General features: G+C 32.9%; 12 protein-coding genes and 3 pseudogenes across 13 annotated transcripts in view; 8 read left to right on the top strand and 7 right to left on the bottom strand.

The window, feature by feature from the left end:
* Nucleotides 1–3,789, top strand: part of LOC25493098 (cytochrome P450 CYP82D47) — a 5,538-nt gene extending 1,749 nt beyond the window's left edge. The window contains exon 2 of the mRNA XM_024781687.2: nt 2,829–3,789. Within this exon, the coding sequence (XP_024637455.1) occupies nt 2,829–3,458 (630 nt within the window). The 3' untranslated portion in view covers nt 3,459–3,789. The remainder of the gene's footprint in view (nt 1–2,828) is intronic.
* Nucleotides 3,790–6,433: 2,644 nt separating this feature from the next.
* On the top strand, nt 6,434–11,218 carry LOC25493100 (cytochrome P450 CYP82D47). Its single transcript, XM_013601512.3, has 2 exons — nt 6,434–7,413; nt 10,451–11,218. Exons 1-2 carry the CDS (start codon nt 6,508–6,510, stop codon nt 11,078–11,080), a joined length of 1,536 nt encoding a protein of 511 aa, XP_013456966.2. The 5' UTR covers nt 6,434–6,507; the 3' UTR covers nt 11,081–11,218.
* A 2,953-nt stretch (nt 11,219–14,171) lies between these two features.
* Nucleotides 14,172–17,070, top strand: LOC25493101 (protein DEHYDRATION-INDUCED 19). Its single transcript, XM_024782951.2, has 5 exons — nt 14,172–14,508; nt 14,671–14,810; nt 15,964–16,041; nt 16,145–16,437; nt 16,656–17,070. Exons 1-5 carry the CDS (start codon nt 14,424–14,426, stop codon nt 16,762–16,764), a joined length of 705 nt encoding a protein of 234 aa, XP_024638719.1. The 5' UTR covers nt 14,172–14,423; the 3' UTR covers nt 16,765–17,070.
* A 9,770-nt stretch (nt 17,071–26,840) lies between these two features.
* On the top strand, nt 26,841–33,055 carry LOC25493102 (uncharacterized; annotated as a pseudogene).
* Nucleotides 33,056–33,950: 895 nt separating this feature from the next.
* Nucleotides 33,951–34,856, bottom strand: LOC25493103 (18.5 kDa class I heat shock protein). The gene has a single exon (XM_013601516.3). The coding sequence runs from the start codon at nt 34,768–34,770 to the stop codon at nt 34,348–34,350; it is 423 nt and encodes a 140-aa protein (XP_013456970.1). The 5' UTR covers nt 34,771–34,856; the 3' UTR covers nt 33,951–34,347.
* Nucleotides 34,857–35,007: 151 nt separating this feature from the next.
* On the bottom strand, nt 35,008–35,883 carry LOC25493104 (18.1 kDa class I heat shock protein). Its single transcript, XM_013601517.3, has one exon. It carries the CDS (start codon nt 35,671–35,673, stop codon nt 35,188–35,190), a length of 486 nt encoding a protein of 161 aa, XP_013456971.3. The 5' UTR covers nt 35,674–35,883; the 3' UTR covers nt 35,008–35,187.
* Nucleotides 35,884–44,611: 8,728 nt separating this feature from the next.
* Nucleotides 44,612–46,016, top strand: LOC25493106 (BTB/POZ domain-containing protein POB1-like; annotated as a pseudogene).
* A 13,968-nt stretch (nt 46,017–59,984) lies between these two features.
* LOC25493107 (18.2 kDa class I heat shock protein) lies at nt 59,985–61,091 on the top strand. Its single transcript, XM_039832999.1, has one exon. The coding sequence runs from the start codon at nt 60,131–60,133 to the stop codon at nt 60,605–60,607; it is 477 nt and encodes a 158-aa protein (XP_039688933.1). The 5' UTR covers nt 59,985–60,130; the 3' UTR covers nt 60,608–61,091.
* Nucleotides 61,092–62,581: 1,490 nt separating this feature from the next.
* LOC25493109 (polyubiquitin-A-like) lies at nt 62,582–73,058 on the bottom strand. The gene is given in 3 exon segments (XM_039833000.1): nt 62,582–64,382; nt 71,216–72,017; nt 72,020–73,058. Coding segments are annotated over 3 exon segments (3,435 nt in total). The 5' UTR covers nt 73,050–73,058; the 3' UTR covers nt 62,582–62,779.
* LOC25493110 (18.1 kDa class I heat shock protein) lies at nt 68,793–69,829 on the top strand. The gene has a single exon (XM_013601523.3). It carries the CDS (start codon nt 69,048–69,050, stop codon nt 69,531–69,533), a length of 486 nt encoding a protein of 161 aa, XP_013456977.1. The 5' UTR covers nt 68,793–69,047; the 3' UTR covers nt 69,534–69,829.
* A 3,542-nt stretch (nt 73,059–76,600) lies between the features above and the next one.
* LOC25493112 (MACPF domain-containing protein NSL1) lies at nt 76,601–80,112 on the bottom strand. The gene is made up of 7 exons (XM_013601525.3): nt 79,583–80,112; nt 79,019–79,257; nt 78,476–78,680; nt 78,280–78,369; nt 77,986–78,169; nt 77,694–77,866; nt 76,601–77,485 (listed from the first exon to the last, which is right to left on the bottom strand). Exons 1-7 carry the CDS (start codon nt 79,865–79,867, stop codon nt 76,799–76,801), a joined length of 1,863 nt encoding a protein of 620 aa, XP_013456979.1. The 5' UTR covers nt 79,868–80,112; the 3' UTR covers nt 76,601–76,798.
* Nucleotides 80,113–85,474: 5,362 nt separating this feature from the next.
* Nucleotides 85,475–89,172, top strand: LOC25493113 (protein yippee-like At5g53940). Its single transcript, XM_013601527.2, has 5 exons — nt 85,475–85,702; nt 87,140–87,183; nt 87,547–87,655; nt 88,644–88,699; nt 88,781–89,172. Exons 1-5 carry the CDS (start codon nt 85,607–85,609, stop codon nt 88,857–88,859), a joined length of 384 nt encoding a protein of 127 aa, XP_013456981.1. The 5' UTR covers nt 85,475–85,606; the 3' UTR covers nt 88,860–89,172.
* A 4,448-nt stretch (nt 89,173–93,620) lies between these two features.
* LOC25493115 (heat shock cognate 70 kDa protein-like) lies at nt 93,621–96,279 on the bottom strand (annotated as a pseudogene).
* A 389-nt stretch (nt 96,280–96,668) lies between these two features.
* LOC112421413 (uncharacterized) lies at nt 96,669–98,260 on the bottom strand. Its single transcript, XM_024783114.2, has one exon. The coding sequence runs from the start codon at nt 97,616–97,618 to the stop codon at nt 96,779–96,781; it is 840 nt and encodes a 279-aa protein (XP_024638882.1). The 5' UTR covers nt 97,619–98,260; the 3' UTR covers nt 96,669–96,778.
* Nucleotides 98,261–98,584: 324 nt separating this feature from the next.
* LOC25493116 (putative E3 ubiquitin-protein ligase RING1a) lies at nt 98,585–103,166 on the bottom strand. Of its 2 annotated transcripts, XM_013601530.3 has the most exons (10): nt 102,910–103,166; nt 102,729–102,801; nt 101,637–101,695; nt 101,422–101,503; nt 101,206–101,326; nt 101,084–101,125; nt 99,935–100,432; nt 99,289–99,396; nt 99,026–99,214; nt 98,585–98,905 (listed from the first exon to the last, which is right to left on the bottom strand). In XM_013601530.3, the coding sequence occupies exons 1-10, from the start codon at nt 103,004–103,006 to the stop codon at nt 98,852–98,854; spliced, it is 1,323 nt and encodes a 440-aa protein (XP_013456984.1). In that variant the 5' UTR covers nt 103,007–103,166; the 3' UTR covers nt 98,585–98,851. The 2 variants fall into 2 exon arrangements, with proteins under 2 accessions (XP_013456984.1, XP_013456985.1); XM_013601531.3 differs by lacking the exons at nt 102,729–102,801; nt 102,910–103,166 and adding an exon at nt 102,227–102,414.
* Between the last annotated feature and the right edge of the window lie 12,199 nt (nt 103,167–115,365).

Genomic DNA, 115,365 nt, shown 5'->3' on the forward strand with positions numbered 1-115,365 from the left:
CTAATTTGCATGAAATAACTTAGCAATATTCCAAAATCGAAAGAATGCAGCAAAGCAAATATAAGAGGTGACAAAATTCAATTTAGATGTACAAAATTGCAGCCAGGTGGATGATCAGATCTTAACTTCTACCATTATGATGGAATGTAATTTTCAAGCATATACACATGTTTCCTGTTTTATGACAAATAGGACAAACCCTGTACGATTCTATTAAAGAATGTGTACATGCTTTTACTTGAATGCTCAAACCATTTAAAACAAGAGAAATGATATTTGTACAACCATTTTGATACAACTTTTGTACAATATTCTCTCTCATATTCACATTATGTTTTTATTCTCTCTCTTCCTTTTTCTCTTTCTATTGTTTAGTTGTCTCAAAGGTTGTACTAAAATGATTGTCAAAATATCACTACTCTTAAAACAAATTCACTTTTATTTCTCCTTCCATGAGTTACTTCTCCTACCACTGACAAGTTACTTTTCCTTCTCATACAATGAGTTACTTCTACTAAAATTAAAGGGTTAATATATGTTTATCCTTCTGTAATATAAGCGACTTTTGGTTTAAAATTAAAGGGTTAATATATGAATATCCCTCTGTAATATAAGCGACTTTTGGTTTAACCCCTGTGGAAAAAAAATTGTAGATCCTCCCTTGTACTTTGAAGATTCCTTGATTTTGCCACTGATATCATCTGATTGTGCAAAATTGATAAGGTGGCGTGTTGATTTGTGTCTGACTATGTATAATTGCTTAGGTGGCTCGTTAACTTGACAAATTAATTATTTTTTACATGGTCCAAAATCAAAATATCTTTATATTACATGGTTTGAATCCAAATTTATTTTTTTACAGGAAGTAAACCAAAAGTCGTTCATATTACATAGTGTGAACATGCATTAACCCAAAATTAAATGATTAAGTAGGTGTTAATATAAAATAAAACAATTATATGATAAACAAACTACAAGTTGAACAACAATATTATTTGTCTCTAAATGTCTAAATGAAGCTAAATGGGATAAATTCGGTCACATTGAAACGATACGGTTTCTGGTGAGATGTAAACAATTCCGTTAAGTTATAGCTTTTAAACTTTCTAGAAAATAACTTTCAGGAATAGTTTATGGTACATGGTGCTAGTAGCGAGGTATGAGGTTGAAGGTAGGCGTATGAGGGATGGTCGGAGGTTAGGATTAGTTTGGTGGAATCAAATGGTAGGCTGGTCAGAGTTGCTAAGATGTTTTCTTTAGATTGGCAGTTAGGGGGAGAGATTTGGAAACGGCAGCGGAAAATTTGCAAGGGACAAAGAGATGTTGGGGGAATATTGTGTGCTTTTAACTAACATTTTTCTTTAGGTTGATGAGGAAGACATGTGGAGTTGGCATGCAACTCACACCTGAGAAAGGGTACACTGTTAATGGTGTGAATAAATTTTTGACGGCGGTGTAGCAACGTAATGAGATAAATTATATGAAATAATTGTTTACCTTTAAAAGTGTGTATCTTTGCTTTGAGGCCTTTGCGGAACCGTCCTCCTACAAAAGACAATCTAGTAAAGCGAAGCATTATCCAACCACATTTGAATGTTCGTGTTGGTGGTTGTGGTCTAGAGGATAATATGAATCATGTATTTATGGGTTGTGAGACTTTTTGTAGAGTTTGGGTGTTATTGCGACATTGGTTGGATATACATTCAATTAACCCCTCATATCTCACTCATCATATTGTGCAGTTTAGTATGTTAAGGGACTGTCTAAGAAACTAAAGTCTTCTTTGCATATTGTTTGCCTTGCGTATGTTTGGGTGATTTAGAAGGACATGAATTCCTGTTGTTTTCGACAAAAGGAATGATTGCTCATTTGGTCGACCAAGTTAAAATCTTATCATTTTCGTGGAGGAAAGCTCATAATTCTTTTTTACTTTTGACATACACCATTAGGGAGTTAATCATTTAATGCTTATGGGATTAACTACTTAATGGTGGTCTTTAGTTTGTTTGTTCATTGTGCGTTTTAAGGTAAAAACGTGTTTGTACTTTGTTGTCTTCCTTTGCACTACTTTGCTAGGGAGTCAGTTTGACGTATGTTTGGGTGATTTAGAAGGACATGAATTCCTGTTGTTTTCGACAAAAGGAATGATTGCTCATTTGGTCGACCAAGTTAAAATCTTATCATTTTCGTGGAGGAAAGCTCATAATTCTTTTTTACTTTTGACATACACCATTAGGGAGTTAATCATTTAATGCTTATGGGATTAACTACTTAATGGTGGTCTTTAGTTTGTTTGTTCATTGTGCAATTTGAGGTAAAAACGTGTTTGTACTTTGTTGTCTTCCTTTGCACTACTTTGCTAGGGAGTCAGTTTGACGTTAATTTTGTCTTTGTTGAAAATAATTATTGATTTATTTTTGTCAAAAAAAAAAAAAATCTCTTAACTTTTCTAATAATTATAACGAATGCTCTTTTAAATTTGTGGTAAATATCTTTCTTTTTTTTGTCAAGAGTAAATATCTTATTTAAATGATTTTAAATTAATTACCTGTGTGATTTTTATAATCTATTTTATATTTTAAAATACATTTTTTAAGATTCTTCATGAACCTTTTTTCTGTTCTTGACTTAAAATACAATTTCTACTTGGGTGAATTATACTCTGCTAAGGGGTTACAGCGAAAGATGAAGGTATAAACAACTGAACGTCCTAATAGATTTTTTTAGTTGCGACATTATAAATACTCAACTTTCAGTTATCTAAACTAGTTAATGAAATTGATAAAAGTGTTAAAATAAAAAATAATAATTATTGTAATATTTTGCAGGCACTAATTCTAGCAGGTACAGACACTACCGCAGCGACATTGACCTGGTCTGTTTCTTTACTTCTTAACAATCCTGAAGTTTTAAACAAAGCCATTCAAGAATTAGATACACAAATTGGTATGGAAAATATGGCAATAGAATCAGATTTTGCAAAGTTTGAATATCTCAAAGCCATTATCAAGGAAACATTGCGTCTGTACCCAGCCGCACCACTCGATGTGCCTCATGAGTCCATTGAAGATTGTACCGTTGGTGGATACCACGTGCCAGCCGGTACGCGTCTCATAACTAACCTTTCGAAACTTCAACGAGATCCAATGTTATATTCGGATCCGCATGAGTTTCGACCAGAGAGATTCCTTACAACGAACAAAGATGTCGATGTCAAGGGCCAACATTTTGAGTTGATTCCATTTGGTGCGGGTAGAAGAATATGTCCTGGAATCTCATTTAGTCTTCAGCTGATGCAAATAACACTTGCTACTTTATTGCATGGGTTTGACATTGTGACTAAAGATGGAGGACCAGTTGATATGGTTGAACAAAGCGGACTCACCACAATCAAAGCCTCTCCACTTGAAGTCATTCTTACTCCACGTTTGTCTACCGAAGCTTTTAGTCAAAATTAATGCTCTAGGTTAAGTCACAAAATTAATCTTCAACGTTGTGCCAATTAAATGCAAGTACAAGCATAGTTCTTGTTCTCCAATTTTTGCTATATTGCAGAATTTGATAGTAACTTTGTGGCTTTGGTGTACCGACCTTGGAAAACTTTGGTGCCTACAAAGTTGCATTTGATATGCAAGTGGCTCAATTTGTAGTTTGTAGGTATGGGGTGTGATTCAGTGAACAATTTCCTTTTCTTCATTTACAAGTGTAATTAAAAAGGAAAATAAATGCACGACACATACTGGACAGTTTAAAGGCTTTATGAAAAGTTGACACGTACCTATTCTTGCATTTCGTAGGCAAATTCTATCGTAACATTTAGCATAGCTCATTTTATAATAGACAAGAATGAATATCATCCCATTGATTTGGTTTTATCCTTCTTATTGAGCATTTATGCCCACAAGGTGTTTGTTCTTCTGCATGAACAGGAAAATATTTAATTGTTGTAGAATACAATTTGTTCATTTTAGCTGGCTTAAATAAACATGATGGTACCCGAATGTGTCTTTGGAAATACGAAAATGAATTGGAATTAGAATTAGCAATTAGGGTTGGAATAAGCCAGGCTGGCCTACAGGGGCCTACGGTCTGACCTGTTTTGGTCTGGCTTGTTTAGTAGATAGGCTTAGGTTTATGCTTTTTAAAAAGTCTCTTTAGTTAAATAGACCAGGCTTAGGCTTCCAGAAAAGCCTGTTAAGTCTAATAGGTCGGCCTATTAATACTTATTTATTAAAAAATATTTTTTATATTAAAATAATTGCGTACATTAAAAATATAAATATCTTGTTCTCTATCTATTAGTCCCTAAATAGACTTTGTTGTTATAGGCTTTTAAGTAGGCTTTAATCTAGTTAAAATTTACTTGTAGTTAAATAGGCTTTTAAGTAGGCTTTAGGACATGTTTAGCTTATTTAATAGGCCAAATGAACTATTTGATGACCTTAATATAAAGTAGGCCTATAATAGGCCACAGGCCAAGCTCAGGCTTGTAAATTTTTTTGTAGGCCAGGCTCAGGCCTATCAAAGTCTGGTCTGGCTCAGGCCTATTCCCACTCCTATTAGCAATAACAATTTTTCATATTAAATGGAATTCCCAATGAACTAAAACAAACTCAATATGTATCAAAATCGGCGACTCCAACTTGGCTATGATATATAGATAATTATAAATCATATCCCAAAATTTGAAAAATTAAAATATTCTCAAAAAATACTTCGACGTTTTCCTCTTCTTTAAAATTTGTTAATTAACCGTCTCATTTGGAGTACGAAAAATAATATCCAGCCAACAAGAACAAAAGAGACGTTTCAAGATCAACCCAAGCAAACGATGGAAACAAAATTAATCCAATAGACAATGACAAAAGAGACACTTTGTGATTCGTGTTTTTTGTGTTGCTTCCTTAGAGGAAAAAAAATGTGGGTTGCACTTAGTGCTTGGAGGAAATGGAAAGGCGATGTCAAAATTCAGAATTAGGCAGTGTTATATATGTTTTAGGAAATTGATTTGAAAGAAGTTTAACGATGTCAAAGGGATGGGAGGTTAGTGCTAATTAAGAAAATAGAGGGGTGTTAGGTACATTTACTGTTTTGGACCGGTCAGAAGGTGAATACTACGATGACACGTGGATAGGAAGTCCTCCGGATCATGGCATATCGCCTAAGTGTGCACGTTGTGCACACCACCTTACTTAAGCATGCCTATGTGCATCGTACGTCGTACATGTGGCCTCCAACGGCTCCCTGATGAGCAGGGCCGTCCCTGAGGAGGTGCAAACAGCTCTATATAGCTGGGCCTCTCCAATTTTGGGGCCTAAAATATATTTTTTTATATATATAATGCCCTGAAACTATAATATATAGACATAGCATCGTAGCTATATTAGCATTGTATGCGTGCCCCATTGCTAAATCCTTGTGGTATTATGCAGAGTGGCTTTGGTTCTACACCTAGGAGATGACAGTTTTTTCATTTTTTTTTTCTTTTCTTCCAATGATATGATCTCTTTTGTGCCTAATTTTTTTCTTGTTTATTTAGAGCACTCTTAATTTTTTTGCATATACTTGTTGTATAAAATCACAAAGTTCTAACCAGAAACATTATAATTATTCTCTAATAAAATAAAATAAACATTATAGTTTTTTTTTCTCTTCTAAATAATGGGGCCTAATTTTACTAAGAGAGTCGAGTCTCCGATTTCACAGGAATACCCTGCTGATGAGGCGCCGCATTACACGGAAGTAGTTAGCGCCTCCTTCCTCTATATAATGGTGACTCCGCGTCACCCTCAATGTACGATTCATTTCCGAACATATTTACACATTCAACCTCATTTCACACAAGACTTGAGCGTTGAAGTGCTAACGTGTTTGCAGGGACCCTTCGTTCCACTGCGAAGATTTCGACGCCACCGCACCGTTATGGCTGCCTTCATCCATTTCTACCGGACAGATCATTTACAATAACCTCAGGGGAGATGACGGTAATTTCCCCTAATTAAAATTTTTATATAAAAAAATGACACCTTAAATTAATTTATATATTATTATATGCAGGGTTAAATTACATGATATTTCACTCTTCCTTTTAAATAAGTTTTGGTTCATATCTCCAGTAAAGAAATAGAAAGAAAAAAAAAAAATCTAACATTGTCTTTTAAAGATTCTTTTTTACCTTCGTGCAAAATTGATAACGTGACACTATGTTTTGCTGTTATTAGTTGAAAAGTTTGGAATCTTCAAATGCATAGTGTAATGTTTCATATGAAATTTCTTTCTACTGCTCTAAATATTTTGTATGTCGGTATATAATTCTATCATCTTTTGTGCATGCTTCAATTATTTTTCAAAATTATTGGGCTGGCCCCTGCATATGTGTTTTCTCTGCTGGCAGATAGTGCTCCTCCATCCCTTTTATATACGTTCAAATCTACACCTGCAGAGAAACCAACATCACACATTACACTACACCGCTAGCTATAGTACTCCATTTCTAACACCAAGCAAATGATGAATAATTTGCTTTCACCCTCGACCCTTCAACCATTTACTATTTGCACCACTTTGTTGTTTCTTTTCGTTCTCTTTTGGCTACTGAGAAGCCGCCGCATTAATACTAGTGTAGCTCCAGAAGCCGGTGGAGCTTGGCCTTTGATCGGCCACCTCCACCTCTTAGGTGGATCCCAGCCACCTCATGTCACCTTAGGGAAGCTAGCCGATAAATACGGACCTATCTTCACCTTTCGTTTTGGTGTTCACAAAACACTAGTTATAAGCAGTTGTGAAATGGCGAAACAATGCTTCACTGTAAACGATAGAGCCTTTGCTTCTCGTCCCAAATCTATAGCCTTTGAAATTTTGGGATATAACTTTTCCATGATAGGTTTCAGTCCTTACGGTTCCTATTGGCGCACAGTGCGTAAGATATCCACCATCCACGTCCTCTCCGCCACACGGATAGATATGCTTAAACATGTTATGGAAACTGAGGTTAAGAATGCGATGAAAGATAGTCACTCTTCTGAAAAGGTGGTAACAGAAATGAAGAAATGGTTTGGTGATATAGCGATAAACGTGATGTTTAGAACGGTGGTTGGAGAACGTTTTGACGGGGAAGGAGAAAAGAACAAACAAATACGAAAAGCGTTTAGAGAGCTCTTCCATCTTTGTGGTTCCTTTGTTATATCTGATTCGTTGCCGTTTTTAAGATGGTTGGATTTGGATGGAAAAGAGAAGGAAATGAAGAAAACTGCTAAAGAGTTGGATGAGTTTGTTCAAGGTTGGATTGATCAACACAAACGTAGTAGGGTTCCTGGAAATGAACGTGACTTTATGGATGTTATTATCTCCGCTGTTGATGATCAAGAAATTGATGGTCGTGATGCTGGAACTACTATCAAAACTACGTGTCTGGTATGTCAGTCTTTATATCCTTGAAGTTAAAACACTGAATCTACTCTAGATATGCTCCTCAAAAAAATTAAGGGTAATAGTCGGTTTCATCCGAATGTGAAAGTAGTCGCAATAATCCCTTAATATAGGTGAGGTTTAGGTTACCCTCACTTGTTTAGAGGATAATTATCATTTCAAGATATCAACCAATCAAAATGTAATATACATAGGTAACATTAAATGTCAAATAAATGAGTAGATTTTTTCTAAAAATAAATGAGTTTAATCTTAATTTTTTTTTAAAGGAGAGTTAATCTTAATTATAAGGTAACTTTTAATACTTTTAATTTTAATTTTTTTTTTTTTGAAACAGCAAATGATTTTTACATCAAATTTCTTTCATCTAGATGTCCTTAAATTCATCACTTACATTCATAAAATTTCTTCCATTCCAGAACCCCGAACATGATAACAAAAACATCTCCTTCATTCAAATTTCTTCTTCTTTATTCTTCCCTATTGATCAATTATTGTTTCTTTTTCATTCTTCTTTCAATTTTGTCGTTCCAAACTGCCGCAATTTCCAATTATAGTGAGAATTGTCGTTGTTTCTAGAACTGCGTCAGATATCGTGACTTATTTTTTTTTATTTAAGCAGCCAACTTAATAAATCTGCTAACACGCATAGACCTGCCTCACTATCAGCCAAAACCTTTAAGTCAAAAGAACACCTTCATCACATAACCATTTCAGCAGCATCCAAAAAAATGATATATAGTAGACTCCCACAACATCACAGCAGCAACACCTGCTAACAGCTCTCAAAGTACAAAATATGACTTACTCAATTGTTATAATAAACTACATCACAACCAAGAAAAATCAAGTCACCGTACCTTACGGTACTGGAAATAACGACAATTCTCACGATATTTGGAATCAAACGAACGACGAAGATTCTCATGAAAATTAAAAAATGCGACAGTTGGGAACGACAAAATTGAACAATCAAAATGGAAAGAAGAAATTTTATGAATATAACTGATAAATTTAAGGACATTCAGATGAAATAAATTTGATGTGAAATTTTAATTGTTCTAAGTCAGTCATGTAGTGTAAATTAACTAAGATTGAACACCTAAACATAATTAAGGCAAGATTACATTATGGGTCATTTATCTTATTTATTTGTAACACTTGGGTAATTTATCTTTATTTTTTCCCGTTTAGGTCCTTTATCTCTCTTAGAAGCACATATACATCTTTTTTCTCATTTTTTATTAAGAGATAAAAGACCTAAACGGAAAAAAATAAAGATAAAGGACCAAAGTGTTACAAATAAATAAGAAAAAAGACCTATAATGTAATCATGTCTATAATTAAATAAAAATTAAAAGTATTAAAAGTTACCTTATGATTATAATTGATTTTTTTTTAGAAAAAATTGACTCATTTATGACATTTAATATTGTCAATGTATATTACATTTTGATTGGTTGATATCATGAGGGATAAATACCCTCTAAACAAGAGAGGATGATCTAAAAAAAAAACCTTAATATATTAAAATTTTAAAATTGTCTCTGATTTTGCACTTTATTGTGAAAATAATCTCTAACATTAATGCTGACATTAATTCTATTATATAGGGACTTATATGACTGTAATAATATTTTTAAAGACAAATATCACCTTTGTTATTTAGTTTGACATAATTTTCAATTTAGTCCTTTAAGTTTCGAAAGTTTTAATTAGATCCTTTTAGTTTGACAGAATTCCTAAATTAGTCCTTTAAGTTTCAAAAGTTTCCCCAATTTAAAACTTTTGAAACTTAAAGGACTAACTTGGGAATTATGTCAAACTAAAATGGCCAAATTAAAACTTTCGAAACTTAAAGCACTAACTTCCCATATATAATCTTGTCCTTCCATTGATATATTTATTTATGATATAATATGAAATGTATTTTAATCTTTGCCTATTAATTTGTCATAATATCTTTGTATCTATCTATTCTTGTATAATATACATAATTAATTGAAATCTTATCATCAACTTTTTTACATTCATAAAAAAATATACTGTCATATTCATAGAGTTGTGTTTTTATCATTTTGTTTCATGTGACAAATATAGTATTACTTTGTTTACAAGATATTGTTCCTATTTTCACATTGCAATTTTGTTATTTAATTAGGTGATATCGTTGCCTTTCTTGCTGTGTATTTTTAGTAAAAGAATAGTACAGCTCTATTTTATTTAAATTATTGTTTTTCTTTTATCAAACAATAATATTATTTGTGCACCGTGTACGGACAAGTTGGTGATCCACGATAGATTGAATTAGTTATCTATCCATTCACGTTTAAAAAACATGCGATAAAGTCCAAGGGTATCTTGCCATAATTGGTTCTTCAATCATTTTTTTGTGGGTCCAAAAATATCATGTGAGATTTATCATCTATTTTTACTCTAATAGATCCTTTCAAAAAAAAAAAATTTATTCTAATAGATGATAAATCTGGATTTTCAAAAAACTCAAGCTTTGTCGTTAACGTATTTTCAAATCTGGATTTTCTTTCCCTTTCTTCCTACTTTTTTGGGACGTATAGCTGCTGGAACATGTTTTCCTTGAGGAACAGTTCTCCGACCTGACTTTCACATCATCCAACTTCAATGGACAATGAAACTAGATCATGTTCTTGAACTTGTAGAACATTGTGGAATACAATGGAGATGCCCTAATCATAAATTAAAAAAGTATAAGTATTATTAGCATAGAGTTGATTTTCACAAGGTTGTCTTTGAGAATTTAGATATTTTTGTTGATCGATTTGATTCATTCTTTGCGCCCAAATATTTGAATTGTGATCTTTTATTGGACACAAGAAGACGAAGACTTGAATCATAGTTTGCATCATTTGTCAAAAAAAAAAAAGATGTTTGCATGTTCTCATAGATTTTTTATTTCAATTTTTTTTACTATTTACTATATTTTCTCTCAATTAAACTAACAAGGAAGTCTAAAAATATAAAACATTTTTCACAATATTTGCAGTCATTAATTCTAGCTGGCACAGACACTACAACATCAACATTAACTTGGGCTCTATGTTTACTTCTCAACAACCGTGAAATCCTCAGCAAGGCCGTACAAGAATTAGATACACAAATTGGTAGAGAAAAGATGGTAATGGAATCAGATTTGCACAAGTTAGAGTATCTTCAAGCTATTATCAAGGAAACAATGCGCTTGTGTCCAACCGTGCCACTAAATGTGCCTCATGAGTCCACTGAAGATTGTACCATTGGTGGATATCATGTGCCCGCTGGTACTCGTCTCCTTACAAACATTTCAAAACTTCAGCAAGATCCGTTTATATATTCTAATCCACTAGAGTTTCGACCAGAGAGATTCCTCACAACACACAAGGATATTGATCTCAAAGGCCAACATTTTGAGTTGATTCCATTTGGTGCGGGTAGAAGAATGTGTCCCGGAATATCATTTGGTCTTAAGCTAATTCAAATAACACTTGCAACTTTGTTGCATGGATTTGATATAGTGACTCAAGATGGAGGACCAGTTGGTATGGTTGAACAAAGTGGACTGACCAACGTCAAAGCATCTCCTCTAGAAGTCATTCTTACTCCACGTTTGTCAACAGAACTTTATGGTCAGAATTAATACGTGAGAGTTGAGACTATTTGGCATTAATGCATAAATAGATAAACATGAGAGGTTATGCAATTATTAAATAAAAAATAGGTTTCTTTGAATAAATTCCTTTTGTGCTTGCATTTACAGTTAGTTTCTGACTTTTATATTTGAACATGAAATTGAATTTGGAAGTCTATTATGGCTTAAGAATGTGTGGGTAAAATGCATTTCAATTAAAATAAGCAAATAGTCTTCAGCAGAGAGAGCAAAAGCAAATATTGTTAATTTGTGGACAACAAATTATCACGCAACGGGTTTGAATCCTCTCCCACATGCATCCCCCTCCAACAAAAATATTATGAGTGAAAGGAGTGAGAGGATGAGGGAAAACGAGTGTCAGTTAAGTGTTGTTGCGTTCCGGTGCTTTTTTAAAACACAAATCAACCTCATTCCATTTGCTTAACATGTAATTTGCTTAGATATGCTAGTTTTTGTTTTTTTATAATGAATGTGTTTGTGGCATTTAATTATTCCTTAAGATATGGTGTTTTCCACGATATGACACGACTAAGACATGAGAGTTTAGTCCATGCTACTTGATATATGCATGTTAGAACACCATAGATGATAATTTAAAGTGTTATTTCGGCTTCGTTTAAATCAGACAATTATAGTACATAAACACAATTAAGAAAAGCCTTACATGACATTCTCCTTAAGGATGGTGACAATGTTGGCATTGATGGAAGTTTAATTCATGGAAGCTTACTGACAATGTTGACATTGAAGTGTCTTATATTTGGTGTAATGATTTATCGGTCTCTTCGAAAATTTAAAAGAATGGACATAACATGTTTTGTATTCTACCTAATGAGCCATGTATGTTGTCACATCAAATTCATTCATATAAGATGAGTAATGACAAAATGGTGTGCATTACAGATATTCTTTTGAGCTTCACCCTACTGCTCTGCCAACTGACATGTTTCAATTGACATAGGAGCATGATCAAGCTCAAAACAACATCTTGGAAATATGCTCCAAATCATACGTCACGATATTTTCTTAATGTGATTTGGCATTCTGTTGCTTGAACTATTTGAAAAGTTCGCCAAGTCATACACTTTAAGACAAGTAAGAGAGACAAATAAGAGAGACAACCAAATCATTCACTTTAAGAAAAGTTCACACACATTTTCTTTGCAATAAAAAGAGTTTAATCAATTAGCAAATCAAAAATATAAAACACTCAGTTAATGTGATTTTTTTACGCTTGTTTTGTTTTCTAAAACGCTTTTTAATACTTGTGATTCATATGTTTAATATTACAAATGAACATTGAAAAAGAATTGAGAAAATTCCTACACCTAATTTCAATCAGTAGAAGAAAAAAAAATATACATTGCTATTAGCGACGAAATTCAGTGTGTTGCAACATGAATTTCCAGCAATTCAGCAACGGAATATAATGTGCACATCTTAACATATCCAGAAAATCTATTACTAATATATTCCCTTGGATATTTGTAACGAAATTTTTTCCTTCAAAAATTTGTGACCGATTTTTCATTTGTCACTAATTAGTGGCGGAAATTGTGCTTTCAATTTTGTTATTTTGCAACTGTATAGTGACGTTTTTATATGTTGCAAAGGACCGTATATTGTCGCAAGTTGTGACGGAAATGATCATCCTCTAGATATTCACAGTTTTGTTTTTAGTCCTTACAAAATAAAATCACACTTTTTAGTCTTTGTGACATTTTCCTTAAGCATTTTAGAGAGCAAAAATGTTGATGGAAAATTTTTACAAGGACTAAAATGCTGATGTAAAATTTTTATAGGGACTAAAAATGTTGATGAAAATTTTATTAAGGGCTAAAAAATGCAATTTTATTTTGTAGGGACTAAAAACAAAATTCTAAATATTTATAGAGACCATTTACTTAATTAATCCAAAAACATATAATATAATACAAGGGCCTTAACCTAATATATCAAACTCGAATGAATAATTAGATATAGACAGACAAACCACCCGAGAGTAATCTTGCAATTTGTTTCTTGATACTATTTCAACCGAAATAGCGTTTTGTTTTCATCGATACTTACTTTAATTAGATTTTTCTTTTTTTTTGCAGTGGTCGGGGTTTGAACTTCAAACCTTACATATATTATAAATTGTACATACCAACTGAATTAAGTTCACGATAACATACTTTAATTTTTCTGCAAGTACTCAAAAAGACTTGAAATATCAATTTTAGAACAATTATCTCCCTATACGAAAGAATCTAATAACGAAGTACTACTGTAGTGTATCTTGCGACAAGTGTTTCTTACAAGATTTGGATCCTTGCATTGAAGATAAGTTTGTCCCCTTCGAACAAAGTGGTCCTCATCAATCATTATTGAAATCAAGCACAAGTAAGAAAAACGAAGAAAAATGCAAATGAGGCGGCAAATTTTTGACAAAACAGCATTTGTTTGTTACCACATAACAATGAAATAAGTTTAATACATATATTTTGGTCCCTAAATTTATTTTTGAATTTTAATTTGGTCTATTAACTTTAAACTGTCTCAATTTGATCCCCTAAGTATATTTCTGTTTACCCAAGTGGTCTTTTCTGTTAGTATTTTTCAAAAAACGTTAACTTTGTCCATGTAGTCAACATGAACAAAGTTAACGTTTTTTGACAAAAACTACCAGAAAGGACCAGTTGGATAAACGGATGTATATTTAGGGGACCAAATTAAGACAGTTTAAAGCTAGAGGACCAAATTAAAATTCAAAAATAAGTTAAAGAACCAAAGCATGTATTAAGCCTAATGAAATATGAATAATAATAGTCGATTAAGATCGATTCAGTTGATAAAAAAATCGATTCGTTGTATTGTAAATTTAACTTTTGTTATCGATTGGATCGACATTTTCTGATATGATTTAATTTCCTTTAAATTATTTTGGTAATGTTTGTTAAATCTTAACTTCGTGAATCGTCTCAATTTATCGAAAATGAAAATAATGATAATAATTAAAAAAAATAAAAGGAAAGGGAACATGACCAAACAAACCGTGTGTAGTATATCCTAACATGAGACCGACATTTCCTCACATTTGTTTAAGTTAAACGTTGATGCTAACCACAAAACATAACCCCTTTTCACTCGGCACTTCTGAACCTCTTTGAAAAAGTCAAATCATTTTTCCAAAAAATTATTATCATCCTCTTTCATTTTTCTCCAAACTTGAATCTCAAATTATTTTCATTCGTTACAAAAACAAAAATAAAAACCGTTTACTCAATTTGATTTGATTATTTACATAATAAATAATCCATTTTTGTCTAGCTTTTTCTTTGATCCTTCAATGGATTCTGAGTTCTGGACCTCTCGTCTTGCTGCCGCTAAACGCCACTATGCGCTTCAACATAACCACCCAACTTCTCATTTAGGTTTGTATTCATGGTGATTCTCATGTTTTTTATTTTTTTGTTGAGAAAATTTATCTGGGTCTGATAAAAATTTGAATTTTATTATCTGGGGCTGTTAAAATTTGATTTTTATTATCTGGGTATGATAAAAATATGATTTTTTGTTTTATGGTGTGTTTTTAGATCGGTTGGGAATAGATGATTTTGATGTCGAAGAAGAGGTGAGACCAGATTTCCCTTGTCCATATTGTTATGAAGAGTTTGACATAGGATCTTTGTGTTCTCATCTTGAAGATGAACATTCATGTGAATCAAGAGTCACGGTAGGAACATATTCTTATCCTTAGATCTATATATGTTATGTTCTTATTAATTTTGAATATGTCTGTTTGTTATGGTGTTATTTAGATCCTCTTGAAACATTGATTGCCAAGTTGTTGGAAGATTAATATTAGCTTATTCAGATGATTGAAAACAAGAAGATTTATTACAATTTAGCTAGTTGTAGAGAGGAAACATATGAAAATTTGAAGATTTGAATCTACGCTATATTTCAACCTCAGAAAAATTATAAGACTTCCTGGTGCAAGGAACAAGTGCATTTTAATGGCATATTTATTTTAATTTAGCTCAAGAATGTGTATAACTGATCAATTTAAACTTTGGGGGCATGAAAGTTTTTGTCTCAAAGAGGACTTAGATGGTTTTATTTGTAATCGTAGGTTGGTATTTAATTATAGTGACTAGACAATCAAATTCAATTCATGGTATGGTATATAGATCCAGTGAGAATTGTTTCTCTCTTTACAGTTCCTTTTGAATGTCCTTATGTATTTGTGTATATCTGTGCTTTAAACTTTAAGTCATATTCACTCTAATTTTCCATCATCAACCATTTTTTCCATCCTAGCAACCATTTTTTGAGATGGAAAATTATTGTAAATCATTTCATATGAAAGTAGCATGTTAGCTTTTCCTAAATAATCTTCTGATTTTAGAGAAGAACTTGATGCTTATTGTAGATGTGCATGTGTATCATGTATGTTTGCTGCATTTGAAGAAGAATATGTATGAATAAATTTTATTAAGATAAACTCAGATAAGCTGAAATTTAGTGATTAGCATTCGTCTTTGTTGTGATTATTACTTAACATCCCTACCTCATGGATTTGATTTGACACCTAATAAATCAATACCCCTTGTGCTTTTGTTACATATTTTATTTTATGAGATAAATTAATTCTTGTCAAGATGAATATTACATGATCCAAAATCTTTGATTGATACCTTGTTAGTATTGCTTGTAAGTAGTCTTGCATTTATATAATTCATTGATCCGGTACATAGTACCTTCTTTCTTTTGGGATGATAAATGACCTAATTAACTATGTGGTTAAAATATTCCTTTCATATGCGAGGAATCAATTGTTCAAATACATAGTATATAGTCTCAGACGTTTTTTTTTAATCATGCAGATTTGTCCTGTATGCTCAGTTAAAGTTGCACGCGACATGTTGAGCCACATAACGCTGCAACACGGACACCTGTTTAAGATATCCTTTATATTTCTATTTTAATTAAAAATATTAGCTTTCTTGACTAATGAATTTTTTTTCAAGTGAAAATTTTTAATTGCTTCCCTTAACTGAAGATTACATACAGAGAAGGCGCAGGTTAAGAAGAGTTGCTATTCCGAACAGTCAGACGTTGTCTCTTTTAGGTCGAGATCTCCGTGAAGCTCATTTACAGGTGCTTCTTAATGGTGGTGGTGGATACCGGTCGCACAGTAACACAGTAACCAATGCGTCTGCTGATCCATTCCTATCCTCTTTTATTTTGAATTACCCTGCATGCGAAGCAGAAGAAATCTCTAAATCTGTGGTAACAAGTGCTGAAGATTCTTCTACAAAGAATACAACAACACCTGTACAGCATATTTGGAAATCAAGGTGATTTTCATAAAATTTAACTCCTCAATAACATTACAATTTCCACTCTGCATATTATATATATGAAGAAAAAAACTTCAATCATGTCTTGAATTTTGACCATGCTATGAAAATATTGTTGGATGCTTTCTATCAGAACTCTTGATGTGCATGCATAATTTTAAATAATAATGCCATTGAATCATGGCTTTGATATGTATCTTGTAATCTATTTGCAGTTTTGATCCGTCGTTGAGTATTGAAGAGCGGGAGAAAAGAATGAGACAAGCTGCTGGGAGGTCTAGTTTTGTGCAGGATTTGTTTCTCTCAACCTTGTTAGGCGACTAATAACGGAAGTTGTAAGTTGTTTAGTAAGAATAATCAAACATGAGATCCAACCTTTAAGGATCTTGATGAAGGATGTCTTTGGTGGGATAAGTGGTAATTTGGCAATTGATGTTAGCCTAATTGTGGCAGCCAGCACTTTCAACATATATATAGTGCTGAATCTCATGATAGTTAAACATCTATCCCACACATGCAAGCATCTTTGCTAGATATGTATTTTACTTTCTTTATAAAAATATTGTTATGGAAACGTTTTTCTTGTTATATTGACATGAGAACACAGACCCTTGTACTTTTTTTTTATCACCATCTTGTTCACCAAGTAGCAATTTCTTTGGGAGTTTGAATTACCGGAAATGTCGAATTAGGGCTTGAATAATTAAAATTCGATTTATTTTGAAGCTACTTTTTATGAACTCTGTTGAAAGACTTTGCTAGGGTTATTAATACCATGAATGATCCAAGTCCAAAAAAAAAAAAAAAATTCAAAAACTGAGAAAATTGGCAAGTTTGCGATGTGAGAACATTCCAACCTAGCATAAAAATAAAATAGGTTAAAATATGATTTTAGTCCCTGCAAATATAGCGAATTTGGGTTTTGGTCGGTAAAAAAAAGTTTGAAATCAATTCCTGCAAAAGTTTTTGTTCTTTAAAAAGGTCCTTGGGCTCACTTTCTTTCTTACGTGTCTGATTTTTGCATAGGTATCACTAGTTGATTGTTTAATGTGCATATGTTGTAGCCATGTGTAACTGATTTCATTTTAATTATTTAAGGGTTAATTATGTTTTAGGTCCCTATAAATAGACGCATTTTCAACATTAGTTCCTACTTAAATTTTATTAAATTTTTGGTCCCCAACGTTTTTTTCCATTAGCAAAATAGGTCATCGTTGTTAACTGTTGTTGATTGAGCAAACGGTGAAACACACATGTATGCCACATCTTACTATTTTTTTTTGTTAAATATGTTTTTAGTCCTTACAAAAATACTATGCACTCATTATTAGTCCCTGTTCAATTCAAATTTGTTCAATTTATGCTTAAACTCTTGTATACTACCACTAGTTTTGCACGACATGAGAGCTTATGGGTTGGTTCGAATTAATATGGAATTATTTTCCCACGCTCATTCAATATTTTGCCCCTCGTTGATGATATTAGGTTCTATTCAAATAATCTATGCGGATCAACATCTTTTGGTCAACGTAGTTTAAAAAAAAGAAGGCTTAATTGTTATTTTCGTCCCTTAACTAATTTTTTGGTATCGCTTTGGTCCCATAATTAATAAAAAGTCCATTTGAGTCCTTTAAATATGTCTCTGTTACATAAATTGGTCCCCTCCGTCAATTTTATTAAAAAACTTTTAGGATTTGTACAAGTCATCACCTTCATTCAACTTCTTCATCTTCTTCCTCATCAACCTTCATAAAAAAACTCAGCAAAACAAAAAACTGAAGAAAAAGAAAATCGAACCTTGAAATTGAAATTGGAAGAAAACAAATTGATTCTTAAGCATGGAAACAGAAAATGGAGAAAAAAAACTCATTTTCAAATTCAATTTAAACCCTTCATCATCATCATCATCAATCCTTCATAAAAACCCATTTTCTTATCTAAACCCATCACCATGATAAAGGGTTTAGATTTGGATTTCATATGATAAATGTAAAATTTTATCTGATGAGTTTTGTTGTTCATTCAAATCTGCAGAAAATTTCATTCTTTTTGGTTCAATCTGTAAATAAAAAATCCAGTTGCAACAACAACACAACACAATAAATCGGGTCCAAATTTGCTCCCCAACAACAACACAACAACAACAACAACAAAAAAATGGGTTTAGATTGGGATTTGGAAGAATTTAGATTAGATCCAAAAATAGGTTTAGATTAGAATTTGAAAGGATTGATATTGATGATGAATGATTGACATTCAAAAATGAGTTTTTTATGAAAGATTGGAAGAAGAGAACAGGAACAAAGAGGAATGTTATCATGGTTTTTGGGTGCCGAGCCATTAATTGGACTTGAACCTTTTGACCGTTGATATCTCTCTTTTTTCTTGGGAAGGGTAAAAGGAGAAAAACCCTTAACAAGTTCTAGATTCGGGGGTCGTTTTCACTACGGGAAGGTGTTAAGCACCCGGAGCGATTATGGTATTCCATAAGAACCGTTCTCCTAAGTTTATTTCTACGCTTTATTTTTAGAGACTATTTGTAAAAAAAATGAAGGTGCGATTAGTGAAGAATGGGGGTGAGAAGAAGTAGAATTTGATTTTATTTCGGCTTGGAGGGGTTAAAGTCCCTTGCCTACGTACCGTTTTACGGGATCAAAACCGGCGTAGTTCTTGCTAAAAAGACTTGTTGTTTTTTTGTTTTAATTGTTTGATTTTAAATTTGAAAATGATTTTGAAGAAGGGGATTGAGAGGCTTCATGAGCATTAGAGTATGAAAAAGTGAGGGTTTGTTTAGTGATTTTGCAAAAAAGTCTTAATGATTAGGTTTATTTGAGAATTTGATTAAGAAAATAAAAGGGAAAAATTGTTGGAGTTTTGACTCCATTTTTTTATGAAAAATATTTGAAGTGAATTTGTTTGCATATTTTTTGGAAAAAATTGGATTTTCTCTAAGTGTTTAAACCTAAGCATTCATCTAACCATGCAATCCTAGGCATACATCTAGGGTGAGTGTGTGCGTGCCGGTGCGTCATAGTGTCCATGGTCCATATTACAAAAATTGCCTAAATACATTCTATGGCCCCTTTGCCAAGCTACAAACCAATGATAACAAATTACATCACCAAATGAATTAAAACTTGCAAAAATAAATGCTAAGCTAAAGAAAGTGGAGGAGGTAGTGAAATGCTATGAAATGTATGGCACATGAGGTGAAATGGTTAGTAATCATAAAGCACAAAATAGTAGGAAATAAACAAAAAGAAATTGCATAAGAATGGCAAAAAGAAAGTAATAAAGTGGTAAAAAACCTAAAAAATTTGATATGATACCTAAAGGTGCTTGTGACCCACAATCATCACATCATGGCAATTTTGAAAGAGATTTTGTTTCAAGCCATGACATGAAATTAATAGAGACACATGCAAGCAAAGTATCACACCAAATTCATAGAGAAATTTGACACTTTATTCCTTAAGACAAACACTTGTTGCTTGCAAAACAAGAAATTTACAAAATCATATCTAAAAAACAGCAAAAAGGGCACATGACCAGAGGCATATTCATCACAATATTAGGCATCATTCATCCGTGTCACATATCAAAGTGTCAAGAACAAAAAACATAGCAAAAAGTATACCAAAAGTGTAAAAACACATGGGAATTAGTTCATGCCATTTTAACATTTTTCTTACATGCAAAAAAAAAAACCATAGAAATACCAAAAAAAAAATATCAAGAAACAACTAGGATTTTTTTTTAGGAATTTTTTGTAAAAAAGGTGAGCAAGCAACAGGTTCAGATAGCAAAGAAATATGGTGCAGATAGCAGGAAAATAACAAAAAAACGTAAAAAAACAAATAATAAAGCCCAAGCCCAAAACCACAAGATCCGGATGCACAGGGAGCGTTGGATTGATCCAGGGAGGGAAACCCTAGATCCAACGCTCAGGATTGAAGGGATTGGACCGGTCTTGAACCGGTCCGGTTCAGTTGCCTATATAAAGGAACTAGCACCGGTTTTTTCATTCTTTACTCCCCTTTCTCTCTCTAAACTCTTCTCTCTTCTCTCACCTCTCACCTCTCTCTAAACTCACCGCCGGTGAGGATGAAGCTACGGCGGAGACCTTGAAGGTCCGCCGGAAACTTCATCTTCTCCGGCGAGCCTAAGCACCTCCGGTGACCTAAATTTCCAGAACTTCAAAATTTCTACATCAAACAATTCATCTTCTTATTCTAAGTATGATTTTGGCACTGGTTTTTACAAACGAATCTTGAAACGACGTAGATCGGGAAAAAACTTCGTACGGTTTTGAAACTGATTTTTGATCTTTTTTTTGAAAGAAAACGTTTAGATCGTTACGGATCTACATCGTTTCGTCGCTTATTACTTCTCTGGTGCTTGTTCTTGTTTTCAAAATTTGGATCCTTATGGATCTAGGTTTTGGTGTTTACGGTTATGATTTTGTCTTTGTGATTCTGGAAACTTTTTGGATTCTGTTTGCAGGTTTAACTGTGATTAACACTTTTTGAGAGAGGAAATGAGTTTTACCTGGATATTTATGGAGATTCTGTTGAGTTTCTTCGGAAACACTTGGATTTGGCTTTTGCTTGTTGATTTCTGGCTTTGAAACCGAAAATAAATCGGTGATTCTTCTTTTCTCACTGATTCCGCTTCTTCATCTTCTTCGCCGGTTTAAAACCTTGCTTCTTTCCCTCTTCTTCTTCCTTTTCAACGCCTCTGTGATCGGTGTTGGAGTTCTTCGCCTCTGGAGAAGAATTCTCACCTTGAATTGCAGAGGGATCAACTCAGTGATGAAGATTCGCCATTGAATCTCTGAGAGTTTGATGCAAAAATCAATGAATTTGTGTATGAATTTTGGTTCTGGAAATTTCTAGGGTTCTTGATGAACTTGATGATTTTTCTGTTTCTGATCTAACTGAATGGAGAGAGAAAATCTGATTGTGTTTGTTGAGTTGGCGTGTGTTTATTGCTTCCGATCCTGACTTGTACAGTAAATGCGCCTTTTATAGGCTGCCATGTGTGCTTCTGAACCAATGAGAAAATGACACCTGGACTTGGAAAGAAAATGGCACGGCCTTGGACCTGAAACGAATTTTGGACTTTTCTGCAAAAACAAAAACTTTAAGGACTAAACTGCAATTAACCCAAAAGGATTGAAATGTAAAAAAAATAAAAGGTTCTGGACCGAAAAGCAATTTTGGACCCCTTTGAGGACCAAAATGCAAAAATAAAAATAAAATTGAAATAAAATTGGTAACCTGACAAAACGTAAAGCGAAACAAAAATAAAATTGACAAAACGGACTAAAACGAACCAATGGCTTAAATGAGGTACTTCAAAGTAACCTCTCTATGCCAAAATTTTGTGTGAAATGACCAAAATGCCCCTAGGGCTAAAAATGACCTAAACATATTCAAATTGACTTGACACTGACTCAGATGCAAGTTTGAAATGAATTTAACAAGGTTTACTGATGAAAGGTTAAAAAACAATCTGAAAAAGACTCAGAGACAGTCACAAGGATGAAAATGGGTCCCATTGCAGGAAATGACCAAAATACCCTTCTGTATGACTTTTTGCAAATTTTGAAATAAACTGTAGAAAAAGCAATGCAATGATTCAGAGACACTTTTGAATGACTTACAAGACAAGTAAAGACATTTCGAAAGGTTTTATGCAAGAAAAACATAGGTAAAATTGTGATTGAAAATACTGCGAGGTAGAGACAATTTGAACTGTACAGTTGAAATCTGATAATTGACAAAGTTTGAAATGAAATTGGGCCCAGTATTTTTAGGTCCAAAAACAGGGTATAACAAGGAAGAAAGAAGAGGAACAACAAATAAAGATTGGAAGAAGGTTGAAATTTGAAGAAGAAAAAATGTTAATGAAGATTTGTGTGTAACGTGTGTTGGTTTTGTGATGCATGCTGATGTTGGCTTTGTGTTTGCGCGTTTGTGTTAAAAGTCAACAAATAATGAAAATTGGGGTTCAAGACAAGAACAACAACAAAACATATAATTGGTGTTCATAACCTTGATGATGAGATTGCATGGTTGTGATTGAGAAAGTTTTGCCTATTGTTACTGAATGGTTTGGATAGGCAAATACAATAAAGAGTAAGTATGTTGATGGTGTAGTCATTAAAGAATAAGACTTAATTTTATTTTATTTTGATTTTTTGCGTTTCTTGAAAATTTTACTGATGAAGATGTTTTTGATGATGATGAAAAGATGAAGAAAAAGAGAAAAAAAATAAAGTGTTTAGATTTGGATTTCATATGATAAAGGTAAAGTTTTTTTTTCTTCTGGGGTTGTATGAAGGTTTATGAAGATTTGTTGAAGAAGGTGAAGGTGAGGAGGAAGAAGATGAATATAAATTCCAACCAATGCAAAAATGACACGTGTGCTTGAGTTAATGTTTTTTTAATAAAATTAACGGAAGGGACCAATTTATGTAACAGAGACATATTTAAAGGACTCAAACGGACTTTTTATTAATTATGGGACCAAAGCGATACCAAAAAATTAGTTAAGGGACGAAAATAGCAATTAAGCCAAAAAAGAATAACTTATTCTTCGTTATATCATATGAATTTTATAATTCTAGGAATTGGTTCTATAAGTAATATTGGGCTCAACTGGTCCGTTTTACAAATAATAATCTCATGGATTTATTGACGCTACCCTTTTTTTCTTGGCAGGAACTAGATATGATAAACTACGTCTTCTTTATCTTGACGAAATGGGCGGAATGGATATCCCAATGCCAAAAACATTTACGATTTTCGCTATCTTATCGATGACTTCTCTTGCATTGTCGGGCATGGGTGGTTTTGTTGCCGAACTGATAGTTTTTTTTTTGGAATAATTATTAGTCAAAAATATCTTTTCATGATGAAAATACTATCATAACTAGTTTGAGACAAGTTTAGAGCACTTTGAAATATTCAATTACTAAAATTTAGAATTTTTTAACATGAAACGAATTAAATATGATTTTTTGAAAACGATAAAAGTTAAAAATAAAAGTAATAAAATCTGGATATATAAATCAAATTTTGCGATAATTTTTTGCGGAGGAACTTTTAATAATGTTCTTAACACGTCTACAAAAAATTGTTAAAATCTTAAGAGTTTTAGAATAAATTAAACAAATTTGAATTGAGCAGATACTAATACTGAGTGCATAGTATTTTTGTAAGGACTAAAACAACTATTAAAATTAAGTCACGACCAAACTTAAATGCCTCAATTTTATAGGGGCTAAAAACATATTTAACCCAACAAAAAAAAGTCAGATGTGGCTACACGTGTGCTTCACCGTTTGCTCAATTAGCAGCGAGGACCTATTTTGCTAACGGAAAAAAACGTTTGGGATCAAAAATTTAATAAAATTTAAGTAGGGACTAATGTTGAAAACGCGCCTATTTATAGGGACCTAAAACATAATTAACCCATTATTTAAAATCAACTTTTAAAAAACAAAAATATATTTTCGAAATAAAAATAAAAAATTGAAAAAAAAAACGAAATTAATAAAAAAATCTGGAAATTAATTTTCGATATAAAAAAGTTGAAAAAAAAAACGTAATTAATAAAAAAAATCAGTTTATTTTTTTTAAATAAAAAAATATGGAACTTAATTTTCAAAATTAAAAAGAAAAAAATTAGAAAGGTTTCTTTTCAGTTTTTTTTTTTTTAATTAAAAAGGTTTCTTTATTTTTTCCTAGAAATTAATTTTTGTAAATTAAAAAAATCAAAAAGTTAGATAACATTTTTCTAAAATTTTAAAAAAATTAGGAAATTTATCTTTAGATTTTGCTTTCAAAATTAAAAAGAATTTTTTCATTTTCAAAAAATTGAATAATACATTTTCAATAATCTGAAAATAAATTTTCAGAATTAAAAAAATCGAAAAAAATTTTTCCCAAAAATTAGAAACACAAAAAAGACTTGACCAAAACAAAATTTCATTTTATTTTGAAATAAGAAAAAAAATATGGAAATTAATTTTTGAAAATTACAAAAAAGAAATTCAAATTTTAATTTTCAAAAATCAAAATTAATTTTTTTTTTAAATTTTGGAAAAAATAATTTCCATATTTTTTATTTTTAAATGTTTTATTTTAATTTCAAAAATATATTTTTTCTTTTTAAAAAATGGTTTTTAAATAATTAAATTAAAATAATTACAACTGTGCAAAGTTACACAATCAGCAAATGCCACGTAGGCATAAATGTGCCAAATCATAAGTAAAGTGGGGCCAATGACTATTTTAAAAAACAAAAAATTTTGCAGGATGGATTTCAAAAAAAAAATTTGTCAGGGACCAAAACTCAAACTCGCCATAGTCGGGACTCATAGTATATTGTCATTATTGACCCCAAGTCCCAACATCGCCTAGTTTGCGATGTGAGAACATTCCAACATAGCAGTAACCTAGTGGTCATGTATGGTGGTGTCTATGAAACACAGACACAGATATGTTAACATTGATAAAATTTTGAAAAATAATATAATTCAATGTAATCATAAGTGTTGGTGTCTAACACGACACATGTCGGTGCAATAAAGGTTGGTGTGTACTATGTGCTTGCGTGTTCACTGAGCTGAAAAGGTATAATGCGAACTAGAAATGGATTCGAATCACGTTCACCAAGTCGAGAACGTATGATGCCAACTAAAATGTCCATTACTTAAATAAGCCAATCCACCTGAGAACGATGTTTTCTTTATCACTTTATTACTTGTTTGACAATGTATAGTTGTACTTGTTTTTGCACAATAATAGCCTAGAAGAGTTTCCAAGTACAAGGAGACTGAAATATAAATGCTCAAGCTAAACTATCAACTTGCTTTCGAATAAAAAACTAGTTTATAGCTAGCATTATCAGAGCAAACCTCTACATCAAAAGATGATAGTACTAACTCTTCCCATAAGAAGTTGCATTCATAATTGCATTAACAATCAGCAGGCTAGGCTATCATATAAACACGTTTATATACGGTCTTTTAAATAAACTTATGAGATCATCTACAATGCAGCACCCTATTTGATTGCTTAAATGAATACACGTCATTTATTTTATAATTAATATTTAATAAACACCCAATCATTCCAACCTAACACCTAACAAAAATTATCAATTGGGTCCCAACAATAAGTCTATATCATTAAATTTTAACAATAATTTATACATTCATTCATAATTATTTAATTTTAAATTATTGAAGTAATTTAATTATAAATTATAAAAAAAAGTGAACATTTTTTTATTTTTATTAATAATTCAAGAAAAAGTAAAAACTTGAAAAAAGAATATAAAATCGAATGATGATAAATTACATAATCTAAATAACAACTAGGCTTGTTGACTATCAATTCCAAAGCGTTGTTAAATTCAAGAAATGTCATCCGCTAATTGTGTAAAATTTTCAAAGGCTATATGCTACAATCAAACAAATTCAAATTCAACTATTATATAATTTATTTTTTAATTTTAAAATAATACAATAATTGAATATAGAGAAAAAAATAGAATTAATTGTACATGTGAGATCCATGAGTAATAGAAGAGAGAGGTTATCTATAAAAGCACTCATTTTTATAAGCATCATATTCATTGACGTCACAATAGGGTGCTTATTTAACATGATGCTAAATAGGGGAAGAACCCCTCAATATAGATGATCTAATAGTTGATGTGTATACCAAGGGTTTAAGAACAATTGACTTGACAAATTCAATAGAATCGAATTTGAGAAACAAATTCAAAAGAATCGAACTTGAGGCTTTGAGAAGTAACACATTCTCAAATCTTAAGTTAATGTCATCAGATCAATCTAAGTGAGTTCATTATATTACTATTATTATTTTTTAAAAATATATTTATTTTGACAAAATTTAGAAAATATATGTTGTATGCATATATTTTTTGAAAATTTAATTGTTATGCATTGATAATGTAATTTTTGTTACACATACATTCAATTAAATCACCTTATGATGTCATTTTTTAAGGTTAGTTTCTAAAATATATCTAAAATTAATACTATTACTCGATACATTTGACTCTGACACATATATCAATGCATATTTTTTATCTTTAATTCTCTATTAAATAAAATTATAATATTTTAAAAATATTCATCGAGACGAATCAAACAACATCTTACATGATAATGTTTATATTTGTATATTAGTAAAAAATACAGTCAAAGTATGTTAAGTTAATATTATATATTGTCAAATAGGTCATCTATTATGGGATGGAGGAGTATTATTTTTTAATAGAAGTTATAATTATTTTTTTAATCAAACAAAATCAATTAATTTATCATAAGTTTACTTTGATTTAGGTTGTGTCAAAAAAGATTAGAAAAATCGAATCAAATCATAAAATTTTGTCGGAAAAAAAAAAGTTCTCCAACCAAAAAAAACAACGAAAAATATTAGAGAGGCATTGAACTCAGTTTGCCGAAACACTCAATTGCACTGGCGGAGCTGGTCGTTGATAGTCCAGGTATTCGTTTTTTTGTTCTTCTTTCATATTTTCCATGATTAATATTCATGTGTTGATTATGTCATTAAATTTCAAGTCATGTATTGTTTGATAAGTTAGGGCAATATTAATAACTCTTATTATGTCTAGTGGTTGGTTTTAGTATAGTCTATAGAGAACTAATTTCAAGTTCAATGTGTTTGGAATTGGAAGCAAGTGTAAGTTGATTGTCAAACTAACTAACTAAGCACTTTTTATTGTGAGAGACTTTAGTTCTGTTTGGATAAACAACTTAATTTGCAATTTATAGCAAAAGCGCTTATCATATATAGGCACTTATTACAATTTATTTTCATATCAAAAGATAAAATAAAGATAAACTGTTTTTGTATAGGCTATATGCTGTTTTCATAAGATATCATGGAGAGTTTATGGAAATAAGCTGAAAACAATTTATAAACATGTAGGTTGTTTTCATAAGTTCTCTCAAATGGTGTGTATGTTTTGGTTCCACTTCTCGAGGGGTCAAAATTGATTATGGAGGTGTAGAATTGATTATGACATTTTTGGTTGCTTTCGAGTAGAATTGATTTTGCCTCAATAATTGATTTTACTTGAAGCTAGTATTTGTGACTTTTGATTCTAGAATTGATTTTTACACACAAATTTATATCTCCACTCACTTTTACATGAATGTATCCAAACACAAATCACTTTAACTCACGTTTAGTCAGAATCAATTCTTGTGTAAAACCAAACATACACCACGAGTGGTTATACCAGTAGATAAACTTATATAAGTTGATCCAAAAGGCCCTTTTGTCAGTTTGAAGGGAAAAGTTCTTACTATCATTATTATTACATGTGTGATCTATTAGGCTGTTTGTCAGTTTGTTTTTTCATTTTTATGTTTTTATGCTTTGTCATTTACAATCTTGGAATTTTGGGTTAGCAATATTTCTAATGTTTACAATGCTGAAGTTTAACAAGCTTATTTGATAAAATCATCAGGATGTTTTTGAATGTAACTACTTGTGTGTGGCTGCACTTTAAACTTTCATATTATGGCAGTCGTCGCCTAAATGCACCAACAGTTACGCATGAATCATGTTCATTTTGTTTGTTCTTTGTTTTGTTTCTAGATCATAGTTCTGCCGTTGGATTATATTGCAAGGATTCGATGGGTACTGAATTTAAAACAGTCGAGGGGCGAATAACATCTATGCTTTCGCAGCTCCATTGTGAATGTGGAATACTTGAAAGATTGGTATACAAGAATAAGAATCAGCACCGCCGCTCTTCCTATTTCCAGCATCTTTTGAAGGTATGCAGTGTAGTCTAGTCTCTCTGAAGTCAGTGTTCAATGATGTCAACTTGCTTAGTGTTGCAAAATTTTATGAAATCCTATTCCCTTTTTTTATTCCCTTGGTTAATTTTTTTTAAGAGTAATTGTATTTGCGTGGAGTTTGGTGGTTACAATTGCTTTTACATGCATGTAATGTGTCTTTTTAAGTCATTCTGGGTTTGGTGTGGTTTGTGATTATTAGGTGAGGAGGGATTTAAGGCTTCTGCATTTGCCCAACATAGAGGAGCTTGTGACATCATGTTTCAATGTTATCAAAGGAGATAGACCAAAACAAAAGGTTCATCTTTTAGAGAGGTAGGTTTATGTTATTTCTTTCAGCATTTTTGGAGTTTTCCAAATTTTATGTGCAAAGATTCTATTTAGATATTCAACTAAGAAACTGAGGAGGTGGCATGATTGATGATTATGTGTTGAAAACATGTAGAGTGTTTTTCATGTTGATATTTCATGCATTTCATCTCTTACCACTGTTTCAAATTGACATCAACACACTTTTATGTGGCTAGGACAATGACAAGGATAATATATAAAAATTCTAAATGTTTCAAATTGTGTATGTGTTTTCCTTGCCTGTTTGGCAGAAAGGAAAATTGGAAAAATTTTAAATTCTCACTGTACAAGATCTCATAAAAATTGGATGAGACAATTTAAAACTTTCATGAAAAGAGATGTGATACTGATACCAATACCATAGACCATATTCAAGCTTGCATGTTGTCGTATAAGAACGAGGAATGTGAATATGGATGTCGCAACATTATAGCACAAAATTACAGTCCTCTGTCAAATGACTCGCTGTTTTGCATAATTAAACAGATTGAAGTCTTTGCTTCTTCTTGCCCTCCGTTTTGCTATTTTCCTTCTGAAATGTGTTTCTGTTGAAATTTCTCCATCAAACTATGATATTATTATAGGTCTGGTCTTGCTGGTAATAATATTGTTCTACTTACTGTTTCATGACAGCTTGAAAAGGAGAAAATGCAATGACGTAAAGCGGACTTTTTTGGAGCGTCTTTTAGGATCTGCACGACTACTAGCAGAGGTGAAATTGCAGATGAATATTATTAAGTGATTATGTTGCTGTTTTCAATACTTTTTAGTAATAATAAATTAAGATCAATTTTTTTACTGTGCTGGCTCATTAGCTGCTTCCTTTTCCCATGCCTAGAGTATGACTTTGAGTATTCAACACATTAATTGGTGTTTTTTTTTTAAAAGGACACATGAATTGATGTTGATAGGGACTTGGGTATTATGGAGTATTCAAGTCCCACATTGAGTAGTATGAGGTGCTCAAGTGCCTGGACAACTTTCCCATAAAAGCTAGCTATGAAGGGAAAAAAATCAAACCACTTAAATACTCCACTGGACATCCCTTTCTACTCGATGTGAGAACTTGACAACCCCATAATACCTAGGTCCCTCCTATCACAACATCACCTCTAAGAGCTGACGTCCCGAGTCCCGAAAATTGCACTCTGTGACACTTTACTCAGTCTGTTTGGTCAGCCTCTCCGTAGGTAGCCCTTTTGAAAAGTATCCAAGCGCTCAAAGAACCCTCCCTTAAAAGCCAGCCATGAAGGGGAAAGAATGCACCCACTTAAATACTCCACCAAACATCCTATACTACTCGATGTGAGACTTGAGCACTCCATAATACCCAAATTCCTCACATGGATTGGAGAACACTCCCTTAAAAGCTAGCTATCAAGGGGGAAGAATCAAATCACTTTTAAACTCCACCGAGCATCCTATACTATTTTTTTTTTTTTGAAAAATCCATCCATACTACTTGATGTGGACTTGGGCATAACATAATGCCCAAGTCTCTATCAGATGCTAATTGGGGTTTTTCCCCTATGCATAAGTATAGATTTAACATTGGATTGCTTATTTCGTCCGAAGTCCTTTCTCTTATCTCAATTGATGTTCTGTTTTCCCTTGCAGATGGTTGAACCAATACTGAAGGCTGCGACGTATCCTTCTACTAGTATCATGCAGTTTGTATTGTAACGATCTGTTCATTTATACTATATTCTTTGGGTTTAGTTGATTGGCCATAGCTTGATCATGGTATAAGAAGGAATGTTAAACCTTTCTTTTATGCTTCATAATATAGGTACCAGTTTTTTTTAATAGGTAATAAAGGTACCAGTTGATCTTAAAATGGTACTAAATGCATATTTATACAAGTTTCATATTTGTTTTTAATTTTTTTTCCTTCATATTTTTACAATACCATCTGAACAACGTTCGGAATTTTCATGCTTAATTTTAGGCAGTGTTATACAATTTCTTTATCTGTGCTTAAATTTTTATGTGCTCTGTCATTCTTTTACTCATTTATGTTGATTTTTTTCCCTCTACATGTCTGTTAGTCATTATTGCAAATCTTTGTAGAAATGGGAAGCGGAACTTCTTATTTCATACTTGATAACCTCAGTTTTGAATTTCTGAAGCATTTTTCCATATTTTCCTTGGTTATTGTTATCTTCTGTGATATAGTCTTTTTTTTTTTTGGTTACATATTATTTAATCCTTGAATCATATTTTTTCTGTTTGGAACAACAGATCATACAACCTTAGTAAATGTTATCATGGTTAATTCTCGCATCATTTAGTATGTGCATGCTTCTTGAACATCTTTTGAGTAATCTGTTACGATTTACGTATAAAATTTATTTCCTTGACAATTTAATAGGGAGATATCTATATTGTTTGCTCGATCCTTTTTTATGGGACTTTCTGTGACAATTATGGCTTTGCTAGCGCGTCTACTAGTTTTGGTTCAACAAGTAAGTCTCCCATGTTTAATATATTATAATTTAAGTTAGTCAAGGTTTCATCATAGTCAAATTGGAACTTGTTTAATGTGGAACACTGATGCTGAGGTTATTTGTAAATAAACTATAAAGTACAAGTGATATTATTTACTGTAAATTTAAAGAATTTGTGCTATTTTAAGACTTTATGTTATAACTTACTGTGATTGTGCATTTATCTTGATTGAGCTTTTTTCCCTCCTTGTGCAGATATTACTTGATGTTGTTTATTTGTTCAACACGGTCTCTTCCCTGTCTAAAAATAAACAATCAATTAAAATAACTCATGAGGGAATAGAGGTTAGTTTGTAGCTGTACCACTAAATTCTCTGCTATCTGTACTAATGCAGAGACACGAGTGTATGTTTGAAAATAATAATTTACATTCTAATCTATTTTTTCTTTATCTGTTCTGATGTGTACTACTGAATCAGGTTTTTAGAGAGTTCTACCCTGTTAGTGATGATAATGATTATGTTACGTTAGACTGTGTCTGGAAATCACATAAGTATATATTAGATGAGAGGAAGCATAAAACGGAGAATGAAAGTCAAGGTGAGGATTTTGGTGGAAATCTTTCTGTCCAAGCATCAGATGTCAACTATAACACTATTGAGTCGATTCTTGGGGGTAAGACCCATGAAATGCTCATTTCTGCTATTCCATCATCGCTGTCTTCTTTATTTTTGTATGATTAACATAATAAGTGTCTTGTTCACAAAGCTTGTATTCAATAGGATTAATGAACTGAGTTTGAGAAAAAGAGAGGAAGTGTTTAGAATCTGAAAACTGATTTTTTTTTTTTTTTCTGATTCTAAATGAATCAATGAAGTACTACATGGTAATTATACAATAGCTGATATGTAGAAGATATCACACCTGGAACGGCAGGTTGAAGAGAATGTGCTGATTGAATGTTAATTACAATGCATGGCGAAACTAAGGGTTAGGTGTTGAATAAGTGGTCCAACAAACGACTAAATAATGCTAGTAACCAAATAAGTAGTTAATACCATAATGCTAGTAACTAAATAAGTAGTTAATAACTGCAGCTCACTAGGGTTGGCCCAAAACCTAACAGTAGTTAGTTAGCAAGCAGATAAAAGGAAGCTCTAATAATGCTGAGCATCATTTGGCATTTCTGAGATTAGAAAATTTGAGCATCGGCTTGACTCCCAATTAAAGACATAGTTCAAGTCTCCTAACATTTTTTCTCTTTCATTTGTCACCGTTATATGTAAAAAAGTTAGATAGTAATATTTTGATGTGATTAAACATGGTAAATTGTGTCTTCTGCAGATGATCAACTTGACCCAGAAAGAGGTGAAGCAGATGTTGCAGCTAAAGAGGATCCCCCTCATGCCATGGATAAAATTCTGATATGTTGACAGGCTCATCGCAAATTGATGAACTTAAGGAGACTGTGTTAAATAATAGGAGGGAGGAGAAAACCGTTCTACTACAAAAGTCCCTTTCTGCGAATCTTCACCAGAGAACAACTTGCATGCATTATCACAGTCTTTAACCAATGGCAAACTTCATTCCAGAGAGAGCAACTTCATGTATTATCAGTCTTCAACCCGTGGCAAACTCCATTGTGATTCGAAGAATGTGGCATTTGTGTCGATAAAGAATCCTACATTAATACCACAAAATGGTATTTCTGTGTTAACTAGCAATGCCAAGGCTAAGGCATTCCATTTCAACGGAAATGAAATTGATAAAAACAAAAGATGACAAAGGGGATTTACTTGCTAGTATACTACTTACTACTGTAAATGCAAAGGATAGTCTTTTTTGAGTGCTGATGTTTTGAATGCAAGAACATCAAAAATGTCTTGATTCTTTTGGTAATTACAGTAAGAAAATTTGATTTAATATGAAAAGACATTTACTTGAACTAGTTTTATTTTTTTATAATTTATTCTTTAGTCAATCGAATTAGTTATATCATGATATGAAGATCTCGTCGGTTCGATGCTAGTCAAATTTTGAAATAATTGCTCTTGACCAGTCTAACGACAGATGTTAGAATTGGAACCAACTATCAAATCCGTCTCCAGTTCAAACTTCAATTGCAGAGGAACCTTCTATTTAATCAAATTTATCTAATGCAGTTTCCGATTACAAAACCTCGGTTTTGTTTAAAAACAAATACCAAACTTCTGTATATTCTGATTAATTGTGGACCTAATCTAATTTATTATTTAGGCAATGAACACTGGCATTTATACTGAGATGTAAGCTGGATCAGGCATGGCATTTGAATGTGACAGATTTGCGCTTCTAGTTCCAGCTGATGTGAAAAAAAATTAGATGCATTCTTTGACTACACATGTTGGAGAATCTGTACTCAAACAACAAAATAATTTTGCCATTACATTGAAAGGGACATGAGCATCAAATCCCCCTTTTAAAGGCCTTACATTTGATTACACAAGGGAAAATGTAGACTAGTTTTCAAGAAGAATTTGGTTACATGTCACAATTATTTTTCTCGTGTCCCAATGTCTTCTCGACGCGATAATGTAAATATTACAAAGCATGAAAGTGAATAAATGCACGATGGTGTTGCCTATATTTGGTTCCACATTTTCAAAATCAATTTTTATCAGCATAGAACCAAACATGCATGTAATATAAGAAATGTAGACAACATAGATGATCTATTTCTATAATCTCATTAATGACTAAAACGTTTAGATAATAACTTTTATATGGTTTTATCTTGTTAGCATGCAGCAATAGATGTTTCAACAAGAACTTAACTACTACTCGACACAAGATAAAACTAGACAATAATACAAAATCTCAAGATTGTGCTTCAGTTTTAATGAAAAGCATAGAACAGAATTTTACAAGACACAGTTGATTTCAGATCCGGTGACCAATGTCATTCTCGTGACCTGAAATCTCCTCCATTTTTATACAAACCAATTAATCTATGAAGTACGGATACATACATGGACATTAATAATAATTGAAAAATAACATAATTCCGTAGAATCACATGTGTGGTGGACATCAACACGTAGGTGCTTTATCTAACTCGTATTAATGCTTATGATACACACACGTTTCTTATTTGTAACAGCATTTCCTAATCACTAACATACAAAAACAAATAGCCAAAATGGAACATTTTTGGATTCAAATTTCAATCCACACGAACAGAACTGTTCATTATTACTCTCACTGTGAACTCTGATTGGTCAAACGATCAGGGTTGGTAACCTCTTCCTTAGGGACAGTAACAGTAAGAACACCATCTTCAATAGAAGCCTTAACCTGATCCAATTTACAGTTAGCTGGAAGAGTAAAACTCCTCATGAATTTACCACTACTACGCTCAACACGCTGACATCCATCATTTGTATCTTGTCTCTCCATGCTCCTCTCTCCTGTTATCTGAAGCACTCTTCCATCTTCAACCTCAACTTTCACTTCCTCTTTGTTCAGCCCTGGTACATCAGCTTTGAATACATGGGCTTCTGGAGTTTCCTTCCAATCAATCTGGTTGTTGAGGAAAATTGGATTTTCTCGTGAAAATTCTTGGATTGAAGTAGAGAATGGGGAATTCTCAAAAGGGCTGTTGTTGCCTGGTATCATAGACATTTTGTTGTGAGATTAAAATATTGCAGAGATTGTGTTATGTTGTAGAGACATGTTCTGTCTTATTTGAAGTTGTTTTGGAAGGTGAGGAGAATTCTCCGTAAACGGACATAATTAGATGTCTCCATTCTTAGGATATTCTACTTGATCTTTGTGGAATTTATGTTATGCTATTATTAACTCTTGTGTATAAATAGAATACAATACCACCAATACTTAAAATAGACATAAAAAACGATGTGAGACAATATATGATAATTAAACCATTCTTACATAATTTATTCCTTACAAAATATAATTCACATTACTGAATTTACTTTTACATAAAACAGATACGCATTACAATGAAACAGAACACACACACACACACTTCACACTATTCTCAACCCAAAAACAGAGTAATAGAGCTTGAATATGTGTTCAACCAGAGATTTCGATGGACTTAACATCAGGTTTCTTAACTTCTTCTTTTGGAACAGTAACAGTGAGAACACCATTCTCCATTGCAGCTTTCACTTGATCCATTTTCGCATTCTCTGGTAATCTAAACCTCCTCATGAATTTTCCACTGCTACGCTCCACACGATGCCATTGATCATTCTTATCTTCTTTTTCAAAGTTCCTCTCACCGCTTATCTGAAGAACCCTATCATCTTCAATTTCAACCTTCACTTCCTCCTTCTTCAGTCCAGGAAGATCAGCCTTGAACACATGAGCTTCTGGGGTCTCCTTCCAATCAATCCTGGTGCTCACAAAAGCAGAATTCTCCTGAGGGAATGAAGAAGCAGAAAGTGAAGAATTGGTGAAAGGAAAATCCTTGAATGGGTCCCACACGTCAAGGGAGAATGGATCGAAAACGTTGCTCCTTCGGCCTCGGCCACCAAAGAAACTTGGAATCAGCGACATTGTTCTGCTGTGTTGTGTTTGATGTGAATTGAGAATTCTGAAAATCAGTAGCGCTTTTCAGTTGTTTTCATTCAGTTAATTCCGATTCGATGGTTTACTGGTAATTGCAAGAGGGATTCGCCGGGTATTTAAAAGAAGTGGATGAGTAATCTAGTACGTTCCAGAAATATTCTATAATTAACGAACTTTCTGGAAAATAAGAAACATTGTAGATTCTTTCACAGTAAACTAGAAGTCTCTAGATTATGACTTCCACAACCAATGCCGGTTAAGTTTGGACTTTGCAGCCCAAAATTGCTTTTCTGTTGCTTCCCAAATTGCTATTTACTCCACGAATAAATTTCTTCTAAATTTAAACTATTCACATTAAACGTAATTAGTACATCAGAATATATTTATTTTTTTAAGGAATCAGGAATTACTTATTTTATAGTTGAAATATTACATAATATATTTCTATTAAAAACATTATTCGATGTATTAAATTATAGATTTCGTAACTTGTGCCAAAGTAAATTAACGCAACAGAATCATGTTTTACAAAAAGAGGGAAGAAAAAAAAACTATTTTGTCCATGTAAAGTTAGTTAAGCTGATAAGGACATTGTGTAATACATTTATGAGGTTTGTGTTCGAACCCTGAACACCATAATTATTCTCGTCAAAAGGTAAATTTTTAACCATTATGTTAGTTGACCAACCCGCAACAATGTTAAATATAAAGGTTAATTTCTATCCTAAGGTGCAATAGCTTATCTATGATGATATGCAATAAAAGAACTATTTTATAATATTTGAAAGAAAAAAAATTAATTGAAAACTTTTTATCTTCGTGAACATAACTCAATTGGAAAGGACGTCATATTATATATGCAGGGCCCGGTTTTAAACCCCGATTTCTATACTTATTAATCTTAAAGGTGGATTTTTAGCCATTAAACTACTTAACAAAGAAGACCTTTTAATTTAATCTATTCAATATTAAAATCAAAATAATCGATCAAAAGATACATAATCCAATATTGAGAAGACCTATTGATGACAACCGGAGCTACCAAGGTGTGGTGGAAGACAACGTTGATCCATCAGAGGAAGTGGTGTATCTACAAGGACTCAAATGCTCAATCGGTGAGTTTGAGTGAGTCAAGAGGTTCAACCGAATAAGGTTAGTGGAGTAACACATTAAGGGGCCGTTTGGTGCACCTAATAGGAATAAAATTATCATATCCTACTTAAATTCTTTGTTTTGTGCACCAATAAAAAATGATAAAATAATCCCATTGTCTATCCTATCCATCCTTCAATATTTTTATCCTATGTTTTAGTTAGGTTAGAAACAAGATAGCAAAAACACACGCGTGTACACCTTTCGAGTCCCGTAACTCCCATTCTTTTTATTTTTTAATGTCTCATTTTCCCCTTCTTTTTAGCTCATCGTAATTGATGTTTATCTTCTGCATCTTTGGATATTGGGCATAATATTGATATATGTTCATCGTATGTGATCGAAAGGTGGAAATCACATTTTTTATCTTCTGCATAATATTGATATCATGTACTTTATGTAAAGAATATAAAAACAAAGGATAATACTTATATGGTGTTGCTGTTTTTGCATTTACTTCTTAAATTATATTTTCTTTTGTCATGGATTATGTGCATATTAATGAATTTTGCTTAAAGAAATTATTATATTTTTCCATAAAAAAAGGGTTAAATATATTTTTGGTCCCTATAAATATGTCAACTTTTCGTTTTAGTCCCTTTAAAAATTTTCTTCAACTTTTAGTCCCTATAAATATGTCAACTTTTCGTTATAGGGAACAAAAACATAGTTAACCCTAAAAAAAATATGTATTTGTTTTATAAGGATAGTTTTGTCATTTAAATATAAGATATATATTTTATCATGTCAATATTAAGTGTGTATCAAAATATGAAAGGATAAAATAATATTATCATGTTTCTTATTATGTTTTGTCAAAAAAAAAAAAAAGTTTCTTATCATGTGTGTACCAAACATGTAATAGGATAAATGTTATTATGTCACTATCATATCCTATCATTATCCACTTATTTATCATATCATGTCTCTATCCTATCATGTGCATCAAACGAACTCTAAAGAGATTACTGTTATATTGATTGAGAGATCACTATTACAACTTCGTAACACATTAAGAGATTATTGTTGCAATTCTGTAACACATTAATAGTCAAGATACTAATGTAGTTGATATACATTGCATATATTATGCATTACTCATAAATGCGTAATCCATCTCAAGTATATAAATGTTTTGATTTGATCATAGACAATTATATCTCACGAGAACATAAATGTTTTGATTTGATCATAGACAATTATATCTCCCCGGTTTGTGTGTTAGTGCAGGCTAAATACATCTCAAGTATATGAATTTTTTTGTTGAATCAAAATAAATGAATTTCAGGGTAATAGTTATTTTGGTCGCTAAATATGTAATGAGTAGTCACAATAATATTTGAATGTGTCAAAATTTTAAAATAGTCATCGACTGTACACTTTGTTCGTCAAAATAGTCTCTTCCGTTAAAATGTTCTGTTAATACTACCATATCAGTCTTCAAAATACTTTCTTCCTTACTGTCATATCAATCTCTATAAGTATTTATTGATTTTAATGTCATGAACTAGTTTGACTAACGAAGTGCACAATCAAGAATTATTTTGTAATTTTGACATATAAAGGGATGAAAATTGCTGTATACACATGTTGTTTGGCTGAGAAACACATGTAAAAGACGAAAATACCCCTCGATAGTTAAGTGTCGAAGAAAAATAAAACCAGCTGCAGTTAACTACCGAGGAAAAATGGTGTGCTTAAGGTTACTGTACCTAAAATTAAGGAAGAGGAAAGGAAAGAAGTGATTAAAGTCAAGGTCATTTAGAATTTTTTTATTTTCTTAGTTATTTGCATTGAGGCATTTTGTTAGTGGCATGATGATTCATAACAGTTGTAGCTACATATGCTAACCTCATTTTTGCATTTGAGCCAATATCATATGTAGAAAAACTTATTCAAAGTTAAAAAATTCACCTATTTTGCTTCTCATCTCATCAATTGAACTTTTCCAATCATAAAAATGAATTTTTAGAACGAATACTTGATAGTGTTTAATAATTTCACTTACACAATATATGAATCTTGATTAGCTTCTGTAACCAAAAATATATATATATATATATATATATATATATATATATATATATATATATATATATATATATATATATATATGAATCTTGAAAACATGTTTGCGTAGATAGCAAGAAATAATACTTCTTACTAGATCCTAGTTTGCTAGAATCAGGTAGTTGCTCTTCATTAAAAAGCTTGCTTATTCCATCAAGTTGAATACATTTCCAAGGTCTCAAATTTTCAAATATAATTCTTTCATGATTCTTAGAATTCTAATGGTATTAGAGCTTTGGTTGCAATTTTGGCGACTGTTTATACCGTTCTTGCACATTTTAGTAATTTTTTATCCGCAATGCTTTGTCACGGCTACCTTATTGTTTGCCATTTGGAGAAGAGATAGAAGATGGAGAAGTAATTCTTGCCATTGCCACCACTTGGTAGTAAAGCGCATCCAGAAGCTTCAATTGATTTACAATTGCTTCCACATCTACAAACATCTTTACTTGGTTGTTATTCTGGCCAAGTCGATTAAACCATAGATCAAAGGTTGCATCGTTATGATTGGAAAAATTGCATGTTTCTTAAACAATTTCAACAACACATGCTCTCAAATATTGATCTCTATATTCCAAAATAAACAAATCTCAACCCACAATTAATTCCTATATCAAAAAAAAATAAACTTTGTACAAACCCCAAAACAAAAACCCATAACCCATAATCCTTAACTCACTAATTACATTTCATTACTCTGCCATCATCATCATCATCATCCTACAACCATCTTCACTCTTGATTAATTTCGATACATTCTCCCTTTTTTGAGTCTGGAAAGATGAAATGAACGCTTCGGCGATGCATTGTGAACATTAACCTGAAATGGGTATGTCTAATGTTAGAATTCATGTTTTGATGAATTTATGGTTTTTGTTGTTTGAGGTTGTAGAAATGAGGAAGAAATGATGAACACAATGATTTTTTCTGTCTATGTTTTGATGATAAGTTTTGGATGAACAAGAATGAAGAAATGATGAACATCATGATTTTTAACTTGTTTGGTTTAGAATAAAGAGGTGATGATTTTTGGAAAAAAAGAATATGGGTTGAAGAATTTAAAATCTGAATATCGTTAGGTCTACAATGAGCAGAAGGTTGAACTTGACTGACAAAATGAGTTTTTGGGTTGAATGTGAGGATTTAGTTATTGGGTTAAAAGTGAAGAATGGACAAGAAATTAATGAAGAAAATGCCAATAGAAGAACAAGATTTTTTTAAGTTGTTATTTTAATTAAATTTATTTACAAAAAAGCCATTGAGAATTAATTAGTCAAAAAATGATAAAAATATCCTAATTAGCATGCCATGTAGATAGATTCACCTGATATAGTGGAGAATATAAAATGATATGGACATAATCTAATTTTTTTTTTTAACAGGGACTTAAATCGGTTTCGTTTGATATTATAAGGACAAAAAATGGTACTAATCCTAAATTATAAAATCGGTACATTGTGCCAAAGTAAATTAACACAACAGAATCATATTTTGCATGAGAAAAGAGCACGATCCACGTTGCATTTCAACCAATTATCACTAGGTTTCACCTATGTTGATCATTCATATGGTGTTTGTGAGTCTGCACAAGTGCACCACATTCATCTTATTATATTAACCATTTGAGTCAAATTTCATGTAAAAAAAACTAAAATTCTATTCAAGACTACTTGCTTCACAAGTCTGCAGATACTTCAAGAAACTTCGGGACATTTCTCCCATTAATATCACTCACCGAGAGAATTTGCACTATTCACTCTCTACCTCAAAAATCCTCAACCGCAATCAAGCTCTATCTCTCTTAAACCTTTCCAATTTCAATGGCTGTCATTCTTGCCGTCATGCGATTTATTTCTTCCGGCCTCCTCTCCATGTCTCTTCGCCCTGTTGCCTCTGCAGAACACTCTTACCATTGAAGGCGAAAGTGGTAAAGGAATTGAAGAAGTGGAAGAAGCTGGTCGTCGTGGATTCTCTAGCAAAACTGACTTGCCTAAGAAGCTTTACAACAAACTTTACGACATTGATCAGATTAAAGCTGAGTTGAAAAATGGTGTGCTTAAGGTTATTGTGCCAAAAATTAAGAAAGAGGAACGGAACTATGCTATTAATGTCAAGGTCGAGTAGGATAAGCTTTTTTATCTTTGTTATGTTATTTGCATTGAGACATTTTGTTAGTGGCATGATGATTCATTACAAATTGTAGCTATATTAATATACTAACCTCATTGTACTTTTGTGTCAATATCATGTAAAAACACTTGATTAAAAGTGAAAAAATCACCTATTTTGCTTCTTAATTCTCATCTCATCAATTGAACTTCTCCATTCACTATTAAATATCTACTTTTAGAGCGAGTACTTAATATTACTCAATGATTTCACTTACATATAAATGACGAAACATAGTAAGAAATGTTGAATAATCAATCATAATGTAATGATAATGATAATGATAACGATGATGATGATTGTTATGAGATCATGTTAGTTTGTTGGAATTAGTTAGGACTTAGTAGCTCTATACTAGAGAATCGCGCTATGAATTTGTCATTTTTCAGTATGATTCCTTTTGAATATATTTTCATGCTTTCAAGCTTTCAAACGTGATTTCCTAGCCGATTCTAAGAATTTATTGGTATCAAATTTTTGGTTGAGATCTTCGCGATACCGTTCTTGCGCAACTTATTTTGAGTAATTTCGATCAACTATGCTTTGCCATGGTGTGCTCATTATTTTCCATTTGGAGAAGGGGAGAAAAAATTCTTGCCATGTACATAAAAAAAGCTTGAATCGATTTACAATTTGCAAACACCTTTACTTTTGGCAATTTTTACTTGTTGTTCTAGTCAAACCAGAGATTAAAGGTTGCATTTTTCTTCAACACGTTCAAACAAGATTTGGATTTTACATTGAAATTACATATTCAACATAAAAAATAAGAGAAGAATGTCGAAATCCACAATTGCAAGTAATTCCCAATTACATATTCCACCACTTTTTTCTCCATAAATTTCCATTAAAATCGACACAGAACCAAACTTTCCTGCATGACAGTATGCATCAATTTCATTCATGTTACTATGTTTGTGCCAATTTATCTACCCCCAAGGGTTCCAAAAATTTATTCATGATTATCTCATTAGATTACTATCATCATATATCATTTATAACAGAGGTGTAAACCCAGAAAACCGCAGCAATTCAGCACACCCTTCCAAAGCAAAAGAAAATATGCATCACGATATCAAATATAGGAAGAATTAGATGATACTATCGATACAACAATGCAAAAAACATATCAACTAGAAGTCCTGATGTTATGGAAGTAGAATATTTCTGGAATTAGTATCTTGACACAAGAATTACATGATAAAAAATGGTTAAAATCAATTGAAGCAATGCGTGCAAATTAACTCCACAAAATTTTTGCAAATAGAAGCATAAATTTTGCTAAAACATTTTAAACATAATATATAATACTTAAAGCAAACTCGGATTTATTCACATGAAACACCTGAAAATAGGGAGATTAACAATAAAAAAGACTTTCCTTAAAAAAAAAACAATAAAAAAGACTTACAAAAATTCACAAATGGTTATATCATAATCATTTATCATTTCAACATGCTTCTCTCTCACGTACGCACGCACGTGTGCCAACACACATGATTTGAAATGGGTCATGATTAAACAATGCAACATCATATCTAATTAAGTAGACAAGTTGGATATTAGGGATGATAATATCAAACTATCTCATCCATACGAGAGAGTGTCACTAAAGCCTTAAAAGGAAAGATACATGTTAGTTTTATTTTATCTAATTTTTTATTATTACATATGTTTCATATATAATTTTTTATCAATTGACCAAAGAACATTTGGCAGAAATTGGGTCGTGTGCTCTCAAAGACATGTTTATAGATGCACAACTGAATTGGACACATGTATTTGAAGTACTTGCCTCTAAGGTCACATATGTGCTTAACAAATTCATGGATGACAACAACAAAATGGGAATTTTGTTTTATGAAAATAACCATTACGAGCTTGATATCTTGCTTGAGGATTATTTAACTAAAATGAAAGGGACCCTATCCGAATAATTGAGCTACCAGAGCGTGTCAATATTCCCAAAAAATACATAAAATAAAAACCAATAATTATTTGAATATTCGTGAGCTGATTAAGATTGTTGTTATCGTTAGAATTTTTTGCATATTTCTCGGTTCTCTGTGCAACACTATATTTTATATAGATATCCAATATCCATGAAATTGTGAAAATGCAAATGTTTAGGGTTCTTTCCAGCAAAATCATTTTAACATTATTTATCTTGATGATTTTGTGTTTATGGAAAATGGAAGTGATCTAATTTTAATCTGGGACATGCCTAGGTTAGGCCTAAGGTATGCACTTGCACACCCTCATATTTTAAATTCTAAAGTATTGTAAACAACATGTGGCTATGACTTTAACTTGATACTTCATGATATGATATTTCATCTTGTGTTAAGGTTATGATATCAAATTTCAAAATATATATTTTATCTAAATTAGATTTAAATAAAATCAAATATATGGTTTTGAATTGTGTGTGTAAGTGTGCGTGCGTGCGTTACACACACACACATGTATATATATCGTTGTAATAACCTCCATTTTAAAACATTGTTGAAAATGTCAGTTATCCAATGTTTAAAACGAAAATCTCAAACGTTGTTTCATACGTTCCACAAACAACTTCAAATGAGTTATAAGTCATATTTAACCGCCATAATATACCATATTTTATCCTTTTGAACTTGGAGCATATCAAAGCAATTATCGGCACCGAAACGGTGTTGCTTTGAGATCCAACATCAGAGAATGTGGAACCTCATGTTGTGCAACTACGAAATCAACTGACCAAAGAACCTGAGGCAGAAACTGGGTTTTGTGCTCTCAAGGCATGTTTAGAAGCAGTTAGAATTTTTTTTGATAGATGCATAACTGAATTGGACACATGTGCATTTGAAGTACTTACCTCTAATGTCACATATGTGCTTAAAAAAATCATGGATGATAACAGCAAAATAGGAATTTTGTTTTATGAAAATAACCATTATGAGCTTGATATCTTTCTTGAGGATTATTTAACTAAAATGAAAGGGAACCTCAGCTGAGAAATCGAGTTGCCAGAGCGTGTCAATATTCCCAAAAAAAGACATAAAATTAAAAAACAATAATCGTTCGAATATTCATGAGCTGATTGAGATTGTTGTTATCGTTGGAACTTTTTGCATATTTTGCAGTTCTTTGTGCAACACTATATTTTCTATAGATATTCAATATCCATGGAATTATGAAAATGCAAACATAATTTTTCAACAAATTCAAAATCATTTTAACACTATTTATCTTGATGATTTTGTGTTTATGAAAAATGGAAGTGATCTAATTTTAATCTGGGGCAGACTTAGGTTAGGCCTAGGGTGTGCACATACATTTTAAACTCCAAATTATTGTTAACAATATGTGGCTATCACAGACTTAACTTGATACTTCATGATATTTCATCTTGTGTTAAGGTTTACACACACACACACACATTTATATACTCAAGGCAAGAAAAAGTGTCAATGGGTCAAAACACCCCAAAAGTATTATGTAATATTAGAGAAGTGGCTCGAACTTAGTTCACCATCTCTTTTTCATTGTTGTGATGGATTTAAAAGCTTCTACCTCTAGAGATGGAGCTTCTGAGGATGTCGGCTCTGCTTTTGACTACAACATTTTTTTAGGTAGAACACTTCACATTGACATTATGGGTGAAAATGGTGGCGAAGCTGCCAATGCCGATGATGCAAATCTTCAAATGGATTCGTCTATAGCTGTTAAAGTCATAACTATGCAAATCAGCTCAGCTATCCTAGCAGCTAAAAGTCCATTATTTTTTAAGCTTTTCTCTAATGGGATGAGGGAGTCAGACCAAACTCATGTTACCTTGAGAATCACTGCATCTGAGGAGGCTCCAGTCATTGCACTTCTTAAGTTTATGAATACCAATATTCTGAACGTGACATCGCCACTTGTTTTCTTGGAAGTGTTGGTGGCGGCAGACAAATTTGAGGTTGCTTCATGCTTGCGACACTGCAACCAATTATTATTGAGCATTTCAATGACACTGGAGTTTGTGTTGCCTTACCTAGACCTTCCTTCCAGTGTCTTGATGGATGATGGTGTTCAGCCATTGACTGATGCTAAAAAGTAGTGTCTTGTTGGTCAATACAGGGACTTAACAAAACATCAAGAAGAGCTGACGGGCTTGCCAATAGCTAGATTGGAGACAATATTTTCAAACGATGAACTGCATGGGCCATAAGAGGATGTAGTCTAGAACTTCGTGCTGAAGTGGGCTGGGAGCAAGTTCCTGAAACTAGAAGAGATGAAGGAAGTCCTTGGAACAAAACTCATCCCCTTTATCCGCCTCCCATACATGACCTGCATGAAGCTTAAAAAGGTCCTGAATTGCGACGAATTCGATCTGAATTCACCTTGAACCTAGTAAATGAAGCCCTATTTTTCAAGGTTGAGGTGCCTTTCCAGCAACGGATATTGGGTGTGGAATCTGTTTCCTCAAGTCGTCTCTTTGTGGAGATCATACCTATACCGACATGTTAAGGTTATGAAATTCGAATCTCCATGCCAACAGTGCATAGTTTACTTGGACTTGAAGCGGGAGGAGTGCGCAAGTTTGTTCCCATATGGGAAGGTCTATTTTCAGATTTTCCATTTAGGTGGGCAAGGGTTTTTCTTGTCGGCACACTGCAAAATGAGCCTATAGAATTCTTTACGTTGCCCTGGTATGTTCCTAGGAATGCAGGAGAAGGGCTCAGTCAGCCTTGCAGTTGACTATGAATTTGCTGCTCGGTCGAAGCCAGCCAAGAAATTTTTCACTAAATACAAAGGCAAGTATACGTTCACAAGAGAGATGACTATTGGGTATGGAAACTTGTTTACTATACCATGGACTTATTCATGGCGGATGATAGCATTTATTTTATTAACGGCGTCTCCGCCTCAGAGTAGAGCTGACCATCACAAACCAACTGGATGTACAAGTGTAAACTTGGTAGTTCTGTTTCTCATTTCCTTTCGTAGCTCCCTCCCATTGGGACAAGGAATTATCATTTGGGATCTCAGGCTATAATTGATCCCAGATTTTATGTTAAGTTTAACTTTTGTATACATGTTAGTGAAAAGAACATTGGTCTTATGTTTAGTTAAAAAAAATAGGCTTAATTGCACTTTTGAACCTCTATCTTTCCGAAAGTTGGGGTTATGGACCCCTAACTAATTTAAATACAAAACAGCCCCCTATGTTTTGATTCTTTAGCAGTTTTGGACCCCCAAGGCAAAAAAATAAAAATAAAATTGACATGTGGCACCTCACTTAGGGTGTCACGTCAGCGTTGACCGAGTCAACAATGGACTGGGGGTCCAAAACTACCAAAGAATCAAAACATAGGGGGCTGTTTTGTATTTAAATTAGTTAGGGGTCCATAATCGCAACTTTTGAAAAGATAGAGGTCCAAAAGTGCAATTAAGCCAAAAAAATATATATCATTATTCAACTTCCTCTTTTGTTTCTTAATGCTTTAGTTTAAAATAATTCAAAAATTTCAACTTAAAAAATATATATTTATATTATTAATAACAAAGATATGATATCAAATTTCAAAATATATAATTTATTTAAATTAGATTTAAATATATCAAATATATGGTTTTGAAATTGTGTGTGATATGATTTTGAAATTGTGCAAGCGTGCATGCGTGCGGTCTGTATGTGTGTGTGAGACACAATGGCTAAATTTTGCTTATTATAACAGTTTCTTCCGCCACTGTAAAAGGAAGGGGTGTCTTCAACACTATCGTGAATTTGGCTACTTTACAATGACATTTTATAGATAGTCGTTGTAATAACCTCCATTTTAAACATTGTTGAAAATGCCAGTTATCCAATGTTTAAAACGGAGATTTCAAACGCTATTTCATACATTCAACAAACAACTTCAAATGAGTTATGCGTCATATTTAACCGCCATAATATACCATAAATAACGGCATTTTCTACTGCCACAATTTGCTCGTGATTTTTAATGTCTAAACATCCATAGTTTACAAGAAAAATTGCCACAATGCACAAGAAAATTGTTGTAGTGTTATTTTTATATTGTAGGAATATAATTTGAGATTTTATTATTATTTTTTGAACAAAACTATTAAACTAATAATCAAGTGCAGGCTATAGCACATGTTGTCGCAACTAATAATGCATTTTCCTCCAACTCTTTCAGTTTTGCTTTGTAGATTGTGTAAGATGAAATTCCACATGGGACGCTGCCTCATCTGACTAGCCCCGTGTTGGAATTGGTTTCCCCGGTAGAGCACGTTAACGTGCATTCAGATGTTATGGAACAGTTGCGTCCAGAATCGTCGGAGGTGGGTGATCCCAAGGAATCTGATGCATGGTTGTGCATGAGGATAGACTTGCAACACACAACAACCCGAACATACATTAGGACATGGAATTATGGCGTCAAATCTGTGAGTATGATAAGGAGACCTTTGATATGTCGTTCACACATGTTCTAACTATCAGAGTATATAGAGGAAGAAGGAAAGAAAGCAAAGGAATAAGATAACAAGCCACCTTAGTTCTCTAGTTGCTAGCATAGATTTAATTGCTATGCACCTTCAGTTTTGTATATATAGCTATTGTTAACACCTTTTTAATAATAAGAATCATTTCTCTGTTTTTCCAATATGGTATCACGAGCTTTTTTCTCCCTCTTTGGGAAAGTTTGTTACGATCGTTTAACCGTTTTCCGTTGCAAAATTTCTTCTCGTTCTTCATGAATTCTTCATTTCTGATCTATTTCTCTGTTTTTCTTCTCCATTGATTTGCAAATTCTGCATTCAATTGTTGAGAATTTCTTGTTTCTATTCTTCTCTGTTTTTCAATTGATTTTTGTTCAATTGATTTTGTTTTTCTTCTTTTTGTTCAATTGAATTGTTGAATTTCTCCTCTGAACTTGTTCATCTTCATCCATGGCGCGAGGTGTAGTGCAACAAGACACTGAATCTGCGTATTTCGTTCATCCTAGCGAAGGACCAAACTCTTTATCTGTTTCACCAAAACTCAATGGATCGAACTATTTGGCTTGGAAACGATCAATGGAACGTGCTCTAGGAACGAAGAACAAGCTTGGTTTCATCAATGGTAACATCTCAGTACCTGATAGTGATGATTTACTTCGCTCTGCATGGGAACGATGTAATCATTTGGTGCAGTCTTGGATCATCAATTCTCTTTCTGAGTCAATTGCTCAAACAGTTGTTTTCTATGATTCTGCTTTGGAAATTTGGGAAGATCTTCATGAGCGTTTCAGTAAAGTAGATCGTATACGCATTGCAACTTTACGTTCATCTATCAATTCTTTGAAACAAGGTAACAAGTCTGTTCTTGATTACTTCACTGAATTGAAAGCTCTTTGGGAGGAATTTTCTTCACATCGTCCTATACCTAATTGTGTATGCATTCATCCCTGTCGTTGTGAAGCTACCAAAGTTGCTAAGAATCATAGAAATGAGGATCAAATTATGCAATTTCTTACAGGCTTAAACGAAAATTTCTCAGTAGTAAAAACTCAGATCTTACTACTTGATCCTCTTCCTACTCTAAATAAGGTTTACTCACTTGTAATTCAAGAAGAGAGCAATTCTGCTTCTCTTCTACCTATTAGTGTTGGTGAAGATTCTTCTGTGCAATTGAATGCTTCTGATGCAAGAAGATTTTCACCTCGTGGTAAAACTGGTGCACCAAACAATCCAAACAAACCTGCTAGATATTGCACATTTTGTCATCGTACCAATCACACAGTTGATTTCTGCTATGAGAAGCATGGGTATCCCAATGGTAACAAGCCACAGCCTCGTTCAAATAATATGGTGCAGGCCAAAACTGATGACCTTTCTTCTGGTGCAAGTTTGAATGCATCCACAAGTTCCACTACTGGTATTTCTCAGGAACAATATGCTCAACTTGTATCTTTGTTACAACAAGCAAGCTTGGTTGCCCCTGCATCTTCTTCTCTTGGTCCTTCATCCAATAATATTACTGTCTCTCCTCTTGTGGCCTCTAGCATTTCTGCTAATGAAGTTTCATCTTCAGGTATACCTTCTATTTCTCCTCCTCATACATGGATTATTGATTCAGGAGCCAATGAACATATTAGTTGTACCATGTCATATTTCAGTGCTTTTTATCGAATTAAACCTGTCAAAGTTACTTTACCCAATGGTACTTCACTCATTGTTTCTTTTGCTGGTACTGTTTCATTCACTTCAGAATTTCATCTTCATCATGTCTTATATTCACCTCATTTCCATTTGAATCTTATCTCTGTTGCTAAACTTTGTGATTCATTGGCATGTAAATTCCATTTTTCACTGAATCAATGTCTCATACAGGACAACTTGTCTATGAAGATGATTGGTTTGGCTAAACAAGTGAATGGCTTATATCATTACACCCCTCCTGCTCCTGCTACAAATTTAGTTTCTAGTTTTTCATTCAATAAAGTTTGTAATTCCATTCACAGTTCTTCCTGTAATGCAGATAATATTGTTCCTCCTGATGCTTTATGGCATTTCAGACTTGGCCATGTATCTCATTCTAGATTACATACTATGTCTTCTTTGTATCCCTCTATTAATATCAATAATAAATCTGTTTGTGATTTGTGCCATTTTGCCAAACATAAACATTTACCTTTTTCTGTTAGTTCTACAAATGCTTCCAGTAATTTTGAATTAATCCATTTTGATATTTGGGGACCCATTGCCACTGCTTCTATTCATGGTCATAGGTATTTTTTGACTATACTTGATGACCATAGCAGATTCCTTTGGATTATTTTACTTAAGACCAAAGCTGAAGTCTCTCTCCATGTCAAAAATTTCATTACTATGATTCAAAACAATTTTCACATTACTCCCAAATACATTAGAACTGATAATGGACCAGAATTCTTACTTCATGATTTTTATGCATCTCATGGTATTGTTCATCAGAAATCTTGTGTTGAAACTCCCCAGCAAAATGGGAGAGTAGAGAGAAAACATCAACATATTCTCAATGTTGGCAGAGCTTTATTATTTCAATCCAAATTGCCGCCTTCTTTTTGGTCATATGCCATTTTACATGTTGTGTTTCTCATCAATAGAGTCCCCACTCCCATTCTTGACAATCAATCTCCATACTTCATTCTTTTTGACCAATTACCTAACATTAACCTTTTTAAAGTGTTTGGATGTCTTTGTTATGCTTCTACTTTACACAATCACAGAACCAAACTTCAGTCAAGAGCTAAAAAGACAATTTTCTTGGGTTACAAGTCTGGTTACAAAGGCTTTGTCCTTTTTGACATTCATTCTAGAGAAATATTCATTTCCAGACATGTTTCTTTTCATGAAAATGTGCTTCCTTACCCTCAAAACCCATCATCCACTACTCATGATTGGCAATATTTCATTACTTCACCCTCTGTGGTTCCTCCTTCTTCTACTGATCAATCACCAACTCCTTTTCTTCCTGTGATTGATGATATTTTACCCCCTAGTTCTTTTTCATCTGTCCCCACTGATACCCCACCCATTTCTCCCAGAAAATCAACTAGAACTAGACATGCTCCCTCCCATTTACAAGATTATGTTTGTAATAATTCATCTACTACTACATATCCTATATCCAATTACATTTCTTATAATAATGTGTCTGCTAATCATGCTTCCTTTGTTCTTTCCTTACAATCTCATTCTGAACCAACTACCTATGCTGAGGCAAGCAAGCATGAATGTTGGAAACAAGCAATGCAAGTTGAGTTATTGGCTCTTGAGAAGACTGGTACATGGGATATTGTGGATTTGCCACCACATGCTAAACCTATTGGTTGCAGATGGATCTGTTGAAAGGTATAAAGCAAGACTAGTTGCCAAGGGATACACTCAAATTGAGGGTCTTGATTACTTTGATACTTATTCCCCTGTTGCTAAAATGACTACAGTCAGGCTTGTTATAGCTTTAGCATCAATTAACAACTGGTTCATTCATCAACTTGATGTCAACAATGCATTTCTGCATGGTGATTTACAAGAGGATGTTTATATGCTTGTACCTCCTGGCATCAAAACCATTAAATCCAATCAGGTTTGCAAACTTAAGAAGTCTCTCTATGGATTAAAACAAGCTAGTAGGAAGTGGTATGAGAAACTCACTTCTGTCCTGCTTCAACATCACTATGTGCAAGCATCTTCAGACCACTCTCTATTCATTAAGAAAACTGACCAAACATTCACTGTACTTCTGGTGTATGTTGATGATATCATACTTGCTGGTGACTCTCTCTCTGAATTTCATCACATCAAACATGTTTTAGATGATTTGTTCAAAATCAAGGATCTTGGTCAACTCAAATACTTCCTTGGTATTGAGGTTGCTCATTCCAAAGCAGGCATTTCTCTCTGTCAAAGAAAGTATTGCCTTGATTTACTTTCTGACTCAGGATTCATTGGTTCTAAACCAATTTCCACACCATCTGACCCTGCTATTAAACTTCATAATGATTCTAGTACACCTTTTTCAGATGTCCCTGCTTACAGAAGATTAATTGGAAGATTAATATATCTCAATAACACCAGACCAGATATAACATTCATTACACAACAATTGAGTCAGTTTTTATCCAAACCCACTGTCACTCATCATAATGCTGCCTTGAGAACTCTTAGATACTTGAAAGGCTGTCCTGGTAAAGGTTTATTTTTTCCCAGACATTCTTCCATGCATATTCAAGGTTTCACAGATGCTGATTGGGCAGGTTGTTTAGATACTAGAAGATCCATTTCTGGTCATTGTTTCTTTCTTGGAGACTCTCTCATTTCATGGCGAACCAAGAAACAAACCACTGTTTCTAGATCATCTTCTGAAGCTGAGTATAGAGCCCTTGCTTCAGCCACTTGTGAACTTCAATGGATTCTCTATTTACTTCATGATCTCCACATCACTTGCTCTAAACTTCCTGTTTTATATTGTGATAATCAGAGTGCTCTCCACATAGCAGCCAATCCTGTTTTCCATGAGAGAACCAAACATCTTGAGATTGATTGTCACATAGTCAGAGAGAAGCTTCAAAATGGCATTCTGAAACTGCTCCCAGTTTCTTCCCAGGATCAATTGGCTGACTTCTTCACTAAGTCTTTACTCCCCAAGTATTTTTCTGGTTTCTTATCCAAGATGGAATTGAAAGATATCTATCAACTTCCATCTTGTGGGGGGATATCAGAGTATATAGAGGAAGAAGGAAAGAAAGCAAAGGAATAAGATAACAAGCCACCTTAGTTCTCTAGTTGCTAGCATAGATTTACTTGCTATGCACCTTCAGTTTTGTATATATAGCTATTGTTAACACCTTTTTAATAATAAGAATCATTTCTCTGTTTTTCCAATACTAACTAAGAAGCATAAACAAAAATTAAAGAAACTTCGGATTGGGAAGCCGCCGTACAGAACCCGCTGCAGGGGTGAGTCATCTCCTATTGCCCAATAATTGTTTTTTATTGGAATTCCCGAGGTTTTGGTAACTTGGACACAACAGTTTTTTTTTTCTCATAAACCTGTGGTAATTTTTTTTGGCCGAACCTATAATTACTTTGGCGCAAGTTCCTTCTTTCAGGACCGTTGTGGTATGCCTCACTACAAGTTCCCATAGGCTGTTGGTTTTTATTTTCGTCTTTGTTTGTTTCTTTTCGAGGGTTTTGGTCTAGTCCCCCCTCATGTATATGTTTTTTTTCCTTTTTTTTAATAAATTTTTTGAGATTGACAGCAAAGGATGGGGTTTAGCAGAGTGTCAACTTAATTGGGATGTCGTTGCTTCTCTTATGCAGCTCCTTTCTCCTGGTCTAGCAAAAAGATTAAACTAATTTTTTTTTACCTAGATTAAATGACAACTAGTATTATACAATTATTCCACAAAATGGATCCATATAGCGACACAAGATTACTACCCAGGTTCTTAACTTCATTCACAAAATGCTCATCTTTTATGCAGTTTTGTCACTGAACCTCTTACTGCAACACTACGTCCATCATACAGTTTTCCTGGACAAGAAATATCGTATAACAAAAAAATCTTTGTTAAGACTAGTGAAAGTAGTAAAAAAATTCATCCTGTCATTGCGGCCAGTTTATATAAGTTGTTAGAAATCGGAATACTCACATCTCATGACTTTTATCATAATACACTTTCCCAGAGTAATAGTATCTTTATTTTGTTATAAATCTTGTTTGTTGGGAAGAGGCTGCTGCACTTGAAACCTGAAATGTTTAATGATCATGCATGTAAAACTCAAAGCGTATGGGGTTGCCACACTAACCTTTAGGTTCGATTCGCCCCCACCAATAAATGTATATTGGATGCAATAGGAATGACCGGCGAATCCCCTTCAGGATACTATGAGTTCCTTGACGTGTATTGCACAACCACACCAAGCGTATCTCCTAACAGTATTTTACAGATTTATGGTTCCAGCAATTCACTCATGCATTAGAGAATTGATGGATGATTTAGAATAATAGAATGATGAAGAATTATGTTGTTAATGTAACAAAATTCTGTCCAAATTGTGTGTAGTTGTATGGTTTTTGTCTCTTCAACTAATGCCCAAATGTCAAGCATTTATAGTGCATTATATGACTCTTCACATGAGAGAAAGCACCTCTTTAACTTGAATCAATGTCATGATTCATTAAGCACCCTTTTGCCAAAGGTTATAACCATATATACTTGAATCAATATCATGGTTCATTATTAATAATAAATAATAATGTTCCAATGTATATGAATGGTTCCCATGAAGAGTTACAACTTTTGGTTCTAAAGTGATTTCATTATTTTGGAAATCACCAACAATCCCCCACCATTTTCAAAATACTAAATCACATAAATCCGGAAATTCCATGCCTTCAGATAATGGTATCTCGCGATTTGAACCATTACTTAGTAAGTTAAGTTTTCGCTCATTCCCAAATAGTATGGTAGGCAAGCTTTGAACCAACTATCCATTAGAACAAGTGTGCATAACTTACACATAGAATCTCGGTACCATTGATAAAGAGACTTGTAAGATGACACATTAAGAAGGCCTTGTGTCATATATCCCTTTTCATGAGAATTTAAGAGTCAAGCCCTTGAACTCCGTGAAGCGGCCAAACTTCATTCTCACATAGGTAGACTATATCGGGAATGCCCCATAAGTATGTATTCCAGCAAATATATGTTATATGTCCATTAAGAGGAAAACCTCATCCTACCTTTTTTCTTCTTATGGTCCAAGTACTTTTACCTTTGGGATGTATCTATTGTCAAGTACTACAATTACTCTAATAGTGTACTTTCACCATTGAACCCAAGACTTGATGCTACTCAAGTGTGGGTTGAGTTTCCACTATTGGTAATCAATTAGATATGGGCTTGAGTCTCATCCCCAATGATGTCTTCAACACCATATCCTTTGTCAGACCTTTCGTCAAAGGATCTGCAAGATTCTTCTCTGTTCTTACGAACATGATGGAAATTATTCCATTAGAAATCAAGTCTCTTACATAGCTATGTCTTAAACCAATATGCCTTGATTTCCCATTATAAACTTGGCTATAAGCTTTTGATAGTGTGGATTGACTATCACAATGTATGGATACTGGCGCCATTGGCTTTTGCCAAACTGGTATGTCATACAATAAATTTCTTAGCCATTCTGCCTCTTTACTCCCTGCAGCCAATGCAATAAATTCTGCAGCCATGGTGGAGTCGACAATGCATGTTTGTTTCTTTGAACCCCAAGAAACTGCACCTCCACCAAGGTTGAAGATCCATCCACTTGTGGAAGCATGATCTTCAACATACGTTACCCAACTAGCATCTGTGTATCCTTCCAAAACAGAAGGGTCTCCACTATATGTTAAACAATAATTCATTGTTCCCTTTAAGTATTTTAATACTCTTTTCACAGCGTGACAGTGTTCTTTACTTGGATTGCTAGTATACCGACTTAACCTTCCAACAGCATATGCTATGTCAGGTCTAGTACAAGTCATAGCATACATCAAGCATCCGATTACTTTAGAATATTCAAGTTGTGCCACAGGACAACCTTTGTTTGGTTGCAAACTGACAGTTTGGTCAAATGGGGTAGAGATCGGTTTACAATCTAAATGATTGAATTTCTGAAGCACCTTTTCTATGTAATGAGATTGGGATAAACCAATATGGTTACCATCTCTTATGATTTTAATTCCTAAAATCACATCAGCTTCTCCTAAATCTTTCATATCAAAATTGTTGGATAAGAAAGCTTTAGTTTCTTCAACCTCATTTATACTTGTACCAAAGATCAACATGTCATCTACATATAAGCAAATCATGACACCTTTTCCATTTTGGAATTTACTGTAAATACACTTGTCAGATTCATTTATGATGTATCCGTTGGCTAACACAACTTGGTCAAACTTTTGGTGCCATTGTTTGGGTGCTTGTTTCAACCCATATAAAGACTTAGTTAATTTACACACTTTATCTTCTTGACCTTTGATCACAAACCCTTCCGGTTGTTTCATATATACCTCTTCATCCAACTCTCCATTTAGGAAAGCAGTTTTAACATCCATTTGATGGATTACAAACTTATGGATGGATGCCAGTGCAATTAGCATTCTGATTGATGCAATTCTTGCAACAGGTGCATATGTATCAAAATAATCAATGCCTTCTTTTTGCGTAAACCCTTTAGCAACTAGTCTAGCCTTGAATTTATCAATGGTACCATCCACTTTCATTTTCCTTTTAAAGATCCATTTACAGCCTATCGGTTTGGATCCGGGTGGGAGATCTACCACTTTCCAAGTTTTATTACCCATAATTGAATCCATTTCTTCTTGAATAGCTTCTTTCCAAAAAGCTGAATTTTGAGATTTTATAGCCTCTTCATATGTTACCGGATCACTCTCAAGGTTAAAGCAAATTGGTCCATAACTATTTATGGATTTACATGTTCCTTCTACAAGAAACATGAAGAAATCAGATCCAAAATCTTTCTCTTTCCGGATCCTCTTACTTCTTCTAAGTTCTGAACCATCCAATGTATCTATATCAGATTCATTGTTTTCTAAATTTTGAACATTAGAATGAACAATATCCTTGGGATAAGAAATTGAGTTAAATCTATCTTCTTGAAAAATTGCATCTCTTGACTCAATTACTGTATTAACAGAATATGAGTCATTCGATTCAATAGTCAAGAATATGTATGCTTTGCTATTTTCTGCATAGCCTAAAAATACACATTCAATTCCTCTTTCACTCAATTTCTTTCTTTTTGGTTCAGGTACTTTCACAATTGCTCTACAACCCCAAACTTTCAAATAATTAAGAGTAAGCTTTCTTTGTTTCCAAAGTTCATATGGGGTTATTTTGTTCCTTTTGTTTGGAACCCTATTGAGGATGTAACATGTTGTTAGCATTGCTTCACCCCAATATCCTTTAGATAATCCAGAATAGGACAACATGACATTAACCATTTCTACCAAAGTTCTATTCTTCCTTTCTGCTATTCCATTTTGTTGTGGGGTGTATGGTGCAGTTACTTGATGCACAATACCAGTGGATTCAAAATAACTCGGATGATAGAACTCTCCTCCCCTATCACTTCTAAAGCATTTAATGAAAGTTTCATGTTGAAGTTCTACTTGTGCTTTAAATATTTTGAATTTATCTAAAACTTCATCTTTTGAATGCATTAAATAAACATAACAAAATCGAGTGCAATCATCAATGAAAGTAACAAAATACTTTTTACCACCAATGGTGGGCCAACCATGTAAATCACATACATCTGAATGAATTAAATCTAGCACCCTAGAACTTCTTTTAACACTTTTAAAAGGTTGTCTTGTAATTTTAGTCAACATGCAAGTAGTACATGAATCAAAATTTTTATCAAAATTAGGAATTAGATTTGATTTCATCATATCCTCCAATTTTTTAAAATTAACATGTCTCAATCGCATATGCCATAAATCACAAGACTCAACAATATAAGCAGAAATCATATTATTATTATTATTAATATTTGCAACATTACATTTGAACATATTCTCACACAAATATCCCTTTCCTACAAACACACCCCCCTTTGAGAGGATAAATTTATCTCCCTCAAATATAGATTTGAACCCATTCTTATTAAGTAATGGTACATAAATCAAGTTCTTCCTAACTTCAGGAACATAAAATACATCTTTAAGAGTAAGTGTTTTTCCAGAAGTGAATTCAATCTCTATGGTCCCTTTTCCTTGGACTTGCACAGTTGAATCATTTCCCATGTACAAAACACTTACATCTTTATTGATGGTCTTGAACATTTTCTTGTTTTTGCACACATGGCGAGTAGCACCAGAGTCTATCCACCATGAATCAACATCTTCAATCATGTTGATTTCAGAAATGACCGCAACAAAATCATCATTTGTTGCCCTTGAATTCTTTTCTTTGTTCTTCTTTTTAAAGAACCTGCATTCATTCTTGAAGTGTCCTTCTTTCCCACAAAAGTAACATTCACCTTTCCTTTTCTTTTTGTTGTTATTACCATTGTGGTTATGATGAGACTTATCATTTTCATGATTTCTCTTTTTGGAAGATTTGCTTGAATTTCCTTCTTCCATAACATGAACCTTCTCTTGAGTAACATGATTCTTAATACCTTCTTGTTTTCGGTATTCTTCTTCTAAACGAAGGTGATTGCCAAGTTGCTCAAGAGAAATGTCTTCCTTCTTATGTTTCATGGTTCGTTTGAAATCTTTCCAAGAAGGAGGAAGTTTGTCAATTATGGATGATACAATAATTGTTTCATCCATATTCATGTTATGTTGTTTGTAGTTGTTAAGAATACGTTCAATCTCATATAATTGTTCCATAACAGACTTATTATCTACCATTTTGTAATTATTAAAATGAGAGACAAGGAATTTCTTACTTGTTGCATCTTCACGCATGTATCTGGTTTCCAATTTGTCCCATAAGTCTTTTGCAGAAGGGCTGCTCTGGTAGATATCGAACAAAGAGTCAGACATACCATTCAGGATGTGTCCTAAGCAGATGTAATCATCGTTGTCCCATTTCTGTCTGTCTCTTGTCTCAGCAACGGTTTCATCATCCTTCTCCTCAGGCCTTGCCATGTTCAGAACGTATGCCACTTTCAATGTTGTAAGAAGAAACTTCATCTTCTTTTGCCAGCGGATGAAATTTCCCCCATCAAACTTTTCCAACTTAACAAAGTCAGAAGTCATTTCTTTCAATGAAGCAGCCATAGAAATCGAACCTAAAGATTGTTATATATCTTGTTTGTTGGGAAGAGGCTGCTGCACTTGAAACCTGAAATGTTTAATGATCATGCATGTAAAACTCAAAGCGTATGGGGTTGCCACACTAACCTTTAGGTTCGATTCGCCCCCACCAATAAATGTATATTGGATGCAATAGGAATGACCGGCGAATCCCCTTCAGGATACTATGAGTTCCTTGACGTGTATTGCACAACCACACCAAGCGTATCTCCTAACAGTATTTTACAGATTTATGGTTCCAGCAATTCACTCATGCATTAGAGAATTGATGGATGATTTAGAATAATAGAATGATGAAGAATTATGTTGTTAATGTAACAAAATTCTGTCCAAATTGTGTGTAGTTGTATGGTTTTTGTCTCTTCAACTAATGCCCAAATGTCAAGCATTTATAGTGCATTATATGACTCTTCACATGAGAGAAAGCACCTCTTTAACTTGAATCAATGCCATGATTCATTAAGCACCCTTTTGCCAAAGGTTATAACCATATATACTTGAATCAATGTCATGGTTCATTATTAATAATAAATAATAATGTTCCAATGTATATGAATGGTTCCCATGAAGAGTTACAACTTTTTGTTCTAAAGTGATTCCATTATTTTGGAAATCACCAACATATTTATGTATAGAGAAACTAATTGCAAGAAACTTTTGAAAAAGTGGTTGAGATGAGTTGTTTAAATCAAGTAGTAGATCTTTGATAATTTTAATTATACCATTATATAACTTTTTTTAAATAAACATGTCCTTGAAAGTGTGAGACGTTGTCAATGTAGTTATTGAAATTGCAAACACATCTTTAAAGTCTCTTATATGTTAATGATCTTATGAACTAAATTGACCATTAAAAAAAATCAAATATAGATTTTTGTTCTCTTAATAGAGTTGGATTGGGTATGTGTCTTAGAGATGATGTTGGTGTTTTTGTTCTTGCAAAGACGGAATGGTTTGCTCCTTTGTGTGATATAGATGTAGGGGAGACTGTCGGTTTGCATACAGCTTTGGATTGGGTCTCTAATCAATAGTTCGACAATGTGGACTTTACACTTGACTTTGGTTGTATTATCTCCGCTTGTAAACAAATGTTAGTGGATAGATTTCAGAACTCTCATGTCGAGTTCAATAGAAGGCAAGCAAATAGGGTTGCTCACGAGTTAGCTCAGACAACCCTATCTAATCCTAGCCATCGTATTATAGATGATGTACCTTCATGTATTTGGCACATTTTAGCTAATGAAATGCAATGAATTTCCTTCTTAAAAAAAATCAAACAACTAAATTGACTAGTTAAACTAAAATGAATAATGAAAGAAATACCATGTGGATGTGTTGACTGGTGAGCAAAATGATTTTTTGAAACAAGGGTGACCAAAATATTGTTCATCCAAATATTTAAACTAAAAACAACAATAACTATGAAACTAGTTTGGTTTAAAAAAAAAAAAATTGGTAAAGAAAAAACCTTACCTTTTTCTTTACAACCCATTATATTTTTTATGAACCCCGTAGCAATATCTAGAGTGTTCTCGGGCTATATAGAGAAACCCCGAATATTTCGAAAATTAGTAAATTTCTAGAAATTACGTGATGACTCTTCCATCTAGTTTATATACCCGTTGCCTGCAAAGCAGGTCATTCACACTAAGCATTGAGAGTAATTAGCAATTACATTCCATTCTCAATTTACACAGTTCTAAAATTTTCATCAAAATGTCGTTGATTCCAAGTTTCTTTGGTGGCCGAAGGAGCAACACTTTTGATCCATTCTCTCTTGACGTTTGGGATCCCTTCAAGGATTTTCCATTCTCCAATTCTTCACTTTCTGCTTCATTCCCTCGTGAGAATTCTGCATTTGCAAGCACACAAGTGGATTGGAAGGAGACCCCAGAAGCACATGTGTTCGAGGCTGATCTTCCTGGACTGAAGAAGGAAGAAGTGAAGGTTGAAATTGAAGGTGATAGGGTTCTTCAGATAAGCGGAGAGAGGAATGTTGAGAAAGAAGATAAGAACGATCAATGGCATCGTGTGGAGCGTAGCAGTGGGAAATTCATGAGGAGGTTCAGATTGCCTGAGAATGCGAAAATGGACCAAGTGAAAGCTGCAATGGAGAATGGTGTTCTCACTGTTACTGTTCCAAAAGAAGAGATCAAGAAGCCTGATGTTAAGTCCATTGAAATCTCTGGTTGAACTTATAATGAGTTCTGTCTGTTATTATGTTGCTTAAAAATTATTCGCGTCCTTCAGAGTGTTGGTTGTAATGCTTACCTTTTGTGTGTGATGTGGGTGTGAGTGAGTTATCATGTCATATGTGAAATGTTGCTGAATAAATAAATTATTAATTCTCCAATTTTTCCTTCAAGTTCACTGGAGTATTGATTCTTTTGCAATCCTTCATAATTTCCCTTGTGTATTTCATTTGGCATATTAAGACTCATTTGTTATCTTGCCTAACTTCCATTCCTAGACAACGTGGTCATCACACTGAGCTCTATGATCTCAGATGCTTGGAGCAGTAAATCATGAATAATGCTAGGATTCTGATTGATCTTATTTTTGAGGATGATACATGATGGATGATGAATAATGCTAGGAGTTTGGTTAATCTCATATTGGATTATGATACCATGTCTTCTGTAATAAGCTCTATAAAAATCTCCTCTAGTTAAATTAAGAATGTAGACTTCAATTATTTCTATGAAATTTACTCTAAATACTTGAGCAAATTCCTCCACCGCCAATTTCTAGAATGTTTGATAAACCCATTGGACTTCAATGGCTCTTTATGTTGTATCTTGTTTACTAACTTCAATCTCATCTTTTTAGATAATTATGAGCTCTTGTTGTATTGATTTACTCCATTTTGTCATTTATAGCTACTTCATTGAATGTTTCAAGTTCTAGGAAAGCAACACGTCTTCTTTCATTAGATTTAGTTGAGAACTTTGTACCTCAACTTGGAATACAATTAACACTTTAGAATTTCTGGTAAATCATTCCAGCTACTTTTTTTTCCCCTCCTTGTATTTTTTTCTTTTCTGCTTACAACAATTATTCCATTTTCAAGTTGAAATATAGGAATTACTTAGTACAACCTGACACATGCATAAGAAAGAAAAGGCAAGCAAAGAATTCTTTTCGTGCTAAAATTTGTTTTCACTAAACCAGAATTTAAATGGAGTTCTTCTATTAAGGACTCTGGTTGATAATCCTACTCAACATGAAATGTGGTAGAGTTTGCATCTCTTGGCCCAGTTTTTTTGACAACTCATAACAGCTTATTTCTCACTCGCACCACTTCTATCAGGTATAGTCCTTTTTGCCTGTGGAATATAACAGAGAAAAAAAGCAAGCAATTAATTCATGTCATGACAAATCTGGTTTGTAAGAGCACTTCAATGGAGGTATCTAAATGAAATTAGTAGAATAATGAACTGTTGCTTCTATGTTGTAGTATTTTAATCTCCTGCCCCAGTTTTCCTTGTATATCATCAAATTAAAAGTTGAGTGCAAATAAAAGTATTGTCAAATTAAAAGTCGAGTGTAAATAATACAAAAAGATTGAAAGATTGAATATCGTAAGGGACGTGATGTGACATTGTGAGAGTCACTTAATAGTTGTGGTTATGAAACCAGTTTGAGTTTTTTTTGAAATTTGCAGTAGGAGATGCTCTAATGGTACAAAAAAAATCTGGTCTGTAACCAAACAAAACTTTAAATGGACAATTTTTTTCATAAACTGTAGTTGATGATCAGCAAAAAATGTAGTAGTTTATAAATCTCCTGCACTCATTTTTTTAGCAATTCTTTTTAATAAACCCCATCATTTGGATAATCCTCTTTTATTAAAAAAATTGCTAAAAAAATGAGTGCATGAGGTTTATTAAAAGAATTGCTAAAAAAGAATTGCTAGAAAGGGCATGTTCTATACGTTTTTTTTTTCTTTTTCTTTTTCTGAGGGGATCATTTCTATATTCTTAATGGAACCATTTTAATTCTCCACATATGGCTTATATTTTTCAGAATTTACTGTTCTGTAACAAGAGAAAAAAATTCAAAATAACAGATATAACACAAAACTTCTACTTCCTCCAACTTCAAGCGTAGCAGTAATGAATCGAAAATACAATAATATTTTGAACTTTAGATTAAAAACAAGAGTACTTCATCTCTGAATGACAGCAATTATTAGTTCATATTCATTAAGTTTGACAAAGAGAAAGAGACAGATACGAGTACCACAACAAACAAAAGATAAGGGCCATTATCAAGACCCATGCAACAAGTTCTGAAACTGAAAAAACCAAAAACATGCTTAGGATTCAGCACACAATAAAAGACAACTAAACAAAACCTAAATATTTAAAATCCACCACGAAGACGCAAAACAAGGTGAAGAGTAGACTCCTTCTGAATGTTGTAGTCAGCAAGGGTCCTTCCATCCTCCAATTGCTTCCCAGCAAAGATCAACCTCTGCTGATCTGGTGGGATTCCTTCCTTGTCCTGGATTTTTGCCTTCACATTATCAATTGTGTCTGAACTTTCTACCTCTAAGGTGATGGTCTTACCGGTCAACGTCTTCACAAAGATCTGCATACCTCCCCTCAGACGAAGGACAAGGTGAAGGGTAGACTCTTTCTGAATGTTGTAATCGGCCAAAGTCCGGCCATCTTCAAGCTGCTTCCCAGCAAAGATCAACCTCTGCTGATCAGGTGGGATTCCCTCCTTATCCTGTATTTTTGCCTTAACATTATCGATGGTGTCTGAGCTTTCCACCTCCAATGTAATGGTCTTTCCTGTCAAAGTCTTCACAAAGATCTGCATGCCTCCCCTCAAACGAAGGACAAGATGAAGAGTGGATTCTTTCTGGATGTTATAATCTGCCAAGGTTCTGCCATCTTCAAGCTGCTTTCCAGCAAAGATCAACCTTTGCTGGTCTGGGGGAATGCCCTCCTTGTCCTGAATCTTAGCCTTTACATTGTCAATTGTGTCTGAGCTCTCCACCTCCAAAGTAATCGTTTTTCCAGTTAGGGTCTTAACAAAAATCTGCATACCACCACGAAGTCGCAAGACAAGATGAAGAGTCGACTCTTTCTGGATGTTATAATCAGCTAGAGTTCGGCCATCTTCAAGTTGCTTTCCAGCAAAAATCAACCTTTGCTGGTCTGGGGGGATGCCCTCCTTGTCTTGTATCTTGGCCTTCACATTGTCAATTGTGTCCGAGCTCTCTACCTCCAAAGTAATAGTCTTTCCTGTAAGGGTCTTAACAAAAATCTGCATACCACCGCGAAGTCGCAGCACAAGATGGAGAGTTGACTCCTTCTGGATGTTGTAATCAGCCAAGGTTCTGCCATCTTCAAGCTGCTTTCCAGCAAAGATGAGCCTCTGCTGGTCTGGTGGGATACCCTCTTTGTCTTGTATCTTGGCCTTAACATTGTCAATGGTATCAGAACTCTCCACCTCAAGGGTGATCGTCTTTCCAGTGAGAGTCTTCACAAATATTTGCATACCACCACGGAGACGGAGCACCAAATGGAGGGTGGATTCCTTTTGGATGTTATAATCAGCAAGGGTACGCCCATCCTCCAACTGCTTGCCAGCAAAAATCAGACGCTGCTGGTCTGGTGGGATTCCTTCCTTGTCTTGAATTTTTGCCTTAACATTGTCTATGGTATCAGAACTCTCCACCTCAAGGGTGATCGTCTTTCCAGTGAGAGTCTTCACAAATATTTGCATACCACCACGGAGACGGAGCACCAAATGGAGGGTGGATTCCTTTTGGATGTTATAATCAGCAAGGGTACGCCCATCCTCCAACTGCTTGCCAGCAAAAATCAGACGCTGCTGGTCTGGTGGGATTCCTTCCTTGTCTTGAATTTTTGCCTTAACATTGTCTATGGTATCTGAACTCTCAACTTCGAGAGTGATGGTCTTGCCAGTGAGGGTCTTAACGAAGATTTGCATCTATATAATCCAAAACAAATGAATCAATCACCAATTTTTCATTGTGTGTACAACAAGGTAAAAGATTATGGGTTATGAAAACTGGAAGCAGCAGATCAGCAATTATAATCAATTCAATTTACAGCAGACATAAAAAAAAACTTGCTCATCCATCAACAACAACCAAGCCTTATTCACCAAGTGGTATAAGCCTTATCCAAAATAAACAAAATCAAATGGAATCTATCATCAATTATTCATTTTGGCTATTGCAAAGTGAAAAAGACTCAAGTTACATAGGACTGTGGGAAATATCAGCCTATATAATCACTTCTAATTATAATGAATCCTATATCTACAATACATTTAAAAAGTTGCTCTCGTTAGCATTCTCAAAACTCGCTCATCAAATTCTCCCTGACAATCAATAAATCGGGTAAAAAATATCCATGTACTAATCTAATTAAAGGACGTATTTTTAGAATCATACAGTACAAAATCCAAATCTAAAAATTTATATGAACCCCTAATCACAATCTAAAGACTGCCTTTGAAAAACAAAGGATTAAATCATACAATAAACAGTAAAATCAAGTAAACGGTTCAATTCAGAAGGATTTCAATCAGATGAAAGAAAAGAACAAAACCGATAGATTGAATTATTATCAATATTAAAATACAGAAAACCCTAATTGAATTTAAATTTGACGGATCAAAAGAAAAGATCGATTAAACGATAGTAGCTAATAATAATAATCGAAGAATAGAAAGTAGATTATACCTTGAAACAGAATTGGGTGCTAGGTTTGAATGAATCTCTTTTCGAAAGGAATAGGTTTTGTAGCGATGGTAAGAAAAGAATGAAGATGTTTAGTTTACCTGATTTGATTTTATAGCAAAAGTCGATTGGCGTTTATATTACGCCAACGGCAGCTCTTCCAATTAAAACGTGACACGTGGACAAACTGTGACTTGTTAACTAACCCTTTATGATACGACAACGTTTGGCATGAGAGTCGTTTTTGGCAACTAATGCACGTCTATTATATGCCGTCTTGCACCGCCTCCAGAGAATCCTTCTAACTAAGGTTTTCTGATTTCTTTGTTGATCATAATAACCCAGGCATATATCCTATGAAGCCTCCACTGTGATACGGGTGCGGGTACATTACAATACGGGTATGTGGATAAGCGGTTTTTTAAAAATTTAAGATACGATACAGTTATGACTTATGATACGTTAATAAAGATTTATAATAAAACTTATATTTGAAAAAAAATTAACATTGATTACTCTTTATTATTGTATTATTATAAAAGTTACAATTTTTAAAAAATAATAGTAGTACACGTGATCAAAATGAATTTTTTAAAAGTTTTTTTATAAAACATATTATATTTTCATATGTTGGGATATCGAGAGAAACATTATTAAAAGAACTCAACACAAATTTTATCTAATGTTGTGTAACTAAATCACCTCTCTCGCTACGTTCTTCCACAAGAAGTATAATTTTAAGTGTTTCATCCGGAATCAATTATAATGATGCATATCTAAAATTGAATCATATACATTTATAATGAATTTTTACAACATTGTCTCACTTTTTTACTCTTCATGTTTTTCTAGGATACATATCTATGAAGTATCTTAGAAGTATCTTTGTTTATATGTAGAGTATCACATTAGTATCTGATAAAATATTTGTTAAAAATTAAAATAATTAATTTTGATACTTCGTGAGTACGTATCCGATACGGGTACGTCTCTGTATTAGAGTATCAGGACTTCATAGCTGATATATCTCTTTCATGGTTTTGTCTAATGTACCCAAATCATAAGTAAAATAGTATTGCGTCATAAACTAGTGTGTTTTTATTTTATTTTCATGTCTCCGTCTTTTCCTTCTTTTTATTGCGCTAACGTTTAAAAATTATTAATAGTATTTTTTGTATGAAATTTTGATTTGGGTTAAAACTAAAAATATATATGTTGTTGTTTTCAAGTTATAACAAACCAAAATAATCACGATTATTTCTTTCAATGACACCAATAATATAAAAAATATATATATATAATCTATTTTTTTTAGTTGAAACCAACAATGATCTTTATTATAGAAAAAGTTGTTGAAGGGTATAATTGGAATAATGAAAAAGTAAGTATAAATATACGTATCTATTTTGTTACACTTTAAATGATAAAGGAAAAAAAACAGACATATATTCATATCGCGTTTGTTATATTTTTTTAATATTTAATATTATTCGTATCTATTTGTTACATGTGTTACTTGTATTTAAAATTGAGGACATTTTTCAAAAGAAAATGTCAACACAAAAAAAAAAAAGTTGAGAGGGATTGTTTTCTTTATAGATATAATATTTAATCAATAAATTTTATTGTATCTCATTTGAGGTCAGGATGACAACGAGTATCCTTTGCTTTGGATAAAATATTATATGCTAATCTAAAACCTATTAATATAATGATGTCCAAACTTTTAAAAACTTACGAATTGGGGATTTGACATGTTCGAGATTATGCAATCCAAATTAGTCGAATACAAAAATTTTCTGTGATCCTCAATACATCCGTAATTTTCGTGGTCCACAATGTGCTGATAATTTTTGTTGTTAACAACACACTAAAACTTATATAAATTAGTGTATTTGATTCATTTTTACTTCACGTCTTAGAAACATGATCACTCATCCAATAGAAATGAACACTAACCTAACCGTAGTTTACTACGACATATGAAAATCAAATTTATTTAGAGTATGTGTTGATGTTACATTGTGTGACTTGAAGGATCAAGTGGATCAAATTAATGACCATCTCAACAACGATGACATAAGGAGGATGGACAATGTTGAACATCGTCGTCTGTTAATCAACTCATATGGGAGAGTTTTCTTCACTTGTTTGAAACTCTAGAACAACAACGACCATGACGCGAGAACTATGTTCTCTATATTTGATTAATATAGTTCAAAATGATTGATTGATTTAGACATATCCTCAGTGAGATTTATTTATGCTATTTGAAAAAGTTCGATTTGATCCAGAACATACGAAAAAAATTAGAAAAAAAATCAAGATATGCGTCGATGAACTTAAAATAAAATTAGTTTGACTCATCCATGATATTGCTCGTGTTTAATTATATAGTTGTAATTAAACTCATTTGAGTTGATCTGATGGTATTGGCTTAAGACCTGAGAGTGTGCTCATCCTCGATATCTCGGAATTCGTTCTTCCGGTGCCAATTTAAGTTGGCTAACTTAACTTAAAAAAAATTATATAGTTGTAATTATTATTATTGTTGTATTTACGTTGAATGATGTTGTTGATATCGTTGTGGTTTAAACTTTAACACTATGTTTGTTTGAAGAGAAATACTAAAGAGAGAAAGAGAGAAGAGAGAAATAGAGAAGAGATAGTGAGTTTCTCCTGTTTGTAATGCAGAGAAAGAGGGAAGAGAGACTAAAAATATGTGGGGCCCACAACTTTTTGTTTTCTCCACAAAACAGAGAAGAAACGGGAGAGAGAAGTGTCTTAATTCTGTTGTTCCGTTTTTACCCCTACATTCAAATTGCATTTATGATTTACTATCTTTCGTGCAAATTGCAAATATGAAGGATGAAACAAAGCAACGCTGGTGGAGATCAGCTGAAGGTATCATTTGCCGGTGAATCAGAGATAGTGTTTTGGTTTGATGTTGGTTCATGTAGTTGTTTTGATTGTTTTGCTTGTTTCACTTCATGTATCTGTTTTCACACACAAAGTATACCTTGTGTGTTGTGTTTCATTTCAATTGTCTTTCCTCTTCCAATTTTTTTTGCCGCTGGTAGATGAACGAGGAAGTAAATGCTTTTTTTAATATTTAATATTTAATCCTTCATTCTTTTCCCTTCTTGTTCTTATTAAACACATGAGTTCTAATAAGAATTAAAAAAAAATGAATTCTAATTTATTTGGATGAAATTACAAATTAATGAAATAATTAATTTTTAATAATAATATTTTGTCAACAAAACCATCATCATTGTCAACAATTTAGATTAAAAATTGGATTAAGTTATTTAATAAATTAACTTTGATCGAAGGTTTTATTATTAAGGGTATTTTGGTACTTTTAAAAATAATCAACACTTCTTTTTTCTCTATTTCTTCTATATCTCTCTTCTATCAAACACTACATCAAATCTATCTTATTTCTCACATCTTTCTCTCTTCTCAAACTCTCTCTTACCTAATTATCTCTTCACAACTTCTCTCCTAAACCAAACACACCCTAAATATATTTTGGAGGGCGCGCGGAAATGGTTGGAGGTGAGAAAAGAAAAACCAACATTTTTTTTTGTAATCAAATCCAATAACTCAATGATGCAATTCCCTTTACACAACTCAAGAAAAATATGAACTCATTTATCACAAAAAAATAAAAAATAAAAAAGCAATATCCGAGTCTCTCATCTCAAGAACTCTAGAATGTTTCAGAATTTTGAAGAACAGTAGGGATAGAACGAATCAATAAACAGCATTTTCTGGAAGTTACATGATGAATACCTCCATCTCTTTTATAAACCGTGCCTGCAAAGCAGATGATTCACACTAAGCATTGACTGCAAGTTAAAAATCTACTACGCTCAACTTCCAGAGTTCTCAACTACATCAAACATGTCGTTGATTCCAAGTTTCTTTGGTGGCCGAGGCCGAAGGAGCAACGTTTTCGATCCATTCTCCCTTGACGTTTGGGACCCATTCAAGGATTTTCCTTTCACCAATTCTTCACTTTCTGCTTCTTCATTCCCTCAGGAGAATTCTGCTTTTGTGAGCACCAGGATTGATTGGAAGGAGACCCCAGAAGCTCATGTGTTCAAGGCTGATCTTCCTGGACTGAAGAAGGAGGAAGTGAAGGTTGAAATTGAAGATGATAGGGTTCTTCAGATAAGCGGTGAGAGGAACTTTGAAAAAGAAGATAAGAATGATCAATGGCATCGTGTGGAGCGTAGCAGTGGAAAATTCATGAGGAGGTTTAGATTACCAGAGAATGCGAAAATGGATCAAGTGAAAGCTGCTATGGAGAATGGTGTTCTCGCTGTCACTGTCCCTAAGGAAGAGATCAAGAAGCCTGAAGTCAAAGCCATTGAAATCTCTGGTTAAACTCAGAACAAGCTTTGTTACTCGTCTTTTGTTTAATTCGTGTGCTTTTTTTGGTTGTTTTGTAATGCTTACTTTGTTTGTGATGTCTGTGCAAGGAATACTTGGTGTTATAATGTAATATGTGAGATGTTAATCCATAAATGAATAAGTAAACAGTTGTTATTCTTCTTGGTGTTATATTAGTATTTGTATTCCAAGGAATACTTGGTGTTATACTTAGTTGGCCTTATACTTTGTAAACCATTTTCAAGACAGACTTTTAATGAGCTCAATGGCAGATGAAATTGGTACTGTAACTGATTGTCATTAAAATTATGTATTCCTCGCTTTGTTTCATATGAGAGTTTGAAAGTACGTTTCTCAGCCAAATGGCTTTGACTATAGCAGCTTTAACTTCATATTCGATTTCAATTATGTTTTGATTCACTACATCTTGCCTTCTTGCTTCTCTAGACAACGTGAAACATACTACCTGATCCAAAGCAGATTATTATTATATATGAAATTGTTAGAGAGTACTTGTTACGGTAATCTGCAGCTCCATAAACATACCTCATAATTTCCTTTGCACAATGTATGATTCTTGAAAGTATGCTTATAGATATCTGTCTGGATGTAGTTAAATGCGTTTCTTTTTTGAAAAGCTAAAAACGTCATTAATACTATGGTGACCAGACCAGTTGAGCACAAGTTGTGCCAAGTTTATGCTGCATACACTTGGGTGTACAGCAAGCAACTATCACTTGGGGTTTACACACATCTGAACACTAAACATAAATTGTATTCGGTAGCATTATACTCATCTACAATAATAGCAGGTAAATATATCTGAGTGATCAAATTAGTTCCCATACTCATAGCGTATATTTTTCACTTACTCACACCATCCTTGTGGTACTCAATGCCCTATTCTTCACAGAATATAACCAAAACAATATTTGTGAATCTTTATTTTTATCAAACTTCATGTGTATCAAGTAAAAGAAGATTCACAACAATCAGTTGGTGAACTCTAAATGAACTCTAAAAACTTTTGCGTCCTACCCATTCTTCATGGTATTACAATTTTGATGATTTAGAACTTCAAAATTAAATATGTTGAATAGATTAGAAGATGTTGCACATATACCGTTGCCAGCCAGAAAGTGTACCAATCCTCACAGCTTGGCATGATCATCCTTCCAACTGGGATAATATATCAGGATAAGCCTGTCTTTTTACTATTGAAGGTATACCTGTCTTTTGAGTTTTCGCCTTGTCTATGAAGAAACGTGTTACCTTATTAAGGTGGAATTTCATATTCAAATGTCTATCAGTTCAAACCACCAGACCAAACTACTACGCAACAGATGTAACACATATATCACCTACCTTAAACAAGTATCTACCATAGGTAATAGAAAACTACTACTTACTCAAAGCAAAGCAGAGTAGTAATGAATCAGCACGTAATTTTTAGAATATCAGATAAAACAACTTAGAGCTCTTAAAAGCTGATACGAGAGCAAATAGTTCCCATTCATTAAGTAAAAAACTAGAACAGAATCATACACAAGAAATAAAACGATAGTTTTCCAGGGCCATTACGGACCCGTTAGGGCCACAAGTTCTAAAACATAAAACTAACAACTGTAGAAGTTCAACACATGATAAGAGCTAAGCAACATTCACATTCTTAAAATCCACCACGAAGACGCAAAACAAGGTGAAGAGTAGACTCCTTCTGAATGTTGTAGTCAGCAAGGGTCCTTCCATCCTCCAATTGCTTCCCAGCAAAGATCAACCTCTGCTGATCTGGTGGGATTCCTTCCTTGTCCTGGATTTTTGCCTTCACATTATCAATTGTGTCTGAACTTTCTACCTCTAAGGTGATGGTCTTACCGGTCAACGTCTTCACAAAGATCTGCATACCTCCCCTCAGACGAAGGACAAGGTGAAGGGTAGACTCTTTCTGAATGTTGTAATCGGCCAAAGTCCGGCCATCTTCAAGCTGCTTCCCAGCAAAGATCAACCTCTGCTGATCAGGTGGGATTCCCTCCTTATCCTGTATTTTTGCCTTAACATTATCAATGGTGTCTGAGCTTTCCACCTCCAATGTAATGGTCTTTCCTGTCAAAGTCTTCACAAAGATCTGCATGCCTCCCCTCAAACGAAGAACAAGATGAAGGGTTGATTCCTTCTGAATGTTATAATCAGCCAATGTCCTGCCATCTTCAAGCTGCTTTCCAGCAAAAATCAACCTTTGCTGGTCTGGGGGGATACCCTCCTTGTCCTGTATCTTGGCCTTGACATTATCAATAGTGTCCGAGCTCTCTACCTCCAAAGTAATTGTTTTGCCTGTGAGTGTCTTAACAAAAATCTGCATACCACCGCGAAGACGCAAGACAAGGTGAAGAGTCGACTCTTTCTGGATGTTGTAATCAGCAAGAGTTCTGCCATCTTCAAGCTGCTTTCCAGCAAAAATGAGCCTCTGCTGGTCTGGGGAATGCCCTCCTTGTCCTGAATCTTAGCCTTTACATTGTCAATCGTGTCCGAGCTCTCAACCTCCAAAGTAATTGTCTTTCCTGTAAGGGTCTTTACAAAAATCTGCATACCACCACGAAGACGCAAGACAAGGTGAAGAGTTGACTCTTTCTGGATGTTGTAATCAGCAAGAGTTCTGCCATCTTCAAGCTGTTTTCCAGCAAAAATGAGCCTCTGCTGGTCTGGGGGAATGCCCTCCTTGTCCTGAATCTTAGCCTTTACATTGTCAATCGTGTCCGAGCTCTCAACCTCCAAAGTAATTGTCTTTCCTGTAAGGGTCTTTACAAAAATCTGCATACCACCACGAAGACGCAAGACAAGGTGAAGAGTTGACTCTTTCTGGATGTTGTAATCAGCAAGAGTTCTGCCATCTTCAAGCTGTTTTCCAGCAAAAATGAGCCTCTGCTGGTCTGGGGGAATGCCCTCCTTGTCCTGAATCTTAGCCTTTACATTGTCAATCGTGTCCGAGCTCTCTACCTCCAAAGTAATTGTCTTTCCTGTAAGGGTCTTTACAAAAATCTGCATACCACCACGAAGTCGCAAAACGAGATGAAGAGTTGACTCTTTCTGGATGTTATAATCGGCCAATGTTCTGCCATCTTCAAGCTGTTTTCCAGCAAAGATGAGCCTCTGCTGGTCTGGTGGGATACCCTCTTTGTCTTGTATCTTGGCCTTAACATTGTCAATGGTATCAGAGCTCTCCACCTCAAGGGTGATTGTCTTTCCAGTGAGAGTCTTCACAAATATTTGCATACCACCACGAAGACGGAGCACCAAATGGAGGGTGGACTCCTTTTGGATGTTATAATCAGCAAGGGTACGCCTATCCTCCAGCTGCTTGCCAGCAAAAATCAGACGCTGCTGGTCTGGAGGGATCCCTTCTTTGTCTTGAATCTTGGCCTTAACATTGTCAATTGTATCGGAGCTCTCCACCTCAAGGGTGATTGTCTTTCCTGTGAGAGTCTTCACAAAGATTTGCATCTACATTATCATAAACAGAAACAAACGAATCAATCACCAATACTTTACAAGGTCAATATGTGTAACAAAGGAATGAGAGCAAAAGATCATCAATATAATCACATGAATATAATCGCTTGCTTTTACAGGGTACATTTGAAAACTTCATCAATAAATTGCCACAAACAATTAATAAATGAATTGGCAATTTACAGGATACATATGAAAACTTAATCAACAAATTGCCACAAACCTTCAATAAACAAATTGGGTAACAACACTAAATAATAAATATAAAGATCACAAATCCAGACAAAAGTAGAGATTTGATGCTTTTATTATTGTTTCCAGTTCAGAATAGCAAAAGATCAGCCAATATAGTCACAATATAATCACTTCTATTTACAAAACGAATTAATTACAAAACGAATCAATGTTAGATAATGATCAATACAAAGTATAGAAGAGTACATGTAACAAAAGACTGAAGCATAAGATTAACCAATATAATCACTTCTATTTACAGGAAATATCTTAAAAACTTGATCAAATTCTACCAACCAATCATTAAATAAATTGGGTTACAACACTAAATTACATATATACAGAACAAAAGTCCAGGAAAACTAGAGATATAAAACAATTAAAAACTTTCAAGTTCAGAAAAGAATTATCAATTATCCCAGTACCAATCTAATTACAGAATTTTCATAATCATTCAATACATAACCTATACAAACCCTAAAACAGAATCTATGAAATCTTCTATACAAACCCAAAAACAGACAGGAACGTCCTCTTCGATCAAACAAATTGAAACAAATTGGCCAATTAATCAAGAAAATTTCCCCAAAGATTGGATTATTGACAGAGTAATATTGCGTTAAGTCAATTATGATACCACGATAAACTAATTATCGAAATCTTAATCGAAAAAAGAAGAGGAATAGAAGATTACCTTGATTATGTGCGTAAGGGTTTTCTTTTTCTTTTCTCTTCAACGAAACGAAAGCTACAATTTGTGTAATTGTGATTATTAGGCTAGGGGTTTTTCGTGTTTTATAGTGAAAAATTATTTGAGATTACGTTTAGTAAATGCAAGCTCTACCAATTATATTGTCACACGTGGACTGATATTTTTGGGCTATGGATCAATTTGACACGGCAATGTTTGGTATCGGTGTCGTTTTCGGCAACGGATGAGGTGATAATTCATTCCCTTCCAAACACGTCTGGAATTAGTTGGCTTATTTTGTTTTGCGCCTTCTCTAGATCCTTCTTCTTTTCTTAGTAGCTAAGTTTTTCTTTTTCATACGTTTTTAGGAAAATAATTTTGGCATTTGCTTGGTTGTAAAAGTCCCAGAGCATAATTAGTTGGTAGGATAATGCATTATTATATGTAGGGGTCGGGGTTCGAACATCGGACATCCCGCTTATTTACCTTATAAAGTGAATTCTAACCAGTAGACTACCTCACCAAAAAAAAAAAGGAAAAAAAAAACTAGTGCTATATATTACAATGAGTTGTGCTATTTTCATGTATCAAAATTTGACACAAGTCGATATAATTGAAAGTTGTGATTTTTATAATAGAGGTAAAATATCCTCTCCAAAAAAATGATAGAGTTAAAATATGTGGTTAATTATGTTAGTAAAATATTTAATTAATTTTAGGAGGTATTACAACTCTAAATATTTATTTATCTTATTATTAATAAAAAAAATTGTATATAGTTAAAACGATCCTCGCAAATTGCAAAAACTAATTTGTTACGAATTAATCGGATTGAAGCTATAGCATCATCATTTGCTGGAATCGAAATATCACCTAGATATGGGTCATAATTTGGATTGATTAAACAAATCATTGGAATTCCTAAAGTGATACATTTTCGAAGAGCCGTATATTTTTCTTGCTGATCAACAATTATTACAATATTGGGTGACCCCGTCATATATTTTATGCCACCCGGATATATTTTAAAATGAGATAACACCCCGTCATATATTTTAGATGATTAACAGGTTGTGGTATCTTGAGTAAACAAAATGAGATATGGTATCTTGTTCTTTTTATGTCCGATCGTTTATAGGTGAAGGAGTAAAAATCAACTAAAACACATACAACTGTTAGATTTTGGATTTAAACTCAAGTCAAGAACATATTTTTTTCTTATGAAAGAACAAGGCAAGAACATAATTAACCACACATTTGTTCTTTGCAAATCCTATTGTCAAATATTGATGTCAAACATCCGTATAAGAGTGTCACTTTTTTATCAGGTATGTATACATGTCATGGCAACAATGTAACATGATCCCCCTAAAAAATAATGTAAAATGATCATTTATTTACAAATATAGTTGCTTGAATTTACAACACCTTATAAAATATAACAAAAAGGATGAGACCATGAGTTAGTTTGTTTTAGATTTTTATAAACTTATTTTGTAATAGTTGATTGGATACTCTTGAATAAGTTGATTATATTTGACTATAGGATATGATATTTCTCAATTTTCAAATTTTAAATAAATTAGATGCAATCATTAAAGGTTATCGTCATATGTGGCTGATCATATGTTTATAGAGAAAGTGGAGAGGAGGTCAACCTTTTTGTATAAGGTTAAGTGTATGTTTGAAATCACGATTTTAACATATCCACCTTAATACCAAACATATGTTAAAAGGATTTTATTCTAATGCATCATTCCATTCCATGAATAGTTACAATAGTTGCAATCTATGAGGAATCCATTTGACTATAGATTACACTATTCAGGCACACTGATCTAATATTCATTGATCATAAGATGGACATTGCAGTATCTGCTAAAATCCTATTTAATCAATAAAATGAATCAATCATCAATGTAACAACACCACTTAGAAATAAAAAATTCTAAAATGTTTCTATTCTCACCATTTACCCTTTTTGTTTGTTACTCAGAGAAAGAACATTGTAAGTTTTCTGATGTATGCAGTATGCACTATTGGAAGGTTTTCCTACTTTGTGTATTAATATTGTTATTTCAGAAAAATGATTTGCTTGTGGTCACGTTTTAAGCATTAGGCAGGAGTAATAATTGACAAACTTGAAAAGGATATCTTTACACAACTAAATGTTATGGGTAAATAAATGGCCTGAAATGACTGTTTCTTCCTTTGAGAGTAACTTGTTTATATTCCAATGAGTAGTTCCAAAGTGAAACGTTATATAATTCTAGAAAAAGTGGATGAAAAGCACTAACAAAATGTTTGCCAAACCTCTTGTCCCAGCGATTACTCTCAAACATCAATCAACTTCTTCTACAAACTATATTTTAAACTAAAATTTCATAATCACAATAAAATTTTCATTTTTACTACAATGTGGTTTTCAGTACCATCAAGATGTAAACATAAATTAAACCTTGTACTCTAATAAATATTTTTAATTGGATCTATCACTAACTTTATTATTAATAGTTGGAAGAAACCAACCATCAATAACTTGTTACTTAAAACACCTGGATCATAGATGCTAACTAAAATTTCTGGAGCAGTTTTTGATTCTTCAAGGATTCACAAAATAAAATCAATATTTTGATTGAAGATTCTATATACTATTCTTTATTAGGCAGTTCTGCCAAAAACAAAATCAGCACAATGAATTTGCCATATTCAGGTCGGTTTACGCCGAATGACATCACAAAATATACTTTTTTTCTTTTACATAAAGATATATCGTATATACAACTGACTAAAAATAACATTAACAAATGAATTCTTCTTCCTCTCACTACATAATAGATTCTTCTGACAATATAGTTAACAAAGAATATTTTGCCTTGATTGAGATTCTGCCACCTTCAACACATAGCTTTGCACCAGTGACAACCCAATATCCTGGTGGATCCTCTGGACCCCTAACCATTTCCTTTGTGTCGACAAAATTAAGCATTTTGGGAGCCCTTGTTGGCACAGGCGGACCACCATGATAAATTGCCGAGTTTATGTCAACTTTAGATTGTTTCTCAGGTGAATGCAATCCTTGGCTAAGCTTTGCACTCATCAATGCTGAAAAGAATCCTGATTTTCTAGATGAGGTTGAAGGTCCATCCCATTCTGATCTGCGAATTTTCGCAGATGCTACGGTTGAGTATCCAAGTCTTAAGAAAAGAACTTTCTTCATTCCCATTAGCTTAACCTCAAACCAAGCCTTTGTCACAATAGACGTAGACTCGTCCATTCTGGAGCTATTGTATTGTACAGGTGCTGTGTAGACATGAGAAAACATGCTCCACTTCACTGGTTCGTAGTAGCCTCGGTCATCTGGTTCGTCGATAGGATCATAACTGTGATCTTCTGAAATTTCAAGAACACCTGGAACTTCTGAAAGATGCTGAAGATGGATTGATAGGTGGTTATTTTTCTTGCCTTCCAAGTATAAGCGAATACCTGTTACCGGCCGGTTTCCCGAATCAACCTGCTTATTGAAAAAAGGTCAAATATGAGTTTTCCAGTGCTAACTAATTCCTACAATAATCGTGTTCTTCATGCTAAAATCTTCTATTTAAATAACGTATGCAATTCTTTAATATGTGAATCAAGTTCCTTACATTCTTGCTATACAAGTTTTCAAATAAACTACTAATAACTATTAGAGAGTATTGGAACTTGGAAGAAGGAATTACCTTCACGGTATTAACATAAAGTTTGGGTCCCATAAGAGTGAACTGAAGTGACGGAGACGCATTCCTTTTATACTTATGGTCGAATACAAGAGGCAGATCACCATACATCGGTGCCCATTGTCGTGGCAACTGAAACTCTAGAAATTGATGAAGTTCTTCTATTGCAGGTTTATCTGTTTGAAACAGAATTATTAAACAGATGTACCAACATATATTCCAACAAAGAATAGAAATCCATAAGAGAAAAAAAGTATTGGGCAGAGGAAAACCAAAGTCGCAGGTGTTTACTCACATCTAAGATACAAATTCACCGCATGACTTAAAAATCCATTTCCTGGGACAGAATTCAGTAATGAAGTAATAGGCACCAAAGACATTGATATGACATTAGGAGACTGTGATATGGTTGAGAGCCACTGGTTATAAGGTTGAAATACATCAATACCTCCCCTTCGAACAGAAATGCTTACTATATCCTGAAAAGAAAGTTCAAGTATATGTTATAAGCAGAATAGCTGCAAAGTGCACAGGATAAAGTAAAATTGTAAAAACATAAAACAAAAAAGAAAGAAGAAAAGATACTAACATCATTCTTGGAGTGACTTTTTACAATTGGCCTGCCAACAAGGGACGGAGGTTTGTTCCTGTGCAGTCCCCTAAGCTTCGTATGATCATCCTACAAACATGATCAAAGATATATTTACACAAGTTAAAACTTTTTAGACTTCCATTTCCATATTTTTTTCTTCATGTTCTAGAAAGACGAGCATATTTATTTTTACCTTTAATTTTCCTGATATAGCCGCAGGATTGACATTAGAACTTTGATTTGAAACTGCAGAAAACCTCTCATCGGCTAATTGCTTAAGCAATTTCTGCAGTTCAGTCGGCGGAATATCTGAACTTTTTGACTGCTTGATATGAACAACATCTTTACCTCCCATCTTCACTCCAACAACTACGTGTGTACCATACTTTTCAATGAACCTGAAGAGCCATGTTTATTTAGTTTAAAACACTATTAACTCGGTCCAATCAACATATAGGAGAATTTTATTGAGATCAAATAAATAAGGATCTAAGTAAGGCTTTTCAAACAAGAAAAAATGAGATGAACTTTAAGTTGAATGTTACTGCTATTTTGGGGAAAATCTAGAAATCATGCATTTTAGCACCAAATGAATGCTTATAATTTTAGCAATTATAGAGAAAGGGGTCAGTGATCAAAGTGACTATTATTGTTCATAAAAATTAAAAGTCGAAGTTCTGTAATATTTTATGACGACTATTAACTAGAAAGGATGACGCGTAACAATAATACTTACTCGGCAAGAGCAGCAGGGTTCCACGAACAAGGCACGTCTTTTTTCACAGTTTCAGAAAGGGTAATGTTAGTTCTATCTAATTCAACGCTATACAATGTTATGAACCATCCATCAAAGGCAAGGCTCTTAGTGGAAGCTGCATCCCTGGACCAACATTTTTTCATGTCGAACATGCTATTGAATTGGCCGGATGGAATCTTTCCCGACAAAGATAGTTGTCTGTTGAAATGCTCAGACATCTGCAATAGTCCAATTTCACTGAAATTCAGATTTAATCATTTTACCACATTCCATCACCCCTAAAATTTCCCTTTTCATATCACTTTTATGTCAAAAAAGAAAACATTAACCATAAATAGGAATTAAAAAAAAGGTAAATCAACAGGTAATACATGATTAGTCTTCAAAAGTCAAATGGTTAAAAAGGTAGGAATTGCAACAAAAAATTTCAAGTGGAAATTAGTGATCAGAATTCAGTTATGGTAATACTACGTACTAGATGGATCTAACAACATCATAATCATAAGAAAAATGAAGCAGAAGTAAGGTTGTGATTGCAATGACCTGAATAAAAGTGAGGACATCGGATCGAAACCTGGTACAATCACCTTTATCAGACTTAATAGATAAGGGAACATTAGGGACAACAACACCAGAAGGAAAAACAAGGTCCCTTGTGTTTGAACTACTATTGTCAATATGGATCAACCTTGACTTGCAAGCAGAGAATCTTATATCATTGCATAAATTGTATCCTTGACCAATCACACTCACAGCTTTCTCAGCTGCTAATTGAGGATCCAACCCTGCATTTCCATAGCTATTAGTATTATTAACATTGAAACCCATTTACTACTCAATCCACAACAAATATTGCAGCTATGTAAGTTGAACTCTTGAGGGGTTTGTCCACATAGAATGATAAGAAAGAAGAACAAGTATTGAAGTGGTGATATATAGTATAGTGTATAATATAATGTTTGAAGAGGTCATAACTAAGTGTTTTTTATTGTACTATGATGGAGAGTCTTTTCAAAGGGTCATATACGCGGGTCATATATTTATTTTTTTTCTATGATAATTATTTTTGGGGGTGGAGAAGTAAAAAGGACGGTTTATTTGTAATATTCAAAGAGAGAAAAGATGAATTGGACCATTGAATTGAAGAAGGTGACAAATGAGTGGGAACGAGGAAGGAGAGAGAGAGGCGGCTTTTGCGTGTTAATAATATAATCCACGTGGCAGTATGGCATGGTAAGTAACGTATGATATCCATATTTGGTCCCTTTTTCCAAGTGGAAAGGAGGAAGAACCGGTCATATACTCATATTATAGCCTCTTTAAGGTTTATTCATTTTTTTTCCACGGTTGTAAATAATGATTATTTTATTAAAAAGTGGTGTGGGGTCCACTTAATATTTGAGGTCTTAAGTTAGACCCTGAATCATAAGAGACCTTCAATTTTTTTCTACATTGAGGGTACCTATTAGGTACCGGATCTTAAATGGTAAAGATCTTATCAATGTAGTTGTTCTTAAAACATTCGCAAAATTATTCTCCTTAACTTAATTACAAACAATAATTTTGTCATTTATTTTTTCTTTCTTCATTGTTTTGGTCACTTTGGTTAGTTAGAATATGAATTTTTAATCAAATTTAATATTTATATATAAATATGTATGAAAATCATAGATTTAAGACAAGGAGCTCATGGAAAATAAAATTATATATTTAAAATTTAAAATTTGAAAATTTATAGATAGTGAAAGTATGATAAAAGATCAAATAGTTAATTAATGTTAGGTTAAGGGACATGTGAGTAATTTTGTCTAAAAAAAATGTCATAGTCGTACTATTGAATTTAATATAAAAAATATAACATTTAGTTAATAGTAAAAATATTTGAATACATTTTGTCAAAAATTATTTGAATATATAAAAGGCTAAAATATGGTTTTGGTCCCTGCAAATATGCTCCGTTTTGGTTTTAGTCCCTGTAATTTTTTTTTTTGTTGTTCTTGGTCTCTGTCCCCACTTTTGTGATGATTTGCACACGTGGTACATGATGACTGAACCCATTTATTAGAAAAATAGTCCCTGCAAAATCTTTTGATTTTTAAAAAGGTCCCTGCAAAATATTTTACTTAAGGACTATTTTCAAAAGTAAAATATTTTGCAAGGACCAAAAACAACAAATTTGTTTTATACGGACTGAAACCAAAACGAGACATATTTGCAGTGACCAAAACCATATTTTAGCCTATATAAAATTATCCTTAAAATTTTGTTAAACTCACAATGTCTAAATTGTTAGATTGAACATTTTCTTTAGTTATTTGAGTATGGATTTGAAATCTTTCATTTGTGCATTTGAGTTTTTATGCGGTGTTTGTCACTTCGTATATTCAAAATGAATAATAAAACTTCAATTTTATAGTGAATTTAAAAAAGTTCTAAAGTTTTTTTAACGGCAAAAAGTGTCCTAAAGTTTGACAACTGTTTAAGCCATTAGGATGAAATCAGTGCCTGTTTTCGAGTATTTTTTTATATTTAATATTTAAAATCTTGGGTTAAATATGTTTTTGATCCCTATAAATATACCAACTTTTCGTTTTAGTCCCTTTAAAATTTTCCTTCAACTTTTAGTCCCTATAAAATTTTGAGTCACTACTTTTGGTCCATATTTCAAAGTAAATTTTAGTATTTTTTTTAATGAAATTGTACAGAATTATGTAGAATATTGTAAAAATATTTCCAAAAAAAAAAATTAGAATTTTTTAAGTAAACATAAATTATATATGAATTTTTAACCATAAATAATATAAAAATTCATATTAAATTCATGTTTTGTTAAAAAATTCTAATTTTTTTGGGAGAGATTCTTATAATATTATGAATTTTTCTGGAAAATTTGATTCAAAAATATGAATTCTACATATGAGTTTACTTTAAAAGAGGGACCAAAAGTGAAGATGAAAAAATTTTTAGGGACTAAAAATTGAAGGAAAATTTTAGAGGGATTAAAACGAAAAATTTGTATATTTATAGGGACGAATAACATATTTAACCGTAAAATCTTTTACAATTTGAAGCACTTGAATTTGTTTATTTTTAAAATGAAACTGTGGTTGTTAAACTAGGATATAGTATACCCTCTTATTTATTTGACTTTCCGCAGCATTTATTGTATAAAAAACTGCATGTGGTTGTTAAACTAGTCTTGTGAACTTAGTTTTCCCCCCACCTCTTTGTATAATTTCAATGTTAGCTATAAGCCTAAACTCATACTATATGTTAAGGGGAAGAAGCCAAAAACTAACTAACAGCTCCTTGTTTTTATATATAAAAAAAAGAGAGAAGGAAAAAGATAGGATATTATTGAAACTTAAAAAATGCTAAATACAAGTCCTATTTGTGTTAAAAATTTCCCTTAAAACTACATATTCGCTAAAAACATCCTAACATTCCAAAACAAACTTAAAATATATAAAAGAGACAGACTTAGCTCAAACGGAAATAATTGTATACTGTATTATTTTTAAAGAACAATGATTTAAACAAAAGCTAGAGATATATATACACGTCATAACCTTTTCAGAAATATTGATTTTTTCTTACCAGATGCTAACAGAATTTATCTCTTATGCACTTATATATTAAATAGAATCTAATATGTTATACTCGATCATATCAAAATATCTGACTTATGCTATTGTTCTTTCAATTAACTTTTGTTAATTAACAGCAAAAAAAATCGGATGTATAATTAAAAAGGTAACAGGAAAGAGGTATAAAATTCTGTCATTATATTATATTAGTTTGACTAAAAATTATCATTTAGTTAATGAATAATTAACTTATATTGTTTTGTCAAAAAACAAAAAACTTATATTGTAAAATACAAATGTTCTCTTTTTCTTTGACCGAACAAGTCATGTACCCTTTTAATGTTCCTTTCATATATTTCTGCACTCGGTTGGAAAATGTTGTACATTACAAAAAAGTCCTAAACATGAAAATTTTGAAAGAAAGAAAAAAAAATCTCGAAACTGTTTTGGATGAGGAGAGTTTTGAATAGCTTCTTGAAAATTATTTTTGTTAATCTCTTAATTATTAAATATTAAAATCTATTTTTGTATAATCTGTAATAAATAGATCATATATCACCGATTTACACTACTTAAAACAGTGCATAAATTGTGTTAGAAACCATGACGGTGTTTTTTAATTTGATTTCTGTGGTAGTGTAGGTTGTGTTAGAATTATATGTTAGTTATTACAAAATAAAAAAAAATAAAAAAACATATCTCCCCAAAAACACGTTAGAATAATCTATCTATCTATTTTTACTACAAGTACAGAAAGTTGCTGCTTTTGATGAAACTGAAATGCGAAAGTACCCTTGGTGACAAACGCATCAGAAAATTTCCAGGAATTACATGTTTACATTTTTCTATCCATGTGAGTAACGAACAAGGCATGTTTGCGTCCACTTGGGACCAGACTTTGCTTTTTCGTCAACAGGTAGTACTAAACTTAATCTGCTGAACGCGTTATAACTACTTTTTTCGTCAAAAAAAAAAGGTCATAACTACTTTCTATCTTTTGGATAGTCAAAGACAATAAAGTCTATCAATGTAAACAATCATTTGATTTCTATTTCTAACGATAAATGATCTTTATTGATGTCCTCGTGAGCATAACTCAGTTGACAAGAATTTGCATTGTTATATGTAGGGGTCGAGATTCGAATCCCGAACACCCCATTTATTCACCTTTGAAAAAAGTAAATTCTATACACTAAACTACTTGACAAAAAAAAAATGATCCTTGGTAATTTGGACTTGGTTAGAAGTTGTAAATAAAGGAAATGATTCGGTGTGGATTTGATGACGATGACCAAAGTGGTTGAGTGTGTGTTTGGTTTTGGCTAATTCGATAAAAATGAATTTTTTAGTGAACTAATTAAGTAAAATTGGTTCTAGCTAAAATTGAGTTGAAGGTATAGTTATTTATGTTTATATATCCCCTAAAAAGTGAGTATAAAAGTGAGTTGAACAATATATTTGAGTTATCCCCTAAAAAAAATAGTTGAGTATAAAAATCAATTCAAAAAGCAAGACTATCATTTCTAGCTTTAGGTATAGTCAATTCTCGAGGCAAAATCAATTACATTTTAGAGAAACCAAACATCAAAAGTCAATTTTACACATCTAAAATGAATCTTGGCTCCTCTAAGATACCTTAGAAGTTTTAATGAATGAGGAAAACATACCTTTTTACCAATGTGTAGATCCAATATATTGATGTCTTCGAGACTCATATACAAGTCAGTAGACTCGAGAAAGAATTGTACGACCCTTGTTTGATTGATATAGCCTTCTCCTAGCCTTCTATTGACTGTGGATAAACTCGCTTAATCCTCTAGTCACATCTATTTACCGATTTTAGCAAATATAGGGGGGCTCTAAGCATTTTTTTTTAACAAATCAAAATGGGATTATATTTCCACAACAAAAGCAATTTCCAAGCACAAGGTGTGCCTAGGAAACTACTACAAGATACAAAGTCCAAAATAAGATAATCTAGTAGTAGTTAGCCAATTCCTAAACATGTTATGGGGCTCTAAGCATACATGGAGTGGATTGAAAAATCAACATCTATTCTATACTATATATAAATGAGATACATGATTTTGGTGTGAATTTTTCACTTCCAACTTTATCCTTAATTTAAACAATTATTTTTCCATTTTAATTCTTTTTACTTTATTATTTAAATTATTAATTAAAAATATTAAATCTATTTAATATAAGATTAACACCACTAAAATAGAAATTTAAATTGTTAATTAAAACTAGCGTAGAGGGCACGACACTACATGTCATTCTTTCTGTTTTTCTATTGCACTTAATTGTATGCTTATATTATCGTATTTGATTATATTTTGAAATATAATACAATCAAATAAAGATTTAGCTTATATTGTTCTTATTGTGGAAAAATTGTTCTTATTATAAAGAGAAATGCATGTTATTTTAATTAAAGATTTAAATAATATTATACAAACAATATAAGTTTAAATGAAAGGTGTATTTGAAAGATAAAATTCAGTCCAATTTTTTTTAGATGATATCTCATTCATATAAGTATAGAATATATATATATAGTTAAATTTCATTAAAATAAGGAGTATTGTTTATGTAACATTGTTCTTAATCTTATTTTAATAAAATAAATTTTCTATTATATCCGTGACTATTTTTCTAAATAAAATATCAGTAATTATTTATTGCTCTATCTTCTTTTAATTTATCCTTTACATATCATTTATTAAAGACAATTTAATAAAACAAATCTTTCTCATATAAAATTAATTAAATTTTTTAACATGTGCGAAATGATGAAAACCTCTTATAACTTTAGGAGAGCTTATTTTATTCTTCTTATTAATGAAAATATATTTGATGATACTATATAATGGGAGTAGAAAAAGAATTAGACGAGGAGAAATTGTTTGTAGGAAAGAAAAGAAGATTAGTGTAAGAAAATTGGTAGCATAGCAGCGTAAAGGAAAGGTTGATTTTGATGGGTAGAGTTTTCTATCTCGATTTGGATGGAAGAGCTTACCGATGCACTTTCTGCCGTACCCCTTTTGCCCTTGCCGATCACGTTCTCTCCCGGGTACACCCTTTTCTTCTTTCACCTTTTTTTTTCCGTTCATCTGTTATTGTTTTTGATGATTCATCGTGAAGAATTAGGATTTGTTAATAGTTATCATATTCTTTGATTTTTATTGAATTTTTTTTTATTTTATATCAATATTTGAAGAAGGATGATTTTGAGGCAAGCACCTAGGATATTATGTTTTGAAATGTCTGAGTGATGCATAAGACCATAGTAGGTAGGAAATTGAGGTAAATTGTATGTTTCTTTCATGTGTCTAATGAGTTCGTGGGTTTGGAATCGATGTAATAAGCTGTTGGATGAAAATTAAGGGCCCATTTGGATTGACTTATTTTTGAGCTTATGCAAAACAGCTTATGCAAATATATAACCTTTTATGTACTATTCATAAGCTTGTCAAGGTAGTTTATGAAAAAACAGCTTATGAAGATACAAATTTTGTTAGTCTGAACTAGGGTGAAACAGCCGAGGGCTAATGGAGGTGTTGCCATTAAAAACTGGAATAACATTAACAACAGAACACCATAAGATTACTTTATGGATTTGGACAACTTCACAGTTAGTTCTTCTGATAAGAGGGAATTCATGGATTTGGACAAGAAATGAACCCCCCTTCCATCGTCTCTCTCTCTCTCTCTCTCTCTCTCTCTCTCTCTCTCTCTCTCTCTCTCCCTCTCTTAAACTTAAAAAAATAAAATTGCTTCATTCGAGACCTGAATCATGGTGTTCTCTGTCATGAATTGAGACACACTTGCATAAGGGAAGATACAAAATGAGGGTGTGATTGAATAGACAAACATGCCCTCTATAAGAAAGATCCCTTCTTTTAGATCACGTGGAAAGATGTGCATGGGGCAGCAGAGGGATTTCTTTCTTTCATTCATTTCAATGCAAGAGACCAAAGAAACAACATCGAAGAAAGAGTCTGTTTTTTTATGCTCAAATTAAGAAAAGTTATCAGTGTAGAACATACAAATGCTTTTTAGATGCTTGCCTTTTGGTTCCTTACCAATTTGTCTTGTGACAGACATCTACTAATCCATCTCATTAAAAGATGATTCTCCCCTGATTCTTGGCTTTTAGGAGTCATATATCCTCTATTTATGGACAAGTACAAGCATTATTCTGTAATGTAAGATGCATAATAACACTAAACATTTGACTGCTTAATGATGATGCTAGATTACTAGTTACTGGTAATTCTCCCACACACCGTTTGGAAGCTAGTTTTTTGCTCGTTACCTTTGTATTATAGCATAAGCAAGTTATGAAAACTCCCAAGAATATAAAAGCCAGATCAACTGCCAGATATAGTCTCGTCCTAGATAATTGTTAATATTTGTTCCATCATTGAAAATGCACCTAGTTCTTGTGTACACGACTTCTGATATGCCATAGTAATTTGACTGTGTTTTGTTTCCCTATGATGATCAGTCCTTCAGCTGCAGTCGAGGGAGGGCATACCTTTTCAGCAAAGTGTAAGTTTGTTTGAAACATTTGTTTCAAATCCCTGTCCCCTTTCTCCTTTTTTTCTTCTCCATGTTTATTATCATACTTTCATTTAGATCTACTTTTATATCTTTCCAGTATTGTGCTTCAGACAAATTTCGTAATCCCTCCAATCAATGTGAGGGCCTCCCAGTCCCCAACCTAAACCATCTTTTCTCTATTGGTTTGGGAAAATGGATCGAAACATTATGTGTTTGTCATTGATATAAATACTGAGACTTTCTTCTGGCTTGCACAATTAGCACCTTTTATTACCATGAAACACCCTATATATCATCTTCTTGACTGAGTATTTCATATTTCCTTTTTTGTTAATTTATGGTCTTTGATAGGGTGAATGTTACGCTTGGGACTCAAGTAGAGAGATTGATGATGTCTGGACTGCACACTGTTGAAGACATATTTTGTTGCTGCTGTGGACAAATTGTAGGATGGAAATATGTGAGTTTTACCTTTTCACCTCTTGTTTCTCTCATACTTTTGGTTACTTTGAGGGGTTACCATCATTCATCAACACCTTTGAGGGGTTACCATCATGCATCATGTTGATGTATGGAATGTTACAAAAATTTAGTCAATAAATAATATTTTTGGGAAAGTTTAATGGACATGAGTATTTCTGTGACATGATGTATTAGCTTGATGAGATGCTTTATGATAGGAGGCCTTTTTGATGTCTTACCCCGTATAGTTGGAACAGGCTTTTGTTGTTGTTGTAGTTGTAGTTCAGTGAGTGAAAGTGCAAATTAAACCACAAGTATATTGAAATTTTTCTTTGGTTGTAGTTCAGAAATGCTATACTTTTAATTTTTCTTTGGTTTTTAAAAAAATTGGAATTTGATCTGGGGGTTCCACAAGTATATTTTAAACAGGAGTTAGTTCTTTGACATCATTAATTTGGGGTTGGAGGCTATCAATTTGATTGAATATGTGTGGGTAAATCAGAAATTCAGAATATAATATTACGTCATGGATGCTTTGAATTTTATCCATTATACCATATTGAACACTTAAATTTAAATTGCCAACAACTTTTAGCTAACAAAAGAACATTCAGGCATGAATATCTGGTGTCCCAATCTATTTTGTATATGTAATTTTTTCTCAGAAATTGTTTTGTATTCCATGTTAAGTTAATAAAAATTGATGCATTTCCATGAAACTCTGGAATTGTTTAATGTGATCTTGTTTGGGCTGAAAATCCCCAAGTGTTTAAACTTTTTAATGATATTAGGAGAGAGACAGGTTCTGCATTTATGTAGGAGGATTATCTATTGAAACACACATTGCAACATCATTGACATGCAAACACTTGGTCGACTCTTTCTCAGTGTCGGCCTCAATCAATTTTGGTCTTATCTCCATATATATTGCATCATCTTTTGGTGAGCTCAATGCAGTTTGAAGTAATACTATTGGATATATTCAGGTTGTAGCACATGAGAAAAGTGAAACATATAAGGAAGGGAAATTTGTGCTCGAGAGGTATGGAGTAAAATATGGTTTTGACTTTCATCATGTTATTAAGCTAAGCTAAAATTTAATTACTACTGATAAATCTCGCAGATGGAGGATAGTTGATGATGTCGAAGATGAATTAAATTTGGATGCTAATGCTAGTTCAAGCGACTCAGAAAACACCTAGCAAGTTGATTCTTTCATGGATTCAAGTATTGTAGCTAAGCTAGAACATATATTTTATTGTTAGTACTTAGTATTCGTCGAGACACGATTTCACAAAGAAACTCTCTAGTTTAAGCAACATAAGCCTGGCTTGAGTCCAGCATTTATAAAATCTTTTCATACGGCACTGGATGTTGCTATGTATTTATAGAGGGCATTGATAGGCATGCCTGAGCAAACATCCTGCAGTTCTTGTGGGTTGGAAGAGTAATAAATCTTATTTTGTGATAGTTAACATTTTTACTTGATCTCAATATATCTAATATTTGTGCAAAGTTAGGTTACTGTTCTAGTAATAAGTTGCAAATACAATTTGCAGTAGTAGAATTTGTTCTGTTATCATATGTTTGAAACGACAAATATGCTGATTCGCTGTGCAGTTGTTCTTTAGACTGGTAGTTGCTTCCCTTTCGTGTGGTAATATGACACGTATATCTACAGACTCCAAGTGAATCAATTGGTATTTGCCCAAATCAAGGTTTTGAATTATCATTACAGTTGCAGTTGCTTTGCAGCCATTGCAGGTTAACTGCAGCTGATGCTGTTTGCAATCAAAGCCTGATGCAGGCGTGGTAGCCATTGCAAACATTGCAATCTGCTACTAAAATTTTGCGCATCATATCAAACCATGCAAATTATTTTAACTAAAAGCTTGGGTTGTTAGATAGTTTGTTTATAAGATTGATGAAAATTGTGGGAGGGCAGTGAAAATAAAGAGTGCAAGTGAGGGGGCTTTTGATCATAGTGGAAGGGATCTAACTCAATAAATTCTACGAGTGCATTATCTCTGAACCTCGATAGTTTTTTGCTTTATTTTTTTTTTCTGCCTCTGCATTTTGACATTTTATTTAGATCTGTGAATGCTGCCTGCATTTGCAACATTGCTGTGATTGAGTCTGTTTATCCAAATCCATACCCGAAAAGCATAGAAGTGGTATCTAGAGCCTAGTTCGAGGGAAGTTCTGTGATAGGTACAACCAAGTTGGGAGATGAGGTTGCTAGAAGTTGCCAATGAAGACACTGCAAGTCTGAAACGGCATTGTGGGCGTAACCAGAGTCTTTACATGACTAAGTCATTAACCAACATAGTTCTGTGTAGTTTGCTTTATTTTTTTCTACTTCTGCATTTAGACACTTTCTTGAAGATTTGTGAATAATGTATGTATTTGCAGTATTGTTGTGATTGAGTCTTTATCCAAATTCATGGCCCAAAAAATCATGACTTGGGAGTGAGAGAAGTAAATTAAAGAGTATGAAAAATGCTGGCTATGTTGATGCAGGCTGCTCTTACCACAGAGAACACTGGTCCGTCGACTAGGCGTGGCTGATCTATTTGGGGAAGTTGTGTTAGTTAGTTAGTTAATGTTAACCTTGCGTTGTGCCGGATACCAGATTCAGTCAACATGCATGTTCCAACATTTTGGTTATTGGGTGAGATATTCACATAAATATCTAAACAAAAAAGTATTACTTTTAAATATACATCTGAAATGTGCATTTGAAAAAATTTAGATCTTGAACTTGCAAATATAAATTCTGACGGTGGCAATCCTAGATCAATGATTTTAACAACACATGATTGAGTCATTATTTAAAAAATTAAACATTTACATTACATCGAGATACAACTCATAAAAAAAGAGTACAATATCCATATAATCTCTACTATTTTGAATATATTGATGCAGCAACAGAATCTGATCACTCTGTCATCAAACACTAGAAAAAGGCATAATGCCCCATGACATCAGTTTTCTGGGTTTGTTGGGACTTGGGAAGAATTTCATAGATAGAGAAGCTTTATAATAATGTCATTGTATCTAGTACCTTTCTTGTGGAGCAGTTTGTCCATTAACAGCACCCGGCTGCTCGGCTTCGCATTTCCTGCACGGTGATACAAAAGACCTAAACATTTTCTGGCCAAACCATGTTTTTGTGACAGTTTTTCCCTTGTTTTTAAGGTTTCTTGCTTTGACAAGTTGTTCATGGTATTTCCTTGCTCTACTGCTGGTTTGTTCAATATCAATTTCTAGTAATGATCTTAGGGAACTGACTTGGGGATTGGTGAAGAAAGATCTGTTTGGTTGAAATGAAATTGCATGTGGCTTAATTTGTCCATTAGAAATCAACATATCAGCAGGTGTGATCTTGAATGGATTGGTAGAAGTAGAATATAAGTTTGCTTTGATGGTGGCAAATTCAAAATCTGGGTCTGGTTTAGGATTAGGAGCTACAGGGTGATTTTGTTGTTGCTGGTCATGAATAGAAACAAGGCCAGCAAAAGAGAATGAATCAGCTGAAATGCTGTCTCTTGCTGCATCATAGTTATCCTTATTTTTTTGAAGTGTACCCATTGATTTATGACTGAATTGGTCATCTAGGTCATATATATAATAAACTCATTGCATGGTGATTATTCGTGTATATACTTAAATAATCTCACATTTTCACATAACGTTTCCTATATGTAGTCAATTATTATATATATATATATCTCTGCTGGGGTTCAAAAATCCTAATCACGGTACATTAAAAGTATTTTGTTGTGACTGTTCAGTCTTGTGCATGATGCTTGTTGATGCATCTAACAAAGTGTGTCCTTAGATGATTTGTTATTTTTCTTGTAATGAGATTGAGATTGTTACTGTTTGATGCATTTTACTGTCGTCATTGTGTTTACTACACCTTGGTGGTTAGGAAAGGGTAAAGACAAGTCCATGGCCTGCATTGAATTGAAGTGATTTTAATTCCTTGAAATATATGTAATAATAATTTTCTTTCAGCGTATATGCGTATAATTTCCGTGAAGAGCTACTGGTCCAATTGTCTGACCTTTTTATCTTAATATATATGAGTGACCCTTGTTAAACTTGGAAAGTTATATCCAATTCTTAGATTATGTAAGCATATGCATGTTTTCCAAAAAAGAGAGTTGAAAAAAGGATATGAGAAAAACGTACGGTCCAATTAAAGATTGTTGTTTAAGCATAGGGGAGAAACATGGCAAGATAAGTGCCATTAAACTTAAAATATTTCAAAATTTGAAATGAGATGTCCTTTGGCCAACCCCGTTGATACATATGATTTGATCTTTAGCTTGCATTAACGGTAACTTGGACTCAATTCTAAATTATCTTGTTGCTAATGCTAAACTAACTACTTTATGGGAAGGTTTTTCTTTTGGCTATGAGAGATAAAGAATCTATCAAGGTTTAAAAAGGGTTGACACAGATAATGAAAACTTCACATCAACAAGAAATTTCATTGCAAAATCTTATATCTAATTTGAATTCTTATCAATTGGATCTACATTGATTAACTCCTTTAATTAGAGGCGGAGGGACCATTGATATCTTTTTTTTTTTTTTATCAAGTAGTCATGTGGCTAGATTCACACACATAATGTGTGAAGAAGTGGGAAATCCGGGGTTCGAACCCCGGCCCCTGCACAAATTATCTCTGGTAGCTACCAACTGAACTACACTTACGGGACGGACCATTGATATCTTTATTAGTCGCGGTTTTTCTTTAAATCTTTATAAAAATATCATAAAAATTATGGCAAAATTACACTTTTAATCCCTTAACTTAATTTCAGGTAACAGTTTGGTCCTTTATCTTTTTTTTTTTTCATTTCAATTTGGTCCTTTTTGTCCATTTTTATATACATTTTCAAACTTCAAATCTAATATTCTTATGCAAACATAGACGAGGATCATAGATTTGAAGATTGAAAGACCATAAGAAAATAAAATTATGAATTTTAAACTTAAAAGTTCATATGAAAATGGACAAAAAGGACCAAATTGAAATGAAAAAAAGATAAAGGACCAAACTGTTACCTGAAATTAAGTTAAGGGATTAAAAGTGTAATTTTGCAAATTAAGAGTGACAAAGCGAACTGACCTATCTTATTTAGGTCCAAACCACTTTTAACTCAAAAAAAGAGGTTGAATAAACCAACTTAGATAGTCGAATTCAAAATATCATCCTGCTCAGCCTCTTGATAGGTTTGCAGGCCAACCTGCCGAATCATTTAATTTTTTCATTCCCATTAATCATAAGAGTTCATATTTTATTAATATTATAACCCAATTTTTATTTAGAGTTATTCACATGATTGATTTGTTGTTGTTATTAAAAAAAAAAAACTCTCCAACAACATAATTAATAGTAGTGGACAAATAATTTTTTTGTTTTCATTCACATGATTTCTCCCTAAAAACAATAAAAAAAAATAACTCATGGGTAAAAAAAAAAAAAGTGGGCCAACCCGCCCTGTCTCTACCCTACTTTTTCAACAGGTTAAATGTGGCAAACCAATTTAAGAGGTCGATTTCAAAATATTGATTAAAGCAATCTAAAATAGCGAGTTAAATGAACTTATTCATTGGGTTTTCCTGCCCCTATTTTTATTTTAAGTATGTGTCACCATTTCCTTCAATTTCATGAAAACAAAAATGACAAAACTATTTTTATTTTAAGTATGTGTCACCATTTCCTGTAATTGGTTATTGTAATCAACATTCATTTTGCCGGTGGATTTTTCCTTAGCAGAAACAGTCAAAATACCATTTTCATCGATAGTAAAACAAACATCGTAAGGGTGGCCGCGAGGAGCAGGGGTATGACAAGTAAGAGAAAAGGAACCAAGTAAATTGTTCTCACTGGCTTTTGTTCTCTCACCTCATAAACCTCAATCAAGGAACTGGATTGGTTATCTTCAACTGTAATAAATTCTTTTCTTCTTGACAGGAATGCAAGTGTTCCTAGGAATCACCACATTCATGATATCTCCTACTATTGACCTACCAAGAGACAAAGGTGTAACATCCTGTAACACCAACTTTGGAACATTTTTTATGCCTTTACTCAACAAAGCAGCCTGAACTGCTGCCCCATAAGCTACAGCCTCATCGGGGTTAATGCTCTTGCACAACTCCTTCCCTTTGAAAAAGTTTTGCAATAGCTGCTGCACTTTGGGAATCCTAGAAGACCCTCCAACAAGAACAACATCATCTACCCTTGCTCTTGTCCATCTTAGCATCAATGAGACAACTCTCTACGGTATTCATACACTCATTAAAAAGGTCTGCATTCATTTCCTCAAACTTGGCGCGATTGATTGATGAAGAAAAATCAATGCCTTGAAATAAAGAATCTACTTCAATATTGGCAACAACAAGGAAAGAAAGTGATCTCTTTGCCCTCTAGCAGGCAGTTCTCAAGGCTTTTGAATTCCCACTAATGTCTACTTTGTTCTTTCTCTTGAACTCTTGTACAAAGTAGTTCACCATTCTGTTATCAAAGTCCTCTCCACCGAGATGAGTGTTTCCGGCAGTGGCCTTAACTTGGAAGACATTATCCTTAATAGTAAGTATTGAAACATCAAAAGTGCCACCACCAAGATCGAAGACAAAAATATTTTGTTCTCCAGCACAATCAGATCTCTTGTCAAGGCCATATGCAACCGCTGCGGCAGTAGGTTCATTCATTACTCTCATAACATTGGGACCAGCAATAGCACCAGCATCTATAGTGGCTTTTCGTTGAGAATCACTAAAATAAGCAGGCACAGTAACAACTGCATTCTTAACAGTTGATTCTAAATATGCCTGCAATTTCTCGCATCTTTGTGAGTACCATGGATGATACTTCTTCCGCATAGAGTTGCTTTTCCTCATCCTTGTACTTAACCGTAATCATGGGTTTGTCATTTACACCGGCAGTGACCTTGAATGGCCATAGCAGTATATCATCTTGAACAATAGGATCACTAAACTTCCTACCAATTAACCTTTTAGCATCTGAAAAAATAAAATAAAAAATGAACAAGGTTTAATTATGTTGTAGCCACCAAGCACCTCTACTTTTGACCGAAAGTGTGTTCGGTGCTTGACACGTGTCAGACACCAACACAACACGGACGCATGAGATTACATTCAATTATGTTATATTTTCAAATAATTATTGATGCCTAGGTGTCAGTGTTGTGTCTAATGTCGGTAGCATTGTAGAGACCTAAATTAGGAAATCTGTAAATAGATCTCCATGAACTATAAATATTTTTAATTGTATAATAATTTGAAATAATTAGGTCTTCAACTGTTAAATGATTTGTAATTAGGTTTTCAAACCTTTTTTAATAAAAGTAGCAGGTTTTGAAACTTGTAAAGGACAGATAATTGAAATTACCAAATACAGTGTTTTCAAAATTGGCAGCAGCTTGATTCTTAGCAGCATCACCGATCAACCTTTGATCCTTAGTGAAAGCAATACAAGAAGGTGTTGTTTTGTTGCTTTGATCGTTGTGAATGATTTCGACTCGATAGTGTTGTTCTTGCCATACTGCAACACATGAATACGTTGTTCCGAGGTCTATTCCGATAGCACGCACATTCTTCACGTTTTCTGTTCATATTAAAGATATAGGGTTTCTACTTTCTTGTGTCGAGACAAAAAAACATGTAGGGTTTCTTCTTGTTTTCCCCTCACGGACCCTACCTTCTTCAAAAGAAAAATAACCTTGAAACGGTATATATATATATATATATATAGTTTTTGTTTCTACAAACTGGAGCTCTCGGTTGTTTTCTCTAGCTCTTTTGAAAAGATAAATGTTTTTCAAATATACTTCATAAAAAATTAAGAGGGGAGAGATTTTGACTCTAAAAGTAAGTTTGTCTACTTACTCCAAATCTTAGCATTTAATTTTATAATTAGTTAAGGGTTTAGATTGATTAATAATAAGTGATACAACAAGCTTTAATTTTCTTTTCTATTGGAGTTAACACTCTTCATTTCAAAATGGCAAAACAGTTAATGCAATTTAATTGGTTGTTTTTTTAAGGATAATTGGTTTTTTTTTTTTGAAGGATAATTGGTTGTTTTTTTATTCTTGTCCCTTTTTTTTATACACAAAAAATAAACACAGCAAGGAAAAATATAATATAGTTAAATTTTTAAATAATTATTATTTTTTGGTTGGTAATTCAATAGTAAAAGATTGAGTGCTTGTAAGAGAAAAGAAAGGCATGACAAACATAGAAAAAGCATATGTGTAAAAGAAAAAAAAAACATAATTGAATAACAATTTTTCAGTCCTGTATGCCAAGGAGGTGAATGAAAAAAAATAATCAATTAAAATCATTAATTTGTTTTATGATGATTAGTGTTTAACTACAATAGAGAATAAAATTAAAGTCCATCATATCAATTAAATTTAATAGACTTACTCTTGGAGTCAAAATATCCCCCTCTAAAATTAAATTGATACAAAATATAAAAGTAATTGATTTTCCAAAATTACATGTCAACAACGTGATAGTGAAAATATTTTCCAATATCCTATCTAAAAAATAAATACTATTTGGCCAAGTCATAATTATATTTTTTTTTTTACAAAACCAAATATATATATATTTTTAAATTATATTTGGCCAAGTCATAATTATAAATATATTTTCTTTCAAAAAAAAATTATAAAAATATTTAAAATCTACTAAAATCAAATATATATTTGCCAATAAAATTTATATTTTTAATAAAAGAAATTAGAGTGAAGGGGCATATCCTAGTTATATATAATTAAAAGTAAATGATAGACGTGAGAAGGCTCATGCTGCACTGGTATTTGCATCCGCAAGATAGACGTGAATTTTATATCTGATATAATTAATTTGCATTTTACCATCGATCGGGTCAAGCAAGTTTGTAGATTGGGAAATTAATAAAAAAAAATAAAAAGCAAAAAAATAAAATAAAAATGGAATGGATAAAACTTATGTGATTATTAGGCATTACATGCATTATAATTAGCATTACTTAAAATAGAATAGAATTTCTTACTACATTAGCAAGTTTTAGAGTACAAATTCTAATCTAAACATATCTCCTTGGTTGCCAACTACTAGGACCTCCTGCCATAGCTTCTAGAGAAACCGGTTTCATAATACAATATTCATTTTTAGAGCAAAAACCAGACCTATTTCTTCTTCTAACAATGTGATCACGATAACCCTGCATGTCCATTGCTATTTTTCTCTCCAAATCATGCCTCTCAAATGACCTCCTCCTTATATTTTGTCTCCTACAATCAACACTACTTATCCTCTCTTTTTTGTCAGATCTTTTTCTACCTACTGACACTGGAATAGCTTCCAAACCCATTAACTTTGCCACAACACCTGGTTTACACCAAACCACGTTCTCCCCAGCAACTATTGGTGGAAAACACATAACCTTTTCATCAAGCTTTGGTTCTAAACTTATCTCACTACAAACTGATCTTCTTCCTTCTATAGTCCCAAAAGATGACCTATACATGGAATCTCTTCCATCAAGTGAAAACCTTGGGTATTGATTCAAAGCATTCCTTGCAGATCTTAATATGTCAGAGTTGTTAACACATGACATCCTTCCCCTTATTCCACTATATTCATTGAGTTTTTCTTTCCTTGCCATCTCTTCCTCCATTTCTAATTGTAGTATAAGATCTTCTAATGTTGGTGTACTTTGCTTTGAATTTGAGTTGCCACATTGCAAAAAAGGGGAGCTTACCTTGCTGCTTGTGATGTCAACTTGGCTATGGTTGCCAATCCCATTGCCAATAGTACTATTTTGTTGGTTGAGAGTTGAGGTTGACACATCAGTGTTGCAGAAGGTTCTTATGCCTTTCCTCATCTTGGCTCCCAATAAGTTCTTGAGGAGAAAGAATGGCATGTTCTAATTTATTATTATTATTACTATCAGTGTATGAGTTATGTTGAGAGAAAAATGAGGAGATAAGGTGCATCTGCATGAATGAATATTCTGAAAATGGGGTTCTGAGTTTTCTTTAGTAAAGATGAGAAGTTGCTAAACGAAGGTATTCAAACGTGAATAGATTGAATAAGGAGCGGTGTACGTGGTGTGGTAATGAATGGAGCATTTGAGTAAAGTGAAATTAGCTGAGTCTTAATAGCTGTCACATGATGGATAAGGAAGACTTTCACAGGTTTTTCATTTCTTTGCTGCAAAAGTTGTTTGGGGTGTTTATAGCAAAGTAAAAGGACACCTAATGGACTTTATGTTACTTTTTGGTTGAGAGAAATGAAGATCATTTATTGGAATCACGGTGGTAGAATGCATGAAAATTAATACTCTAGACTAAAACAAAGAATTCAATCTTTGTATTGCATATTTGCATGTATTGGTTAGTAGTTAATACTTCAGAAATTCTTGAAGCCATTGCTGCGGTTACCCCTTTGAGCATTTACCACCTTCATCAATCCGAGTTCAAGCACTAGTCTATACAGCCTTGCCATTCAATCCATCATCACCGGCTTTCAGTGGCAGAGACTCCATCCATATCCCCAAACCTAGTCATCAACAAAGTTACCCTATCAAACAAAGCCAAAATACTCCCAGATGAATGCCTTCTCCTTTTAGCAACACTGTTTCCTTTAATAAATCAAACATATCTACATGGCTATCAGGCCACCCATGCATTCAAAGTGGATTCGAATCACTCTATAAGAACAAATGCGAGAATATGGAACCGCAAAGGACGATAGCATATCATACAGTCACGGATGTGCGTGCACTGGTTAAGAACTTTTACTTCCCGCGCCATTCACAGAGCCTTATAAGTTTATAATTATTAATGAAGTCTGATTTGATTCTAAAAGTATATTAACCAAGTTTGTATAAACATAAGCCAATTGTGGTCACATTTAAAGATTACTAAACAGTGAACACAATTTCAGGGTATAAATACGGCTACCCAGAAACCTGCATTTTGGCAAATGCACACATGTGGTTCTAATTTACCGTGCACTTAACAAATAGGGTTCACCCCCTTTTTCTGTAATTTGGGGAAAGTATTAAAATAAAGAATACAATAAAACAGAGATATTTTAGAGCTCTGTACAATTGAGAGCTTGGCAAAGAAGGATTTGGGTGACTGTTCATCATTCAGCTTAACCCAACAATGTCTGAATTCTGCAACTTCCTCTTGTAAGCCATGACCTGTAAATAACGGGGAGAAAGGTCAGATAACAGGAGAGCAAAGACCGGCACGGTAACAACAGGAAAAGGAAAATCAATATATGTTTATGTATGTGAATGTAGTCAACTTTGAGAGTTTACCAGATAACCATAGCTGGTATTTTCATAATCTCCCAGCAATTCAGCCAATGTTTCTTGGTCTTCTAGAACACGTAAATTATCTCTGTCTGGACCAATGGTACTTTCACCTCCTACAATGCTCGCTCGTGGCTTTAGTACCAACAACAATTCAACTTCATTGGCAGGCAGTGCAGTTTCATTTGCAACATGCTGTGGATTGAAAACCAATCAGACTTGATAAGAAATAGACTACTAGAAATGTCTTGTGAGGAAGAGAGAACAACCTTGCAAAGTTCCTTGACTGACATAGTAGGCTTGCAAGTAATGCATGACTCCTCCAAATTTGGCAGTCTTTGCTCATCAAACGAGACAAGCTTGAGAAAGACAGGCAGCTGAAATAACGTATGCCAAATCAACAATCCTATCAATGTTCAGTACAAGAACTAAAGCAAGAATGATAATCGCAAACACAACCCATGCAAAATTACAGTAACATGAAATTAACGAACATTTAATTGAATCCAGGGTACAGGTGTAAATGTTACTACAGGATCCCAATTCTCAAATAGGTTGGGGCAACCTTGAAGGCCAGAGGTTCTAAAAATTTATATGTTGACTAGTATTTAAACAATTACTTCCCAATTCTCAAATAGGTTGGGCAACTTGAAGGCCAGAGGTTCTCAAAATTTATATGTTCACTAGTATTTAAACAATTACTACTCGAAAAAAACCCAACTAAGATTGGCACAGATGTTCAAACCTTCAACTCACACCTTCTGTAAGTTGGGTTAAAGTCCGGAATTCTCTAGTTAGTAGGTTATAATGTAAATCCTCGCTGAGGTTTGTGGTCTCCTTGATCCTGTACAAGGGCATGTCTCCCTAATCTTTTTTTTTTTAATAAAAACAATCACAGCTAGGAAAAAGATTTACCTCATAACCATTTGCTGCCAAGCTACTGAGATGTTCAACCAATTTGGAGATGCGGTTGTTTTTTGCATTCTTTCCATTGACGCGGCTGTGACTCCGGTGACCATTTTTCCCCCAGGAAAGTGTACCAGATGCACTTATGATTTCTCTATGTACTTCTGGAGGAGTTTCATCACCAATTCCATCTGGATCAGTAGAGGCAGAATGCCGAGGAAATTGAGTTTCTTGTTCAGCGCCTTTTTTGCATCTTCTTGGCTGGGTTTCTGTCTGTCCGTCGTCTGAAGATGAGTCCTTTTCCCCATCATTATCATTCATACCATTGTTGTCACTTGATACCTGAAAGTCGCCAGCATTTCTAATGTTTCTTCGACGCCTCAGATGTGAAGTTCGATAGTTTCCTTTTGATCTCCTCATAAAAGCCGCTGCTGTTGCTTTGGCATTTCGTTTCTTACTCAATGCTTCTGATTGCCGTTGTAGCGTTTGAGCAATGGATGCTTGGAACTTGATAAAAAAGATAGAACTCTTGAATTATTAGTATCACAAGACAAAGTAAAAAATCTTGCAGATGAGAAGTAACAGTAAACGATGATCAACAACACACTTGATTAATATTGATCATACTTTCACAGTTCACTCCATAACAAAACTTTGTCCACCGCACAAAAGCATTCAATCCTTTTAAGTATTGAATCCGTTGCGACTGTTGCAAACTAGCACACAATCATAAAGACAAGAACTATGATTTGACTATTTTCCCAATGGATATAGACGGAGGGCTACTGCCATCTGTCTGATTTTAATAGCTGCTTATTTAAACAACTGAGACAAAACTAGCACCCCACTATAACATGATGATATAACTAATTTGTATAGATGCCCTAAATAATATGTTGGCTTATAGGATATTGCAGTCACATAAAGTGCCACCGTAAGCTTTTTAAGCATCTAAAACAACATGAATCAAGTTATGTGTGAAGTGAAGAATTTCATCATTTGCACAAATAAGACAGTTTGACTATCAAAATATGTTTTCTTTGGTGCAATGTCATAATTCACATTTTTTACCTTCTGTAATGTGATAGGAAAATCACTTGATTTTTTTTTTAACTACACATCCATTTTTATAAAGTGTTTGAGTGAAGTAAGTATCACCTGCTTATGCCGAGTCATCTCATCCTCATGCAAAGCCAATTCCTAGGACAGAACCTTGTTAATTAGTTTTTCATTCAGTGGATAAAATGTTTTCTTAATGCAAGATGAAATATACAAATTACCTCTTCCTCATACTTGTCAATATCTGGATAGATAGCAGCAATCAAAGCATCATAGTTTGGGTCGTCTCTCAGTGAGCGTCGGCTAGCACAATGTGTTCGGCAAGCAGGACATTCATTGTTACTGTAGTAAAAATAATGTACAGCTAATAAACCAATACCATCCCAACTACAAATATGTAAAAAGATAAAGCAGATGGCAGCATGTTGAGGACAAACCCTAGACGCATGGATTTGTCTATGCACTCTCTGCAAAAGCGATGCAAGCACTCCATTACGGTTCTTGTTTTTCGAATGATGCCTACACATATAATGAAATCAATCATCTCTTAGTACAGTAAACTTATTAGAACAAGTTTTTATGCATACAAATCACTATTTGCAGAAATAAATTAAGCAATTCTAGCACCAATTATCAGCTACGTATTACATACCGAGGCAGATAGGACACTGAACTTCCTTGCGTACATCTGACAATTTTATAGCCACATATCTTCAAATAAACAACAATATAGAGGTATTAGCGAATGTTAGAATAAACTATTTAATGGAGATGGATCATTGCAAATGCCAATTCACATCCCCTTGCTCTAGGTCAATCTATTAAGCTAAGACAACATCAACTTTCAAACAAATAAGGACAATTTTAGTTTATTCGATTCAATAAAAATTGGTCATCCTAGGAATGAAAAAGTGGGTGCTGCAATGACTAATGTGAAAATGATTTTCAGAGGGTTTCGATGAATTCTGACAAAGTATAAACAGTTTCTTTTCAAAGTGAAGGGTTTTTGTCAAGTAACATCATAGTCCAAAAATATTTAATCTCATGCCTGCAAATAAGTTTTCACTCTCGTAGCTTAGTAAAGTACCAGTGAAAATGACATTAGATTCTAATGGGGGTAAACAGCTGAAGTAAAACACAGTGTCACAGACTCAAGGTTGATGTTAAGTAAAATGCTTATAAGTTCATGATAATGGAAAACTGCAATTACATCAAAGGATGTTACTATCATGAAAATAGTACCATGATGCCATCTCATTAAACAAGATAAGAATATTTTGGAACGCTTGCGGCTTGCATGATATGAAGCATGGTCACACAAACACCAGACACGCCTCAGACACTGATACATCAACAGCAATAATGGTTTGAGAAAATGACATATTCAATGTGCCGGCGTCAGTGTTGGACATTGACACGTGTTAGGCACCAGACAAGCCTTCGAACAGAAGTTTATGTGCTACTGCACATCACATTATTCTTAAATCAGAGCAAAGTTCATCGTTTATGCAGAAATCTCAGATTTCTCTACAAAACATTAAAAGAGGTGAAAAAACATCACAAACAGAAATATACCAAAGTAAACTAAAACCAGCCGCAACAACAAAAGTAACCACAAGAACATGCATATGAATATACATATAATCAAAATCCAAAACGAAAAATCAAACAACACAATAATCAAATATTTCAGAATCAAAATAATAAAACGATAAATGCTGAACAAGGAATCAGGTTAACATACTCTTCGTCATCATCTTCATCTTCTTCCTCATCTTCATCTTCTTCGTTTTCAGATGAATGTCTTTGATCCGATTCTGAAGAAAACAAATACGCAGCATGAAAAATAAAAATTAACAACGACGATTACTATAACAAAACAAATCATACGAATTCGTACTAAAATGCAGAAAACAGTTACGTACCGAGTTCATCGTTAGGTTGCGAAGTGTTGTTTATCTCATTCTCAGACTCTTCATTCTCTTCGAGAGCTTCTTCGAAAGAACGCTTCTGTGCCGGCATTGCTTATAGTCGAAGCGAAACCTAAAGACTGCGGAGGCGGAGGAGGAGCCGGCGGCAGAGGCCGAGACGGCGGAGGAAAACGACAACGACGGCGGTTGCGAAGTGTGGTTTTAACAACGTCTTGACTTGTGAGAAGAACGAAATAGAAGTTGTTGCTGAAGATTTTTATTATTCCAAAAATATATTTTTTGACCAATCCATTTTTTTTTTTTTTAAAATGATGAAATTCTTTTTAATTTTTTTAGCTTTTTATCTTTGACTATAGAATATCAAATTTTTATTTATTTTAGAATTGTTTTTGCTTTGACCAATTTTTTTTTTTTAGAATTGTTTTTTATACAGGTTGTGAAGTGTGAATTATTTTTTAAATATAATTTTTTTTTGTTTTGTGTAAATTGTTACATGCAGGCTTGAATTTTAATATTATTGTGTGTCTAAGGCTGAATTCAAACTCAATTGAACGGTAAACTCTTTCTAAGAGTTTTAACGATGATGTATACTCAAGGTTGGATTTAAACTCAAAATTTTGATTATGTTAGAAGAGACTCTTCTCAATTAAATGTTTTTGAATTGTTTTTTATACATGGTGTGAAGTGTGAATTAATTATTTTTTTTATATAATTTTTTTGTTTTGGGTAAACCAAGTTTCTACAGCCTTGAATTTTAACGTTGTTGTATGTTTAAGGTTGGATTCGATCTCAATTGTACGATAAGCTCTTTTTATGAGTTTTGATGTTACTTTATACTCAAGACTGAATTCTAACTCAGAACTTTGATTAAGATATAAGAGATTTGTGTCATCTCAACTAAACGTTGTTGAATTTATTTTTTTTAGTGTGAAGGTTCTTGAATTAGCTTTTTTTTTTTTTTTTTTACTAAAAGAAAATAAAATAAAAAATTTGACACGTGTAAGTTTTGGGATAATGGTGTAATTTGAAAAGATGATTTCTTCTTCATGGTATAGCATTTCTTAGGAGCATTCATGTTTACTTTTTTATATATTCATTCATTGTCTCATTTTTTCTTGTATCTCGCTTTTTACTACATCATCAATCTATCATATCTACTATTTTACTTTTATATTTCTTTCTCTCTACGGTGCTAGATTAGATATTGGGTATCAAAAAATATTTTCCTTCTTAAAGGCTAGGTGTGGCTGTTTTCAGCCGCATATGATACTTACTCAATGTTTTATCTTTTCATATGAATGTTAATAATAGGTGTCTTTGTGACATTAATTAAAGTATTAAAAATGTAGTGTAATTATTACAAGATAAAAGTTAAAATTTGTATTTTCAAGACAAATATTATATTAATAGGTTGTTTAACCAGTACCCTTATGACACTCGTCAACAATATTTTTGATGAAGGGTGTTAAATTCACACAAAACCACTGAAATTGGAAAATTAAACCAAATCACATAAAAAATTACCATATATTTTTTGGTTCGATTCAAAAATTGAAATAAACCGAAGAAAACCGAACTCAAAATCTAATGAAAATTGCTATTTTGACATTGAATGCTTCCTATTGACACAAGTAAATGACCAAATTACCCCTAGCGGTAGTTAACTGCCTCCGGCATATGCGCCGGCAGTTAACTGCCGCTGGCTTTGCTGCTTTATATTATGATTTTACGCGTTTCGGTAGAAAAATTAAAATAAATCGAAAGTTATTCAGAATTCTACGAAACTTTATAGACACCTCTATAAAAATACATATAGATGATGTAAAAAGTTTCGTAACATTCCGAATAAGTCTCGTTTTTTTTTTTCCGACCGGAACGCGCAAAATCGCAATTGAAAAAAAAAATCGACACTTATTCGGAATGTTACGAAACTTTTCACATCATCTATATTTATATAGAGGTGTCTATAAAGTTTCGTAGCATTTTGACTAAGTCTCGATTTATTTTAATTTTTCGACCGAACCATGCAAAATCGCAATTTCTTTCAAGTGCGAGTCCGAAAAAGTGTCCTAAAGGTTGAACTTTTTTACGCTTTTTTGCGCTCATGTTTAGAACAAAAAAATAACATCTCCCACAAAAAAATTGAATTTTTCGACAAGGGACGGATTAAATATGAATTTTTAACGCGCCTAAAATTTAAGACACGAAAACATCAAAACATCAACCTAAAAATTGAATTTGAGCTGTTTTTTTGCAGACACCTCTATAAAAATACATATAGAGGATCTACAAATTTTCTTAGTATTTCGAGTAATCCTCAATTTATTTTGATTTTTTTACTGAAACGCGTAAAATTGCAATATTTTTCTAACTGCACGTCCGGAAAAGTTATATAGAGGTTGAATTTTTTCATTATTTTTTGTACACATATTAAGAATATAAAAAAAAAACATTTCCCGCAAAAAATTAGAATTTTTCGACAACGGATGGATTAAATATGAATTTTTAATGCGCCAATAACTCAAGAAACTAAAACACCAAAACGTCTACCTAGAAATTGAATTTTGATCTGGTTTATTGCAAACAGCTCTAAAAAAATATATATAGAGAGTCTGTAAAATTTCGTAGAATTCTGAATAAGTTTCGATTTATTTTGATTTTTCCACCGAAACGCGTAAGAACTTAATAAAAAGCAACAAAGCCAGCGGCAGTTAACTGCCTCTGATGGAGCCAGCTGCAGTTAACTACCGGCGCATATGTCAGAGGCAGTTAACTACCACGGGAGCTAATTTGATCATTTGCTTGTATCAATAGGAAGTATTCAATATCAAAAAAACAATTCTCAAATCTAATGGACTGATAAATCGAACGTGTAGGTTTATTAAGCCCACTTTGCTTCGGCTGAGGTTAAATATTTTACTAACACCCTCACACTAAACAACAAACAAACAGCATTTGTGCATGTTTAATAAGTTTATTAAGATTATATTCTGAGTTTAATTAGAGCATCTACAATAGGGAGTCTTAAACATTTAAGATGTGGTACCTATTAGACACCTTCATTGAGGGAAAAAATTGTTGGGGTCTTATAACGGTCTTATTTAAGACCCCAATTTTAAGTGGGACCCACATATTTTAATATTAAAAAATTGAAATGTAATGGTATAAAATTATTAATGGTTTATCAGTGGATTCTATTTAAGAAATTTGTATGAGATCTGGGTTGGAGGGATTGAATGCTTATTAGATACTACTACTAAAAAATTATAAATAATTGATATGTACACGTGAGACCCATTTAAATACCAAAAAATAGGTGTATCCATTGTGAATGCTCTTAGAATAGACTAACGGTGTAAAGCCACTTTATACCGTCAACCAATTAGAATCAATATTTTTGACACATAAGATAAGAAAAAGTGAATTGGAAATGGAAGAATCTACATCAAATCTTTTAATAACTACTTTTGTTAACTCGTTCCTTTGATTTCGGTATTAATAGCTTCTACCTTTGTTCGGTGTGGTTTTCATCGTCAACATTCTTACCTTCTATGAGCAAGTGTTGCTTAGTTAATTACCTCATATGAAATTCTTAATTTTGTTTAGACTTCCATGTGTTCTCGTGTTCTGACCCTTTCAATCAATTAAATGAATTTATTTTGGTTCAGTTTTATGTGGTATGACTCTTTCTTTAAAAGCAACATCTCCTTGAAATTGGTATGAAACCTGAGGTTAAACCGGCCCAAAAAAGTTTTAAAACTCATTTCTTCAGATGAAATAAGAATCAAATTGAGAAGCTCACTACGATCTTATTCATCCATTATGAACTAGGTTTGAAATGGTAAAAGGAGGCGATAGCGTAGTAACGACTACAATAAAAAGAGATACCATTAAGACCGTAATATAAGAGAAATGAGAATAATACAATTATTAAGAAGGATTTTATTTGCTTTTTTCTATTTTTAACATTTATCCTCATGTGTCTAAAAGAGTGATTTTCATTGATTGATTGTGTAAAGTTTATTTACACCATCAGAGTATTCTAATTAACCTCTTCCATTATTACAACATTATTTCATGTATATTACAACATTTTAATAAACACTTCCATTAAAAACAAATGTATTACTCTATGTAAAGTTTCATCCAATTATTACAACACTGTTTCATATATATAATCTAAATATTACTGTAGATTCCCTTATTAACTAATATTAAATTGGTTTGTTCATCATTTTGACCAATTTATTTGATCAAGTATTGTTATATTTTGTCATTAGAACAAAATTTTCCGTAAAATTTACCATATAAATTTGCAGTAATAAATAAGAAAATTACATACCAAGGTAAATAGGGTGCTCAATCTCATGTATGTTTGACATATCTGCAAATAAACACCAATAGAACAATCCACAAACATTAAAATATAAGATCCGTTTACAGTATGAAAATATTTTCACATTTAATTTTCTTAAACTACTAGTCATTTTAAATTTCTAGCAAGGACATTTTAAGTTGCTAACAAGGACATGGAAGACTCGCATAGTAACAATTGTGGTAGAGATAAAACAAAATCTGGAAAAAATGCATTTTCAGAAAAAATAAAAGTAATGTTTGAACATTATAAAAAATCTAAAATTTTAAGGATTCTTTTAAAAAAAGTATGAGATATATATTTGGTCTGTACTTGTTTTTTTATTAGTTGAATAAAAATAAAAATAATTTGGAAGTAAACATCCCTTAATAAATAAGAAAATCTAACATTAATTTCAAATGAATATCTTCTTATATATTAAAGTTAACCCGTAAGCCCTTATTTTAACTTAAACCCTATTGTATAATTTTACTGTTTTAACCCTAATGTTCACACCTAATCTCCTATTTTCATGAACAACCATAATGCTCACACATAATCTTCTTATCTTCTTATATATTAAAGTTAACCCGTAAGCCCTAATTTTAACCTAAACCCTATTGCATAATTTTACTATTTTAACCCTAATGCTCACACCTAATCTCCTATTTTCATGAACAACCCTAATGCTCACACCTAATCTTCTTATCTTCTTATTTATTAAAGTTAACCCGTAAGCCCTAATTTTAACTTAAACCCTATTGCATAATTTTACTGTTTTAACCCTAGTGCTCTTATCTTCTTATATATTAAAGTTAACCCGTAAGGTGTGAGCATTAGGGTTAAAACAGTAAAATTATGCAATAGGGTTTAGGTTAAAATTAGGGCTTACGAGTTAACTTTAATATATAAGAAGATTATGTGAGAGCATTAGGATTGTTCATGAAAATAGGAGATAAAGTGTGAGCATTAGGGTTAAAACAGTAAAATGATGCAATAGGGTTTAGGTTAAAATTAGGGCTTACGGGTTAACTTTAATATATAAGAAGATAAGAAGATTAGGTGTGAGCATTAGAGTTGTTCATGAAAATAGGAGATTAGCTGTGAGCATTAAGGTTAAAACAGTAAAATTATGCATTAGGGTTTAGGTTAAATTTAGAGCTTACGGGTTAACTTTAATATATAAGAAGATAAGAAGATTAGGTGTGAGCATTAGGGTTGTTCATGAAAATAGGAGATTAGGTGTGAGCATTATGGTTAAAACAGTAAAATTATGCAATAGATTTTAGGTTAAAATTAGGGCTTACAAGTTAACTTTAATATATAAGAAGATAAGAAGATAAGAAGATTATGTGTGAGCATCAGGGTTGTTCAGGAAAATAGGAGATTAGGTGTGAGCATTAGGGATGTTCATGAAAATAGGAGATTAGGTGTGAGCATTAGGGTTAAAACAGTAAAATTATGCAATAAGGTTTAAGTTAAAATTAGGACTTACAAGTTAACTTTAATATATAAGAAGATTAATAATAAATTCTAGTCACTTGACCAAAAATAAATTCCAGTCAAAAAAATGCGAACAAAGTATAGTATTAAATATTAAAACTTATTCCTTTTACAAAAATAAAAACATATTTTTATTAAAATTAAAATCATTGAACGTGTAAGCCATTTTAGGTATAAAAAAAAAGGTGTAAATTAATGATATATTATTACTTATCTTGACTATAAAATTTAAAATAAAAATGTTCCCGAGATAAGAATTCAAAAATAGAATTAAAGAATTGTTGCATTGAAAAAAATAAGTTTTTAAAACTTTAAGATTATGAATCCACAATTTCCAAAATTAAATTTCTACATTAAATTTCTTATCTTGTGTTCTTAGTGCATAAGATAGCAAGACCTAATATAAAAATATGTATTATATAGAAAGAAATTTTATGAAAAAAACTAATAATTAATAAAAGATTAATACTCACAAAAAATAAACAACTAATAACAATAATACTAACTTCATGCCAACCAAATGTGAACAAATTAAATTATTAAACATAAATAAAATATTCCTTTCAAAGAAATTAAAAAAAAAACTATATTCGATCATAAAATAATTATTATAATAACTTAAAGTGTAAGTCAATTTTGGGAACTAGTCTAAGTCAATAATATTTATTACAATGTTGACTATAGGATATAAACCTATGTATTATATTTATATCTATGGGGTGTGTCTATCTATATATATATATATATATATATATATATATATATATTCTGTTTTAAGAAATTTTTATATATACTGTAACGCCCTAATTATTTATTTAATTATTTTATTATGTGGAGTATATATATATATATTATTATATATGATGGTTGATGGTTTATGCGGAGTATATATATGCATATATTTGTATATATGTGATTTTTGGATGTTTTATGTGGTGCATTATTTTATTATATGGTTTATTTAATAATAATTAAAATAAGTATGAAATAGTAATTATTTTGAGGTTTGGGGAAATAATAGGAGTTATTAGAAATTATGGGGAGTTAAGTGTAATTAGGAGGGAGTTACTTTTAAGAGGGAAGTTATCAGAGAAGTTAGAATTAGTTTTACGTAGAAGCAGTTTTTGGGAGAAAGCAAGAGAGAACCAAAGAGGAACCAAGAGTGGACTTTTGCTGCACATTTCTTCTGCAATTTTAAGGTAAGGGTGGGGTTTACTTGAAGAATGTAGTTATTAAATTCTGATTTTGTATTTAACAGGTTTTGGTGAGGAATTGGGAAATTGGGGTTTTATGATAGAATGAGGATTTTGAAGTTGTAAGCATGTTTTTGATGTTAGAATTGGTTTCTGGTTGCATAGAACACTTAAGTATGTATCTGTAAACTGATTTGGGGAGTGATTGGAAGGAAAATGGGATTTTTGGGTAAAACCAGTTTTCTGCCCGTACAGAAGTTCATCGCTCGCCTCGCGAGCAGCTGTGCTCGCCATGGCGAGTGAGCAACTTCATAGCTCGCCTCGCGAGCAGTCCAACTCGCCATGGCGAGTAACCCAGATCAAAACTTGATTTTTGAAAAGTTGTTATAAGATGTTTTAGGGATGGTTTAAGGTACCTAGATGATAGTAAAGAGGAATGGTGAAAGTTTTAGGTTAAAAAGATGAACAGGGAGCTTAGAATTGGAGTTTGAGTGAGAAAATGTCACTTTTTTCCGAGAGTACCTGATTTTCACTCGCCTCGAGTTCGCCTTGAACTCGCCATGGCGAGCTAGTGTTTTTGTGAACTCGCCATGGCGAGCAGATGAGCTCGCGAGGCGAGTTGCACAGTTCCTGAGTGCTAACTTGCTTGTATGATTAGTAGTGGTTTGAGGTTGTTGGATTTGAGCATAGTTATATTTAATTGTGCATTATTATGGATTGATGAATTGCTGGTTGTTGTTATTACTGATGGCTATGATGTATGATTATTTATTAAACCATACATGTTGTATTAATTGGAGTCACATGGAGTTGCATTGCATGGTCAGTTGTATGTAGATATACACAAGTAGGTCCATTGCATATGCATAAAACAGCGGTGAGGGCTTCGGTCCTGGAGTACTAGTTGCTCAACAGCGGTGAGGGCTTCGGTCCTGATGAATGCTTTTACCATTCAAAAGCGGTGAGGGCTTCGGTCCTGATTGGTACCACATGCATAATGCATTTCATTAAGAAGTCTAAGATGGTGTCTTAGCAGTGGTCATGTCATTTGCATGAGTCTTGGTTGTTGTTCGGTTTTATCTGATGTTGATGTTGAATATACATTTATTTATATATATTCATTGTGATCTTGATGTGTTGTTGATGTTATTGGTATTATGTACATTGTATACATACTGGCTAAATGAATTATTATGGTGATGTTGTTGTGGCTTGTGAATTAAATATTGATAATTGCAAGATTAATATGTTTGAAGTAATAGGGTGTTAGATTCATTTGATGATTTTAATATCTATATTTATTGTTGTGAATCTCACCCCTTCTGCTTGAAAACGTTGCCCTTCCTATGGGTAACTTGCAGGTGATCCTGAGTAGTAGGTGGTGGTTCAAAGTCGTGTCTAGGGCTCTGATACGTGGGATGGGAATTATCATTTTTTGTTGTTATTGTTGCTTTTCCTTTCCATGTATCAAATTTTGGAACTTGTGGTGTGGAGCCCTTTGTTGTCTTTGAACTATGATGTTGAACTATGTTAAGGCCTTTAATGCCAAAGATTATTGTTGGATGTTCACGAGGTTATGGATTTTGAAAACTATTCCGCTGCTATGGTTTCATATATATAAGTTGATTTGATTAAATAGTTTTATTTTCTATTTAAGGATTTTGAAATGACGTGTAGCATGCCCGTTGTGGGATTACTCTGATGTTTATATGCTATTTTATTGCTTTTGGGTAACGGGGTGTTACATATACTATATATAATGGAAATACATGGTTTTGAGTTGTATTTTTCACTTTCATTTATACCCTCAAATAGATTTTTGTCTATTGTTGGTGTCATTAAAAATGATAAGAATTTATATTATATTTATTAAAGCAAAGTGAGTTTTAGAACAATGTCTCTAAAGTTTTGATGATAACAATGTATGAAATAACAATTGAGTACTTTAGTGTGTGTTCAAGGGTGCAATACCATAAAACTAAATTCTGACTTCAAAGTCAAGTTGTTGGTTCTGAAACATCAAGCTCTGAACGCAAGAAAAAAACACTTTGGTACTCAAGAGATGCTAAGAAGATTTCTGAAGACTTAGAAGATGATATGAAGAAAGGTCAACAAAAAATTAAAGTTCTGATTAGAAGATGCATCAAACTTTGAAGACCCTGATGAGATCAAGTTATGATGAAACAAGTTTTGATGGACACGTCATCAGTTTGGGAAACTCTAACCAGTTTTGTCTTCTTATGATGAAATGTTGCTTTCAAAGTTCTAATCATACTATTTGTCTTGTCCTGACCACCTGTAGAAACAAATAAAGAACTTCAAAGGCAAAGAGAATGTAACAAATGATTCCCAAAGAAGCAAATGGCCTATTTAGTAATATTCAACGAAATTATTCATTAGATGCAAAGTATTCAAAACTGATCAAAGTTTCTCAATGACGTTTTTTATGGGCTGACACTCTTCAAACAACGAGTCTCTCATTCTCTTCTATATAAGGACATGAGCAGTTTGACGAATATAAGAGACTTCATATATTTTTACAAGTGCCAAAACTCTATTAAATTAGAAAGTGCACAAAAACTTAAAAAATTCTTACATAATTTATATCTTAAAATTTTTTAAATATCAGAATTCAGAAGTCATTTGAACTTAAAGTTAGTTTATCACTCTTTGACTAGAAAGTGTAAACACAATCAAACTTTATCCATAAACTCTGGTTGTAGAATACCTCTTGTGTGAAGCAAGAAAATCTTAGACTTGGATGTCTAAATAATTGTAATCTTGTCTGATTAACGTGAAAAGTCATTTAAAAGTGCATGAGAACTGGACTAATCTCAGACTGTGGGGTGAACCAGGATCTCTCTCTCCCCCTCTCTTTCATTATCTTGCTTGTTATTTTTTTTAAACTCTTAGAAGAGATTTGAAAAAAAAAAAAAAACACAATTCATCCTTCCTTATTGTGTTTTTCCCACCTTCAATATTTATTATATGCAAAATATCTACACATACACTTATTAAATTGACTAATTCAAAATTGACTACATTCCAAGAGGATATTTCTTGAAAACATCTGGAAGGAGTTTTAGAAGATAAGTGACTTATTAAAGTTTGGAAGCCAATTCCTATGCCAATCTGAACCTTATTGATTAGCCCGGGAAATTGGTAGAAATTTTTTTTGTTTATGTAAAATTGTACTAATTTATCATAGTTTTAGGAATTGATCATCGTGAACTTAGCTCAGTTTATATAAACAATGCATAAAATATATAAGATCCGCAGTTCAAACACCAACCACATACTAAAAAAAGGATTTGAGACGAATACGTAATTTCCACAGCTAATCAATAAAGTTATGTTCTAAAGATTGAAAGAAATTAGGTAGCTTTGGAAACTCTTCTTTAAGCAAAGTCAATTCCTATGCTAAATACACCCTCCGGTCACTATTATAAGTAAAATTTTATATTTTAGATTCATTCATTAAATAATATATATAATCTATAATAAAGACTATATACATCATCAATTGAATGAATCTAAAATACAAAGTTTTGTTTATAATAGTGACCAGAGCGTGTATAGCCTTATTAATTAGTTTTTTCGTTAAGATAAAATGTTTTGTTTATGTAAAATGAAATAAATGTGTATATCTTACCTCTTTCTCAAATTTGTCAATATCTAAATGGAGCAAAGCAATCAATGCATCATAATTTGGATCATCTCTCGGTGAGAGTTGGGTTTTTTTTTTTTTTTTTTGAGGGAAGTGAGAGTTGGCTAGGACAACATGTGTGACAAAGAGGACATTATATTTATTTTTACTACAATAAATGATAAGAAAACATATTGCAGCTAAATAGTAAAAAATACAATCCAAACTAAAAATATGTGAAATATTGATAAGTAAAGATGGTGGAAGTTTAAGGGCAAACCCAAAGTTCTTGTACTTGTCTATTGAAGAAGTTGTTGCTAGAAACCCCTTTGTCTTCACTAATATCCCAATGTCTAATATTGTTATAGTTTGATTTGACATAATAGTTCCCACTTTTAGTACCCATCCACATAAGTCGATATTCTATATCCTCTTGAATTATTCAAATTTGCTTAATCTGATCACCACCAGTCCTTTAGGAACGTATTATCAATTAAAGTATAATGATGATGATTCCATTCAACTGAATTCCCTTCCAAAAGGTCCATGACTGATCCAAAGACTTTGGAATTTCTGGTGTTTTGTGTTATGACTTTAAACCGAATTTTGGAAAGGAAACCTATTATATTCTCATACCTTCATACCTTCATAGAATTTCCATTTCCAACTTTCCATTTGAATACTTCTCTAATTAAAGTTAGGGTTATGGCCAATCTAGGCTTGAATGACATATGAATTAGGAAAGTATCTAGTCTAGATTTTAAAACTAATTATTAGGTTAAGTATAAATCCTCCAAATATTTTTCTTTTGAAGGGTATAAATCCTTCAAACTTGCTTAGCCAACATCACTTCGTTAAAAGCTCCGAGAGATCTAAACCACGTACCTCTTTAAGTTTAGATTTGAATAGAACATCCTTACTAGTCTAATGAATTTTCTTTTGGCCTTCCTTGGTGTCCCCCCTGAAACAACTCTTAATTTTGTCATTACATATGTTGGGATGGGGAAACAACTTATTGATAAACTCTTGCTATAACGATTTGAACTATGTATTTCAATACTTTTGTTTTGAATCGATTTTGGTACTACCTTCAACCAAAGATCACATTTCAGTTGTTTTATTTCCTTTAAAAATCATTAAAAATTATGTGAATATTATTTCCCTTTCTTTTAAAAAAGAGAGTTATATAACTTTTTTGTCCTTATAAAATCTCAGTATTTCATTTTTAGCCGGTGGAAAAATTTCTTCAATTTTTAGTTCCTACAAAATTATCTTTCAAGTAGTTTAGTCCATATTGAAATATGTACAATTATTATATTTTGAATGATTTTTTGCAGTCATGTTTATAGTATAGGTCTTGTAACGAGTGCCCTCTTTAAATATTTTAAATTAAATCATTATTCTTTAAAAATGTTAAAGTTTTCAATTTTCAATGCACTTTATTGCACAAACTTTTATAAAAAGTTACTATTTAAAGTCTTTATTTAGTGCCCGGGGGCACTAATTAACATTTTTCTAAAGTTCATCCACAAAAAATTAGAATTTTCTTAACATGAGATAAATTAAATATGAACTTTTTAAACATCAAGAGTTCAAGATAAAAGTAACGGAAATTGAACCTCAAAATCAATTTTTGAGATCATTCTTGTGCACATTTTTTTATTTTTTTTATTTTTTATAATGTCAAACTAATCCCTACCATTTTCAAGTTAAAGACAAATTAGTCTCTTTATTATAAACGATCAGTAACTAAT

Source organism: Medicago truncatula, chromosome 4, assembly GCF_003473485.1.
Source record: "Medicago truncatula cultivar Jemalong A17 chromosome 4, MtrunA17r5.0-ANR, whole genome shotgun sequence".
In the NCBI taxonomy this organism is placed as follows: Eukaryota; Viridiplantae; Streptophyta; class Magnoliopsida; order Fabales; family Fabaceae; genus Medicago; species Medicago truncatula.

Coding starts and splice junctions, on each gene's coding strand:
- LOC25493100 (XM_013601512.3), top strand. CDS start 6,508: ATGATGAATAATTTGCTTTCACCCTCGACCCTTCAACCATTTACTATT. Junction 7,414..10,450: donor CTATCAAAACTACGTGTCTG/GTATGTCAGTCT, acceptor CAATATTTGCAG/TCATTAATTCTAGCTGGCAC.
- LOC25493107 (XM_039832999.1), top strand. CDS start 60,131: ATGTCGTTGATTCCAAGTTTCTTTGGTGGCCGAAGGAGCAACACTTTT.
- LOC112421413 (XM_024783114.2), bottom strand. CDS start 97,618: ATGCCATTCTTTCTCCTCAAGAACTTATTGGGAGCCAAGATGAGGAAA.
- LOC25493101 (XM_024782951.2), top strand. CDS start 14,424: ATGGATTCTGAGTTCTGGACCTCTCGTCTTGCTGCCGCTAAACGCCAC. Junction 16,042..16,144: donor AACACGGACACCTGTTTAAG/ATATCCTTTATA, acceptor ACTGAAGATTAC/ATACAGAGAAGGCGCAGGTT. Junction 16,438..16,655: donor CAGCATATTTGGAAATCAAG/GTGATTTTCATA, acceptor ATCTATTTGCAG/TTTTGATCCGTCGTTGAGTA.
- LOC25493104 (XM_013601517.3), bottom strand. CDS start 35,673: ATGTCGCTGATTCCAAGTTTCTTTGGTGGCCGAGGCCGAAGGAGCAAC.
- LOC25493113 (XM_013601527.2), top strand. CDS start 85,607: ATGGGTAGAGTTTTCTATCTCGATTTGGATGGAAGAGCTTACCGATGC. Junction 87,184..87,546: donor GCATACCTTTTCAGCAAAGT/GTAAGTTTGTTT, acceptor GGTCTTTGATAG/GGTGAATGTTACGCTTGGGA. Junction 88,700..88,780: donor GGGAAATTTGTGCTCGAGAG/GTATGGAGTAAA, acceptor TAAATCTCGCAG/ATGGAGGATAGTTGATGATG.
- LOC25493116 (XM_013601530.3), bottom strand. CDS start 103,006: ATGCCGGCACAGAAGCGTTCTTTCGAAGAAGCTCTCGAAGAGAATGAA. Junction 101,327..101,421: donor GACAAATCCATGCGTCTAGG/GTTTGTCCTCAA, acceptor TTTTTACTACAG/TAACAATGAATGTCCTGCTT. Junction 101,126..101,205: donor TTGACAAGTATGAGGAAGAG/GTAATTTGTATA, acceptor GTTCTGTCCTAG/GAATTGGCTTTGCATGAGGA.
- LOC25493103 (XM_013601516.3), bottom strand. CDS start 34,770: ATGTCTATGATACCAGGCAACAACAGCCCTTTTGAGAATTCCCCATTC.
- LOC25493112 (XM_013601525.3), bottom strand. CDS start 79,867: ATGGGTTTCAATGTTAATAATACTAATAGCTATGGAAATGCAGGGTTG. Junction 78,170..78,279: donor AAAGTCACTCCAAGAATGAT/GTTAGTATCTTT, acceptor CTTTCTTTTCAG/GATATAGTAAGCATTTCTGT. Junction 77,486..77,693: donor TTTATGTTAATACCGTGAAG/GTAATTCCTTCT, acceptor TTCAATAAGCAG/GTTGATTCGGGAAACCGGCC.
- LOC25493110 (XM_013601523.3), top strand. CDS start 69,048: ATGTCGTTGATTCCAAGTTTCTTTGGTGGCCGAGGCCGAAGGAGCAAC.